At 44.8% G+C, this 144,179-nt stretch overlaps 1 protein-coding gene across 1 annotated transcript; it reads right to left on the reverse strand.

Moving 5' to 3' along the window:
• Nucleotides 1-3,198: 3,198 nt before the first annotated feature.
• Nucleotides 3,199-72,372, reverse strand: LOC116946843 (uncharacterized). The gene is made up of 59 exons (XM_076070226.1): nt 71,936-72,372; nt 68,796-68,870; nt 68,386-68,442; nt 67,547-67,627; nt 67,156-67,230; nt 66,008-66,079; nt 62,486-62,557; nt 62,321-62,401; nt 62,153-62,233; nt 61,706-61,786; nt 60,508-60,920; nt 60,178-60,420; nt 59,027-59,924; nt 57,545-58,939; nt 57,215-57,457; nt 55,569-56,961; nt 54,256-55,482; nt 53,926-54,168; nt 53,265-53,838; nt 52,605-53,177; nt 52,440-52,517; nt 52,275-52,352; nt 52,110-52,187; nt 51,945-52,022; nt 51,782-51,859; nt 48,614-48,694; nt 48,449-48,526; nt 47,089-47,199; nt 39,422-41,704; nt 37,486-37,622; nt 33,736-33,903; nt 33,367-33,534; nt 29,455-29,591; nt 28,103-28,191; nt 27,361-27,576; nt 26,437-26,664; nt 25,566-25,685; nt 24,668-24,876; nt 22,762-22,831; nt 22,382-22,546; nt 22,159-22,275; nt 21,208-21,459; nt 20,913-21,059; nt 19,883-20,070; nt 19,389-19,569; nt 19,046-19,267; nt 18,599-18,745; nt 17,623-17,807; nt 17,085-17,265; nt 16,263-16,478; nt 15,285-15,467; nt 13,994-14,109; nt 13,054-13,112; nt 12,507-12,682; nt 10,981-11,149; nt 7,296-7,469; nt 6,871-6,914; nt 6,623-6,717; nt 3,199-6,159 (listed from the first exon to the last, which is right to left on the reverse strand). Exons 25-59 carry the CDS (start codon nt 51,801-51,803, stop codon nt 6,103-6,105), a joined length of 7,191 nt encoding a protein of 2,396 aa, XP_075926341.1. The 5' UTR covers nt 51,804-51,859; nt 51,945-52,022; nt 52,110-52,187; nt 52,275-52,352; nt 52,440-52,517; nt 52,605-53,177; nt 53,265-53,838; nt 53,926-54,168; nt 54,256-55,482; nt 55,569-56,961; nt 57,215-57,457; nt 57,545-58,939; nt 59,027-59,924; nt 60,178-60,420; nt 60,508-60,920; nt 61,706-61,786; nt 62,153-62,233; nt 62,321-62,401; nt 62,486-62,557; nt 66,008-66,079; nt 67,156-67,230; nt 67,547-67,627; nt 68,386-68,442; nt 68,796-68,870; nt 71,936-72,372; the 3' UTR covers nt 3,199-6,102.
• Between the last annotated feature and the right edge of the window lie 71,807 nt (nt 72,373-144,179).

A 144,179-nucleotide genomic window follows, 5' to 3' on the forward strand; every position in this document is an offset into this window, starting at 1 on the left:
CCGGGCGTTTACAAACTAAAGTGCCTCTGTGGTAGTAGCTACATTGGAGAAACCAAAAGACATATCTCGGACCGCATCCGCGAACATAAAGCAGACTTGAAACACGGTAAGACGAACTCCTCTGCCGTGGCAGATCACTGTTACAATTCAGTGGGCTCACATGACATTGACTTCTCCAAGACGGAGGTTCTTTGCAAACCAACTGGCTACCATGAGAGATTCGTTCATGAGGCCATTCACATATACAAGCACAGAGACAATTTCAACCGAGAAGATGGATTCAGGCTTAGTAACCACTGGAAAGATGTGTTAAATCATTTCTGTTCTTAATTAATTGTAATTTTACGATGACCTTCAGACCGCAGCTCTTTCGCCAGCATTGCCTCTTAATACCTCTCACACCACGGTTAATGGTATGGTTTACAACATGGAGTATACTAGGGCTTCGCAGCTGTCTCTCTCCCCCTCCTCTGTTCCGACCATGGACGAACTCGTCCGTCTGAACGGGGCCCGTAGCTATCCGTGGTACGGAAATTTGAGGGTAAGAATCCACCCATTTTTTCGCCATATAGCATTGTGATATATAACGACTTATGGTTGGTAGCTTAGCTGATTGGAGAATATAGAGTTTATTGATAACATGAAGGTAATTTATATTTTAGTTTTTTATTGGTTCACTATATAGTACTGTGAATAGCTCAGATGGGTTAGTCATTTCTGTGACCAGTCACCAGCAAATCACCCAGTTATTTCAATGCTAAATTCGCCTAGTTATTTCAATGCTAAATTCTCCTGTTTTGATTTGTACTAAGTGCCTCGGTGAATGTGTATGCTCTGACTTCAACGTAACTATTTCTGTAGCAGTTACAAGCGAATGCCTTAATTTAGCTATTTCAATGCTAAATTCTATGCTAATTCCTTTTAACAATGGGTGCCTCTGCGGATGTGTATGCTTTAACTTTTAACATAGCTATTTCTGTGACCAGTCACAAGCTAATCATTCAGCCTTTTCAATGCTAAATTTTATGCTAATTCCTTCGTCAAGGCTCTTTGTTCCTCTCACACAGCTTAAAAGCCGTGATCTGAACGTGGCTCTCTCACTCCAGCGCTGTCCTACCAGACAGTCTCGCTCCCTTCACCTGATGAAGGCCGCTTGTGTTGTGGCCGAAACGTCGTGAGAATATTATTGTGTTATTTTATTTTATCAATTTATTATTTTATTCTCATTCTACGTGACTTTACCGAAAGAACCAAAGAAGATGAACAGGTTACTTCCTCCACATGGACCCGCCCCTCATTAATAAATCATGAGCAGGTGACGTCACTCCACATCGAACAGCTCCCCTTATTAATAATCATGAACAGGTGACGTCCTCCAAATGGACACCCCCCCTCCATTAATAATAATTAGCAGGTGACGTCACTCCACATGGGGGGGGGGGGGCGAGGCGCCTCCTCCCCCCTCCTCGGTGTCAACTCACAACCCTCACTGCAAAGGCAGAATCCTCACGTCACGCGATCTCCGTAACGCTCTTGAGACATCGAAGTAAAAAGGACGTCATGATGAACAAGGGATTATAACCTTTAAATGAAATAGGTCTGTGTCACCGCGCCCTTACAAATTGCACACGAATTGATGCAATGAATATCACGTCGCGGTCCGCTTTTCGCTTGCAAGTGAGGAGGGGCTGGGTGGGGAGGGTGGGGCTGGGTGGGGAGGGGCTGGTCACCCCGTGGTTCCCTTATAAAACTCAACGTTTAACCTACTCACGCCGGCTTGTGCCCACCCTCACAGTCGGGCATATTTGCGGAATACACCACGTGGTGGTGCCGCCGTTGACCCTGGCCATTGACCGAGCAACCCAACGTTCCTACCAGCTCCCTCCGCAGGAATGTGTTACTTACGCGATCTAATCCAAAAACCTTAATTATGAATATCGGTCGCGAAAGCCAACTACGTGTTAAATCGATGTTCTTTGCCTACGTGCTTATGTAACACAGTTTTAACTTACAAATTAGACTTGCTGCCTCAATGGGCACTCGTTGAAATCTCGGTTCTGTCTGTCTGATTTTTGTACCATTTAACGCGTTCAGTTTATATTAACTTCCCATCAGCAACATGAACTAGCACAGTCTTGTCCGAGTGTTCGTGAAGCTTTTGCAACTCAGGTGGTGAGCGTTCATGCATCGGCTATGTCCGTCTACAACCGGAGAAAGGGGGGGAGGGGGCACAATAAGGGGCACTGGCGGAGCCAGTGGGGGGGGGGGGCACGTGTCCCCCCAATCATCAATGGACGCCATTGATGATGGTTTCAAATCAAAGGTTCACGGAATATTCTTACGAATGAAGAGAGGAATGGAATGTGGCAAGTCATCCGTACCCCCTCAGAATTTCCCTGTGCAATAGCGTAACGTACTTTTGCACGGTGTGACACAAAGCCGGCCCTCTCGGTATGCGTTCGGTAGCAGTCATCGTGGAGAAAGAGGAACCAGGTGACAGCATTTGCATTAAATTGGGGAAGTCCCCCTCCCTCCGAAACTCACGATTGTTACCCCAGCCTAAGTTGCAAACCGCGCCGTGCGTTTGCAAGTGTCGACAGGACCTCGCTGTGAAGATATCGAGGTTTAAAACAAACGTGGCGAGGCCACCGAGAGAGACTCTGGCTGAACGCGTCCATCACTGCCCCCCGAAACGGCGTCATCACTGGCAGTGGCGATGATGAAGAATCAGTGTGGGAGCCGACTGCTTTGAAAGGAACTCATATTTTTTAGTTCTTGGTGAACAAGTACGGACCGTGGTACATTCCAAGAAAATTTTGAATAGACCTCGTAAATTATGGTGACTTATTTTTTGTTGTATATGTTAAGAACTGGGGTCCAACAACGACTTCCGAGCGCGGGGACCAGCTTGCCCTTATTCTGGCAATAAATCCACATCGCAGTGCCTTGCCGTGTGTTTAGCGAGTGCTTCAACTTGTTGGCCGAGGCTCGTGGAGGTTACACAATTTTACAAAACAAACAATATCTGAGCTTCACAACTTACCCATTGTTTTTTGTAAGGTAAAATTATGTTTTGCATTTGTATCTGTTAATTTATTCGGTTGCGTAACCTTGAGCATGATGGATGAGACATTAAAGCACATTTCAGAAAAGATTACGCGTGTTTAAATTGTTTCTCGAGCTCTTTTTAATTAGAAATAAAACACATCATCACAATCACTTATTTTGGTTCTTAATTGCAGATTAACTGTTACCAAAAACTGCAACGAGCCAGATATTTATGAACCAGATCCAAGCATAGAGACACAATGAAGACTTCACCGACTCGATGAAGGTGTAGACAGATAGTTACAAAGTTAATATTTAGAATATAAACCAATTGACGTTTATAACTGTAATTGCATGTGTTAAAGTTGTGTTGAATTGTGTTGAATCTGACATGTAGACTGCTCTTTCCCTTGTCCCAGTTGACTATTTATAATTCATTTGTGATCATTATCCAAGGCGGCATGATTTCCAGGAAAAGAGCGAATGTCGATTTGTGAACGTTATTGTTGAATCGTTATCAGTCTACCCAACGAGTTCACTGTCTGAAATCTCCAGTTTTATAATATGCTGTAGGCTGTTGCAGAAGTTCGGAAATGTCAAAATGATAATCGAAAAAAAGACATTCTGTGTTTATGTTAAGGGTTGTTATTGATTGGTTTCATAAATATAGCTTAATTATGTACTACATCAAAGAAGTGAAACTGAATTTCCCATCACCATCCCAGTGTCGATTAAATGGCATCCCTTTTAAAAAAAGGAAAGCAAGTTATTTTCATCTGAATTGCAGTTTTAATTGGTTGACATGCTTTCCCCAATTAAAAAGTGCCAGTTGCATGTTTGGCATTTGGCGAATCACGGCAAAGGGCCTCGGACTAAATCTCCAGGAATGTTTCCAATCTCGTCAGACTCCAGAGGCTCAGCAGCCTTGAGCCTGGATAGTGCGTGGATGGGTTGACCACTGCACATGCCGGGTTGTTCTCGACAGCTTCGTGTCTACGTGGGTGCCAATGCAGCACATCCACTGTTCTATAATCTTATGGTCCGACGACCACCCTGTCCACCTGCACTGGCCAGCACGGTGAAGTATGGTCAGCTAACTCACATGTCATGGCGTGGAGAGGTCTTCAAACAAAGGCTTGTCTAGAGTTTTCTTGTGTTGCCAAATGCTGCTAATATGTACTCCCAGAAGGCTGGCTTATGGAATGTACAAAACATATTTTTGTTGTATATGTGGAGGGTCAGATATGTGCAGGATGTGCATTGTATATGTATTGGTTTTATTCGTGGAGAACATGAAGGTTGTTTGAATACCAGCGGGATGCTGCACCTGCCATCGAGCATATGGACTTTGCCTTTGAACCTGCAAAGGCAAAGTTCAGCAGCAGTTGTATCTAGCCTCGAAGGTGGCCGAGACTTTCCTGGTTAAAGATGGCTGGGTTTGAAGGGTACTCCACGAGCAAAGGATCTGAGGTGGTCTTGCAGAGCGAACTATGTTTTGAATCTACCTGGTTGCACTGGAAATAAAGGTGACCGATGTTTGCGTGCATGTTCAGTGTAAGCGTCACCATTGGGGAGGGGGTGGAGGAGTGGAACAGTGGTTAGTGCACTATGCGTTGAACCCGGCAACCTGAGTTTGATTCCCAGCCACTGGCCAACATCCTTGGCGGATCAAGAACCCGTCCTGGGCCTTCACACTCCTCCAACTCGCAATGATCAGTGCGGTAAAGTAAAATATGGTGTCATGTATTTTTTTCTCATAAACTATATAGGCTGTATACCACATTCATACAAGACGCGCAGTACACTGCAACCACACATACAAACACTCCACAATTTTTTGCCAGTTCATCTGCCACCTGGCAGAGACCTCGAACCACAATTTGTGATTCAGCTTACACAAACCCTGCCACAGATGCAGCGGTGATGTCACCACCATCACAGAGTGGTAATTTACACTCAACAACTGCCTGTCTAAGCATATATGTGTACATTTACATATACCGGAATTACATGAACATACATTTTACGGTTATCGTATTCAACATCGGCGCAACAGTGTTATCGTAAAGTGCAGTACTTCCAAGGCATCACATAATAGTTGCATATTCAGGTTAACAAGTCTTCGTCACCTGAGGCACGAGTTTAGAAAATGCTCATAAAATATGGGCAGGCGCGATTGTAGTAAGATTCGTAATGCCGTTAGTCAAAACGTACACAAAATGTAAGGAAATATGCGAGTCCAAGTAAGATGGCAATGCTGTGGACACGGCACAGGTTGCTAGAGAAAATGTCGTCACTCCCACCAGCCAATCGGCTGTCAGGAAGACAACGCCGTGCAACGCGGCCGGTGTGACGTCGTCGATCCACGCACTTTTGCAATGCTATGGCTGCGGTAATAATGTTTTAATGTTTATTACATTTGTTATAAATGTGTTATTAATACTTATGTTAGCAGTAACTATGTTATTTTACTTATTATCGGTTGACTTTGACAATCGACATGTGGGTAATGGTGCTGGAGTTGTGACAAGCCTGAGCTGACGCAATCTTGAAAACTGCACGAGTCGTTCTGGAGCAACAAAGATTCGGGAGTGTGTACAACGATACAAATTCCATTATACTGTACTTCGATACTCCCACTTCTACTTTCCCCACCTTCAGCAACCTGCCTTGACCAACGTGGTGAAGAATGCTCAAACAGCCCCCACTACCCGTATGGCGTGGGGAGGTCATCATCCAGCAGTGGAATGACAAAGGGTCATACGTGTACATGTATAGAATGATGCAAAACAACGGTAAATCGCAAGTGATACAAAGGTTGATAGTGGTTTTGCTCAAGATATGAAGGTCACCCAAGGATGTTGTCGAAGATGAATGGATCAAAGTATTACTCTCAGGTTTGTTTAAGAAACGCGAGCCGGTTGTGTCTCAATGCGTTCAAATTCTTAAATTATTATCGCCGTCAGAGATCAGCAGCTGTAGCATCACTGTGGATCCGCCCTGATCTCGAGACGCCGCCCTCCCCCCTCGCCCCCAGCACGCTCCCCGCGGCTGTCAGAAGGACTTGTAACCTGGCTCGGGATGCACTGCTGTCGGCCGCTTGGTGACAATCTGCGCAGCGGGAATACCACAAGAGGAAATGCTTTATTTGTGTTTATCAAAAAAAAACTTCACTTGGGTGATTGTCCCTTAAGGTGCCACATCCCCTTTGCAAGGCTGTCCCAGGCGTGAATATCAAAGCCAGTCAACACACATGCACAGCATTTAATGGCGCACACCACCGGTAAATATGGAATGTACTCTAGCTGTACCAGTTGCAGACATTGTGCGAGTGAGTTTTACTGAGAGATTTTCACAAGTTGAGGCTGAATATGTAGTTCTACTCTCCCTGCGATCGTCTTGCTAAGTGGAAAGTGTTCAGCTGCGTCCTGTTGGGAGTTTCAACTTCCTCCCCATGCACGTCTTGTTGTTGTACTCTATGGTATTATGTTTACGATAGGTGCCCACTGCTGGAATGAAACGACCCCGATAGAAATGCATGATCGTCGTCAGCATGGAATGCAGCAGTACTCACCTTGGTGATATCGATGGGCTCTTGTCTGGCTTTCCAGCTTTTGAGGATGACCGGATGTTTGCTGCCAAGATCAGTGTTGCTAATTGATGTTAACCCTGGAGAAGAAGAAAAATCACCCAGCTTTGTTACAGGAGAAACGAACGTGACGAGAACTCAAGCTGTGCAATAAACGTTGCGAATAATCACAAACTAAATGTAAACGTCATGCGGAATTCACATTCTTCAAGGGCGTGGTAAATAATACTCACAGGGCACGTAGGAGCCTCTTGAAGAGGACCTCAAAATGCCATGCCTGAAAAAAAGGAAACAAACATGTTTGGAAACAATGCACAATGGAAATAGCACCTGCAACAAAAGCGATTGTGTTTGGTTGTCAGTGTGGCTGTAGGGCCAGATTAAGCAGAGAACACTCCAGGGGGCCATTTTAGTTTAATCTTTGTTCAAACCATTGCCCTGCACTGAAATTTTAGGGCAAATACCGCTCCGTTGAAGTAAAAAAAATCTTTGCATTATTTTATGGCCTCGGCAAACAAAACTATTTGGCGAATACAATTGTTTAATAATGGGGCGCGTATAACGTGCAATTGATGCGAGTCGTGGCAACGACGCAGGCCCTGTGAGGGTCACGGAGGCTCGCACACAGTCTTTTGGAGACGTCAAAAAGAGTTCCTACTTGTCAGAGTTGAGTGAATTCTTTTGCTTCTTGCAGAGACAGAAGGCCAGCAGCCCCAGCAGCAGCAGCAGCAGCAATCCTCCCAGCACTCCAAACAGCACGCCAAAGAACACTCCACGGCTCACTCCGGTCACATCATTCTCACAAAGCTGCCCGTTGAAGTTTGCAGGACATCTGTCAGAGGAACACAACAACAAATCAATGGTGTTGCTTAATGTCAATGTGACTGTCAGTATGACAGATGTCTCGCTTTGTCTAACACCTGGAATGCATGGACACTATGACGTAGGTTGTTTCTTTTCATCTGTACTGTGTTTAATAAATGTACATGTCCTCTTTAAAGCTTTCGTGACTGAAAGGATTCATTTGCTTTGGTTCTTTCGGTAAAGTCACGTAGAATGAGAATGAAATAATAAAATAACACGCTAAAATTCTCATGACGTTTCGGCCACAACACAAGTGGCCTTCTTCAGGTGAAAGGAACAAACCTGTCGGAACGACAGAGCTTCAATGAACGTTGTTAAGATACGTAGCGTCTTTTAAGCTGGTTTAGAGAAGTGAGGCACCTTGACAAAGGGATTTACATATCAAACAGGAGAATTTAGCATTGAAATAGCTGAAGGATTAGCTTGTGACTGGTCACAGAAATGGCTATGTTAAAGTCAAAGCCTACACATCCACAGAGGCACCTAGTACAAATCAAACAGGAGAATTTAGCATTGAAATAGCTGAGTGATTAGCTTGTGACTGGTCACAGAAATGGCTATGTTAAAGTCAAAGCCTACACATCCACAGAGGCATTTAGTACAAATCAAACAGGAGAATTTATCATTGAAATAGCTGAGTGATTAGCTTGTGACTGGTCACAGAAATGGCTATGTTAAAGTCAAAGCCTACACATCGCTTAATTGAAGACCTGGTTCATCAAGGACTGCATACTGATGTACCCCCCCTGGTGAGACATTGCTTAACCAACACATACTTCACCTGGAATGGAACTTTCTACAAACAAACTGAGGGCACCCCAATGGGCTCCCCCCTATCTCCGGTTGTAGCCAACGTATTCATGGAAAAATTTGAAACTGACGCCATCCAGACTGCCACTCTACACCCGACCTTATGGAAGAGGTACGTGGATGCCACTTTTGTCATCTGGCCACATGGCCAGCCTACTCTAGACCAATTCCGCGACCACATCAATTCCATACACCCAGCCATCAGATTTACCATGAAGGTCGAAAAAGATGGCAAACTACCCTTTTTGGATGTCTTAATTAAAAGGAGACCTGATGGTTCAATGAGCCACTCTGTCTACAGGAAAGCTACCCATACAGATGCTTACTTGAAACCGGATTCCCACCACCATCCATCCCAGAAGAACTCCCTCATCAAGACTCTATTTCATAGAGCCCAATGCATTTCCGACCAGGAACACATTACCAGTGAACTCAAGCACGTACACCAGGCTCTCAGGGCTAATGGTTAATCCGACTACACAATCCGCAAAGCCATCACTCCAGTCATAAAGAAGGATCCTCTTATTCTTAGTTCTTTCGGTAAAGTCACATTGAAGGGAAACAACAAATATGAATTACTGCAGTCACGAAAGCTTTAAATCAAAAGGATCCTCTTGTGGAGCCACTCAAAACCATCACCTTATCCTACATTGCAGGGGTCACTAAAAAGATCTCCAAAATCCTGAAAAAACACAAGATCCAGGTCCGATTCACCACAGTACATAAAATCCGTGATCTGGTTCCATCTGTAAAAGATGCTGTTCCAGACATACAGTACCCGGGCGTTTACAAACTAAAGTGCCTTTGTGGTAGTAGCTACATTGGAGAAACCAAACGACATATCTCGGACCGCATCCGCGAACATAGCAGACTTGAAACACGGTAGAACGAACTCCTCTGCCGTGGCAGATCACTGTTATAATTCAGTGGGCTCACATGACATTGACTTCTCCAAGACGGAGGTTCTTTGCAAACCAACCGGCTACCATGAGAGATTCGTTCATGAGGCCATCCACATATACAAGCAGAGACAATTTCAACCGAGAAGATGGATTCTGGCTTAGTAACCATTGAAAAGATGTTTTGAACCATTTCGGTTCTTAATTAATTGTATTTTACGAGGACCTTCAGACCGTAGCTCTTTCGCTGGCATTGACTCTTAATACCTCTCAAACCACGGTTAATGGTATGGTTTACAACATGGAGTATAACAGCGCCTCGCAGCTGTCTCTCTCCTCCCTCCTCCGTTCCGATCATGGATGGACTCGTCCGTCTGAACGGGGCTCGTAGCTGTCCGTGGTGCTGAAGTTGAGGGTAAGAATCCACCCATTTTTTTGCCATATGGCATTGTGATATATAACGACTTATTGTTGGTAGCTCAGCTGATTGGAGAATATATAAAGTTTATTGATAACATTGAGGTAGTTTATATTTTAGTTTTTATTGGTTTACTATATGGTATTCATTATATAGTACAGTGTATATCCAGTTACTGTTAATAGCTCAGCTTATTGAAGAATATATTGAGTACATTTATTATATTGATGTAATTTAGACTTAGGTTTTTTCACATCGGTTTACTGTATGATAGTTGAGTTGTTGCAGCCCCTTTGGCGTCCATGTACTAGGTGCCTCTGTGGATGTGTAGGCTTTGACTTTAATATAGCTATTTCTATGACCAGTCACAAGCTAATCCCTCAGTTATTTCAATGCTAAATTATCCTGTTTGATTTGTACTAGGTGCCTCTGTGGATGTGTAGGCTTTGACTTTAACATAGACATTTCTGTGACCAGTCACAAGCTAATCACTCAGCTATTTCAATGCTAAATTCTCCTGTTTGATTTGTACTAGGTGCCTCTGTGGATGTGTAGGCTTTGACTTTAACATAGCTATTTCTATGACCAGTCACAAGCTAATCCCTCAGTTATTTCAATGCTAAATTATCATGTTTGATTTGTACTAGGTGCCTCTGTGGATGTGTAGGCTTTGACTTTAACATAGCCATTTCTGTGATCAGTCACAAGCTAATCACTCAGCTATTTCAATGCTAAATTCTCCTGTTTGATATGTAAACCCCTTTGTCAAGGTGCCTCACTTCTCTAAACCAGCTTAAAAGACGCTACGAATCTTAACAACGTTCATTGAAGCTCTGTCGTCCCGACAGGTTTGTTCCTTTCACCTGAAGAAGGCCACTTGTGTTGTGGCCGAAACGTCGCGAGAATTTTGTTGTGTTATTTTATTTTATTATTTTATTCTCATTCTACGTGACTTTACCGAAAGAACCAAAGAAGATGTAAATGTCCTCTTCTGCTGTTGGTAGATTTGGAACTCTCTCTCATCCTCTCTTTTCCCAAGTGTCGATAATATAGCTCAATTCAATAAATACGCGATAAATATATCTGCTTTACTGTCCATTGTGCTCGATGTTGCTGGACACTTTGTGTTATAAACCTTTAGACCAGCATTCAACAACGCATTCATGAAACGTGCACAATTCCATCACAAATTCCAATCCGAATGGACGCACGTCTGAGAAGACGTCTACAGAGGATATAGAACGATGAGATCGGTTGGCGTGCAGGATCATTGCATTGCAGCATAGAAATGGGGAGGTCTCCATCCAGCAGTGGATTGATTATGGCTGATGATGATGAATTCCATAACTCACGTGCACTGGACTCCAGTTGCTAGGTGCTGGCAGGTGCCACCGTTTTTGCAGTAGTTGGTGTCGCTGCACGGGGACTTGCAGATGACTCCCTGTGCGCTGTCGAGGGTTACAACGTAGCCTTTGAAGACTGTGTCGCAGCTGTAGTAGTTGAGGAGGACGTCTCTGGGAACTGGGGCAAAGGAAAGGTGGGAGGGACAGGTTAATTTGGGGGGACGTGTTGGCTGCACTCATGATGAGTATTGAAACACAACTTTGCATTCATGTTTGTAAATACAGACTCTCTAAATTGTATGCTGTGTTCGTTAAGGAAATGGCATGCCCCGTCCAGTACACGAAGGTCCATTCATTTCGGTAAATACAGATGTTTCTAAAAATCAGATTTGTTTTAACTTTTTTAGGTGTTTTCTTGAAAACTAAAAAAATATGTATCTTCCAAGAACAGTTTCTTTAGATGTTCTGAGTTCCTTATGATTATGAATATTTATGATGATTCTTTATGATTATGATTTCTTTATGATTATGATTCTTTATGATTATGATTCTTTATGATTAAGATTATGATTCATAGGCCTTGCGATGATCTGACCAAATTTGTGTTGTTGCGACTTCTGCCACCTGATATAACCAAACAATATTAGATTGTCATGTGTACAAGAATTCAACGTTCCGTTTCGTTGTGTTTCAGCTCACCAACCGCTAAGTTGGAGAACAATCTTCATAACCTAATTTAGAAACTAGACAGGACGTTTCATTTGAGAATGCATCAAACATCCTCACGAAAAAATCCAGGAAGTCAATACAAATCCAGGATGTCAGACTATTTTCGAACTCTATTCCAACTTCCTGAATATATTCTCAAGCAAACGTCATATCTAATCGCTAAATATGGTTTTGAGAATTATTCTCTCAACTTAACGGTGAGTGAGAGAGCTCTCTCACTCCAGCGCTGTCCTACCAGACAGTCTCGCCCCCTTCACCTGATGAAGGCCGCTTGTGTTGTGGCCGAGACGTCGTGAGAATATTATTGTGTTATTTTATTTGATCAATTTATTATTTTATTCTCATTCTACGTGACTTTACCGAAAGAACCAAAGAAGATGAATCATTGCAGTCACGAAAGCTTTAAATCGAAATTTAACGGTGAGCCATTTGATTCTGGTTGTCTATTTCAGGTGGTGGAGGGTCTTAACGATGCAAATGTGGCTGGTTCATTTCGTTGCCCAACTCACAAATCCACTGTGAATCGTAACATTTCGATTTAAAGCTTTCGTGACTGCAATGATTCATCTTCTTTGGTTCTTTCGGTAAAGTCATGTAGAATGAGAATAAAATAATACATTGATAAAATTATTATTTTATTTTATCAATTTATTATTTTATTCTCATTCTACGTGACTTTACCGAAAGAACCAAAGAAGATGAATCGTAACATTGGCTGTGAAAGCCGATGTGTTTCTTAACACTGTTGTTGCTAAGTCAGCGTTTGCATTTTTCATGAATATCAACGTCACAACAGCTCTACTCACCGATTGATTCCACTGTAAGATTTTTCAGGTGGATGGGTTCCAGTACTCTATTTTTGCTAAACGAACCATTAATGCGTTGCTCGAGTGTGCCGTTGTAGATGGTTAACACATTTGCTTGGGACGTATATTTGAAACTGGCTATGACCACGGTTGTCAGCTGCGAGCCACTGGTTCCACTGGTGTAGACAAAAACACAACGCTGCAGTCAGTTTCACACGCACAGCGGAACAACAAGAATAATAATAGTAACTGAGTTCATGTGGTGGCTGCGCCATTCTTATAGTGCAAGGCTATCCATGGAGGAAGGCGCTCCATTTCACAGTCTGCAGCAGTTTCACGATATGGGGCAATGTTGCGATGTGTTATCGCAATTGAGTAATTTTTCAGCATCGGGATGTTTCGGCTTTGAAAACTCGGATGAAATCCATGCAGAACCAGAAGTAAATAAACGAGCCGTTTAAAGAGTTAAATCATCAACTTATTTTAAGCTCGCCCTCAGGACAGGAAGTAAAACATCATACTCATAGTATTTGCTTTAAGCACTTACCTAAAGCCTGCGAGAGCTGTGCTGTCATAAATCTCAATCACACTCAATTTGTCTGCAACCTGCAGAAAGAAAGGTTTACTTACTCGCCACATTTCTTTTGATCAGCAATAATTCAAATATAGATGACAAGTGATATTTAAATAATATATTTCTTTCGTCATGGACACAGCTGTTATTTGGGAAACATCTCCATCATACTATTGACAAATATTTACTTTGCTCAAATATATATTTTGCAATTCGCTATGACATTTCACTTGAAACTCTGCCAAGCATCTTCAGGACAGGATAATTGCTAAATAGTGCATTTCATTCCTGAAGGTAGCAATGTGTAAACATGCAAGGTGGGCCTGGTGGTTTGTGTGCGTGTGTGCTCCGTGTGGCCATATCATGGGGCAAGGCAGGGTTGACCCTATTGGGGCTGCCATACCTCAACATTCTGAGGAAGCAGTTCCCCCCTGTGACACTTCACTCTGAGTCAATTGAGCGACATATTTAATCAGTCGCTTAACGTTGTGTGGAAGCTACTTGGCCTGTCACTCCGAGTGAAGCTCCAGGGTCTTCTCATCCAAAGTTATGCCCTCAGTTCTCTATGCTTGTGAAACGTGAAGCCCTTTAAAGGAACATCTGTGCCAGTTTAAAACATTCAGGCTGACCTGCCTAAAGTCGATCCTGGGTTTAACCAGACTTGATTGTGTGATCCATAATAGAGATTGTTTTGGGTTAATTGTGTTGATTGTGTGAGCAGCTTACAGATCATTGAAGATCTGGATGCAGTCTCATCATTAAAGCTAAATTCCATAAGTGCACATTGTTCTGTGTTCAATCTGGAGGACATTGGCTCGAGCCAATGTCCTCCAGATTGAACACAGAACACATTCAGAACTAAGCTACAGAAACATAGACATAGACTTCATAGACTACACAGAAATATACTCACAGCCTTGGTGTGGTTCTTGGCATACACTGTGTAGTCATCACTTGTGGTATCATTTAACTCATTCCTGTAATTTTCATTTAAGAATTCTAATACCAGCCGGTATTTCGCTTTCAGATCTGCAGGCAAGAGGAGGAGATTAACTTTGGCAACGTGTTCGTGTTCATCCAGAGCACACCGAACCCCACTGCTTGTGACCTCATCACGAGCGTGCATGCATCGGCAGCACAAGCACTGGCTCATTTGATAGGAAAATTTGGAGTGATTTTTTTCTACAATTACCATTGAGGCATTGTTGTTCATCTCCTGTTTAGAACCCTGCAGAGGCAGTGGAGGAAATTCCACATTCCTATAGCAGAAGTGAGTCTATCCATAACACAACTGCTGTTCACTTGTCTGTAAATTGGTACTTATTTTAGTCACCCCAGAGGGATGATAGGCCGATTCAATACCCAGCCAGGAATTTTAACTCAAAACTTTCCCAGTGTGGTAAAATAATTTGGGTTGCTGTCTTTGTGGCGCAGTGTGCTAACTACTGCACCACAGATTGTGCCACGCGGTTCACTCCATTAGGCTGGATGCGACATTTGCACAGGATCACACAGACCAGCGGTCCCCAACCTTTTCGGCATCAGGGACCGTTTTCGTGGAAGACAATTTTTTCACGGACCGGGAGGGGGGGGGGGGTCATCATTGGGTCTTTCCCCCTTTTCAAAGAAGCTCTCCAGCGACGTGTGTTTTTTACTCATATTGGCTAGGATCAGCTTGTGGGCTTACCAAAACTGTGACTGAGACAAGTGCGCAGTGCGGGAAAGAGGCGCGGACGGAAGTGGTAAATAATAAAATAATGGGCGGGCCACGCGCAGACTAAAATAAGTGTCGGATTCTGACTTCTCATAAGGAGCGCGCAACCTAGATCCCTCGCATGCGCAGTTTACAGGAGGGTTCGCGCTCCTATGAGAATCTAATGCCGCCGCTGATCTGACAGGAGGCAGAGCTCAGACGGTAATGCGAGCGATGGGGAGAGGCTGTCAAAACAGATGATGAAGCTTCACTCGCTCGCCCACCGCGCACCTCCTGCTGTGCGGCCCAGTTCTTAACAGGCCGCGGAGCGGTACCGGTCCGCGGCCCGGGGGTTGGGGACCCCTGACATAGACCGTAACTAGTCGATCCTCCTGGGTACCATTCATAGCACGTATCATGAGAACAAGAATCGGTATAAATGGCTGAATCGTACGTGCCCAGCGCAGATTGCTTTCTGCCCACGTGCGGTGTACAGAGTGCGCACGGTCACCTGTGTTTCTTAACGTGGCCTGAATGATCTCCTTGCCGTTCTGGCAGTTGTCTCCCTTGTAGCTGTCTCCACAAGAGCACTGCTGCTTGCACGTGGCTGTGTTGATGCTGCACGTGCCGTTGTTATCGCAGTAGCTCTGAGGGCAGCTCAGGCCGGGGCACGGTGACTCTGTACAGTCACTACCTGCTCCACACAAACAAAACACACGTGGATTGAAATTGCAAACAGACTCAACATTTATATGTTGTTGCAAAATCACATCAACAGCGCTTCATAATTTATGTTCTCTTTTTACGAAAGTCGCCGTCTGGAACTTCTTCATCAGTGAACAATGACGCCCCCCCCCCCCTTTCTCTTTCTGCATTTACGTCTCTCCTCAAACCCTCTTTCTAACTCCGAGAAGTCACACTCCCTTAATTTCTTCCTGTTTTTGAGTGAATGGCTGAGTGAGCGAGTGGGTGGATGAGTGACTAGGTGGGCGAGTAAGTGGATTTGTGAGTGAGCAAGTGGGTGGATGAGCGAGTGGGAGGGTGAGTAAGTGGATTCGTGAGTGGGTGAGCGAGCGAGTGGGTAGATAAGTGAGCGGGTGAATAAGTAAGTGGATTAGTGAGTGGGTGAGCGAGTGAGTGGGTGGGTGAGTAGATTTGTGAGTGGGTGAGTGAGCGAGTGAGTGGATTCGCGAGTGGGTGAGCGAATGAGTGGATGAGTAAGTGGGTGGGTGAGTGGATTAATGAGTGGGTGAGCAAGCCACTTTCTTCCCTTGCTCGCTCCCTCCCATTGTCTTCCGATCTCCCTGTGCGACTGTGTTCTCCGAGACTCCTGTTACCTTGTGGATGCACTACAATTATAAGTTGCTGTTGTTGTTGTTAGGACTCACTGATATGATTTTGCTGCAATTGCGCACTCGTAATGACCTGTCTAATAAGAGTTGCGCATTTTTTGAATGTACGATTCAAGATATCAATGCATGGGCCTGACCTGATGTGCCCAGCTTGCAGGTGCACAGGAAACCGCCGAGCGTGTTCATGCAGTTTTGGCTGCTCGTGCAGACATTTGGGTTCTCCACACACTCGTCCACGTCCATGCACAGGTAGCCCCTGTAGCCGGGCAAGCAGGTGCAGGTGAAGGAGCCCGGGCTGTTGGTGCAGTTTCCGCCTCCGCCACAAGGCGAAGCGCCGTCGCACTCGTCAACGTCTGGCACAATGAGAAGAGGAAAGACGCGAGGGCCACGTTCGAGCAGACCATACCCCTACATCCCACGCATGTGTCTCCGCATCAACAAAAATAAGGTGTTTTTACACATGCCATCTGCCACACAGCCTTCTGGCAGTGCGCACATGTTGTTATGTTTATTTTATGGTGTGTCAAACGTCCAAATTGCACCTCAAAATGTTGAACGTTGAGAGCAACATTTTAACATCATTTGACAGAAAAGAGCGCCACACACATTCAGAACTGTTTTTTGTGTTTAGTTGTCCCTCCCCCGCACCTCCAATTAGCACGGTTGGCTACGTACGGTGCTAAAGAAGTTCAACATACGGTCCAGGGTAGGCGGTGAACACGCCACGAACAAAAGAAAACGCCAGAGATACAACTCAAACACGATCCAGGGTACGCGATCAGCATGGCGCGAAGCAGGTGGGGTGAAAGTAAACACGTGAACTCGCGACATCAGAGAGAGTCCGGGGAACGAACACCCAGGTGTCTAAATCAGCTCCCCTGCAGGATCCTTTCACCGGCTCAGAGCGCCCTAATGCAGTCCTGAGAACTTATTCACAAGGCCGACGTGATGTTGCTTACCCAAACAGGACCTCCCGTTGCCACTGTACCCGACAGGACAAGGTCCGCACGTGAAGTTCAGCGATGGCGCGGGCAGGTCCGTGCAGGTCACCCCGGTGAAACACGGGCTCTCCCCGCAGGCGTCGTAGTCCTGGTCACAGTAGGTTCCAGCGTAGCCGCTCGAGCACAGGCAGCTCGCAACCTACACCCACGGGCGCACGGAGAGGCCACATCCCATGGGAACATGTTGATATACCACGGACGTGTAAGGGCAGGTTGGAAATGGGAGAATGCTTTTTCCATCGTTTCAGTTGTCTGTCTGCCTCCTCTCGGAAATGTGTATGTGGTTTCTCATTTTTATGTAATTGTATTTGTTTCTATTCATTAAAATATTTCACCTGGATAATCATCACTTGGGTTTGAACATCTCATTCGCAAGGCCATCCCAGGTATCGATTGCCCCATACACAGCACACGCGTAACAACGCGAGTACACACACATATTCTAAATCTAGCACGCATGAGAATATCAACACCCATCCTCGAGGTCCTATGGCACCTGAAACGATGGCGAGTCGTTGGAGTTGCTGAGCTGCGGCTGCGAGAAGTTGCAAGCGGCGTTCCGGCTGCAGTTGCACACGGTGAGCGAGAGCGCCACCCGCGATGAATTCCCTCCGTCCGAGGCCACCAGCCACACCAACGCCTCCCGCGTGGAGCTGGGCCGCCACCCCACCGAGCCGTTGGCTGGGGGAGGGCGACCGCACGTGGAGGGTGAGAGTGGTCAGGGCGATCGTTTAGCTGTCTGTCCCTCACGCACGGCAGCGGCAGGGTTCTGATTGCAGCACGCATGCACTGGCAATTGTGCCCATGTAGGGCTTCCTTTAAATTAATATATGAAAACCTATTTACACGATGTATAGACACTGATAGATATATGTCAGTTTCAATTTCACGACTGCTCCAGCTGCAAAGAAGACATCTACATCAACAAGTAATCTCATTAACCACGGCCATTCCATTGCCGGATGAAGGCCTTCACCTGCCATTGCCATCTCACACAGCTCTGCAATGCCACAATCTAACTCACGACTGCGCTTGCACTGATCTCATTGCTCCATCTCCGTGGTGCTCTCTTTCTCACGTCCATCACCAGTCTTATCTCTTGGCCATCGTCCCTCCTAGCCATGATGGGTCCTGCTCAACCCACTTATTTTCCTGAACATTTAATATGATGTATTTAATTTTTATTTGGCTCCTGATCCGTGTGATCCACTTCCTGTCTCTCAGTGTAATCCCGAACATATACCCCTCCGCACGCATTTATGCAACTTTCAGCTTTTCGTTCCATTTTCTTAGTCAGTTTTCATCTTTTTGATTCATATGTCATAGCCGGTAACAGGCAATGGTGATTACACGAATGAAGACATGCATCATGGCTGGGAAGCAGTTACCCAGAGTACAGTTCCGACTCTTCCTGCCACGAAGGTTTGTCGAACACACGGTGGATAAACGTTTTATGACAATGATATATTTACCGTAAATTGTGAAGTCTGAAGAGTTCGGAGTGATCGTCAGGGTGATGGGGTCTGACTCGGGATCCACGACCGTGATCTGTAGAATCGTCGACTCATTCAACCGCGCTTTAACCTCGGTACTTCCGTTGATAGTTGGCGGCTTGTTGCCTGTTAGTAGAGGATGCAACGCATGTCTGATGTACGAAATCATACATTTTAACTTCAGTGCAACATATTTGATCGAGTTTGAACGTTTGACAGTGAGAGTGTTGTATCCAGAATGGACTGTATAAATAAGTGCAATTAAAGTGTTTATCAGTATAAATGTAAAGGGTGCTCCATCAAAAACAAATCGCTGTCACCAAATCACAAGGCCACTGATGGATTGTGCTGTTTTCATCGATAGCTGCCCTCGTGCTCACGTTGTCCTGCAGGATTCCCTGTCAGTTGCGAGTACTGCAGCCGTACCTGGGAGGCCCGGCTTGGGGTTGCAGCTGTAATTCCCTTCTTGGTTAAGGCAGTTTTCGGTGGCGTTGTTGCAGATGGACTTGTTCTCTGCACACTCGTCGATGTCCCGGCAGATGGGAGGGTCTCTGTAACCGGGGAAGCAGCTGCAGCTGAAGGATCCTGGGCTGTTGCTGCAGTTTCCATGACCGCCGCAAGGGGACATGACGTTGCACTCATCAATGTCTGGCGAAATACATAGAGAAAAGATCCGGGGTCACATTCGGTTACTTAAAGATCCAACACCGCTCCTGCACATTCGTGGATATCAGAGGCCAGGCCACAAGGGACTTCTCTGCCGACTTACCAAGACACTTCTCCCCATCCCCAGTGTAGCCCGCAGGGCAGGGACCACATTTGTAGCCCAGAGACGGAGGGGGCAGGTCTGTGCAGTTGATGCCCGGGTAGCACGGGTTGGTCACACAGGCGTCCACGTCCATTTCACAGAACTGCCCTGTGTAGCCGTCCGAGCAGTTGCAGCCGGCGACCTGACATGTCGACCAGAAGGAGCAAGCGTGACAGCAGAACGTGTGGCCTCAGTAACAGGGCTGTGTGCACCTCCAAAAAAACCCACAAAGTTGATTCACATACACACACTGCTTATTGTATTAAGATTGATTAATGGTATGCTATTTGTGTTTGTCTTTGACTGAAAATTCCAAAGTACTGTAATTGCCAAATACTATAATCAAGAATCGAACTAAGTGGTTTCAACAGCGATAGTTTATGTAACTAACAAGTCACTGCTTGTCGTAACTCAATCAGACAAAGCTGACTGCTGTAAAATATACTACTCCTCACTTGGAAGGTGGACTGGTTGTGTTGCACGCTGTACAGTGGCTCCGAGTAGAGGCAGGTGCTTTTGGCGCTGCAGTTGCACAGCGTGAGGCTGAGCGCCATCAGTGTCGGGGCCAGGCCGCCATCCGTGGCCACGACCCTAGCGAACACCTCCTTGGACGAGGTGGGCCGCCACGTCACCAAGCCATCGTCTGGCGAGACACACGACGATCAAGGTAAGATAAGGATGATCACAGTCATAATTAGTATGCGTTTATCCAGGTAAGCCACGCTGAGTCCGAATACTCTTTTTCAGGAGGGTGCATCTATATTTCAACAATTTGGCAAACCACCAAAAAATATCCAAATCTGTAAATGACGAAAAACCTCATGACGGAAAAATGTGCGCAAGCCGGGAAATAAACAGACGTAACAACACGCAAAGGTGTGCATTGAATGTAAAGAAGCTCTCAGCTCAATGCACGGTATGGTGATTCCTGAGAGGAAATGAGAGAAACCAGAGAAACTGCAGAACAGGGGGCGAGAACACGGGCTCGAGTCAGGAACTGAACCCAGGCCCTTGTTGTGAGGCACAAGTGTCACCACTCCGCCATCGTGGGAGTCGTGATCAACAGCATCGTTGGTGGATTCAATAGCATTTGTTTATTTTCCCACGATTTCACAATCGCCATTTGTGGAACCACGAGCAAGCAGCTGCCAAGACCAGATTTGTGCCCGTGGGATATAATTTCTGAGTGATAATTGCAATATCGAATTCCACCATAGACTTTGTTTAACCACGTTTTGAAACGTCACAACTCTTTTGCAAGGGTGACATGAGGATAACAAAGACATCTTTCTTGTCTGAGACTTGGTCATTGCCACATGTCGTGCAAACACATTGTGTAAACGTCATATAAGATTACATGTGCAAATTCACATGCAAATACTCTGGGCTATTAATTCCACGTGCTTGAGATGTCACCCACCCTTAATAAGAGCTGCTGCTTTAGGGTGTAATGTAAAAAAACCTGTTTGTGTGTGTTTTTCATACTTGAAATATTTAGATCTGGAGACGTTGGGGTAATACTGATGTTGACATTATCCCCGTTTGGGTCTGTGACGGCCAATTGTACACTGCTGGCCTCGTTCAAACGCGTTTGGATGATGTTGCGTCCCGTGATATTGGGTGGCGAGTTGCCTGTTGAGAGAATCAATGCCATCGTAAGACAAATGCGATTTAAATTGTTGTTGCTGGCAAACACAATGTTGCATATGAAGCCAACGAGTTTATCTCAAGACACTTTAACGTTAAAACAATGTCAATGCTATGGTGGTTGGGCACTTACTGATGATTTTGTTTTCGCTCATAAAAGTATCCGAGGCTTGTACAGTTGCTTTGCCGAAATCTAGGTCGCCGGTACTTAGAACGTCGAATATGCAGTCCTGGTTGCCTTTGCAGGTGCTTGTTATTGTGTCGAGGTTTTTGCTCTCGCTGAGAAGCTGCTCGTAGAAGGTTGGAACAAAGTTGTTGTTGTTGAAGATGTCCCAGCTTTCTCCACTTCCATACTGAAACAGGGAGCTGCTTGAAGTCACTTTCCCTGAGGAAACGAACGTCAGGTGCTGATTAAAGTTGACCAGACAGATGCTTGCATTGACTAATGTGGTGTGAATCTGGAGAGATGTAGCGAATTAAATTGCCACAGGCCAGGTGGCTCGCAATTGGAAGGTTGCGAGATCAAGTTCTAGTCAGGGGCTAACTTCGCCCGAGTACGACTTGTGGGGAAGTAAAAAGTGGTTGTCCTATGGACAGATTCACCCCATTATAGAAATGTGGAATTTGCACCCCTGGTTCAGTTATGTTATCAGGAGGTGAGCAACCCCCTACATGCTCATTTGAGCAGCAAATCACTTTGACTTACTGGGACAGGCATGGATATATATATACAGGCAGTCTCTAGTTACAACTTTTATACAGTGCCACCCTGAGTTGATTTACGATGCATCATCGACACAACTCTGAACAAATTCGAATGGAGTCAATCTGGTTTCCAATGTGACTCGGCGTGGAGTGTTTTGTGTATTTTTACCGATTAAACCCTTTTAAATATTGCTGATAAAAGAAAAAAACACGTCGGCAAGTGATGGTTCTACTGTTTCAACTGTCTATGAGAAAATAAGGGTCCGATATATGAAGGGGTTTCTCGTAACGCATTGTAAGCGGAGACTGCCTTTATATAATTTCTCGAATAATCGTGTGAACATGCGTCTGAAGATCCCGAAACCGCAGACGGACTTACACGTTGATCCAAACTCGTAAAATATCCTGGATTCTGAAGGAAGAGTGGTTCCATCGAAGGGCAGGATGGTTCCGTTGGAAGCCTGGAAGTCATCTGTCTTGTTTCCGTTGAACACTCCTAAAACGTTTCACGCGGCAAGGAGGGGGATGTTGGATTGTCACGCGGCTTGCCGAGGCCTTTCTCAACGCAGCATCCTCGCTGTCATCGCGACGGCCTTCCTCACCGAGCAGCCCTGTCGTCCTGTCGCGCATGGTCTCCGGCAGGGAGATGAGGAACTGCAGGGCTCCTACCGTGGCCGTGACCGTCACGGACGCGCCCGACGAGAACGAGGCCAGGAGGCTCCCATTGGTCGCCATCAACGTGGTCCCGTTTATCGTTGTGAGATTCCCTACGGGGTAGAAACATTGACACCGTTGTGTAACAGCACTTGATCAGGCTATACGGGAGATTTCTGTCTTAGTATATCTATAAACAATTTTGACAGATGTTTGCACAGTACCTGGTGTAAAACATCGATACGAGGGAGACAAAGGCAGCCGGGCTTGGTGTTCTGCCGTTGGCTAATTGCTTTGCTACAGGAAAAGTGATTCGATGGAAACTCACCTTTCACGTTGAAGACAACGCCATTCAGGTAAAGGGAAGTCGTGTTGTCCACATTCAACTTCCATTCAACCTGTTGATTAAAAGGAAGCTGGTTGTCAAGCTGAGACTTGTCCTGACACCGTAAAGCATGCGGATTGGCATCTCACGTAAGGATCAGGCTTCGCAGTGACACGGGTGCTCAATGTAGCAATTTGCACAATGGCTTTCTTTCGGCAACGCAGTCCGGGGTTTGCTGCAGCTGTCGCCATGGTGAACAATGCTGAAGGGCATTTTATATCTTGCTAAATTTGGCGGGGGCAAGGAAGCAATAATAATAATGAAGAGCATTATTATTATTGCTATTTAAAATCATTGAAATTATTATTATTAGGGCTAAATAAAGGAATATAAACCTCACGGACCTGTGTTTGATACCCAGTCACGGCGAATAGCAGTGACCAGTGAGATCTGAACCAGTCCTGGGCACTGACCAGTATGGTGAAGTATGGTCATAAAATCAACATAGCTTGGAGATGCTTTCATCCAGCAGTGGATGGATGAAGGTATCTGTAAACTATTATATATAACAATAATTATGCAGACTTGATTCGAAGCTTTCGTGACTGCAGGAATTACTCTTAGGTTTTTTCAGTAAAGTCACGTACGCTATTATGTTATTTTATTATATCTTATTTATATGTGACTTTACCGAAAAAACTCAGAGAGTAATAATTATGCACTTTATAAAGCTTGTAATATTTTACAGACACAATTGACTGTGATTGTGAGGTGCAGAGCTGTTGGGGTAGGCTCTGGTTTTAGGTGCAGGTAGAGATCCACAAGTTAGCCCAAGATGCAACATTTTGAAAGATCTCAATTTTAGTGAAAAACTTTTATCCTGTAGAAATCACTTTTATCCTAAAGAAATAAATATCGTGTGGCATTGGGCGACGTCTCTCTTGTTAGCACGAGGACTTGTTGCATGAGTACACGCACAATCTGAAAAGAGATACTAAATTATCCTCAATCTGAATATCAGAATGCTTAAATCTGCAACGCTACCCTACAGTGGATATTGTGGAAGCAGCAGGGGCAGAAAAATCTACTTTTGTTCAACTCACCATCGGAGCACGGGCCCACAGGCCCAAAACATTAAGCGGCCAGAAACAAACAGCCCCAGCAAAGTTGTAATAGAAAAGACTGAACACGCTTCTTCAACTGAGCAAGATGATACAAATTGTTTTTGGGAAATGAGAACAATGGGAGGCATTCCAAAGTGGAGCAGTGCGATGGAAGAAGCAGGAAGAGAAGAGTTGTGACCTGCAGTGTGGTGAGGGGGTGACTGAGGGGGTGAGCGAGTGGTTGAGTGAGTGCGTGTGTGAATGTGTGTGTGAGGAGTAGTGGTGCGTTGTTTAACGCACTGCACTACGAACCCAGCGACTCGAGTAATATTCCTGCTCATGGTCAACAACGGTGACAATGATCTGAAACGGTCCTGGGGCTCCCCTAGGTCGACTCAGCCTCAAATAAGTAGTAAACATCAGCAAAAAGGTAGCTGGCCACCCACCGCCTCGTGTGCTGTGCCGGCCTTCATAGGTGCTCGGTAATGGCACTTGCCCCGACAATCTGAGAAGGCTATACGGGGGATGTTTGTCTTTGCAGGTGAGTGAGTTATAGAATTGAGTGGGTGGGTGCGTGATTGGTGGTTGGGCACAATGTGGCCCATGAAGAGCAGGCACGACTGGCTTCAGCTGAGCCAAGTCAGCCAGCCAATTGTGCTGTTCTCACGTTTCAACATGGAAAAAAATGCCTTTGTCAAATTTTTGTTTGTAAAAAAACCCCCAACAAGTTTGTCGAGTTGCTGAGGTGGCGAAAATTCCTCAACGTGGGTGAACGAGCACGCACGAGCACTCCGCTCGGCGCTCACCACGGGGCTGCCCAACTGCCACGCCACCAGCGCCACGAAGCTCGTGGCCATGGACGTGTGGTTGAAGCCGGCGCGCTGCGTGCGCCCCTGGATCCTGAACTTGGTCCCGTTTCCATTGTCGGCGATGAGCAGATCGTACTCGCCCAGTCCGTTGAACGTGTAGCCCAAGCCATCCATGGTCGTGATGTGCGGGTCGCCGTACATCCAGCCTTCGCAGCGGCACGTGCGAGTGTTCACATGAAACGGGCATTGAGCAGCAAGTCCAAAAACAAAGGTAATGGTGCAGCCCTGCCATTACTCGCTCACGCCACTGCTGGCAGAATGGCATTCCACTACTCCCTAAAGGTGTATTAGTGTTTAGCTTGCAACAAATTACATTCAAATTATTTCAAGAATCAATTCTTAGACGCATTATATCAGGCATGCACCATGACCACAATAATCAAATTTAACTGATAAAATTACAGGCTTTCTAGGCACAGCTGCAAATTCACTGAGATAATATAGGGGCTGAATTCACCTCCCTTACAAATGTATCCATCCCACAAAAATATCTATTTTTACACATCCCATCAGCAGCATGGCCTTCTGCTAGTGCATACATTTTGGCAACATTGGTTCAATACAAGGAAAACTCTGGCCCGGTCTCGACACCCAATGTCTTATCAGCAGAGCCAGGTTCAGCCCAAACCAGTGAAGGTGAACTTCCCATACGGGAAGGACTGTGTCTCTTAATATGCGGTCCTAGCTCAACGCAAAACTACACAACACAAATAAAATAAAAATGACACGAAAAGACCGCAAGCCTCCCTCACGCACAGCTGGTCCCACACAAAAATAATTCGAGTGTATTTCACATCCCGTTAGCCACACGGCCGGCTGCTTTTGCAGCACTCACCAAACCGGGGGGGCCTGTACCCCCAGCAGGAGTCGGCAGGCCGCTTCTCGTAGTAGAGCGAGCAGTAGGAGCTGTCTCCCGAGTCCACGCAGCAGTCGGTATATGGCTGCACCTCCTGGACTGATGCGCAGCAGTGAACAACGTTCGGCTGAATGTGCCGGCTCACAGAATCGTTAAGTGAACACAGAAAAACATAAACGCTATACGTTTCTGTGCATTAGTTGCGAGATTATAAAATATATGAATCATCGCCATCAGCCACGGTAAGTCTGCTTCTTGATAAACACCTCCCCAAGCTGCCACCACCGGTAGCTGATTCACTCCATTCACTCGTTCAAGGGCGGTCAGTGGCATAATCATCACTCTTCTATTGCTACTACGATGGTTCCTGTTTGGGTCTGTAAACCTCACTCATTGATTCCTTAACCCATGTTGGGGACTCGGTCTACCATACTGTTTTACCTCAAGTGCTCCGTGTTCAACCACCACTCACCCACCCACCCAACGACCACACTTAAGGTCACAACTAATTCACTCATCCACCCACTCCATCACTCACCCACTCACTCACCCACCCAACTACCACACTTCACACAGACGCACTTTGGATATCCCTCCCATCATCTCTTTTCCCAAGTCCTCATAATTATCATGCTGAATTCAAGAAACATTCTAACCATTGCCTATCACAACCTTGCTAGTTCCGTCTGTCGGTGGCCACTTGCCACTTTGTTCCCTCGGCGCTGCGCTCAGTGGCTGCGTTAAAAGTGAAGTTTACGTTTTGATTTAAAGCTTTCGTGACTGCAGGGATTCATGTTCTTGGTCCCTTCTATGTGACTTTACCGAAAGAACCAAGAATAGAGAAGCTTACGTTTGTATGTGTTTGCTTCGCGCGGCAGCCACTGCGTAAAGTACACATTGTAGTAGTAGTAGAACAAGTTGTAGTCGGAGAACCACCAGGGGTTGTTGGGCGGGTTCCAGGGCGTTGGCAGCAAGCGCTCGTGCTGGCCCGTGATGAGGGAGCCTCGCCAGTCGTAGTAACAGCGCACGCCCGATCCGTCAGGGTTCTGCCACACGCTCTGCAGCGTGTACGCCATGCCTGACGAGGGGAAAGCACGGCGGTTCACCGGACGACCTCACCAAATCATCTCAAGGCCAACGGATCACCCGTGCCATCTCAAACGCCTATCAGATGGCTTCCCCTGTTTCACGACGTCGGTTGTGGGAGTTGCTCCGGCGTCCTGAACCACGCCGGTGAGTGTGGGTTGGTGAGGGGTCTGGGGATGCCAGCTATCACTCAACAACTGATGTTAGCCATGGCTGGCAATCAAACACAGGTCGCCAGGTTCGTAGCACAGTGCGCTCACTCGTACAATCGCAGCTGTACCCCAGTTATACAATGATAGATTGGGGAAGCGGAGGGCAGAAAAGGCGCTTTAAGGACGTCCTCAAGGCCAATGTGAAGAAGTGCAACAATGACACTGGCTCGTGAGAGAATACTGCCCAGGATCTCAGCAAATCGAAACTCTTAAGACGACAACAGGAGGAGAAGAAAAACGGGTGCTGCAGGCGCAACAGTAGCGCGTCGCAGGCCATGCGAGCTGGGGCACCAGCACTGCGATGACAAAGTCTGACGATCGCCAATCTTCAGACCCACAGACACCGATGGAACACTGTCGAAGTCAACACTGAGGGATTGCTGAAGAAGAGACTAGAACAATCAAGCAAAATAAATTAATCGTAAAAATCAGTCTTGATGGAAATGAGGTGAAGATAATTTGACTGCGTTAATTACCATCCAACTGCTTGGTGGGAAAGTTATAGTTTTGAATCAAGTCCCCATTGATGAACGTAGAGTCAAGCCTCCCTTGCCAGTATGAGCAGGGACATGGATTCCAGAACCAAAAGTTACTCTTCTGCTCTGTGTTGACCCAGCGCAGACAATCCCGCTTGCTGTTCACGCTAGTGATGCTGTTGGTTTCCAGTCGGTACAACCACGTGCCCATTTGGCCTGCCAGAGGAAAAAGACACAAAGTCATTGTTTTGTGAAAACCGTTTGCATCGGTTGTAGCTGTTTTGTCTTGTCAATAATAACAATTTCACTGTACACGGTGTCATTCATACTAATTACATCCCACAACGCTCTACATTGATTATGTTTCTATCTACGTGGCTTTACCGAAAGACCCAAATAATATTCAACATACTGTAAGTCATGTCCGTTTTACCCGCACCTTGGCGTGACCGGCAGAGCGAGCGGCTCCCAATCACAAGGCCTCGAGCTCCAATCCTGGTTGGGGGTTGACTCGGCCCATCATCCCTTCAAGGTCAATGAAATATATACCAGTTTGTGGGGAAGTCAACAGTGGCTGTCCTGCTTATCGACTGGTCCCTGCCATAGGAATGTGGTATTTCCATCGCTGGCTCAGGGCTCTGAGCCGGAGAAGAGCCCCGCTATGCTGAATGCTAATTTGAGCCGGGCCACTTTCATATTTGATGAAGCGCGGTGAGCCCAAGGCTCAGCGAGGGTGACCCACCTGTGTTGCCCACCACGCTGTCCGGGCTGTAGCGCACTGCAACACTCTTCGTCATGATCGGGTCGTTGTAGAACACGTTGAATATTCCCCTTGAGTGAGGATCGGTGAGGATGGGTGAGAGATGGGTGAGAGAGAGGTGAGGGAGGGTGAGTTAAACGTAAGATAGATTAATTAATCGGAGGAAGTAGTTGTATAAAGGTGTCAGTTTTGGTGCCAGATAAAAGGGTAAAAACGTATTATTATATCTTGCTACTGGCAAAGGAGGTCTCATAATGTAATCGGAGGAAATCCGTGACGTGAGGAACTCTCCACCGCAACTCCGATTAGCATGGTTCGCTATGTATGGTGCGAAAGAAGTTCAGCCAAACTAATTAATGGTCATCTGAACGAGTGTTGAACAACACGACAATTGATACTCAGCTCACCAGGAAGTTGAAGAACACATTTCAAAAATCAACTTGTATAGCAATTAGATACGTGGTGCTGCACTTTAAACGATATCAAACATCATCAGGACAAGATCGATGAAGTCAAGCGTAACAAAATAGAAAGTCAGATGGCTCTTTAACTTACTCTTTGGTTCTATTGGGTAAAGTCACGTAGGTAAAAAAATAAAATAAAAAATCTAGAATCGGCTCTTTAACTTACCCACAGTGAGCTGAAACAACAACAATTGGTGAGGTAAATACACGAGACTATTAATTAGTTTGTCGGTCAAGTGGCGGAGGGTGTTAACAATACACATTTGGCCCGTTCACTACGGAGCCTAACCGAAAACCAGCTATGATTTAAAACGGTATCTTTGTGCCCGGACAAAAACACCGGAAAAATTCAGCAGAGAGGAAGCTCAGCTGAGAGGAAAGTGCAACCCAAAAAGTTATTGTCTACGTGATAACATCTCGGGATAACAAAATGAGGCACTCCGGCCTCTTTAAACATTCATGTACATGCTATGAGGAAGGGTCAATGCCCATCGCATCACTTTGCCTTTGAACGGTGCACTATGGATGAGTGTGTGGAGTTGGTGTTTTTTGTGCGCCACTGCCAAGGCACCAGTGACAAATAATTTGTTTCATTTCATGAGGAGGTTCAACTGCGGCAAGCAGATGGTCGTCAACGGCAGTGGGAATTTGACCCCATTGTGACGTGGTGAGGTACGCACGCAAAACAACAATGATAGTCGTCGTCGTCGTGAGTGTCATAGTGTCCAGCCCCCACGCTGCTGAGCCCGTCTGTGTTGCGTGCATCGGGACAGCAGCAGTGGTGGCAGCCGTCGCTTGTTGCTGCACGCAGTTCGCTATGTCGAACGAGATGACCGTGGCACGCACGGTAGGCCCGTTTGCACTACTCACGTGTGGTAACCCATGACAACCTTGTTCAGGTTCGGGTCCCTGTTCAGCGGTTGCCACTTCATGCTGTTGTGCTGGAAGATGCTTAGGCAGAAAGAGAACACTCCATCTGTTGCAAGAATGGCCTGAAACGTGTTGGTCTGTGGGGTGGGTGAAGACAAACATAACACAACATGAAACAAAAATGCCTTTCTAACACAGAACACAGAACACACTGATACGCAACATGAAACGAATGCCTGACTAACACTGCGTTGACAAGGGGCGTGGACACGTGATCCCGGTGTGCATTGTGGTTTCATAGTCTGCGGAGGGGGGCATGGGGGGCAGGGAGCACGGGGATCCAGTGGCCTTGGTTGGGGGTCTACCGAACCAACAGTGATAAATCCACTAATCTAGGGGGTGAAAAAATCCGACAGTAATGGTCAGCGCACTGCGCTCTGAGTCAGGCAACCTGAGTTTGATTCCTGCCCCCGGTTGGCATCAGTGGCGGACCGGTCCTATGCACCCCACCTCGCTATCCTGCACTGACCACGATGGTGAGCTGTGGTCAAACAACCGCCATGACTTACACAGCGAGGAGATGCCGTCATCCAGCAGTGGCCTGACAAAGGGCTGAAGATTGTTATTATTATTATTGCGTGCATCTTCCTGTGCTCTGGAAGCATTCTCTCTCTGCCTTCGTATGCACAGCTCAGAACTATGCTGCCAAAGGAACGTTTATTGTTGATGCACTGCATTGAAACGTCACACGTGGAATACCTCTCCAGACCAGCAGCCTCTGTCATGGCCTGTGTTTTACATTCCAGTGACTAAGGCATTATTTTAAAGCAGTTTTTTTCCACTTTTGAGGTTTGTGGGACTATTTAAATATTAAGTTCACGTTTAAATTGACAGGTGTATCGTATGGAAATGACAACAGAGAACGATAGTGGAATTAGAATTAAAGCAAATAAAACAACCAAATAGTTCAAACTGTATAACTGAAATTTTATTTCGAATTTAATGTATTGATATATGTAATAAATAATAATGAACTTACGACTCTTTTTCAGTACAATTATAAATGAAGGTCTCTCATGCCATGTCAGCCATGGATATTGCTGATCATACTTCACCGTCCTGGTCATTGCAGGTTAGTGGAAGAGGGGCCACAGACCGGTTCAGATATCACTTTCCACTGATGTGAGCCGTGGTCAGGAATCAAACTCAAGCAACCAAGGTTCATAGACCACTGAGCCACCACTCTATCCCAACCAACACTCGATGCCACGTGAAGTTGCACAAATATTTAACTTCACATCGTTACGAATATTGTAAACAATGTAAACAAGCTCATATTACACCTCGCAATAGCCATCTCTCCGCATTAAAAACAAGATAATTTCTGTCCACATTTCACCAGCCACACGGCCTGCAAGTGAATGTTTTTAGCCGCATTGGTTTAAATCGAGAAAACTTTGGACCGGTTTCGACATGTAGTATCTCACCAATGCAGGTGAACTGCAAGATGTTTATAAAAAATAACGTTAATGGATTATTTAGTGAATTGTAAATATAATTATTGTTTCGTGTTAAAAAACAATGTGCTGTGTATATCCAAGGCAAACAAAAGTGCATGCAAAATCAACGATACACTCAAAACAATTTAACCTGCAGTGCTGTAATAGCCATCACAGGAGTGTAACAGCCATCACAGGAGTGTAATAGCCATCACAGGAGTGTAATAGCCATCACAGGAGTGTAACAGCCATCACAAGAGTGTAACAGCCATCACAGGAGAGTAATAGCCATCACAGGAGTGTAATAGCCATCAAAGGAGTGTAACAGCCATCACAGGAGTGTAATAGCCATCACAGGAGTGTAATAGCCATCACAGGAGTGTAATAGCCATCACAGGAGTGTAATAGCCATCACAGGAGTGTAATAGCCATCACAGGAGTGTAATAGCCATCACAGGAGTGTAACAGCCATCACAGGAAAGTAATAGCCATCACAGGAGTGTAATAGCCATCACAAGAGTGTAACAGCCATCACAAGAGTGTAACAGCCATCACAGGAGAGTAATAGCCATCACAGGAGTGTAATAGCCAGCACAGGAGTGTAACAGCCATCACAGGAGTGTAATAGCCATCACAGGAGTGTAATAGTCATCACAGGAGTGTAACAGCCATCACAGGAGTGTAATAGCCATCACAGGAGTGTAATAGTCATCACAGGGGTGTAATAGCCATCACAGGAGTGTAACAGCCATCACAGGAGTGTAACAGCCATCACAGGAGTGTAATAGCCATCACAGGAGTGTAATAGCCATCACAGGAGTGTAATAGTCATCACAGGAGTGTAATAGCCATCACAGGAGTGTAATAGTAATCACAGGAGTGTAATAGCCATCACAGGAGTGTAATAGCCATCACAGGAGTGTAATAGTCATCACAGGAGTGTAATAGCCATCACAGGAGTGTAACAGCCATCACAGGAGTGTAACAGCCATCACAGGAGAGTAATAGCCATCACAGGAGTGTAATAGCCATCACAGGAGTGTAATAGCCATCACAGGAGTGTAATAGTCATCACAGGAGTGTAATAGCCATCACAGGAGTGTAATAGTAATCACAGGAGTGTAATAGCCATCACAGGAGTGTAATAGCCATCACAGGAGTGTAATAGTCATCACAGGAGTGTAATAGCCATCACAGGAGTGTAACAGCCATCACAAGAGTGTAACAGCCATCACAGGAGAGTAATAGCCATCACAGGAGTGTAATAGCCATCACAGGAGTGTAATAGTCATCACAGGAGTGTAATAGCCATCACAGGAGTGTAATAGCAATCACAGGAATGTAATAGTCGTCACAGGAGTGTAATAGCCATCACAGGAGTGTAATAGTCATCACAGGAGTGTAATAGCCATCACAGGAGTGTAACAGTCATCACAAGAGTGTAATAGCCATCACAGGAGTGTAATAGCCATCGCAGGAGTGTAATAGTCATCATAGGAGTGTAATAGTCATCACAGGAGTGTAATAGACATCACAGGAGTGTAATAGCCATCACAGGAGTGTAATAGCCATCACAGGAGTGTAATAGCCATCACAGGAGTGTAATAGTCATCACAGGAGTGTAATAGCCATCACAGGAGTGTAATAGTCATCACAGGAGTGTAATAGCCATCACAGGAGTGTAATAGCCATCACAGGAGTGTAATAGCCATCACAGGAGTGTAATAGTCATCACAGGAGTGTAATAGCCATCACAGGAGTGTAATAGTCATCACAGGAGTGTAATAGCCATCACAGGAGTGTAATAGTCATTACAGGAGTGTAATAGCCATCACAGGAGTGTAACATTAATCACAGGAGTGTAATAGCCATCACAGGAGTGTAATAGCCATCACAGGAGTGTAATAGTCATCACAGGAGTGTAATAGTCATCACAGGAGTGTAATAGCCATCACAGGAGTGTAATAGCCATCACAGGGGTGTAATAGCCATCACAGGAGTGTAATAGTCATCACAGGAGTGTAATAGCCATCACAGGAGTGTAATAGTCATCACAGGAGTGTAATAGTCATCACAGGAGTGTAATAGCCAGCACAGGAGTGTAATAGCCATCACAGGAGTGTAATAGCCATCACAGGAGTGTAATAGTCATCACAGGAGTGTAATAGCCAGCACAGGAGTGTAATAGCCATCACAGGAGTGTAATAGCCATCACAGGAGTGTAATAGTCATCACAGGAGTGTAATAGCCAGCACAAGAGTGTAACAGCCATCACAGGAGTGGAATAGCCATCACCTCCTCCTTTAGGTGGCCTGCTGGGAGATGCTTTACCTGTGGTCCGCTCAGTGCACTCTTGACACACTCATTATCGCAGACACAAAAGTGCAGAGTGTTTCGCGAGGTGTGTACGCACGTGTTGCGGGTTGTCGTTTTCTGTCACGGCCGGCACATTATCCCACGTTACTTTGAGGATCCAGGATGGTTGAAACGCATTTACTGCACTGTAATCGCGCGCGATTACATTTTTCAGTGTTGTCACTATATCCGGCACTAGATTCTGAGAACCGTCTAAGTTGTACTCCTGATGACAGTAACAAAAAAAAACACATATCCGTACACTGTGATTGCTGTAGCAAGAACACTCTAAAGTAATAATGTAATGTACAAAAAAGTGTGTTTACGCAATGCAGGCTTTGTTGTCTGTGAGCTGTGTGGGTGCGTGAGCTTAGCGTGGGCAGCCAAGGTCGCAACTGCAATGCAAGGCATTGTTCCTCTGCCGTACCTGGTAGAAGATATTCCCAATCCCTGCGGACAAGTCTGCGTCGTCCCAAAACACGGCGATTATTGCGTTGGCGCTGTTGCTTTGGAAGCCGCTGGACGGTGGGTTGGGGAAGGGGAACTTTGGAGCATGGCGATTGTCCTGGAATATGAAGGCCCCATTGTCCGTGAACTGTGGATGAGAACGAACTTTGAGCAGCGGACGGCCACAAGTGTGACGCGCTAATGCTAGACCAGACATGGGCAAGGTACGGTCCCCGGGCCGTATACGGCCCATTTGGCTTTTTAATCCGGCCCGCGGAACTTGTCCAAATATTATTAAATTAAATTTTACCTTTCTCCTCTAATGCCCCCATTTCCCCATTAGATGGCGCACTTTGATCGGGAGTGTGGTGTATAGGGCTCGAAAGGGCAGATGATCTCGCAATGCATTGTGGGTCATCAGCGCCATTTTCAGGGTTTGTTTACATTACTGAGTTAGATACGGTGCTCCCTTCACTGTTTCGCTTTGCCCTGTGAGCCCTTCTGTAAAATGAGCGGATCAAGGAAACGAAAAGTGGACAATGAGTGCCGAGTGTTTAACACGGAGTGGACAACAAAATACTTTTTCACTGAAGTTCAATCGAAGGCTGAATGCCTGATATGCCAAGAAACTTTTCAAGGAGTACAACAACAGCTATCACTTTGCTACGAGGCATGCTAACTACGCTAGCAAGCAGTCAACGCAAGAACGGGCGGCTACGGCTCAGAGGTTGGCGGCAATTTACAGACTCAGCAACATTTGTTTCACTGACAAACTGCGATTCAAGAGTCAACTACCAAGGCAAGTTTTTTGGTGGCATTCGAAATAGAAAAGGCTATCAAGCCTTTCTCCGAAGGCGAGTTTGTAAAATAATGCATGTTATAGACAGCAGACATCTTGTGTCCAGAGATCAAAAGCAAATTTGAAAAAGTCAGTTTATCACGCAGGACTGTGACTTGCCATGTGGAACTGATTGATGAAAATATAGCCAGCCAATTAAACAAAAAGTCTGATTCCTTTGAGTTATATTCACTACCACTGGATGAAAGTACGGACGTAAAAGACACTGCTCAGCTCCTCATTTTTATCCGAAGCATTGACGACAGTTTTGCGATAACAGAGGAGTTTTTGACCATGGAGTCCCTGAAAGGAACAACGCGGGGAGAGGACTTGTGTAACCAGGTGTCTGCTGTCATCGAGAGAATGAAGCTGCCTTGGAGTAAACTTGTCAATGTCACAAGGGATGGATCGCCAAATTTAACTGGAAAAAATGTTGGGCTGCTGAAAAGAATCCAGAATAAAGTGAAAGAGCAAAACCCTGACCAGGATCTTATTTTCCTTCACTGCATCATCCATCAGGGATCCCTGTGTAAGTCTGTATTGCAGCTTAATCATGTCGTGAATCCAGCCGTAAAACTTGGTAACTTTATACGAGCAAGGGGACTTCAGCACCGTCAGTTTATTACGTTCCTGGAGGAAACTGATGCAGATTATCAGGACTTGCTGTACCACTCTCGTGTCCGCTGGTTAAGTTTGGGGAAAATGTTACAACGAGTGTGGGAGCTGAAAGAGGACATCATCGCATTTTTGGAGTTGATGACAAATTCCCTGAGCTAAGCGACAAGAACTGGCTTAGTGACTTTGCGTTTGGTGTGGACATATTTTCACACATGAATGAGCTGAATGTGAAACTGCAGGGGAAAGATCAGTTTGTTCACGACATGTACAAACATGTGAAAGCCTTCAAATAGAAGCTCACTTTGTTCTCCAGACAAATTGCGAACAAATCTTTAGCTAATTTCCCCACACTTGCCATGCAGGAAGAGGCACCGCGAAACGCAAAAAAAAATACAGCAAAGCACTTGAGGACTTGCACGGAGAATTCTGCCATAGGTTTTCTGATTTCGAAAACATTGAACAGTCACTTCATCTGGTGTCCTGTCCCCTGTCACAAGACTCTGAAACAGCACCACAGGAGCTGCAGTCGGAACTGATAGATCTTCAGTCTGACTCCGTCCTAAAGGAGAAGTTCAACTCTGTTAAACTAAATGACTTTTATGCTTAACTTAACAGAGCCACGTTTCCAAACCTCCGGAGGACTGCACAGAAGATGCTGACTTTGTTTGGCTCGACTTATGTGTGTGAGCAGACATTCAGCGTCATGAACGCCAACAACGCCCGTCACAGATCAAAGTTAACGGATCAGCACCTCAGATGTATCCTGAGAATTGCCACAACCAAAATAACTCCATACTTGGACGCACTGGCAAAAATGGGAGATCAACAACACTGTTCCCACTGAAACTGAAATTGATGATGTGTTGCTGCAGCGAGGTTGGAGCCAAATCTCCGACACACAGCCTGCTTGGCTGCTCTAACCTGTTAATGTAGATGATAAAGAAGTTCAAGTGAGGTAATTGGTTTGGGCGCAGGCCTCAGATGTTTTCATGATGTTTGATCAGTCACGTTACGACATGTTTTTGTATTGTTCATGTTCGTGCAATTTGTTAAATTGCCTTGCAAATAAATGCTTTGCTACCTGTTAAAGGCCAAATCCTTTCATGTAATGATTTTTACATGTCATTTATATTAGTTCCCACAAACACTCCATCCATCTGCTTCCTGGCCCGGCCCCTCTGTCAAATTTTTGAATCCATTGTGGCCCGCGATTCAAAAAATTTGCCCACCCCTGTGCTAGACGGACGTCTGCTACGGTTTCACAGGCAGCAGAAATGTACGAATATCACAAAGCATCGGAATAAACCTAAGCAATCAAATCGTAAATTAATAACTGTAATGTATAGCGCTTCGTCAATCCACTGCTGGATGAAGGACTGTCCTTGTTGTGTCAGTCAGGGTTTTCACCGTTCTTCACCACTTTAGTCAGTGCTCTGCGAGACAGGTGGAGGATCGGCACTGGTTCAGATATCCCTCGCTGGTGATGTTAGACACCACCAGCAACTGAACTTAGGTCAGTTGGTTGAAAGCTCAGTGCATGAATCAATAATAAAACCCTTTCATTATCTAGGAAATCCTCGAGGAGTCTCAAGACTTTTTAAGGAGGGTGATGCTACATTGGAATGTTTGCCCAATGCCATGAATGAGAGTTGGCTTCGTGTGAGGAGTAAAGCCACTGATGCAGGAAGATAACCCGCAGAGTTCCACGAAGATTGAATCTAGAATACATGAAATCTTGACTTAAAGCTTTCGTGACTGCAGGAATACATATTCTATAGGTCTTTCGGTAAAGCCACGTAGATAGAAAAATAACCTTCCAGGCGAATCTCTCACAATACGAAGGCCACTGCCTCAGCCTCTGTGGTTGGACAATTTTTGCTCCACCCACCGACCTTGATGCACCCATCTCAGGCCTATATGAGACCTTGTCTCAGCAGCTTTCTCTCTCTCACCTGAAGATGATTGCTTGTGTTGCGATCGAAACGTCGTGATATTTTTATTATTTTTCTATCTACGTGGCTTTACCGAAAGACCCATAGAATACTATAATCCTTTGTTATAATGACTTTTCCTGTTAAAAAAAGATGGAGGTCAGTATCCCATCCATGTATTAACCAGGTTCAACTCTACTTAGCTTCTGGGATCTGACTATACCAGACACATTCAGGATAATTTAGTCGAAAATGGTGATGCTGTAAGAATTACCTTAACACAAACATATGTGTAGAACTTGTTTTACAAAGGAGAAACGTTATTTGTTTGGAAAAAACTCACATAGAGGTAATTGTAGAATGTTAGTCCGAATGGAAATCCATATGGAATATTAAAAGTAGGTGAAACATAGTCATTCCCTCCATGGGAAATCTTGACATCTCCGACTTGTGATCCATAGGCAAAGAGCCGGTTTTCCACTGCAGGAAACAATGCATGAGCAACATCCACAGAAGCACGGTTACCACGCATTCCCAAAGTCTTGCGCTTACATTTGTAAGAGTCATGTGATTTGTCTTTGTGGCCTTCCAAATCACAGAACTGAACTTCACAATGAAAAGTAACACAGTAATGTGGCTGAAAATAAAAGTTTTCAATCAGTGCACCTCCGATTAGCCCTGTTGGCTACGTATCGCGCGAAAGACGTTTAACATATATACATAGAAAATATCCGTCGCAATGTGCATCACAAGTGTTGAGATTTGATGAAGAAAATGGAATAAAAGCTGAAAAGTGTGAAAAAAAACATGTAGAAATGCATGCTTGGAATGGAGAGACAGACTTCGGAACTTGTGGACCAGGGAACAACCGCAAATCAGATATGTCAAATTGTTAAGGAGAATAAGTGGGATTGGCTTGGACACATTGCTGGAAGTGATGATGGCCGATGGATGAGACTGGTAACAGAATGGCAGTCAAAGTAGAGAACGCTCCCAAGAGGACGACCACAACAGAGAAAAGGTGATGAGATCAGCTCACGGTGCAGGAGTGAGATGGATTCTAGTGTCATAAAACCGTGACATTAAGCAGGGAGGCATTCATCCAGCTGTGGATAGACCATGGCTGCTGATGATGACGACACCTGCATGCAGGTTTAGAGAGCCCTCAGAGGGCATGGGGCACAATGCATAGCTGCAGGAATTTGGATGCGCCATAACTCGGCCAATTCCTGGTCTGGAACGCATGAATGGACACAGGCAAACATTTAACCCCCACTGGGTAACGCCCCACACACACAGCTTCTGCCTGCATTCCATCAACGGCTCAGCTTTGAGTCTCGTGGTGATACACAATGCCAATTCCGGAAAATGTTAAATCCGAGGGCTTGTTTCTGATCCTTTTGAGTTGTCAGACTGAATGTTTTAGCGGTAGGGTGTGGGCTTTTGTATCACAAAAATGTGTATTGCTCAATGACACATCACATGTGTTGGTCTCCTAATCTGCCATATAAGTAGATCAAATCCAATGTCTTGCATGGAGATAATGTGGCACTGATGGCTTCAAACAGTTATGTGAGAAGCAGATTTAGCCACGAATCCACTCCGAACACCTCACAACACCATGGTAAGGAGCATTCATCTCTTCTCTGTGTGTGTCACAACAGCAGCACACTCGGTAGCTACGCGACCGGATTGTACGGCGTTTATCAAAATGGACTGGACTCATGAGAGTGTGTGATAACAAATGTTCAGACTTAGTGCCTAAAGTTAAGGTAGGGCCATGTTTCACCCCGGAACATTACATCGTACCCACAGAGTGTCGCATTGGCTGGGTGGCTCAGTGGCAGACCGAGTCGCTCGCAATCGATGAAAGGTTGCGAGTTCAAATCCTGGTTACGTGATGACTCAGCCCATCATTCCTCGGGGGTCACTCCAGTGAGTACCACTTTGTGGGGGAAGTTAACAGTGGTTGTCTTATGCATAGACTCAAGCCCACCATAGGAATGTGGAATTTCCACCACTGGCTCAGAGTTAATAGGAGATAAGCACCACCTCTAATCTCATTTGAGAAGGAAATCACTTTGAAAGTTAAAATTGTAGGGTGAATGACCCAGAAACCCAACACATTATCTGGAGTGCTGACTGCAACCGTGACTGTTTTTCCCAGCATGCAACTGCGAGCGAGTGAATGGAGCGGTGTGGAAGGCTGTGAGCCTTATGGATTGGTGCGAATGTTCCAGCTGATGAGTGTGACGTGTTTAACTGGATATGTTTAATACCTTGTGTCGCAGTTGCATTTGTTGTCAAGGGAGTCGTGGTGCTTGTGACTGTCGTAGAGTTTCTTGTGGTAGAGATTTCCACGGAAGTAGTGGCTGTCGTAATAGTTGTGTTGGTGATATGGGGAGTTACGATGGGGATAGGGGTAGTTGTGTTGGTGATAGGGGCAGTTACGATGGTGATAGGGGTAGTTGTGTTGGTGATTGGGGCAGTTACGATGGTGATAGGAGTAGTTGTGTTGGTGATAGGGGCAGTTACGATGGGGATAGGAGAAGTTGTGTTGGTGATTGGGGCAGTTACGATGGTGATCGAAGTAGTTGTGTTGGTGATTGGGGCAGTTACGATGGGGACAGGCGAAGTTGTGTTGGTGATTGGGGCAGTTACGATGGTGATCGAAGTAGTTGTGTTGGTGATTGGGGCAGTTACGATGGGGATAGGAGAAGTTGTGTTGGTGATTGGGGCAGTTACGATGGTGATAGGAGTAGTTGTGTTGGTGATTGGGGCAGTGACGATGGTGAAAGGAGTAGTTGTGTTGGTGATTGGGGCAGTTACGATGGGGATCGGAGTAGTTGTGTTGGTGATTGGGGCAGTTACGATGGCGATAGGGGTAGTTGTGTTGGTGATTGGGGCAGTTACGATGGGGATAGGGGTAGTTGTGTTGGTGATTGGGGCAGTTACGATGGGGATAGGAGAAGTTGTGTTGGTGATTGGGGCAGTTACGATGGGGATAGGGGTAGTTGTGTTGGTGATTGGGGCAGTTACGTTGGTGAAAAGAGTAGTTGTGTTGGTGATTGGGGCAGTTACGATGGGGATAGGAGAAGTTGTGTTGGTGATTGGGGCAGTTACGATGGGGATAGGAGAAGTTGTGTTGGTGATTGGGGCAGTTACGATGGGGATAGGGGTAGTTGTATTGGTGATTGGGGCAGTTACGATTGGGATAGGGGTAGTTGTGTTGGTGATTGAGGCAGTTACGTTGGTGAAAAGAGTAGTTGTGTTGGTGATTGGGGCAGTTACGATGGTGATCAGAGTAGTTGTGTTGGTGATTGGGGCAATTACGATGGTGATCGGAGTAGTTGTATTGGTGATTGGGGCAGTTACGTTGGTGAAAAGAGTAGTTGTGTTGGTGATTGGGGCAGTTACGATGGTGATCGGAGTAGTTGTGTTGGTGATTGGGGCAGTTACGATGGGGATAGGAGAAGTTGTGTTGGTGATTCGGGCAGTGACGATGGTGATAGGAGAAGTTGTGTTGGTGATTGGGGCAGTTACGATGGTGATAGGAGAAGTTGTGTTGGTGATTGGGGCAGTGACGATGGGGATAGGAGAAGTTGTGTTGGTGATTGGGGCAGTTACGATGGTGGTAGGAGAAGTTGTGTTGGTGATTGGGGCAGTGACGATGGTGATAGGAGAAGTTGTGTTGGTGATTGGGGCAGTGACGATGGGGATAGGAGAAGTTGTGTTGGTGATTGGGGCAGTTACGATGGTGATAGGAGAAGTTGTGTTGGTGATTGGGGCAGTGACGATGGGGATAGGAGACGTTGTGTTGGTGATTGGGGCAGTTACGATGGTGATAGGAGTAGTTGTGTTGGTGATAGGGGCAGTGACGATGGGGATAGGAGAAGTTGTGTTGGTGATTGGGGCAGTTACGATGGGGATAGAAGTTGTGTTGGTGATTGGGGCAGTGACGATGGGGATAGGAGAAGTTGTGTTGGTGATTGGGGCAGTTACGATGGTGATCGGAGTAGTTGTGTTGGTGATTGGGGCAGTTACGATGGTGATAGAAGTTGTGTTGGTGATTGGGGCAGTGACGATGGGGATAGGAGAAGTTGTGTTGGTGATTGGGGCAGTTACGATGGGGATAGGAGAAGTTGTGTTGGTGATTGGGGCAGTGACGATGGGGATAGGAGAAGTTGTGTTGGTGATTGGGGCAGTTACGATGGTGATCGGAGTAGTTGTGTTGGTGATTGGGGCAGTTACGATGGTGATAGGAGAAGTTGTGTTGGTGATTGGGGAAGTGACGATGGTGAAAGGAGTAGTTGTGTTTGTGATTGGGGCAGTTATGATGATGAAAGGAGTAGTTGTGTTGGTGATTGGGGCAGTTACGATGGGGATCGGAGTAGCTGTATTGGTGATTGCGGCAGTTACGATAGTGATTGGAGTAGTTGTGTTGGTGATTGGGGCAGTTGCGATAGTGATAGGGGTAGTTGTGTTGGTGATAGGGGCAGTTGCGATGGGGAGAGTAGTAAATTCGTTGGTGGGGTTTGCGATACTGGCCACTCCTTGTGTAACTGAAATAAAAAAGAAACATAAAAAATAACACGTTTCATTTAGTCAAGTTAGAGGCATTGGAATACGAAATTGGCATTAAACATAAATATTAAACCGTAATATAAAAAGTGTTTTGTAATAATTCACGGCTTGCCACCTTCTTCTCTTTCAGAACTGGTTGTTCCCAACAGCCCTGGCATTGACCCGAGTGGACTAAGGCCCATATCTAACAAAGCGAGTCCTTGCCTATTCACTTCTGGTATTTCACCTGTACTTGTTTAAACAAGCCTGCATTTATATTCTTTGGTTCTTTCGGTAAAGTCACATAGATGGAAAATAAAAAAATGAAAAATAAATCTCATATAAAAACCAAAAAGTCACGACGTTCCGATCAAAGCGGTCGTCATCAGACAGAGAGAAAAGGGGTCCCGTTTTCGACGAACGCCAGCGAAACGTCGTGAGTTTTTGGTTTTGATGAAATTTTTATAATTTTTATTATTTTAATTGTATTATTTTTCTATTTACGTGACTTTACCAAAAGAACCAAAGAATTGAATTCCTGCAGTCACGAACGTTTCAAGTCAAAATTTAAGCCTTTCTCTCTTGAGACACTGAATGTCAATATCGGCCCACAGTTTGCTTGTACTGTATTACACTAGCATTAAACTAGTATTAAACTAGTATTAAACTAGTATTAATCTAATGCTGTTGAAATTCTGCATTCTCAAGACGGCCGAATGGCTGATTTATCTGCAGGGATAAGTCTGTATGCATTTAAGTCTGTATGCATGTATGTATGTAAGTATGTATTTATGTACATACGTTGAACTTATTTTTCACCGTACGTGGCCAACCGCGTTCGCCGGAGTTGCAAAGCAGGCGAATTTTGTTGTTAGATTGTTACATATTTTCTGAGATTGGCACCTCTTACGAGTAGCATATCTCCATCCAGTTCAGCCCAGCTAAACTAGTATAGATGAGTAAGCACAACATGGGATTTACTGTGTTTCACAATTTCCAGATACAATCCTAAAATAATATTGTGTCCAATGTTTAAGGTCAACTTGAGGTATACAGAGGCAGCTTTAGAAAATTGAGCGTTTCGCTGCATTGCCCTTGTGAGTTTCGATTGCCATTTTTAGCGACCCTTGCCAGGAAGGGAAAATGCTTTCTCTCAAATGCCCTCTCTTGATCGCGAGAGACGATAAACGCCATACCTCAGCAGTGCCGTGAAAGAGTCTGGTTCATGCAGCATTAGACTCGGCTGCTACAAGGCATGCATGCACAATATGAAGACATGAGATTGGGCATTTGTGGAAGAGGTTTTGAGACTTATAGATTTTTTTTCTAATAATCTGGCCATGCAGAATGACAAATGCTAAATACACATAATATCAGTTGCCGTGTCATTTAAATGCTGGAGTAAATGGTGAAGGCGGTACTGTTTATAAAGAGCCGACGATGCGTAATTTTGTATGCCACAAGTCCAGTGGTTGATGCAGATTTGTACCGAGCGGTGCTTTAGAATCGCTAGAGTAGGGGCTCCAAGCCAGTGGTCCTCGCCTTTGCGCTCTGCCGCGCTGTGGGAAGTGGTCTATGAAATTGCTGAGACACCACAGTTTTTTTTCACATACACCATGTTTTTTTAAATGCCCATCGTGCAACTATTTGCAATTGTCAATAGAAGCTAAAACGAAACTTTTTTTCCCCTAGGTAAAATCCACTGAGCTATCAGCTCTTTTTCAGAAGCGACCTGGCCACAAATCATAGTTCAACGAAGTGACTTATCATGTGGGAATTTATAGCAGCCAAATATTCTAATCGCATGTTTCTAAATGTGGAGGAGAAATCGGAGGAGCTGGAGAAAAATCCATGCCACCACGGGGAGAGAGACACGCAAACCCCAAATATACACCAGCAGGCGTCAGGGTGGGCCATGAACCCACGACCTCCTGTATACCAGGTGAGGTAGTTAACACCTCGCCACCGCGGCGCTCTTAAAGCCAGCCAATAATTTTTTTTGGTCTCTGCATTAACTTTTACAGTGATTTTAGAGTGGTTTTAATTCATAAACATGTCAATGGTGCATGGTAGTCTGTGAAAATGTTTTGATGGTTGACAATGGTCCACTGGACCAACATCGTCCATCAAATTGACGGAGGCTGTGGGAGACCAAGATGGGGCTGTGGCTGTAGTTGAAGATTGTGTGGCAGCAAATGATGACGATGGGGATATCGATTAATTTGATGATGATGTTGAAAGCGTCACTAAAATGCCATGAAGTGTGGCATTCGGCCAATTTTTCAGAGCGTCGTTTTAAACTTTAATTCAAATTCGTACTCATGATAACATTCTAACTATTGTGATTGACTCACCATCGCAATCTAGGCCTCACAAAGTAAAAAAAGTATGAAGCGACTCTTGTAACACTCTCATTGCCGGAACAATTCGTTGTTTGAAACGCTTTTGTTTACCATAATTCTTCTTTTAATCTATGATCTTTCAGTAAATCTCTCCGGGGCAACAAAACACGCATTTTTTCACAATGGCTGATAATCAAGATATTGTGACTACTCTCATGCAGAACAAAATGAAAACGAAATAAGCTCCTGGATTTAAATTATTGCTGCTAAATGCTGTGCTAGAAATGTGCGCATTGCTGATTTTTCTGATGCCACAACTGGGCTTGAAATGGCTTGCACCACATCAAGCCGCACCTGTCTCAGCAATGCAGAACTCGTCTTCCGCCTTGGCTGCCTTACACGAGCCGGAGTGCGCAGGTGTGCACAGGTATGCACAGGTGAGTGTGCCAATGGATGTGGGGCCAAGTGCCCAGCACTTGTTTTACATTCAAGTGGTTCCAGAAGGAGAGAAGGTCGAGGCCATGGTTACCTGACACCACTATGTGGGTTTCAGATGCTGCTGCTTGGGTAGGTGGGACACAGATGCTCGCAGCCACGGAAATGGAACAAAGTAGTCATAAAGTTTTGGCGTAGTGATTAGCGCACTTGCGCTATTAATACATATATCTCAGTTTGATACCTGGCCATGGCTAACAGCAGTGACGAGTGATATCTGAACCAGTTTTTGGGCACCCCGTTTTCATGAGGTATCATCGGAATGTTGGTGCAACGTCTTAAGGACAGTTTACACAATTTGTATAATATATTAATGGATACATCTTTAAAGCTTTCGTGACTGCAGGAATTCATACTCTTTGGGTCTTTCGGTAAAGTCACGTAGATAGGGGTTACCAAAAAGATTTCCAAAGTCATGAACAAACACAAGATCCAGGTTCGATTCAACACAGTACATAAAATTCGTGAACTGATCCCATCTGTGAAGGATGTGATCCCTGACATGCAATAACCTGGCGTCTACAAACTAAGCTGTGTCTGTGGCAGTAGTTACATTTGGGAAACTAAGCGACATGTCTCGGACCGTGTCCGTGAACACAAAGCAGAACTGAAACATGGTAGGACCAATACCTCGGCCGTGGCTGATCATTGTTTTAACGCTATGGGATCACATGATTTTTCCAAGACGAAAGTACTATGCAAAGCCATTGGCTATCATCAAAGTTTTTTCCATGAAGCCATCCAGATATATAAACACAGACACAACTTCAACCGAGAAGATGGGTATAAATTGAGCAATCATTGGAAAGACGTGATTAACCAGGTAAAGTCTTAACCTGCTGTGATGTTTGCATGCTTCTTGCCAATGTTAGCTGACTCTCCGAGTTGCGTTACTAGGTTGGATGTCTTTGTATTGACAGGCTGGATGTCTTACTCGATCTGCCGCCGAAGCATCATTGACATGCTAATCTCTCACAATACAATGGGCACTTCCACAGCCTCAGGGAGACCATTTCTAGCCCTGCCCTCTTACCCTGAGGGGACTTCCATCTCAGGCCTATACAAGACCTTGTTTCAGTAGATTTCTCTCTCTCTCACCTGAAGACGAAACGTCGTGATCTGTAATTTTTTCTATCTACGTGACTTTACCGAAAGACCCAAAGAGTATAATAATGTATAATTATAATTTTCAATCCACTACTCGGTGAAGGCTTTCCCATTCCTTATGGCCATGGGGGTTGTTTCACCATCATCACGTTGGCCAGTGTGGGCTGGTGAAGGACGTGCACCCAGGACCAGTACAGATATGGCTCTCCACAGATGTTAGCCCAAGCCATGAATCAAACTCAAGTTCGCTGTGTTCATAGCGCATTGCTCGAACCACTGTGCCACAGTACCCAATGTCATTGGTCACACGCGAGCTATTGGCAGGTGTGCGAGTGCTCTCCGATGGAACACCTCCTGTTAATCCAGTGGCGTTGGATACAGAGTGCGTGAGATGGAAGGGCTGTGGAGGACGAGGCTGGTGATCATGATGATGGATGTGACACTGTAGTATTCGCTATTTCAGGGACAATTTATGGGAATGTTCAAAGGTTTGTCAATGTACACCCCTACATCACGGTGTAAACACAGTAGTTCATTGACATCAGTGTGTGTTTATCTAATCATCATCAGCCATTTGTCTATCAACTGCTGAAAGGCCTCCCCATGGCCCTGTGACGCCGCAATCCATCTCACTGCTTGCACACAAGCGGATCTCAGCGCTCCATCTCCACCGTGGGCCGCCTCTCTCTCCCGTGCATTCTCAGATTCCTGCCATTCCGTCACCAGTCTCGTCCATCGTCTGTCCTAGCCACGGTGCATCCTGCCCAAGCCCGTGCTCTCCTTCACATTCAGTACGATCGCTCCAATTTAATAGCAATCACATTAATGGAGCGCTGCTGTCATTAGTGCTTACAGCTCTTAAGCCCTTACAAGATAAAGATTATGAGTGGAGCATGGGGTCCATCTGTGACCTGCTCTCAAATGTTCCCAAATTTTCACATCTCACTTTAACTGAGTCGTGTTTGTTGCCTGATCCCCGTGTCTTTATTTTTGTCTCAGTGTAATTCCGAGCATGCAAATATCCCTGCTTCAACTTGTCACAATTGTTGAACTTGTGTATAACCTTAACGTTGTCCACGTGTTTGATTCGTTAGATCGTAGTGGGTAAAACACAGTGATTGAAAATGTTCTTCTTGAGGTACTGTGGTATGTGACATCTTTATGAAATGTCCTTTTCTAAAATCACTGCGAGCTGCTCTGTGTGACTTTTATTCATCATTTTGTTCCTGATCCTTCCTCAGTCATTGCCCACGGTGTCCATACCCTGCTGTATTTGACAGATATGTCCCTCTTATAATTGTTTTGTTTAGCAAATTGTTTTGTTTAGCAAACGTGTACACTCACCCGGAATGATCTTAACTTAACTGGATTAATCTTCGGAATGTTTTAAAATAAATGGAGATGAACAACACGAAAACAAATCAAGACATATCCAGTACCTGTGACTGCGGTGCTGTTGCTGCTGTGTACAAGGGGAGTATTCGTCGGCTGTGCCATGGCTGATGAAGCTGATGGCACTGCTGCCGCTGTGGTAGCTGTGGATTCAGCAGCTGTTGTAGACGGAAGCGATGGCAAAGCGGAGGACGCGGCTGTAGTTAGCACAGCTGTTACAAGTGCTGATGATGACGGCGATGGAGTTGACACAGCTGTAATTGGTGCTGCTGTTGCACGTGTTGATGATGTTGGCAATAGAGTTGACACAATTGTAGCTGTGGATGGGGTAGCTGTCATTTGCATAGCTGTTGCACGTGGTGATGATGTTGGCAATGGAGTTGACACAGCTGTAGCTGTGGATGGGGTAGATGTTGTTTGCACAGCTGTTACACGTGGTGATGATGTTGGCAATGGAGCTGACACAGCTGTAGCTGTGGATGGGGTAGCTGATGTTTGCACAGCTGTTACACGTGGTGATGATGTTGGCAATGGAGTTGACACAGCTGTAGCTGTGGATGGGGTAGCTGATGTTTGCACAGCTGTTACACGTGGTGATGATGCTGGCAATGGAGTTGACACAGCTGTAGCTGCGAATGAGGCAGCTGTAGTTTGCGTAGCTGTAGCTTGGGCAGTTGTTGCAGGTGATGCCAATGATACTAAAATGATAGCGTAATAAAACAGTACTCACAGTTAGTCTATGCAAGTGTTACATTGAAAATTGTTTTAATACTTTATAGTTTCAGATAATTGGTCAAATTCATAGCTAAAAACAATGTAATAATCATACCTGGTGATGTTATATCTTCCGTAGGGGTAGGACTAGGTTCATCTGGAGTTGATACAATTGTAGCTATGGATTGTGCAGCTGCAGTTAGTGCTGCTGTTACACGTGGTGATGATGACGGCGATGGAGTTGACACAGCTGTAGCTGTGGATGGGGTAGCTGTTGTTTGCACAGCTGTTACACGTGGTGATGATATTGGCAATGGAGTTGACACAGCTGTAGCTGTGGATTGTGCAGCTGTATGTAGTGCTGCTGTTACAGGTGGTGATGATGTTGGCAATAGAGTTGACATAGATGTAGCTGTGGATGGGGTAGCTGTTGTTTGCAAAGCTGTTACACATGGTGATGATGTTGGCAATGGAGTTGACACTGCTGTAGCTGCGAATGAGGCAGCTGTAGTTTGTGTAGCTGTAGCTTGGGCAGTTGTTGCAGGTGATGATGCCAATGATACTAAAATGATAGCGTAATGAAACAGTACTCACAGTTAGTCTATGCAAGTGTTACATTGAAAATTGTTTTAAAACCTTATAGTTTCAGATAATTGGTCAAATTCATGGATAAAAACAACGTGATAATCATACCTGGTGATGTTAAATCTTCCGTAGGGGTAGAACTAGGTTCATCTGTAGGTAATGTTGTGAAGTCTGTGTTTGTTGGTTCTAGGGAAACATTGAAAATTGTTTGAATACTTTATAGTTTCAGATAATTGATCAAATTCATGGATAAAAACTAGGTGATAATCATACCTGTTGATGATATTATATATTCTGTAGGAGTAGATTCAGGTTCATCTGGAGGTGATGTTGGGAACTCTGTGATTGTCGGTTCTGAGGAAAGATTTATCCTTATTTTAATATCTTATACGTTCAGATAATGTAAAATGTATGGATGAAAACAACTTTATAATCATACTCTTTGGTTCTATTCGGTAAAGTCACGTAGGTAAAAATAAAATAAAATTCATGACGTTTCGACCACAACACAAGTGGCCTTCATCAGGTGAAGGGACCGGACTGTCCAAAGGACAGCGTTGGAGTGAAGACAGCCAAGCCCAGGTCGCGTCCTTTAAGCTGTGTGGGAAGAAAACAAAAAACGCCTTGACAAAGGAATTAGCTTAAAATGATGTACTGGACCGGCACGGTGGGGGGAGTTTACATAATGTTGGTGTGAAGGGAAATAAGCTGCTGTGAAAGTTTGGGATACCACTACTTGAATAAATATACTGTACCATTGAAAATTAGTTTAATGTTTGGTTTGATTTAGAACATCTTTCCAATGATTGCTTAATTTGAAACCATCCTCTCGGGTGAAATTGTGTCTGTGTTTGTAAATCTGAATTGCCTTGTGGACAAATCTCTGATAAAAACCCGTGGGTTTGCAGAGAACCTTGGTATCGGAGAAAACTATATCGTGATCACCCACAGCGTTGTAACAGTGATCAGCTACGGCAGAAGAATTCGTTCTGCCGTGTTTCAAATCTGATTTGTGCTCGCGAATTCGGTCAGAGACATGTCGTTACGTCTCCCCGATGTAGCAGTCACCACAGGTACAGCTCAATTTGTAAGCCCCGGGGTACTGTAAGTCAGGAACGACATCCTTCAAGGATGGGATCAGGTCACGGATTTTGTGTACTGTATTGAACCGGACCAGGATCTTGTGTTTGTTTAGAATTTTGGAGATCTTTTTAGTAACGCCTGCTATATATGGTAGTGTGATGGTTTTGACCGGAGTATCAAGTGGTTGTTTCTGTATGGAGGGAGAAACAGCTTGGCGGATGGTATGGTCAGAGATTAAAGATAGGCTGGCCTTAAACATAATCTGTTTATGGATAAGACTACTCCGTTTTGAACTCGATACTTTAGACAAGCCTCTCCTACAAGCTCATTTAACGCTAACACAAAAAATGTCACCTTCTGATTGGAACCACGTAGACAACATGACTGCTTCCTCTGCTGATTCACTTTCAGTCAAATACAAAGCTAACCTGATTTCTAAATTCAACCACCTATCGAAGAAGAACCCAGTACAACGTCTTTGACCATAGAGACCAAATGAGCTGAGTTAAGTACTGCTGAGGAGGTCTTGCCAGTGAAAGGTAGCAAGGTATCTGACAGAAAACGTGGTAGCTTATAGGTATGGGAGTTGATCGTGGATACGATGGGTCGTAGTGGAGTGCCTTCTTTATGAATCTTGGGGAGATCATAGAATCTAGGGGGTCTTGCAGCAGAAGGTTTTAAGGAGGGACGTTTAGTTGGTTCGATTAGGGAGGTCGAACTTGTGATGATCTTGTTGGTTTTTATAGTTAGGCTATTAGTAGGGTCATTTTTTTAATTTTGAGTAACTTCCATCGTTGAGTAGGTTCTGGATTTTGTTGTTGTACGAATCTTTATCCAAAATTACAGTAGCGTTGCCTTTGTTGGCTGAGAGCATGACTATATCACTTCTGTTTTTTAAATTCGCGAGATCAGAGCGTTCATTTTTGCTGATGTTGCTAATGGGTTTCTTAGCATTCTTAAGAATAGTGGCTATTTCAGCTCTCGCAACGTCTGCTTGGATGTGTCCTACGCCTTTAAGGGCCACATCGACCTGAGAGATGATATAATCTACAGGAATATGTTTCGGGGTGACAGCAAAATGTAGCCCTCTAGCCAGTACTGTTTTCAGATTGTCCGAAATCGGGGTGCTACTCTGATTAATGACGATTTTGGTAACGTCTAGTTGTGTTATATGTGGGACTGGGTTCTTCATCGATAGGTGGTTGAATTCATAAATCAGGTTAACTTTGTATTTGACTGAAAGTTAATCGGCAGAAGAAGCAGTCATGTTGTCTACGTGGTTCCAATCAGAAGGTGACATTTTTTGTGTTAGCGTTAAATGAGCTTGTAGGAGAGTCCTGTCTAAAGTATCGAGTTCAAAACGGAGTAGCCTTATCCATAAACAGATTATGTTTAAGGCCAGCCTATCTTTAATCTCTGACCGTACCATCCGCCAAGCTGTGTCTCCCTCCATACAGAAACAACCACTTGATACTCCGGTCAAAACCATCACATTACCATATATAGCAGGCATTACTAAAAAGATCTCCAAAATTCTAAACAAACACAAGATCATGGTCTGGTTCAATACAGTACACAAAATCCGTGACCTGATCCCATCCGTAAAGGATGTCGTTCCTGACTTACAGTACCCCGGGGTTTACAAATTGAGCTGCACCTGTGGTTACTGCTATATCGGGGAGACGAAACGACATGTCTCTGACTGAATTCGCGAGCACAAATCAGATTTGAAACATGGCAGAACACATTATTCTGCCGTAGCTGATCACTGTTACAACGCTGTGGGTGATCACGATATAGTTTTCTCCGATACCAAGGTTCTCTGCAAACCCACGGGTTTTTATCAGAGATTTGTCCACGAGGCAATTCAGCTTTACAAACACAGACACAATTTCAACCAAGAGGATGGTTTCAAATTAAGCAATCATTGGAAAGATGTTCTAAATCAAACCAAACATTAAACTAATTTTCAATGGTACAGTATATTTATTCAAGTAGTGGTATCCCAAACTTTCACAGCAGCTTATTTCCCTTCACACCAACATTATGTAAACTCCCGCCCCACCCCCACCGTGCCGGTCCAGTACATCATTTTATGCTAATTTCTTTGTCAAGGCGTTTTTTGTTTTCTTCGCAGACAGCTTAAAGGAAGCGACCTGGGCTTGGCTGTCTTCACTCCAACGCAGTCCTCTGGACAGTCTGGTCCCTTCACCTGATGAAGGCCACTTGTGTTGTGGCCGAAACGTCATGATTTTTTTTATTGATTTGATTTTTACCTACGTGACTTTACCGAATAGAACCAAAGAGTATGGATCCTTGCAGTCACGAAAGCTTCAAATCTAGAATTTATAATCATACCTGGTGATGTTACATCTTTCATAGGGGTAGGACTAGGTTCATCTGTAGGTAATGTTGTGAAGTCTGTATTTGTTGGTTCTAGGAAAACATTGAAAATATTTTAATACCTTATAGTTTCAGATAATTGTTGAAATGTACGGATAAAACAATGTGATAATCATACCTGGTGATGTTATATCTTCCGTAGGTGTAGGACTCGGTATATCTGTAGGTAATGTTGAGAAGTCTGTATATGTTGGTTCTAGGGAAACATTGAAAATTGTTTTAATACTTTGAAGTTTCAGATAATTGGTCAAATTCATGGATAAAAACTATGTGATAAACATACCTGCTGATGTTACATCTTCTGTAGGGGTAGGACTAGGTTCATCTGTAGGTAATGTTGTGAAGTCTGCATTTGTTGGTTCTAGGGAAACATTGAAAATTGTTTAAATACTTTATAGTTTCAGATAATTTGTGAAATTCATGGATAAAAACTACGTGATAATCATACCTGCTGATGTTACATCTTCCGTAGGGGTAGGACGAGGTTCATCTGTAGGTGATGTTGTGAAGTCTGTATTTGCTGGTTCTAGGAAAACATTAAAAATTGTTTTAATACTTTATAGTTTCAGATAATTGGTGAAATTCATGGATAAAAACTACGTGATAATCATACCTGGTGATGTTACATCTTCCGTAGGGGTACGACTAGGTTCATCTGTAGGTAATGTTGTGAAGTCTGTATATGTTGGTTCTAGGAAAACATTGAAGATTGTTTTAATACTTTATAGTTTCAGATAATTGGTCAAATTCATGGATAAAAACTACGGGATAATCATACCTGCGGATGTTATATCTTCCGTAGGGGTAGGACTAGGTTCATCTGTAGGTAATGTTGTGACGTCTGTATTTGTTGGTTCTAGGAAAACATTGAAAATTATTTTAATACCTTATAGTTTCAGATAATTGGTGAAATTCACAGATAAAACAACGTGATAATCATACCTGGTGATGTTACATCTTCCGTAGGGGTAGGACTAGGTACATCTGTAGGTAATGTTGTGAAGTCTGTATTTGTTGGTTCTAGGAAAACATTGAAGATTGTTTGAACACTTTATAGTTTCAGATAATTTGTCAAATTAATGGATAAACGCAATGTGATAATCATACGTGTTGATGATATTATATGTCCTGTAGGCGTAGATTCAGGTTCATCTGCAGGTGATGTTGGGAACTGTGTGATTGTTTGTTCTAAGGAAACAATTACCATTATTTTACTATCTTATACGTTCAGATAATGTAAAATGTATGGATGAAAACAACTTTATAATCATACCTGGTAATGTTATATCTTCTGTAGGGGTAGGACTAGATTCATCTGTAGGTAATGTTGTGAAGTCCGTATTTGTTGGTTCTAGGAAAACATTGAAAATTATTTTAATACTTTATAGTTTCAGATAATTGGTCAAATTCATGAATAAAAACTACGTGATAATCATACCTGTTGATGTTACATCTTCCGTAGGGGTAGGACTAGGTTCATCTGTAGGTAATGTCGTGAAGTCTGTATTTGTTTGTTCTAGGAAAACATTGAAAATTATTTCAATACCTTATAGTTTCAGCTAATTGGTGAAATTCATGGATAAAAACAACGTGATAATCATACCTGGTGATGTTATATCTTCCATAGGGGTAGGACTAGGTTCATCTGTAGGTAATGTTGTGAAGTCTGTATTTGTTGGTTCTAGGAAAACATTGAAGATTGTTTGAATACTTTATAGTTTCAGATAATTTGTCAAATTAATGGATACACGCAATGTGATAATCATACGTGTTGATGATATTATATGTTCTGTAGGAGTAGATTCAGGTTCATCTGGAGGTGATGTTGGGAACTCTGTGATTGTTTGTTCTAAGGAAACAATTACCATTATTTAACTATTTTATACGTTCAGATAATGTAAAATGTATGGATGAAAACAACTTTATAATCATACCTGGTAATGTTATATCTTCTGTAGGGGTAGGACTAGGTTTATCTGTAGGTAATGTTGAGAAGTCTGTATTTGTTGGTTCTAGGGAAACATTGAAAATAGTTTTAATACTTTATAGTTTCAGATAATTGGTAAAATTCATGGATAAAAATTACGTGATAATCATACCTGGAGATGTTACATCTTCTGTAGGGGTAGGACTTGGTTCATCTGTAGGTAATGTTGTGAAGTCCGTATTTGTTGGTTCTAGGAAAACATTGAAGATTGTTTTAATACTTTATAGTTTCAGATAATTGGTCAAATTCATGAATAAAAACTACGTGATAATCATACCTGTTGATGTTACATCTTCCGTAGGGGTAGGACTAGGTTCATCTGTAGGTAATGTTGTGAAGTCCGTATTTGTTGGTTCTAAGAAAACATTGAAGATTGTTTTAATACTTTATAGTTTCAGATAATTGGTCAAATTCATGGATAAAAACTACGGGATAATCATACCTGCGGATGTTATATCTTCCGTAGGGGTAGGACTAGGTTCATCTGTAGGTAATGTTGTGAAGTCTGTATTTGTTGGTTCTAGGAAAACATTGAAAATTATTTTAATACCTTATAGTTTCAGATAATTGGTGAAATTCACAGAAAAAACAAGTGATAATCATACCTGGTGATGTTATATCTTCCGTAGGGGTAGGACTAGGTTCATCTGTAGGTAATGTTGTGAAGTCCATATTTGTTGGTTCTAGGAAAACATTGAAGATTGTTTTAATATTTCGATTTAAAGCTTTAACATAGCCATTTCTGTGACCAGTCACAAGCTAATCACTCAGCTATTTCAATGCTAAATTCAATGCTAATTCCTTTGTCAAGGCGCTTTGTTTCTTCTCACACAGCTTAAAGGTCGCGATCTGAGCGTGGCTTTGTTCACTCCAGCGCTGTCCTCCAGACAGTCTCGTCCCTTCACCTGATGAAGGCCGCTTGTGTTGTGGCCGAAACGTCGTGAGAATTTTATTGCGTTATTTTATTTTATCAATTTATTATTTTATTTTCATTCTACGTGACTTTACCGAAAGAACCAAAGAAGATTGTTTTAATACTTTCTAGTTTCAGATAATTGTTCAAATTCATGGATAAAAACTACGGGATAATCATACCTGCTGATGTTACATCTTCCGTAGGGGTAGGACTAGGTTCATCTGTAGGTAATGTTGTGAAGTCTGTATTTGTTGGTTCTAGGAAAACATTGAAAATTGTTTGAATACTTTATAGTTTCAGATAATTGGTGAAATTAATGGATAAAAGGAATGTGATAATCATACGTGTTGATGATATTATATGTTCTGTAGGAGTAGATTCAGGTTCATCTGGAGGTGATGTTGGGAACTCTGTGATTGTTTGTTCTAAGGAAACAATTACCATTATTTTACTATCTTATACGTTCAGAAAATGTAAAATGTATGGATGAAAACAACTTCCTAATCATACCTGGTAATGTTATATCTTCTGTAGGGGTAGGATTAGGTTCATCTGTAGGTAATGTTGTGAAGTCTGTGTCTGATGGTTCTAGGGAAACATTGAAGATTGTTTTAATACTTTATAGTTTCAGATAATTGGTCAAATTCATGGATAAAAACTACGGGATAATCATACCTGCTGATGTTACATCTTCCGTAGGGGTAGGACTAGGTTCATCTGTAGGTAATGTTGTGAAGTCCGTATTTGTTGGTTCTAGGAAAACATTGAAAATTATTTTAATACTTTTTAGTTTCAGATAATTGGTGAAATTCATGGATAAAACAATGTGATAATCATACCTGGTGATGTTATATCTTCCGTAGGAGTAGGACTAGGTTCATCTGTAGGTAATGTTGTGAAGTCTGTATATGTTGGTTCTAGGGAAACATTGAAAATAGTTTTAATACTTTATAGTTTCAGAAAAATGGTCAAATTCATGGATAAAAACTAAGTGATAATCATACCTGGTGATGTTATATCTTCCGAAGGGGTAGGACTTGGTTCATTTGTAGGTAATGTTGTGAAGTCTGTATTTGTTGGTTCTAGGAAAACATTGAAGATTGTTTTAATATTTCGATTTAAAGCTTTAACATAGCCATTTCTGTAACCAGTCACAAGCTAATCACTCAGCTATTTCAATGCTAAATTCAATGCTAATTCCTTTGTCAAGGCGCTTTGTTTCTTCTCACACAGCTTAAAGTTCGCGATCTGAGCGTGGCTTTGTTCGCTCCAGCGCTGTCCTCCAGTCAGTCTCGTCCCTTCACCTGATGAAGGCCGCTTGTGTTGTGGCCGAAATGTCGTGAGAATTTTATTGCGTTATTTTATTTTATCAATTTATTATTTTATTTTCATTCTACGTGACTTTACCGAAATAACCAAAGAAGATTGTTTTAATACTTTATAGTTTCAGATAATTGTTCAAATTCATGGATAAAAACTACGGGATAATCATACCTGCTGATGTTACATCTTCCGTAGGGGTAGGACTAGGTTCATCTGTAGGTAATGTTGTGAAGTCTGTATTTGTTGGTTCTAGGAAAACATTGAAAATTGTTTGAATACTTTATAGTTTCAGATAATTGGTGAAATTAATGGATAAAAGCAATGTGATAATCATACGTGTTGATGATATTATATGTTCTGTAGGAGTAGATTCAGGTTCATCTGGAGGTGATGTTGGGAACTCTGTGATTGTTTGTTCTAAGGAAACAATTACCATTATTTTACTATCTTATACGTTCAGAAAATGTAAAATGTATGGATGAAAACAACTTCCTAATCATACCTGGTAATGTTATATCTTCTGTAGGGGTAGGATTAGGTTCATCTGTAGGTGATGTTGTGAAGTCTGTGTCTGATGGTTCTAGGGAAACATTGAAGATTGTTTTAATACTTTATAGTTTCAGATAATTGGTCAAATTCATGGATAAAAACTACGGGATAATCATACCTGCTGATGTTACATCTTCCGTAGGGGTAGGACTAGGTTCATCTGTAGGTAATGTTGTGAAGTCCGTATTTGTTGGTTCTAGGAAAACATTGAAAATTATTTTAATACTTTTTAGTTTCAGATAATTGGTGAAATTCATGGATAAAACAATGTGATAATCATACCTGGTGATGTTATATCTTCCGTAGGAGTAGGACTAGGTTCATCTGTAGGTAATGTTGTGAAGTCCGTATTTGTTGGTTCTAGGAAAACATTGAAAATTGTTTGAATACTTTATAGTTTCAGATAATTGGTGAAATTAATGGATAAAAGCAATGTGATAATCATACGTGTTGATGATATTATATGTTCTGTAGGAGTAGATTCAGGTTCATCTGGAGGTGATGTTGGGAACTCTGTGATTGTTTGTTCTAAGGAAACAATTAGAATTATTTTACTATCTTATACGTTCAGAAAATGTAAAATGTATGGATGAAAACAACTTCCTAATCATACCTGGTAATGTTATATCTTCTGTAGGGGTAGGATTAGGTTCATCTGTAGGTAATGTTGGGAAGTCTGTGTCTGGTGGTTCTAGGGAAACAGTGAAAATTATTGAAATATCTTATATGTTCGGGTAGTTTCTCAAATGTATTAAGAATTCAAATATTATAATCATACCTGGTGATGTTACATCTTCCGAAGGGGTAGGACTTGGTTCATCTGTAGGTAATGTTGTGAAGTCTGTATATGTTGGTTCTAGGGAAACATTGAAAATAGTTTTAATACTTTATAGTTTCAAATAAATGGTCAAATTCATGGATAAAAACTAAGTGATAATCATACCTGGTGATGTTATATCTTCCGAAGGGGTAGGACTTGGTTCATCTGTAGGTAATGTTGTGAAGTCTGTATTTGTTGGTTCTAGGAAAACATTGAAGATTGTTTTAATATTTCGATTTAAAGCTTTAACATAGCCATTTCTGTGACCAGTCACAAGCTAATCACTCAGCTATTTCAATGCTAAATTCAATGCTAATTCCTTTCTCAAGGCGCTTTGTTTCTTCTCACACAGCTTAAAGGTCGCGATCTGAGCGTGGCTTTGTTCACTCCAGCGCTGTCCTCCAGACAGTCTCGTCCCTTCACCTGATGAAGGCCGCTTGTGTTGTGGCCGAAACGTCGTGAGAATTTTATTGCGTTATTTTATTTTATCAATTTATTATTTTATTCTCATTCTACGTGACTTTACCGAAAGAACCAAAGAAGATTGTTTTAATACTTTATAGTTTCATATAATTGTTCAAATTCATGGATAAAAACTACGGGATAATCATACCTGCTGATGTTACATCTTCCGTAGGGGTAGGACTAGGTTCATCTGTAGGTAATGTTGTGAAGTCTGTATTTGTTGGTTCTAGGAAAACATTGAAAATTGTTTGAATACTTTATAGTTTCAGATAATTGGTGAAATTAATGGATAAAAGCAATGTGATAATCATACGTGTTGATGATATTATATGTTCTGTAGGAGTAGATTCAGGTTCATCTGGAGGTGATGTTGGGAACTCTGTGATTGTTTGTTCTAAGGAAACAATTACCATTATTTTACTATCTTATACGTTCAGAAAATGTAAAATGTATGGATGAAAACAACTTCCTAATCATACCTGGTAATGTTATATCTTCTGTAGGGGTAGGATTAGGTTCATCTGTAGGTAATGTTGTGAAGTCTGTGTCTGATGGTTCTAGGGAAACATTGAAGATTGTTTTAATACTTTATAGTTTCAGATAATTGGTCAAATTCATGGATAAAAACTACGGGATAATCATACCTGCTGATGTTACATCTTCCGTAGGGGTAGGACTAGGTTCATTTGTAGGTAATGTTGTGAAGTCTGTATTTGTTGGTTCTAGGAAAACATTGAAAATTGTTTGAATACTTTATAGTTTCAGATAATTGGTGAAATTAATGGATAAAAGCAATGTGATAATCATACGTGTTGATGATATTATATGTTCTGTAGGAGTAGATTCAGGTTCATCTGGAGGTGATGTTGGGAACTCTGTGATTGTTTGTTCTAAGGAAACAATTACCATTATTTTACTATCTTATACGTTCAGAAAATGTAAAATGTATGGATGAAAACAACTTCCTAATCATACCTGGTAATGTTATATCTTCTGTAGGGGTAGGATTAGGTTCATCTGTAGGTAATGTTGGGAAGTCTGTGTCTGATGGTTCTAGGGAAACAGTGAAAATTGTTTTAATACTTTATAGTTTCTGATAATTGGTCAAATTCATGGATAAAAACAATGTGATAATCATACCTGGTGATGTTATATCTTCTGTAGGGGTAGGACCAGGTTCATCTGTAGGTGATGTTGGGAAGTCTGTGTCTGATGGTTCTAGGGAAACAGTGAAAATTATTGAAATATCTTATATGTTCGGGTAGTTTCTCAAATGTATTAAGAATTCAAATATTATAATCATACCTGGTGATGTTACATCTTCCGAAGGGGTAGGACTTGGTTCATCTGTAGGTAATGTTGTGAAGTCTGTATATGTTGGTTCTAGGGAAACATTGAAAATAGTTTTAATACTTTATAGTTTCAGATAAATGGTCAAATTCATGGATAAAAACTAAGTGATAATCATACCTGGTGATGTTATATCTTCCGAAGGGGTAGGACTTGGTTCATCTGTAGGTAATGTTGTGAAGTCTGTATTTGTTGGTTCTAGGAAAACATTGAAGATTGTTTTAATATTTCGATTTAAAGCTTTAACATAGCCATTTCTGTGACCAGTCACAAGCTAATCACTCAGCTATTTCAATGCTAAATTCAATGCTAATTCCTTTGTCAAGGCGCTTTGTTTCTTCTCACACAGCTTAAAGGTCGCGATCTGAGCGTGGCTTTGTTCACTCCAGCGCTGTCCTCCAGACAATCTCGTCCCTTCACCTGATGAAGGCCGCTTGTGTTGTGGCCGAAACGTCGTGAGAATTTTATTGCGTTATTTTATTTTATCAATTTATTATTTTATTTTCATTCTACGTGACTTTACCGAAAGAACCAAAGAAGATTGTTTTAATACTTTCTAGTTTCAGATAATTGTTCAAATTCATGGATAAAAACTACGGGATAATCATACCTGCTGATGTTACATCTTCCGTAGGGGTAGGACTAGGTTCATCTGTAGGTAATGTTGTGAAGTCTGTATTTGTTGGTTCTAGGAAAACATTGAAAATTGTTTTAATACTTTATAGTTTCAGATAATTGGTGAAATTAATGGATAAAAGCAATGTGATAATCATACATGTTGATGATATTATATGTTCTGTAGGAGTAGATTCAGGTTCATCTGGAGGTGATGTTGGGAACTCTGTGATTGTTTGTTCTAAGGAAACAATTACCATTATTTTACTATCTTATACGTTCAGAAAATGTAAAATGTATGGATGAAAACAACTTCCTAATCATACCTGGTAATGTTATATCTTCTGTAGGGGTAGGATTAGGTTCATCTGTAGGTGATGTTGTGAAGTCTGTGTCTGATGGTTCTAGGGAAACATTGAAGATTGTTTTAATACTTTATAGTTTCAGATAATTGGTCAAATTCATGGATAAAAACTACGTGATAATCATACCTAGTGATGTTATATCTTCTGTAGGGGTAGGACCAGGTTCATCTGTAGGTGATGTTGGGAAGTCTGTGTCTGATGGTTCTAGGGAAACAGTGAAAATTATTGAAATATCTTATATGTTCGGGTAGTTTTTCAAATGTATTAAGAATTCAAATATTATAATCATACCTGGTGATGATATTAATTCTTCTGGAGGCGTAGGACTAGGTTCATCTGTAGGTAATGTTGTGAAGTCTGTATTTGTTGGTTCTAGGGAAACATTGAAAATAGTTTTCATACTTTATAGTCTCAGATAAATGGTCAAATACACGGACAAAAACTAAGTGATATTCATACCTGGTGATGTTATATCTTCTGTAGGGGTAGGACTAGGTTCATCTGTAGGTAATGTTGTGAAGTCTGTATTTGTTGGTTCTAGGAAAACGTTGAAAATTGTTTTAACAGCTTATAGTTTCAGATAATTGGTGAAATGCATGGATAAAGCAATTTGATAATCATACCTGCTGATGATATTATATGTTCTGTAGGAGTAGATTCAGGTTCATCTGGAGGTGATGTTGGGAACTCTGTGTCTGATGGTTCTAGGGAAACATTGAAAATTATTGAAATGTTTAAAATGTTTGGATAGTTTATCAAGTGTGTAGTGACATCGGGGGGATGTCACTGTATGGTGCCGGCCCAGAAGGGCTGTGCTGTTCGATGTTCCTACATCGTGGACAGCACCGTGTGAGTGGCTATGTGTAATACCGGCCCTAGCGGGCCTTGGTGAGCACTGGGATAGTGCAGGCACCACGCGCAGTGTGTGGTGGGGAATCCCAAGAGTAGGATTGGGTGAGTGTCAGCCCAGGGGCAGGGTTGCCCCGGGCCATGGCCCTCTGGTTGACCCCGTAGACACGTGATCCAGAGTGTCCACACAAGGGGCCCCAGGTGGGGAGGCTAGTGGGTGATCACGTGTCCGGAGAGACCTCTTGAGAGGGATTGAGAGGGAACGAGAATGCTCGAGAAGGCGGACGGGGCCGAGGGCAGAGCGGACCTGACCGTAGGGGGATATAAGGTGGGTCCCTTCTACAAGTTGGAAGCTCAACACCTACAAGCGGGAAGCTCTACGTAAGCTGGAAGCTCTTCGTCTTATGAGGCAACCACGTGGTCGGAGACCCGAGTGAGGGTCCGACCCTTCGTAGCAGTAACCCCTCTGTATAGCGTAGTTAGCTGTGTGGTCACCACCCTAGGCTGTATCGGGTAAAGAGGCCGTTATCCCTTTGTGTTACGGTGTTACAATAAATGTGTTGCCTCTAAAAGAAACAACGTCTGCAACTCAGTTGGACTCACTACACATGCATTAATAATAAAAACGTGATAATCATACCTGGTGATGACGTTAATTCTTCTGTAGGAGTAGGACTAGCATCATCTGTAGGTAATGTTGTGAAGTCTGTATTTGTTGGTTCTAGGGAAACATTGAATATTCTTTTTTACATCTTATACGTTCAGATAATTTGAGGGCTTCACTATTCTGGCAAATTGCCCGATGATGCTGGATGTAATTACCAGCAAAACGTCGTACTAAAAAATTGTAAATGTTGTGGATTTACTCTTCAACACACCGGTGGGCTAAAGTAGTGAACTATTTGTCTTTTGTCAACGTGACACCTTTTTTACTGATTGGCCATGTCGGGTGGTGGAGGGTTATGACACATTTATAAATAACGCGATCTCACCCAAAAACGTTTATTATGAATAATATTGGTCGCGAAAGCCTACGTGTTCAGATAGTTTATCAAATGTATTATGAATAAAAATATGATAATCATACCTGGTGATGATGTGAATTCTTCTGTAGGAGTAGGACTAGGTTCATCTGTAGGTAATGTTGTGAAGTCTGTATTTGTTGATTCTAGGGAAACATTTAAACTTGTTTTAATACTTTATAGTTTCAGATAATTGGTCAAATTCATGGATAAAAACTACGTGATAATCATACCTGTTGATGATATTATATCTTCTGTAGGAGTAGATTCAGGTTCATCTGGAGGTGATGTTGGGAACTCTGTGTTTGTTGGTTCTGAAGAAACATTTACCATTATTTTAACATCTGATATGTTCAGATAGTTGATCAAATTAAGTAACAATAACATGATAATAATACCTGGTGATGATGGTAAATCTTCTGAGGAGGTAGGGTCAGGTTCATCTGTAGGTAATGTTGGAACATCTTTGTCTGTTGGTTCGAAGGAAACACGGAACATTGTTTACATTGTATACATTTGGAACGTTGGGAGGTATCTTTCTGTTGGTTCTGAGCATTTATCCATTTTGTTTTTTTTATATATCTTAAAAGTTGAGATAGTAGTTTGAAGTTCTTAAGATTGAGTAAATTATAATGTTGTGTCATATATAGAGGTAGGACTAGGTTCATCTGTAGGTAATATTGTGAAGTCTGTGTTTGTTGGTTCCGGGGAACATTGGAAAATGATTCAAATATTTTATGCGTTCAGATAGTTGATCAATGTATTATGAATAACATGATACTCATATCTGGTGATGATATTAAATCGTCTGTGGGAGTAGGACCAGGTTCATCAGTAGGTAATGTTGGGGCATCTGTGTCTGTTGGTTCTAGGGAAACATTTAAAATTATTTTTACATCTTATATGTTCGGACAGTTGGTCTAATTTATTCAAAATACAATATAATCATACCTGGTGATGATGTTATATCTTCTGTAGGGCTTGGACCATGTTCAACTGTTTGTAATGTTGAGAAGTCTGAGTTTGTTGGCTCTAAGGAAACATCTATCTTATCTATATAATATCTTATATAATCTTATCTTCTAATATAATAATACGCCTACTCGCACTGGCGAATCGAACCGTGGAACTATTTGGTTTTGCAGAGCCATCCTCTACCAGCTATAAGTCCTAACGTCAACGCTAGAAGAGTGTGTTGAGAGGGTGTGTACGCGGGTGTGTGTCTGTGTGTGTGGGGAGCGGTAGTGCAGCGGTGAGCGCTAAGCTGCGCTACGAACGTTCGGTTCCCGCACGGCCAACACCAGTGATGATAGCTGAATCGGGCATGGGCCTCCCGTAGGTCTATTCCATCTCAAATGAGTACATGGTGCGTTGTGTAAGCATCGCCACTAGGGAGACAAAGGCGGTCGGGCGTGGTGCTGGCCACCCACCTCCTCGTGTGCCGTGCCGTCCTTCATCGGTACTCGCTAACAGCACTTGCCCCAACAGTCTGTTAAAGGCTCTACGGGGGACTTGTCTTTGTGTGTGCGTGTGAAAGAGTTTCCTGATAAGTAGCACTCTGCTCATCATGAAATCCTCACAGAAGTTCCGCGGATTCCTGCTCGTCAAACAATATCTTCTTATACGTTTTGATGGCCTTGTCAGTGTTTCATTTTTAAAACTGGGATAAACAACCGCTAACTCACAACTTGTTTCAAGTCACTGAAAAAAGTTCCAGTGACTTATCAACCTTCCCCACCCCAATTCCGCATACAGAAGTGCTTAAGATAAAATTTTTCCTGTTGATTTAAGGAAATTAATACGTAGAATAAAATGAGTGCAGAAGTTAACAAATGTTTATTTCCGCAAATGCAGCCACAGGCCAACTAGATTACGTAATTGTTCCTCGTTTATTAAGTGTTAATTAGATATAGAATGTTTTAATTATTAATATATTAATTAACATTGAATATACTCTTTGGTTCTATTCGCTAAAGTCACGTGACTTTACCGAATAGAACCAAAGAGTATGGATCCTTGCAGTCACGAAAGCTTTAAATCTAACATTGAATATGTTTCAATTACTTAGTTTTGTCATATCGTTGACATCGCTCATAATTAGAAAGAGTCTCTCTGAAATGAGTCTGGGTTTTAGAGATATTCCTGTACATCTTCAAGTCGTGTCTTCAAAAGGAAAGGTGTCAGTTTTGTGTCTGTTGGTTCCAGAGAGCAATGCATGGTCAAGTCGCTACCTATTAACTAAATGTTAGTCCACAAAAACAAAAAAATCGGTGGCCCAGAGAATTTGATTGCAGTAGCATTAAGCCAGTTTCGCTGAGATCCTGGGTTCAAATCCAGGCGAATAATCACGATTAAACCGGACTCTTAAGTGTAGTCAGTTGATATGCTCTGCCCAATCACCAATGACTGCACAAAAAAAACTGCTTAAAGTTTGGATTGTTTCTTAATTTGGCTCAATTTCCAGCTTTGAGACAATATCAATTTGACTGTAATTAGCCCCCTGCCGAATCAAATTTTAAAATGTCGCTTGAGGGATTTTTCAGGAAAATTTATTTTAAAAGTCACTTGCTGCGTTCATTCTCTGATACACGGGGATCAGCACTGCTCGGTGAGATTTACGTATGGAATCTGCATCTCACGACACGAAGCGGATATAACATTTGTAATAAATGTGTAGGGGAAAAATACGAACAAAAATAAATTACACATTTAAGTTGATTATTTGCATCAGATTGTTGTGGTAGTGCTGTAAGCAGAATATTTTCGTGTGTTTCCAGACAGGCATTTACAAGTCCATTCGTGAGATTTCATCACACCAGTTTTAGTCACATACATATGAAAAAAAAACAAGCACTATATGCTTATTCACTAACTAAACGTGATAATATTAGTCATGGAACACGTTGGCTGGCCAAGTCTTGTGTACAAACACGAATCACCTACACGTGGTAGCAGACCAGGCAGTCTTTGCCATTGCTCGTGTGGGAACATCCCGAGGTGTGTGCGCACAACCGCACGACACAGTAACGCACAATTTGGATTCAGACATTCAGTCATTGGGCCCTCCACTTGCACATGGGCAAGGGGAATCGCTAGAACGGATGGCCCGGGGGAGGGAGTTCCAGACTGTGGTCATAGCAGAGGAGAATGTGTAACCTCCCAACCGAGTGAATCTTGACTTGGGGGTTTGACATAAAGCCTTGATTGCTGGAGTGGAGAGGGCATGGAGGGGAGAGGATGGATGGGAGTGGTGGGAAAGGCTAATTCCCTGGATGGTTTTGAAGATGGGGGGGCGATCTTGATATTGATCTGAGACTCTCTTTGGAGCCAGGGGAGAGATCGGAGCTTTCAGGGGAGATTGGTCTCGTTGGCGAGTCTGGGTAAGGAGTGGGCAATGTCTAATTCAATTTGCGAGCGTACAAACACACGCTCACCAATTGCCCTGGTATGCCAAATACCAGGGCAACACTCGTTACAAATATGTAATTTACAATTTTGCACACAAAAAACATATAGAGGTGTGGGCGTTGGGATTTCTAAGCGTCGTGGTAGATTTAGTGTTGAGGTTCTTGGATGGAACTACACATAGATGCAATGTATCCTGGCCGTTATAGCGGCAGCTGTCTTCCTAACAACGAGTGTCCCCACCGACGATGAGGTTACATATGTATTCAGGAGAAACGAGTGTGGTGGGTTCTTCACTGTGGAAGAGGTGGAAGTCTGTGTGTTCGTTGGGTATATTTAAAGAATGAAATAGTGGAATGCTGAATGTCACCAAATATAAACAACTCTTGAATATTCCGCAGAATTCTCAACACTCGTGCCAACCCGCAAAACCGCACTTTTTTGCGCGACTGAGAGAACACTTGTGGCCTTAAATATGGTCGTGTATTGAGTATCAGTTGTTTTGTGCTGCAGACCTTGTGTCGAAGTGCTGTCGTCATTCGTTGATTTGGGGACTTCCGTTTGTTCCGTTATTGCTTCTGTAAAATCTGTGTCAGTGGGGATCCAGAAAAATAAACAAATGTACGTTGAGCATGCAGCAATTAGTTCGATTACCATCGCAACCCAAACTATGGCCCATACAGTAGACCAAGGAGGAGGAGGAAGAGCGACACGACTCTCTCTCTCTGCTGTAACCCTCTCATCGTGCTCAGCAGCAGCAGACCTCGACGTTGGGATCGCAAGAATGGAAATAGCAATGAGTGTAATTCATCAATACCCATGTGGAAGACGTGTCCAGGACACTAGGCGATGAGAGATTTTCTGAATGAGCTGCAGAAGGGTTTTTGAGTAAGGACTGACGGTGGGTTCGAATCGAGCACACGGCAAATGTTCCGAGTGATGTTGCCGCCACACAATGAGAGTGAACGAGGCGCCCCGTTGTGAACGGGGCGAAGTGCGATTTGTCCGTCACAGAACGAGGCACTGTCCATTGCTCGTTTACACAGGCGGGGCCAACAGTCGTACTTTTAGTGTCTCAGAGTAGCATGGTTGTGTAGTGTATCGTGGAGTACATATTAGTGTAGTGGAGTCGATCATTGGGTGGTATAGCGTGTCGTATAGGATTAGTCCAGTCGAGTAGTATTAATGAAAGTGTATAGTATTTGTGAAGTAAAGAGTAGTATTGTTGTGTTGTCTAGTACCGGATTAGTGTACAAGTGTATTATAAGTCGAGTATACACGAGACAGGAGCACTAAACACCAAGCAACTGATGGCATCGCTGCATGGATTACTACTCAGCACCCACTTAAGATGTTTTGTCATGTAAACAAATGCCATACGAGAGACGACCTAAGGATTGGTAAGGGGTCTGTGTGTTGTTTCGTCAAAACAATTACATGTAAATACATTTAACGAGGTAATTGCTCTGTGGCAGTCCTCATTCTGCTGATGAATGTGGTGATGATTGGGTATTCCTGAGGTTACATCAGCGTGCACGCGAAGAGAAGGTGGAGGGAAGCTTTGTGTCTGTGGGTTCTGTAGATTACACAGCAACATGTCGTTTTTAACCAAACATACACAAAATAATACCGATAATAATTATTATGCATTCACAATGCAGACCTGGTGTTGAAGTGATGTCGTCATCAGTTGTTGAATCGGGAACGTCTGTTTCTCCAGTCACTGCTTCGGTAAAATCTGTCCATGCAGGTTGATAATAATGATATTAATGGATAACAGTGATATCATTTATATGTTTTACTTTTATCTCTCATGTGCTGCGCTTTCAGATTACCAACTTGAAAGACCCTTTAAACAACTGGATTTTTATTATTATTTATCTTAATCATATCACAATAAAGTTCGTAAAATTAATAGTGAAGACGTGTGGTTACACGTGGTGAGATCAAATGATGTGAGCAAGCAAGATCAGTGTCTTCAGTATGGCGTGAGATTTGTTTGTTGCTTTTGACCAAGCATACAGAAAACGCGATTATGCATTCAAAATGCTGACCTGGTGTTTCAGTGACATCGTCATCATTTGTTGAATCCGAGACGCCTGCTTCTACCGTCACTGCTTGTGTTAAATCTGCTTCTGTGGGTTCAGAAAAAAAGTCTCATTATATTAATGGATAACAGTTATTTGTTAAACTGAAGATGCTGAAGACATGAACATGACACCCAGTGATGGTAAAATATCTCAGTGGGTGGCAGCAATGTAACTCGCAATGATGGAGTGTGTGCGTGTGTGTCTGTTCTGTTGTAGACATTATTAACCCCGTGTATTGGGTACAATTTAATATTCAGTGTAATACTCGGAGAGTTAAATACGTGCTGGAATAAAGAGGCCAACAAGAGTGGGTTTGGATCGCTTTTTGAAAGCTGAAATAAACACTGTGATTCAAATAACCCCCAATAACAACAATTTGCTCAAGGATCATTGACTCGTGGTCAGAACTGACTACGGAGCGGTGGCCAAAGTCGTGAACACGCCCGAGTGGACATTCACTGTGGATATGGAGTGATACAATCAGCCACATGGACTGATGCATCATGTGACGACGATGGTGGCGATGGCTTTGGGCAGGCCATCTTCCAGCAGTGGATACATCATGGTTGATGATAATGATTTTAATGTAGCTATGAGATAAACATGTACAATATATATTGGGTTAAAGTGACGTTAGCGAACATTGCAGCAACTTCTACGGTTTCGAAATGAGTGTGCGTCTATAAGCACAATGAGTCATGACCAGCCCGTTGTCATTTTTATATTCATGGGACTCATTAGGGCTAAATTATTAGCAACCCTGTCAATATACTGCTGCTAGATGGTGGTGAAGGTTTACTCACCCGGATCGTCTGTTGATTCCTCTGTGGAATTCACGGCTAGCGGCGTCTCGGTAGCGTCTGCAGAGAAGAGGAGCGGCGGTCACAGACACAACAACAACAGCAGCCGCCGCTAAGTGGCGATGATGTCACCATGGCGCTTGTGCCAGACGAGGTGCACCTTGAGGCCACGTGAAGTATCGAAGGCTCACTGGCAGGATGTCACGGAACAGATCCATGTGCTATGGGATGACTGACCGAGATGACCGGCAGGTGCACACCAGCTGTGCTCTCCCCACTGTGCTGCTGCCGAACGCTCCTCGCACGTCGCGTCCGCTCGCAGCAGCTGCAGCAGTAGCAGTGCCAAGCGGACCCAGACTCTGGCACTGAGCTCCCAAACAAATTGCCGTGCGTGAGAAGGGAAGAGTGCCTACCTGTTTCCGCTAACGTGAATTCATCCGGAGACGTTGCGTATGTCTCTTCCGTGCCAGATGGTGAGCTTGCGTCTGCTGTGACAGAGAAGAGCATTGCCATATTACTATTGCACAATCAGCATTCGGGTTGTGGTGGAGAATATAAGTTACAAGATAACTAAACAGGCGGCATCTGCTTCTCATATCTGTCCCTCCATTAAATAAGTATCAGTATATTTACACATCCCTTCAGCCTTATTACTTTATGGAAGTGCATAATTTTGACAGCCTTGGTTTATAATACAAGACAACGTTGGAGCGGTTTTGACATGCAGTGTCTCATCAGCAGAGTCGGGCCAGCTGGCTATCTGCGAACATATTTACTACATTCCTTTGCTTGCTTTAAACGCGATGATTCCCGGTGATTCAAATACTGCAGTAATTATCCTGATACAGTGAAATATCCATGGTCACCTGATATGGACAAATTTTTCTTCAGAGTGAGAATTCCTCGTCGGTCCTTATTAGCGGGAGGAACAAACACTCAAATTCGTCCATAACTCTTAAAAGGAAAAACTAAAGTATAAAATGGATGACGTTTCGGGCAATAGCTCTTCATGTGCCATGAAGAAATGTTACTATAGAGTTGTTTCCCTTTTAGAGGAATGTATTAACAAATGTGTGTAATTTATGTTATCCTTGTGCACCACAGTCAAATGGTTAACGCCAAATATAGTTTGTTTAAGTTATAAGTTCGGTAGTCTTTCCTGTATGAGGCGAGCTGGCAAACTTAACGGTGAGCTTTAGACCGTGACCCAGAGCAGACATTGGTAGCAAAACCTTCGTCCTAATCATTTATTCGTATGGCCAATAAGAGTGAAGTACTCTGTAGCCCCACTGCCATCGGCCACATGAGAGAAATCAGAACCACCTCGCGTGGAACCCATAAGTGAAGTATGTCTTGGTGTTAGCTCACGGACAATAGCCACAAAGTGACCGGTGTGGTGCACGGTTCGGGTTAACCAACATCTAACACATTAACCAACACCTAACACACTCAACATATAACAGATAAACCAGCATCTAACACACTCAACATCTAACAGATAAACCAACATCTCACACATTCCACATATAACAGATGAACCAACATCTCACACATTCCACATATAACAGATAAACCAACATCTAACACACTCAACATATAACACATTAACCAACATCTAAAACACTCAACATATAACAGATAAACCAACATCTAACACACTCAACATATAACAGATAAACCAACATCTAACACACTCAACATATAACAGATAAACCAACATCTAACACACTCAACATATAACAGATAAACCAACATCTCACACATTCCACATATAACAGATAAACCAACATCTAACACACTCAACATCTAACAGATAAATAAACATCGAACACACTCAACATATAACACATTAACCAATATCTAACACACAGCATATAACAGATAAACCAACATCTAACACACTCAACATATAACAGATAAACCAACATCTAAAACACTCAACATATAACAGATAAACCAACATCTCACACACTCAACATATAACACATTAACTAATATCTAACACACTCAACATATAACAGATAAATAAACATCTAACACACTCAACATATAACACATTAACCAATATCTAACACACTCAACATATAACAGATAAACCAACATCTCACACATTCCACATATAACAGATAAACCAACATCTAACACACTCAACATCTAACAGATAAACCAACATCTAACACACTCAACATCTAACAGATAAACCAACATCTAACACACTCAACATCTAACAGATAAACCAACATCTAACACACTCAACATATAACACATTAACCAACATCTAAAACACTCAACATATAACTGATAAACCAACATCTAAAACACTCAACATATAACAGATAAACCAACATCTAACACACTCAACATATAACAGATAAACCAACACCTAACACACTCAACATATAACAGATAAACCAACATCTAACACACTCAACATATAACAGATAAATAAACATCTAACACACTCAACATATAACACATTAACCAATATCTAACACACTCAGCATATAACAGATACACCAACATCTAACACACTCAACATATAACAGATAAACCAACATCTAACACACTCAACATCTAACAGATATACCAACATCTAACACACTCAACATCTAACAGATAAACCAACATCTAACACACTCAACATATAACACATTAACCAACATCTAAAACACTCAACATATAACAGATAAACCAACATCTAACACACTCAACATATAACACATTAACCAATATCTAACACACTCAGCATATAACAGATAAACCAACATCTAACACACTCAACATATAACAGATAAACCAACATCTAACACACTCAACATATAACAGATAAACCAACATCTCACACATTCCACATATAACAGAAAAAAACAACATCTAACACACTCAACATATAACAGAAAAACCAACATCTAACACACTCAACATATAACAGATAAATAAACATCGAACACACTCAACATATAACACATTAACCAATATCTAACACACAGCATATAATAGATAAACCAACATCTAACACACTCAACATATAACAGATAAACCAACATCTAAAACACTCAACATATAACAGATAAACCAACATCTCACACACTCCACACACGCGCCCTGTGTCTCGAGAGCATTCTGTTACTCTTGTTGGAGAGCTCGCATTTTATCATCTGAAACTATATATATTTTCCTTATTTTCTTTACAAATTAACAAGTGACAATATACAAGGGATATTTTCTAAATACTGTGAGTAGGACTCAAACAATATTTAAAGTGCCTTATTTTTTATACATATAACACGGTAATACACAAATAACATCTATCCATAATGGATATTATATAGAAAGCCCTTGTCTTGTCAAACCATTTACAACTATACTCTTTGGTTCTTTCGGTAAAGTCAAGTAGGTATAAAATAAAATAAATTACTAATATTACACCTACGTGACCTTACGGAAATAACCAAAGAGTATGGATCCATGCATTTAGAGAAAACTTCAAATCTAGATTCATTTACAACTAGTCTCAATTATCCCTGTATAATTGCTCTTGATTGCGACTCACCGCTGCATAGCAGAATAACCCACAGCGTCACAATGAAGACAACATATCTTCCGCTTGTAATATTCTTGCTTGTGAAGTTCAGCTTAGGCATGTTGTGGTTTTCGATCTTTGCGCGTAATGGATTTAAATGTATTACTTTAAGGTGCTGCTAGGCTGTGAGTTAAATGCGGTCTGGAGAGAGGGGAGGTGTCGTCCCGGTGTTAGCTAAGTCGCCACGCATGTCGTCACACCCTCACTCACGGTCCATGCAAATGCCGTGCATTCTTGCTATCGACGTTACAAAATACTCAAGTATGCGTCCACATTAGGTGATGAGTGGAGCAAGTGACAATACATAACCATTACGTCTGGCCCGCCTGACGAAACGCCGCCGTCCATTTAGAGAACCCTGCGGAAGTGAACGTGGCATAGAGAGACGATCTGCAATCCTATCTCAAGATGCTCCTTTAAAATCGTACAGTTATCAGGATAGAGGGGTGGGGGGCAGATGGGGGGGGGGGGCTAGGGTCGCCAGATTGTCCACCATAGACCTCAGTCAAGTGTGCTCGCCTATGGAATATTCGCGTGCAACGCGGTGGGGGTACCAGACTTGGGTACAAGTCAGCTCTTACCACCCGAACACGCGCGTCAATTTACGAACTATTCGGGTCAAACCTGGACAGGTGGCAACCAAAGGAGGTTGGTTCGGGCCGACAACGCAACACTGCGGCACAGCCCGGGGCCCAACAATAATACAAATTAAAACAAATTACAACAACAATTACAACAACCAAGGAGTCCTCGGTGGGTGGAACCCACTCACCAGGGGGACTCAGTGTGCGCTGCAAGTGGAATGATGCCAGCGCTGTGTTTTCGAGGCGGGCAGTCCTTGACAATGTTCTCAATGTGCCGTGACTTCTCGATATTTTTCAAATTGCGCATGAAATGCCTGGTCCAGTAACCAAAAGTAATTACACAGGATCACTTGGTTGGTTGGCGAGATATTTTGGTCAAAGATGAATCACCTAGGCATGGCAGTGGTCTACAAATACAGTATTTGCCATCGGGTCACGTGTTGATATTGGACTGCCTGATATCCTCTTTGTGTGCGTTGTGGGCAGAGGATGGAATGGGGGCCTTGATCAGAAGGGAGCAGCAGAGTGGACGGGGGGTAGAAGGGAGATAATACAATAGGGGGTTAGGGTTAGACTGACCCCCCCATACTCGACATCTGTGAAAAAGAGCTTCATAGGTCATCGGATTCCTCTTGCAGTCTAAATATTCGGATTGTGAGTAACTCAGAGCAAGAGCCCGACATTTATCGGTTAGCACCGAGCTTGTTATGAAAACCGCACAGTCTCCTGACCTAGTTCTACACAGCAACATCGGGGCCAGATCTCGAGACAGGTCAACTCCTGCTGATCGAATACAGACGCTGGTCATGGCAATTGTTTAACCACATTTCATCAAGCTGGTCAGTTCGGGTTAGTTAAGATGGGTACTGATATCATTATCCACTGATGTTAGTTTTCCGTGGTCGGGAATCATTCAGGTTGTTGGGCTTATAGTGCAATACGCTAACCGATGAACCACCACTCCCTCCCACCACTCCTATACAACGAATACTAAACTAAAAGCATGCATTGTGCCACGCCATTCAAGGCAAGTTCCCCGTACAATGTGAACGCATTGCGAAAACCAGGCAAAGGTGCAGAGCTGCAAATGCTTGCTCACACCACGACCAGGACTCCGCTCGAGCAAATTCTCGAGGGGATTTTGCCTCCTATTCTACTGTGGCCACACGTCGTGGCCATCGTAGAAGAGGCAGCAGCAGCATAGAGATTAGAGAAACTATCCCCATCATTTTGACTGCCACGCCAGGAGATGGAATCGAACCGACGTCCTCTGGATTGCAAGTCCAGATGTCTTGTGACCCCCAATTAATTGACCCCTGTTTTCCTTCGCATATTCATTTGTTTTAAATAAACATTGCTTTAAATATACAGTATTAAGTTTTAGTGACTTTAATGGTGGTCACAAGACATGTGGACCAGCCTGTACAATGTCCCAACCGTAGTATCACTGTGGTAGCTCTGCGCTGTGCTATTAGCGCCACCTGCAGCCTAGAGTGAGAACACTGCAAGTCGACGCACGACGACACGTGCGTGTGTGTGAGAGTGGGGAGCCAAGTGAAAGATAACGTGTTTGCAAAAAAATTATAACGAATAGCTTGCGTGATCTCAAACTGCAGAGACATTGTAAACAACTAAATTTGGTGCTTTCGTGACTGCAGGAATTACTCTTTGGTTTTTTCGGTAAAGTCACGTAGAAATAAGAAATAATAATACAATAAAATTACATAATAGCATACGACGTTTCGATTGCAACGCAAGCAATCATCATCAGGTATAGAAGAGCTAAATTTAAGAGAGAGAGAGAGGAAACAGAGATAGATTGAGAAGCACATCAAATTGAACAAGATTTAGTAAAATTTGGAAACAACATAATGCAGCACAGAGGGTCGGTCAAAACACAATTAACGCATGGTCTGGCTGATTACGTTATTTCAAAGATTGCTAAATTATAGGTTAAGAGTGATAGAGTACAGACCACAGACACATATATAGACATCCAAGCAGAGAGAAACGGGGAGGTATAAAGTATGTGTCTTTGCGTTGTCTCTGTTTGTGTCTCCGTGTATGTGTCGTTTCTCTCAAATGTCACACAACTTAAGTTTGTGTCTCTATGTTGTCTCTACCTGTGTTTCTGCCTTTGTGTCTACGTGTATGTGTCTTGTCTCTCTCCACAGTCCCTGTGGGCATGCTAATCTGATTTCTGTGCCCCCTTCCTCCCCCCTCACCACGCTGCAGCGGCATGTGCCGTGGCTCCCAGTCCATGCTAATTTGTATTCCTTTGCTCTGTCTCCAACCCCCCTCCCTCCCTCCCTCCCCCTCTATTTTAAGCTTCGACACAGAAGCATTGTTGCACTGTGTCTCTCTCTGTGTGTCTCTGTGCTGGCTCTCTCTGCTTGGATGTCTATATATGTGTCTGTGATCTGTACTCTATCACTCTTAACCTATAATTTTAGCAATCTTTGAAATAACGTAACCAGCCAGACCATGCGTTAATTGTGTTTTGACCGACCCTCTGTGCTGCATTATATTGTTTCCAAATTTTACTAAATCTTGTTCAATTTGATGTGCTTCTCCATCTCTCTGTGTTTCCTCTCTCTCTTAAATTTAGCTCTTCTATACCTGATGATGATTGCTTGCGTTGCAATCGAAACGTCGTATGATATAATGTAATTTTATTTTATTATTATTTCTTATTTCTACGTGACTTTACCGAAAAAACCAAAGAGTACATTGTAAACAATTACACCTGAGATGCTGGCAACACCTGGGACTCTCACATCTCGATAAGTGTCGCCAATGCAATGGCAAACACGTGGGGTGTAGACTGTAGAGGCTTGACAAACGAGAAAATGTTCACACTGCCGAGAAGGAATATGAACACTGATTGAGCTCAAACAGATCCCTGTAGTACTTTCATCGGTGGGACTTTTATGGACACCCAGTACACCAAGAATGTATGCATCGAGTCAATGTGGGATGTGTCGTGTCCTCCTTCCTCCCGGCGTGTGTGTGGTGTGTGTGTGGTGTGTGTGTGGTGTGTGTGTGTGTGGTGTGTGTGTGGTGTCTGTGTGTGGTGTGTGTGTGGTGTGCGTGTGGTGTGTGCGTGTGGTGTGCGTGTGTGGTGTGCGTGTGGTGTGCGTGTGTATGTGGCGTGTGTGTGCGTCTGTGGTGTGCGTGTGGTGTGTGTGTGTGGTGTGCGTGTGTATGTGACGTGTGTGTGGCGTGCGTGTGGTGTGTATGTGTGTGGTGTGCGTGTGTATGTGGCGTGTGTGTGATGTGCGTGTGGTGTGCGTGTGGTGTGTGTGGTGTGCGTGTGGTGTGTGTGTGGTGTGCGTGTAGTGTGTGTGTATGTGGTGTGCGTGTGGTGTGCGTGTGGTGCGTGTGTGTGGTGTGCGTGTGGTGTGGTGTGCGTGTGGTGTGTGTGTGGTGTGCGTGTGTGTATAGTGTGCGTGTGTGTGGTGTGCGTGTGGTGTGCGTGTGTGTGTGGTGTGCGTGTGGTGTGCGTGTGTATGTGGCGTGTGTGTGCGTCTGTGGTGTGCGTGTGGTGTGTGTGTGTGGTGTGCGTGTGTATGTGACGGTTGTGTGGTGTGCGTGTGGTGTGTGTGTGTGGTGTGCGTGTGTATGTGGCGTGTGTGTGATGTGCGTGTGGTGTGGTGTGCGTGTGGTGTGTGTGGTGTGCGTGTGGTGTGTGTGTGGTGTGCGTGTGGTGTGTGTGTATGTGGTGTGCGTGTGGTGTGCGTGTGTGTTGTGTGTGTGTGGTGTGCGTGTGGTGTGCGTGTGTGGTGTGCGTGTGTGATGTGCGTGTCGTGTGCGTGTGGTGTGCGTGTCGTGTGATGTGCGTGTGGTGTGTGTGGTGTGTGTGTGTAGTGTGCGTGTGGTGTGCGTGTGTGTGGTGTGTGTGGTGTGCGTGTGGTGTGTGTGTATGTGGTGTGTGGTGTGCGTGTGGTGTGTGTGGTGTGCGTGTAGTGCGTGTGTGTGGTGTGCGTGTGGTGTGCGTGTGGTGTGTGTGTGGTGTGCGTGTGTGTGTGGTGTGCGTGTGGTGTGCGTGTGTGTGTGGTGTGCGTGTGGTGTGCGTGTGGGGTGCGTGTGTGTGGTGTGCGTGTGTGTGTGTGTGGTGTGCGTGTGGTGTGCGTGTGGTGTGTGTGTAGTGTGCGTGTGGTGTGCGTGTGTGTGTGGTGTGCGTGTGTGGTGTGCGTGTGGTGTGTGTGTGTGTGGTGTGCGTGTGGTGTGTGTGGTGTGCGTGTGGTGCGTGTGGTGTGTGTGGTGTGCGTGTGGTGTGTGTGGTGTGTGTGGTGTGCGTGTGGTGTGTGTGTGGTGTGTGTGTGGTGTGCGTGTGGTGTGTGTGTAGTGTGTGTATGTGGTGTGTGTGGTGTGTGTGTGGTGTGTGTGTGTGTGGTGTGCGTGTGTGTGGTGTGCGTGTGGTGTGTGTGTGCGGTGTGCACACACTCAGTCGGAGACGAGGTAGTTGCAGGAGGTACCGTCCACACCAACTCCGGCCTCCTCTCTCTCGACCACGCTGTCGTACAGCCCAGCCTAGAAACGACCCTAACCGCGTTGCACCGACGGCTTCGACTGAGACAGCCGACCACTGTCCGGCTACGCAATGATGGGGCGAAGGCGGCGGCGACGAAAGCGGCGACGAGACGAGTCCACTCCCAGAACCGGCAGCCCGGAGCTCTCGCCCTCCGCTGCTTTTATTCCCCTCGGCGCCGCTTGGCTCCGCCCTAGCCGCGCCTCACTTCTCGAACCCACCAGAGGGTTCCAGGGGCCTCCCTATGAGATCTTCCGTGACCCTTGTCCCAGTTCTTCCGCCCTGCCGGCACACACACCGTGTATAAGCTGAGCTGCGTGAGTGCGCTAACTGTCCATCGCAGTTGCCGCTGCTGGACAGCAGTCAGTGCTGTGTCACTACACACGTATGGAAATACTCTTCTGCTTGTACATGCTGTGTTTAATTCTCAAAGCATTGGCAACGGTCTCTGATGTGCCATCAATACCCATATTGTATTGTCAATACGATCCACCACACCAGTTTATTTGATATTCATTTTATTTGTAACTTGTGCTTAAATCAACATACATTAAAACATTTTAATATTTTATTTCAATATATTAAAGAAATATTTGATTTGATGTGTGTAAACATTGTGCAATGGATCAAACGTTTCAGCTTGGAAAAGTGTGCAAATAGTATTTTTATATTCTTGGTTCTTTCCGTAAAGTCACGTAGAAGGGAAACAATAAAATAATAAAAAGATTATTATTATTATTTTATTGTTTATTATTTTGTTGTTTCCCTTCTACGTGACTTTACCGAAAGAACCAAGAATATGAATCCCTGCAGTCACGAAAGCTTTAAATCAAAATAGTATTTTGTTGCTACTCAGTGTTGTTCATGTGAACATTTGCATTGCTCCCTTCAGCGATGGCATATATTCCATATAATTAATGTTTTGAGTGCAGCCTATTGCCTGTCAATAAAATATCTGTTACAAAGTTCAAAAAGTTACAGAAACCCACGAGATTCCCCTGATAATTAAAAACTAAAGTAAACGTGAACGTCAGCGTTGTGGCAGTGTGGTAAACTGGAGGACCCTTCTAGATCACAACGGAAGTGCCCTAAATGATAAAAAAAAACCAACAAAGCGACTCATTTTACAATAAAAATCTGAAAAATTAAAAGTTTTGAGTTTTAGCCGTAAAAGTGGCAAACTCTGGAAAAGAATGTCCCAGACCACTTTAACATTCAGGGTGTCAGCAAAAGCAGTGCTTTTACAGATTCTCTTCAGCACATCAAAAATGTTGCCGCAGTCGGAGTTTAAACCACCAAAGCCAGGTAAACTCTCACTTCGTCATCTATGCACTCCAATACAGAAATATATGTATCTAAAATATATTATTGGCTTATAATATTAATGTTATAGATATATACGATATAACCATGAAAGAAATTTAATTTATAGTAAAAATGAAAGTTTACATTCACTTGCATCGGTTTATAACGAATTTTTTCAGTATTTAAGAATGTATTTTTCTATTTAAAATATTCGTAGAACTGTATTCGCAGTGTTTATGGGACGATGGGAATGTGACGGCGTTGCTGAAGTTGGGCGGTGCCCTCGGGGACCTCGCTGTGCCTCGTCACGTTTCAGGGATTCTGTCGCAGTCTTGATTTGGCTTGAGAGTCATTGTCATCCGCCGTCACCACGGGGAAACTGTCTCCTCACTGACTGCTCATTGAATCCTGGTCCATTGGCTTGGGGTGCACAATGGTCGGGCGCTTGGTGAAAATCTGGTCATGATAAAATATGCACAGGGCAGAGCAATTAGTGAGATCAATTTCTGTTATTTTTGCATCTTCAATGAACAAAGCGTAGTGTTTTACGTGCAAACTGGAAACTGCTCCACATACAAACCAGATATTAGATAGCACATTGGACAGATTAAAAGAAAAGTGATCGCTCATGGAATCAGCGCTCAAAGAAGTCATTATATCATTGTGTATATTTTGCGATGCATTCCCAATGGTGTTATTTCTTTCGTATGAGCAATATATGAGGACATAATTCAGGTATGTGCATTCTACTGTACTCGTCCTACAAGGCAGTGGTGGGGGAGCTGCTTTTAGGTGGAGTCAGTTCTCACCTGACCAGACAAAATAGATTTTTTTTCAATGTGATCTTGTGACTACGAATCGTTATAATCGAATCGTGGGGGCTGGGGTCTGGTTGGATCAGAGCGCAAGTCGCTCTCATTGGCTGAGCGGATAAGAGGGGGGGGAGGGGCACATGTCCTCGTTCTCAATCGTAAGAGCTTTTGAGAATATTTAATTTTATTTTTGTGAGTCAAAATGTTCTCCAGGATAAAGTTCGCTATAACGAATCGGCGTTCCACAGGGTCGCGCAAAGTGTTGTCTGCCCATACTTTTGTAACGGCAAGATGCTACTTTCAGACCACATTGCAGTGTGAAGAAACCATAAAATGATAACAAGACATAGTGGCCTAGAGGCTACCTCTACAGTAGTTGACATCTAGTGGAGTCAAGGGTTGACTTAGGCTGTATGTGAAGACCAAGTGGCTAAATTAATATTTTGTTTTGTGTGCTTATACCTGGACACAAATATTGCTACCAAATATATCGCAGTGATGTGAAATACAACACAGTTACAATTTCATTTAGATTCATACAAAACCTAAATGCAACTGTATTACAAGACACTGCACAGCAACAATAAATATGCATTTATTTTAAGAGTGAAAGAGGCACTCGGTTATAGACAGAGAGGTTGTGAGCCCAGACTTGAACAAGGGCAGGAAGTTAACAGCAAGGATGTCTGGGGTGAAGGGAGATCCAGACCATGGGGTAGCAGAGGAGACTTCCTATTGAGCAAAGGTTAACTGGGGACCTTTGACAGAAAGCCTTTTATCGAACCCTGCATTTCAACATCCACATCTGCATTGAACAAGTAATCCTCCTGCAGATTATGTTGTCTGTGTGTGAATGTGCTTTACCTTGGAGCTTATGTCGATGTTATCGAGTTTGGTTTTCAAGCCTTTAAGAGTAATGCCCGGTACATTTCCTTGCAGAGTTGATTCGTTCATTGATGACAGCCCTAGAAAGGATTTTTTTTCCAAATTAAACTTAAGGAGTAGTTTTAAATGACTAGTGCACAACATGATAATGACGCGAAATGTAATTGCAATACATGGAGTAGAAATCACGAAAACATGTGAGCTACATGTGTTGTGAATTAGAGTAATCCTTACAGGGTACATAGCTTCCTCTTGATGAAGATCGCAGGATGCTGTGTCTGGAATGAAGATAAAAAGCAAAATAATTACATCACTTGAAATTTCAACTGCACCTATTTTTCAAGCAAATTGAACTATTGAATGCATATTTTAGGAACGAATGGCACCGATTTAATCAGAAAATAATCTGTGTAACATGCATTCGTATTTCAATAATTAAATCTGACAGTAAAACTCTGCTCGTGGATGAGTGTATATGCCCATGTACCCTGTAGACTTGATATATACGGTGCATATTCAGTGGAAAATGTGTGTGGGTTCTTACTTGTCATCAAAGAGTGAGCTATTGTTCTTCTTGCAGAGACAGAAGGCCAGCAGCCCTAGTAGCAGCAGCAGCAATCCTCCCAACACTCCAAACAGCACGCCAAAGAACACTCCATGGCTCACTCCGGTCACATCATTCTCACAAAACTGCCCGTTGAAGTTTGCAGGACATCTGTCAGAGGAACACAACAACAAATCAACGGTGTGGCTTAATTTAATACGTAGGATTTCGTGACCAATATCTATATATTAAAATACTGTACATTGCGGGAGTAACTGCTAAACTAGCCAGATGTTTGGAAAAACAAAACATCTGAGTCAGATTTGGCACCGTAAACAAAATACAGAAATTAATATCTGGTACAAAAGATGTATTACCGAAGCTATCAACAGAAGGTGTGTACTGGATTCATTGCACGTGTGGCAAATGCTATGTTGGGCAGACAGGACGAATGATCAGCACGAGACTAAAGGAACATCAAATAAATATGAAATACTCACAAATACAACTATCGGCAGAACACGCGTGCCAATAAGAACGCTCAATTGATTTTGATAACGTTGAAGTTCTGTGCAAAACTAGTTACTATTGGCCAAGACTAATTAGATAATCTATCGAAATTGAGAGAAATAAAAATAATTTTAACCGTTCAGATAGCTAGAGATGCATGCAATATACAGGTCACCATACTTCAATAGGGATTACCATTGAACAATAGTGCACACAATCGACAGGAAGTACAAGAGCAATGGATCTGCGTAATGCGCATGCATAATTTACGCTGATTACCATACAAATGATCTTACCGGCATTGGATACCGATAGTCATTTATACGCATTCATTAATCCCCCCCCCCCCAATTCGCGCAAAGAAGTTGCTCAAAAGTGTTGTCATCACATCTATACATCTACCCCTCTATTTAAGGAACGAAATAGGAGGATTTCTCTACAAATCTGGCTGTCGCCTGATGAAGCTAGTTGTAATTACTGGCAAAACATCGTACTCAGATTGTAAATGTTGTGGCTTTGCTCACCAACACACACGTGTGCTGTACTCTTAACGATTTGGCATGTTTTGTTTATGTGACAAACCTTACTAATTGGCTGTGTCGGGTGGTAGTGGGTTTAATGACACATTTATATATTTACGTGATCTAACCCAAAAACCTCTATTATGGATTCCTATTATCTAGCTCAATTCAATAAAGATGCCATAAATGTATCTGCATTACCATCTATTGTGCTCGATGTTGCAGGATACTTTGCATTATAAACCTTCAGACCAGCATTCAACAACGTATTTAGAAAAAATGTGCACAATTGCATCGCAAATTCCAATCCGAATGGACGCACGTCTGAGAAGACGTCTACCGAGGATATAGAACGATAATATCGGTTGGTGTGCAGGATCATTGCATTGCAGCATAGAAATGGGGAGGTCTCCATCCAGCAGTGGATTGATTATGGCTGATGATGATGAATTCCATAACTCACTTGCACTGGACTCCAGTTGCCAGGTGCTGGCAGGTGCCACCGTTTTTGCAGTAGTTGGTGTCGCTGCACGGGGACTTGCAAATGAACCCCTGTGCACTGTCGAAGACGATGACATAGCCATTCAAATCTGTGTCGCAGCTATAGTAGTTGGGGAGAACGTCTCTGGGAACTGCGGCAACGAAGAGGAGGGAGGGACAGGTTAATACGGGGGCACATGTTGGCTGCCCTCATGATGAGTAGGGCTTCAGACAGAACATGATTATGAAGGTTTTAAAAAATAAAATTGGACAATCTAAAAATACAGAATTTAATGTTGTGGTGAATGATAAAATAACTTCACTAATGTAGATTTCAATCTCTCTAGCAACATACACTTCTGAAGCGATGTCACCCAATGAAACTCACCCACTGTGTCTTCCGCCAGATTATTAAGGTAGACGACGTTAGTTGATCGCGTTGTTTTGTTGAAACTGTTTCTTATTGTTTGCATGAGCGAGCTGTCGTAGAACATTATGACATCCTTGGTGGGGGTGTAGTTGTACTTGGCTGTCATCTCTGTTAACATCACCTTGTTGCCTTGGTTACTGCAGATATGAATAATACACACAATCCCTTTAAAGGCGTTGTATGATACAGAAATTCATATAGCAATTGTGGTATAAACCTTTAGCTTGTTAAAAGCTTTAGTATTTAAATGTAGAAATAGCATGAAATGAATATGCACCTCCAGCATGTGGTTGCCACTCAAATACAAGTCAAAGTGAGTTCATGCTCAAACAAGCATTAAGGCAGTAATCATCTGCAGTTACAGTCCTCTGCCAGTGGTGGATATTCCACATTCCTATGGCAGCGACGAGTATATCCATAGGATAATCACTGTTGACTTCCCCACAAAGTGGTACTAATTGTATCGACCCCGGAAGGATGATGGTCTAAGTTAACTTATAACCAGGATTTGAACTCGCAATCTTCAGATTGTGAGCTGCTCACCCTACCGGTGAGCCACCTGGTGGGATAGTGATAAGACCGTACTGAACTACATTTATTCCTGTGGGTTCTACAACAACAACACAAGAGCCATTTTGCCAGCCACTAGTGACTCTAACATACAGTGTGATCATGCTCAAGTATATAGACAACATCCCTTGCCAAGTAAAGATGCTGTTGGTAGTGCAGCACATCGCGAATTTGAGATCACAAGATTCGGACGTGTAAAATGAGGCTCCACCATCCCATCCAATGGGAGGTCAAGAGTGGTTGTGTCTTAGGGCAATACTAGTCAACACCAGTGAGCCTTTACTGAGCTATGTAGCTCTTTTTCAGAAGCGACCTGGCCACAAATTATAGCTCAACGAAGTGGTTTATCACGTCGAAATTTATAGCAGCCAAATACTCTGAACGCGTGTTTTGTAAATGTGGAGGGAAAAAATGAAGGACCCGGACAAAAATCCACGCGTCCACGGAGAGAATGTGCAGACTCCAAATATAGGCGTCAGGATCGGGTCGAACTCAAGACCCTGCATGCCAGGTGAGGAAGCTAATATCTCACCACCGTGGTGCCCATCAGGACTATAAATACACATGAGCACTGCTTAATGCTAATTTGAGTACAGGTATTCTGATTGTCAAATGAATGTGTAACTAGTCACTTACATAAATCTTTTCAAGCTGACATAATAGAATAAAGAAACGCTTGACAGCCTGCCTGTAACCTGTAGAGAGAAGCATCAATTGTGGTGTTAAATGCATATTTTATGCAGACATGAACAATACAAACACGCAGTTTACTTCATGATGACTTATATGACCAACATGTGAACCATTACCATAAGTGTTTAAATTCATACCCTGACAAAATAGCACCTTATCGAAGTCTACAGCAGTAATCGTGTGGAGAGACTGATGACATAGGAATGCATTATTTTCACCCGTTAGTTCCATAAATGGAAATGAGTGGAGCCCAATAGCTCATTTGAGCAAGGGGACACTATGAAATAAGCTAAATGCATAGCAAATTGTTTACATTTTATATACGTATAAATATCTATTAACTCAACAAAGGCCTGTTTTAGGATGTAGTGCATTCCAGTCTAGCGATCAAGTAGAAAATTTTGACAATAGTGATAACAAATCTAAAATGATATCTGTAATCCGATGTTATTAATCCAATAGTGATAACAAATCTAAAATTATATCTCTAATCCGATGTTATTAATAAAGAAGAAGAAGACCGTTCGTGGACAACTCCAACTTCCCAATGCAGAACCAGTTTATCTATTGAACAAACGATCAAGAAGTCCCCCACATACGAGCCCCAACAAGTCCCCCACATACGAGCCCCAACAAGTCCCCCACATACGAGCCCCCACAAGTCCCCCACGTACGAGCTCCAACAAGTCCCCCACTTACGAGCCTCAACAAATCCCCCACATACGAGGCCCAACAAGTCCCCCACGTACGAGCCCCAACAGGTCCCCCACATACGAGCCCCAACAAGTCCCCTACATACGAGCCCCCACAAGTCCCCAACGTACGAGCCCCAACAAGTCCCCCACATACGAGCCCCAACAAGTCCCCCACATACGAACCCCAACAAGTCCCCCACGTACGAGCCCCAACAAGTCCCCCACATACGAGCCCCAACAAGTCCCCCACATACGAGTCCCAACAAGTCCCCTACGTACGAGCCCCAACAGGTCCCCCACGTACGAGCCCCAACAAGTCCCCCACATACGAGCCCCAACAAGTCCCCCACATACAAGCCCAAACAAGTCCCCCACATACGAGAGCTCCAGAGGAGGCCGTCCCCACGTTGGTGAACCACCACTTACAGTTCTGATGTAGCTATCTCTGCGCCTCGCGTATTCTGAATTGGTGTTGTCCATTAAATTGTCGTCGTACGTCTCGCCCTCAAAGGTGAGGTTCAGCTGGTAGACTGCATTCAATTCTGCACGCAAAGAAGCACAACCACTCAAGCACGGATCCACTGCTCATCCACAACACCCTCGTTACTGCTGACAGCAGCACTTGGCTCAGCAGCGCACAGCGGTGTACAAGGCAGTGTTAGTTAAATATCAAAGGGATGCCGCCGATACAGCTGCTCAATCAATTGCCATACACGATAAGGATATAAATGAATTGGATTCTGAATGAATTAGAGTCTAAATGAATTAGATGCTTAAATACCGTGGCACCTCAAGTCGCCTTACACACACAAATCACAAAAAATACAAAACATCACCACGCATCACCCCATGCACAATAGAGGAGTGACTCGTGAGTAAGTTAAACGTATTTTGCACCGTACGTAGCCAACTGTGCAAATCGGAAGTGCGGGACGAACTCACTCAGACTAGGGAGTGACTCACTCACTCACTCGGGGAGCGACTCACTCACTCACACCGGGGAGCGACTCACTCACTCACTCACACCGGGGAGTGACTCACTCACACCGGGGAGTGACTCACACCTGGGAGTGACTCACTCACTCGGGGAGCGACTCACTCACTCACTCACACCGGGGAGTGACTCACTCTGACTAGGGAGTGACTCACACCTGGGAGTGACTCACTCACACCGGGGAGCGACTCACTCACTCACTCACACCGGGGAGTGACTCACTCTGACTAGGGAGTGACTCACTCACTCACACCGGGGAGTGACTCACTCACTCACACCGGGGAGTGACTCACTCACTCACACCGGGGAGTGACTCACTCACTCACACCGGGGAGTGACTCACTCACTCACCCACTCACTCACACTGGGGAGCGACTCACTCACACCGGGGAGCGACTCACTCACACCGGGGAGTGACTCACTCACTCACACGGGGAGTGACTCACTCACTCACACCGGGGAGTGACTCACTCACTCACCCACTCACTCACACTGGGGAGCGACTCACTCACACCGGGGAGCGACTCACTCACACCGGGGAGTGACTCACTCACTCACACGGGGAGTGACTCACTCACTCACACCGGGGAGCGACTCACTCACACCGGGGAGTGACTCACTCACTCACACGGGGAGTGACTCACTCACTCACACCGGGGAGTGACTCACTCACTCACCCACTCACTCACACCGGGGAGTGACTCACTCACACTGGGGAGCGACTCACTCACACCGGGGAGCGACTCACTCACTCACTCACACCGGGGAGTGACTCACTCACTCACACCGGGGAGTGACTCACTCACTCACACCGGGGAGTGACTCACTCACACCGGGGAGTGACTCACTCACTCACTCACACCGGGGAGTGACTCACTCACTCACACCGGGGAGTGACTCACTCACTCACTCACACCGGGGAGTGACTCACTCACTCACCCACTCACTCACACTGGGGAGCGACTCACTCACTCACTCACACCGGGGAGTGACTCACTCACTCACTCACACCGGGGAGCGACTCACTCACTCACTCACACCGGGGAGTGACTCACTGACACCGGGGAGTGACTCACTCACACCGGGGAGTGACTCACTGACACCGGGGAGTGACTCACTCACTCACTCACACCGGGAAGTGACTTACCCACTCACTCACTCACACTGGGGGAGCGACTCATTCACCCATTCATACCAAAGAGAGACTCACTCACTCACAATGGGGAGCAACTCACCTCACTCACATCGGGGGAGCGACTCACTCACCCATCACACTGGAGAGCGATCTTCTTTGGTCCTTTCGGTAAAGTCACGTAGAATGAGTGACTTTACCGAAAGAACCAAAGAAGATGAATCCTTGCAGTCACGAAAGCTTTAAATCGAAACTGGAGAGCGACTCACTCACTACTCACACTGGGGGAGCAACAGCCTCCAAGAGCTCAAGCATCATCCAAATCACCATAAGCATGACTTCCAGGTCGAGTAGTGAAGAGAAAACGTGGCTCTGTGCTGCTGCTGTCACTGCGGCATATGTGTCCCGTGTAGATATAGAATGTGGACTCACCTGTGTATTTTAACTTCGCCTGAAAGATCTCCTTGCCGTTCTGGCAGTTGTCTCCCTTGTAGCTGTCTCCACAAGCGCACTGCTGCTTGCACGTGGTCGTGTTGAGGCTGCACGTGCCGTGTTTATTGCAGTAGCTCTCAGGGCAGGTCAAGCCGGGGCAAACTAGACTGCAGATGCCATCTGTTCCAGATAAAATTACGGTTGTTATAAACATTACAGTAAGCTCGTATTGCCAAGTTTCTTAATGAAATGTAAATAACGCTCTAAGTAATCAGGAACACCTCACATCCACTCAATACTATTTTCTTGGAGGGTGCTGCATAGGGATATCGGCCAATTTTTTTAATGTTTAGCATGACAGAGAAGTAGTTGAGAAATCACGGTTGGCTACGCACGGTGCATACGCACAACAAACACATTTCTGTGATTGAGCCAAGGTTCAAGAGGAAACCAACTGGTAAAATGCACCACCTTTGACATGGGTAGGAGGTGTACATCCGTGAAGCTCATGGGAACAACGATTGTCGGTCGTGGCAACAAAGGGGTGACAACCGACTGAATGGCAGTGAGAGAGTGGCTGGAGTTGATCAATGAGCGCAGCTTCTACCAAGATGCTTAATGTTGGATTCCATTGAGCACAGTCAGGTAGGAACTAGGGAGTTCCATCACAAACGTGACAACAGATATGCGATTTGTACAGTAGCGGCTGACTATAGATGAACCAGTCTTTTGAGCTTCATCGGTGCTTCCGGAGCCTAATATGTACTGTAGCTGTTCCACAATGTCAGATAAAGTGATTGTACGAGTTATAATCACGACTCCAATATGGAAAAAAGTAATACTGACAGATGTGTTCGGATAACCTTTACTGTAGGTACTGACTAGCTTTAACTTCAGTTGAAAGTGATCAGGTTCTTGTCAACCCGACTCAAGGATTGGTTTGAAGTCAGTAGTGACTGACAGTGATGTCACAGCACAGTGTACAGCTGCATCTGTTACTGTCTGGTTGTGATTTGCATACATCAAAACTAAATAATTCTGAGTACATTTGGTTCGTTCATTTCATATCCATTGTACCAATGTAGTGCGATCCACATCAAACCATTTGTGGGCACAGGCCTGCACATGGTCAGTAACGGTGCTTAAATCATCAGCTGTGCATGGCTCAAATTTGCGGGTTGTCGTGTTTTATGGTATAAAAGCATCTGCGACTAGCATGGTTGGCTGCGTACGGCGCGAAAGAAGTTCAACATACATAAGAACAAAGCATATGCGTATGCCCTCACTCTTATGAGCATGTGAGCATATCATATTTATTCAACTCAATCAAACTCATCTGCTGGGTGAGAGAATATGGCTGGAGTCCGATGCGCCAGTGTGGAACGTGCGCTGGAATACACCGAAGGGCCTCACCTGACACGCCCAGCTTACAGTTGCACTGGAAACTGCCGAGTGTGTTCACGCAGAGCTGGCTGCTGCTGCAGCTGTTTGGCTGCTCGGCACACTCGTCGATGTCCAAGCAGGCTGTGGTGCCTCTGTAGCCTGGGAAGCAGCTGCAGCTGAAGGATCCTGGGCTGTTGCTGCAGTTTCCATGACCGCCGCAAGGGGACGTGACATTGCACTCATCAATGTCTGGCGAAATACATAGAGAAAAGATACGTGGTCACATTCGGTCACGTAAAGATCCAACACCGCTCCTGCCTATTCATGGATATCAGAGGCCTGGCCACAAGACACGTGAACTCCTGGTCTCGTAATTGAGATCACACATCATTGATTTTAAAGTCAACCCCATAACAAGTGTATCATGATTTGTACATGAAGATGTCCTTCAAAATAAAATGCTGCACCTATTTATTACCGTTAGTGTCAATTTATTATGAATCTGGTATATCTGCAAATCTATATTAGCGTCAGTGAGAATAAGATCATTTATTTTACCAAGAACTTCAGCCGATATGATTTCGTTAATATTCACTTTTTGTACGCAGTGCCCTTTACACTGCGGCAACCCAGAGCGCTTTACAGGACATCCCATCTCATCTGAAACATTCAAAAGGGCACCCCCAGTGGCAGTGGTCAATGTGGGCATAAGGTGACTGAGCACCTGGCCTGCAAACAAGCATTAGTCTGCCAGTAGGGTGCCACGTTTGCTACGTGTAATTCAAATTGAGTAATTTGCAGGTAATTTTTTTTAATTTGGCAAATTTGGACCATGACGTTGGCAAACGATGTCATACTGATTTCGAATTATGTCAGGGGAACTTTAACATCCACTGTGAAGCAGATGGTGCGTGTAGCATTTTATGGTTAATAAGCACACCAGGGCGGCCGCTGGGCTCGAGCCGCAAATCTCTGCAATAAGCGGTGAATGCGCTCCTGCTGGGGCGCGTCACAAGGCCGACGTGATGTTGCTTACCCAAACAGGACCTCCCGTTGCCTCTGTACCCGACAGGACAAGGTCCGCACATGAAGTTCAGCGATGGCGCGGGCAGGTCCGTGCAGGTCACCCCGGTGAAACACGGGCTCTCCCCGCAGGCGTCGTAGTCCTGGTCACAGTAGGTTCCAGCGTAGCCGCTCGAGCACAGGCAGCTCGCAACCTACACCCACGGGCGCACGGAGAGGCCACATCCCATGGGAACATGTTGATATACCACGGACGTGCAAGGGCAGGTTGGAAATGGGAGAATGCTTTTTCCATCGTTTCAGTTGTCTGTCTGCCTCCTCTCGGAAATGTTTATGTGGTTTCTCATTTTTATGTATTGTATTTGTTTCTATCTTGATTTGAAGCTTTCATGACTGTAGGAATCCATACTCTTTGGTTCTTTCAGTAAAGTTACGTAACTTTACCAAATAAACCAAAGAGTATGTATTTGTTTCTATTCATTAAAATATTTCACCTGGGTAATCATCACTTGGGGTTGAACATCTTATTCGCAAGGCTATCCCAGGTATCGATTGTCCCATACACAGCACACGCGTAACAACGCGAGTACACACACATATTCTAAATCTAGCACGCATGAGAATATCAACACCCATCCTCGAGGTCCTATGGTACCTGAAACGATGGCGAGTCGTTGGAGTTGCTGAGCTGCGGCTGCGAGAAGTTGCAAGCGGCGTTCCGGCTGCAGTTGCACACGGTGAGCGAGAGCGCCACCCGCGATGAATTCCCTCCGTCCGAGGCCACCAGCCACACCAACGCCTCCCGCGTGGAGCTGGGCCGCCACCCCACCGAGCCGTTGGCTGGGGGAGAGCGACCGCACGTGGAGGGTGAGAGTGGTCAGGGCGATCGTTTAGCTGTCTGTCCCTCACGCACGGCAGCGGCAGGGTTCTGATTGCAGTACGCATGCTCTGGCAATTGTGCCCATGTAGGGCTTCCTTTAAATCAATATATGAAAACCTATTTACACAATGTATAGACACTGATAGGTATATGTCAGTTTCAATTTCACGACTGCCCCAGCTGCAAAGAAGACATCTACATCAACAAGTAATTTCATTAACCACGACCATTCCATTGCCGGATGAAGGCCTTCACCTGCCATTGCCATCTCACACAGCTCTGCAATGCCACAATCCAACTCACGACTGCGCTTGCACTGATCTCATTGCTCCATCTCCGTGGTGCTCTCTTTCTCACGTCCATCACCAGTCTTATCTCTTGGCCATCGTCCCTCCTAGCCATGATGGGTGCTCCTCTAACCCACACATTTTCCTGAACATTTAATATGATGTATTTAATTTGTATTTGGCTCCTGATCCGTGTGATCCACTTCCTGTCTCTCAGTGTAATCCCGAACATATACCCCTCCGCACGCGTTTATGCAACTTTTAACTTTTCGTTCCATTTTCTTAGTCAGTTTTCATCTTTTTGATTCATATGTCATAGCCGGTAACAGGCAATGGTGATTACACGAATGAAGACATGCATCATGGCTGGGAAGCAGTTACCCAGAGTACAGTTCCGACTCTTCCTGCCACGAAGGTTTGTCGAACACACGGTGGATAAACGTTTTATGACAATGATATATTTACCATAAATTGTGAAGTCTGAAGAGTTCGGAGTGATCGTCAGGGTGATGGGGTCTGACTCGGGATCCACGACCGTGATCTGTAGAATCGTCGACTCATTCAACCGCGCTTTAACCTCGGTACTTCCGTTGATAGTTGGTGGCTTGTTGCCTGTTAGTAGAGGATGGAGGGTGATGAAGAGCAGTATTTTTATGGGGAGATAGACATGACATACAACGCATGTCTGATGTGTTAGACAAGACATTTTTACTTTAGTGCAACATTTTATTGGGTTTGAACGTTTGACAGTAAGAGTGTTGTATCAAGAATGTACTATGTAAATATGTGCAGTTAAAGCGTTTATCAGTACAAATGTTTGTAATTACGTGCACTTTTAATGTAAACATCATGGGACAATGACGTCGCTCAGTGGTAGCGCGTTCATTGCTTGTTGCAGAGGTTCATGGTTCGATCCAACAGGCCATCCTGGTTATTAATGCGGTGGCATAAACCATAAAATACAAGTCGTCTGCTGCACAGTGAATGTTTAAGATCCCCGGATGTCATTCAACCATTTTGTGCCGGCGTAATGGTTAAAATTTACCAAAATACTCAAATGGGATTACAAATAGAAACCATCGCCAGTAGGGTGCCACGTTTGCTACGTGTAATTCAAATTGAGTCATTTGCAGGTAATTTTTTTAATTTGGCAAATTTGGACCATGACGTTGGCAAACGATGTCATACTCAATTTCGAATTATGTCAGGGGAACTTTAACATCCACTGTGAAGCAGGTGGTGCGTGTAGCATTTTATAGTTAATAAGCACACCGCAGTATTAACCAGGGCGGCCGCTGGGCTCGAGCCGCAAACCTCTGCAATAAGCGGTGAATGCGCTCCCGCTGGGACGCGTCACAAGGCCGACGTGATGTTGCTTACCCAAACAGGACCTCCCGTTGCCTCTGTACCCGACAGGACAAGGTCCGCACGTGAAGTTCAGCGATGGCGCGGGCAGGTCCGTGCAGGTCACCCCGGTGAAACACGGGCTCTCCCCGCAGGCGTCGTAGTCCTGGTCACAGTAGGTTCCAGCGTAGCCGCTCGAGCACAGGCAGCTCGCAACCTACACCCACGGGCGCACGGAGAGGCCACATCCCATGGGAACATGTTGATATACCACGGACGTGCAAGGGCAGGTTGGAAATGGGAGAATGCTTTTTCCATCGTTTCAGTTGTCTGTCTGCCTCCTCTCGGAAATGTTTATGTGGTTTCTCATTTTTATGTATTGTATTTGTTTCTATCTTGATTTGAAGCTTTCATGACTGTAGGAATCCATACTCTTTGGTTCTTTCAGTAAAGTTACGTAACTTTACCGAATAAACCAAAGAGTATGTATTTGTTTCTATTCATTAAAATATTTCACCTGGGTAATCATCACTTGGGGTTGAACATCTCATTAGCAAGGCTATCCCAGGTATCGATTGTCCCATACACAGCACACGCGTAACAACGCGAGTACACACACATATTCTAAATCTAGCACGCATGAGAATATCAACACCCATCCTCGAGGTCCTATGGTACCTGAAACGATGGCGAGTCGTTGGAGTTGCTGAGCTGCGGCTGCGAGAAGTTGCAAGCGGCGTTCCGGCTGCAGTTGCACACAGTGAGCAGGAGTGCCACCCGCGATGAATTCCCTCCGTCCGAGGCCACCAGCCACACCAACGCCTCCCGCGTGGAGCTGGGCCGCCACCCCACCGAGCCGTTGGCTGGGGGAGAGCGACCGCACGTGGAGGGTGAGAGTGTTCAGGGCGATCGTTTAGCTGTCTGTCCCTCACGCACGGCAGCGGCAGGGTTCTGATTGCAGTACGCATGCACTGGCAATTGTGCCCATGTAGGGCTTCCTTTAAATTAATATATGAAAACCTATTTACACAATGTATAGACACTGATAGGTATATGTCGGTTTTAATTTCACGACTGCTCCAGCTGCAAAGAAGACATCTACATCAACAAGTAATTTCATTAACCACGACCATTCCATTGCCGGATGAAGGCCTTCACCTGCCATTGCCATCTCACACAGCTCTGCAATGCCACAATCCAACTCACGACTGCGCTTGCACTGATCTCATTGCTCCATCTCCGTGGTGCTCTCTTTCTCACGCCCATCACCAGTCTTATCTCTTGGCCATCGTCCCTCCTAGCCATGATGGGTCCTCCTCCAACCCACTTATTTTCCTGAACATTTAATGATGTATTTAATTTGTATTGGCTCCTGATCCGTGTGATCCACTTCCTGTCTCTCAGTGTAATCCCGAACAAATACCCCTCCGCACGCGTTTATGCAACTTTTAACTTTTCGTTCCATTTTCTTAGTCAGTTTTAATTTTTTTGTATCATATGTCATAGCCGGTAACAGGCAATAGTGATTACACGAATGAAGACATGCATCATGGCTGGGAAGCAGTTACCCAGAGTACAGTTCCGACTCTTCCTGCCACGAAGGTTTGTCGAACACACGGTGGATAAACGTTTTATGACAATGATATATTTACCGTAAATTGTGAAGTCTGAAGAGTTCGGAGTGATCGTCAGGGTGATGGGGTCTGACTCGGGATCCACGACCGTGATTTGTAGAATCGTCGACTCATTCAACCGCGCTTTAACCTCGGTACTTCCGTTGATAGTTGGTGGCTTGTTGCCTGTTAGTAGACGATGGAGGGTGATGAAGAGCAGTATTTTTATGGGGAGATAGACATGACATACAACGCATGTCTGATGTGTTAGACAAGACATTTTTACTTTAGTGCAACATTTGATTGGGTTTGAATGTTTGACAGTAAGAGTGTTGTATCAAGAATGTACTATGTAAATATGTGCAGTTAAAGCGTTTATCAGTACAAATGTTTGTAATTACGTGCACTTTTAATGTAAACATCATGGGACAATGACGTCGCTCAGTGGTAGCGCGTTCACTGCTTGTTGCAGAGGTTCATGGTTTGAATCCAACAGGCCATCCTGGTTATTAATGCGGTGGCATAAACCATAAAATACAAGTTGTCTGCTGCACAGTGATCCCCGGATGTCAATCAACCATTTTGTGCCGGTGTAATAGTTAAAATTTACCAAAATACTCAAATGGGATTACAAATAGAAACCATCGCCACCCTACTGGCAGACCAACGCCCGTTTGTAGACCAGGTGGTCAGTCATCTTCTGCCCACAGGAGCAGCTGCCACTGGTGGTGCCCTTACAAAATTTGGAGATGAGATGCAATGCAAGCCACTTATGGCGTGTAAGGTGCTCTGAGACACTGCGGTGTGAAGGGTGCTCCATCAAAAACGAATCACTGCATTCAGATCGCAAGGCCACTGATGGATTGTGCTGTTTTCATCGATAGCTGCCCTCATGCTCACGTTGTGCTGCAGGATTCCCTGTCAGTTGCGAGTACTGCAGCCGTACCTGGGAGGCCCGGCTTGGGGTTGCAGCTGTAATTCCCTCCTTTGTTAAGGCAGTTTTCGGTGGCGTTGTTGCAGATGGACGTGTTCTCTGCACACTCGTCGATGTCCCGGCAGATGGGAGGGTCTCTGTAGCCGGGGAAGCAGCTGCAGCTGAAGGATCCTGGGCTGTTGCTGCAGATTCCATGACCACCACAAGGGGACGTGACGTTGCACTCATCAATGTCTGGCGAAATACATAGAGAAAAGATCCAGGGTCACATTCGGTTACTTAAAGATTCAACACCGCTCCTGCACATTCGTGGATATCAGAGGCCAGGCCACAAGGGACTTCTCTGCCGACTTACCAAGACAATTCTCCCCATCGCCAGTGTAGCCCGCAGGGCAGGGAGCACATTTGTAGCCCAGAGACGGAGGGGGCAGGTCTGTGCAGTTGATGCCCGGGTAGCATGGGTTGGTCGCACAGGCGTCTAAGTTTTCATCACAGAACTGCCCTGTGTAGCCGTCCGAGCAGTTGCAGCCGGCGACCTGACATGTGGACATGAAGAAGCAAGCGTGACAGCAGAAAGCGTGGCCTGAGTAACGGGACTGTATGCGCCTCCACACACACATACACACACAGTTGATTCACACACACACTGATTATTATATTAAGACTGATAAACTGTATGCCATTTGTGTTTCTCCGTGACGGAAAATGCCGAAGAACTGTAATTGTAGAATACTGTACTCAAGCATCGACCTAAGACCAGCAAGAGCTCTGTTAGCCGGCATCCATGGGGAACGTAGGAGCGTGCCGGTTAATTAAACACACCGGTTATAATCTGAGAGTTATACTTATGATTCACTACATGTTTCCGAGTAAGTACAACTTTTCAAGAAATAAACTTTAACTTACATTCTAACAGTGGCATAATAAATAATAAACTCGCTTACAGATGTACCCACCGGTCAGTAGTGGCGCATTCCAAGTTGACAAGTTGACTGTGGAGAAGTAGTGGGGCCCTTTAGAGTACTGTACACTATACAGTAGCACAGTGTACAGTGGTACAGTACACAGTGGTACAGTTTGTACAGTTCTGTATGAACAGACAGTCGCGAGAGCCGTCATTTGGCAGCGTCCCGAAGCTCCCGTGAGCAACATCGGGCGGTAAGATTCCGGATGGCTGTCGGGAATTTTTACGGTTGCCTGAAGGAAGATTTATATTTTTGTCCGTGACAGATGCCGGTTAATAGAGCATTCTGGATGGTAAAGTGCCAGATAAGAGAGCTTTTGCCGTAGTTTCAACAGCGGCCGTTTATGAAACTAACAAGTCACCGCCTGTCATAACTCAATCAGACCGCACTGACTACTGTAAAAAAACAGGAGAGGTTTGTTTAAAAAAAAATACAAGTTCTCACTTGGAAGATGGATTGGTTCTCTTGCACGCTGTACATTGGCTCCGAGAACAGGCAGGTGCTGTTGGCGCTGCAGTTGCACAGCGTGAGGTTGAGTGGCATTAGCGTCGGGGTCAGGGTGCCGTCTGGGGCCCTTACGCCGTCCGTAGCCACAACAGAAGCGAACACCGCTTGCGAAGAGGTGGGCAGCCACACGACCACGCCGTCCGCTGCGGAGAGATGGCCGTGTTAACGCGATACATCGCAGCGACTGAAACGTTTTCTCCAACCTGTAGATTGCAATGACTGACAGCTGGGTGGAGGGACGTTCCATGAATTGACATCTGGGTGGAGAGTTGGCACGGTTGTGTGCGCATTGCGGTGTAAACCAGGTGACCTAACTTCAATTCCCGGCAGTGGAGAGTCACATCTGGACTGGTCCAGGGGACCCCTTCACCAACCTGCTCTGTCCAGCATGTTGAAATATGGTCAGAGACACCCACTGCTCTCTCACGTTATGGTTCAAGATCCCTAGTACGGATGTGGTGTTGCAAGGCAAGGAGGGGGGGTTCTGGTGGGATGGGAAAGAGGGAGTCTGAGCCCTGGACCTGCGCTTCGGCAGTGAATTTATGGGGATTACAATGTATTGTTATTATTTCGCTGTTTACTTGAAAAGCCTCAATTGAGTCTCAACACTCGGTTTCAAGAGGATCTTGGCAAGTTTTGGCAGTCTGGGGCAATGTTACTGCTGTGTGTAATCCCAATTAAGTAATATACAGGACATTTTTTAGCATTCGGATGTTTGGCCAAAATAAGTTAGGTTTTGTTAATTAAATCATCCCATGATGGTATTCATAATTTGTCCTAGAAATGGTAAATGCCCTGATTTATGAGGAATTTTAAGAACCATGTGTGTGTATGTAAAGCTAGCCATTGTGGAACATAAATGCAGAAAGCTAAAAGATTTGGATTGAGGAATAGTTAGGGTTTTATTTCAACTTATTAGGACATTAAAACATACTGCGGTTGGTACTAATCGTATTTATTTGATGCATTATATTTAATCTTCAAGGTTGGTGATATGCGTTTACTGTACGTCATTGTAATTAAAATGTTCCATTAAACATTTAAGTTAAAACCAGGAGAGCGCCCACTGCAGAAGCGGTCTCTCTCATGGGAACTCTTGAGGCAGGATTCACACATTGCCAGTTTCCATTTAATCAGAGTTTTGGCGAAAACGTGCCGATGTGTCCATCACGAAAAGTAGGGTAAATCACCATGGTGAAGTGTTTTGACAGTTTTGTCACGATCTGAATCTGATCCAATAATGTGTGAACTCTCCTGAAATATCAAGCATTTAAGGTTGTATGTGCATGAGCGTCTCCTCAATGAAACATCCAGTAGACAATGGCTGACACTCGGGCAGCTCTGGGGTGGGAAGAGCACGACCGAATGTCCATTTGGCCCACCCAACATCACTTTCCTTAGCGGTATAATATACCGCTAAGGAAAGATGACTGCCGTGGCGGCCGCCTCGTACATCCGAGAGGAGCTGGAGCTGGGCCTATGGCATAACACAGGGCTACTTTCAGTCCCTTGGATACCTGTGATATTAATATCTGGAGATAATGAGGAGATGGAGAGGGTGATCTTGTCTCCATCTAGATCCGTGATGTTGAACTTGATTGTCTTGGCCTCCTTCACGCGCGTCTCAAGCACGGGACTGCCAGTAATATTTGGCAGTGAGTTACCTGTTCAACATAAAAAATAAAAATACAGATTAATTAAATACTAGAAAGATGCTTTTCAATAAATATGATGTACTAATATATGATTATGGGAAAAGCAGGCTAATTTTTGTTGTTAAAAGGTCAAGTAGATGGGGGGGGGGGGAACTGGTGAAAGACATTTATATCAGATGCAGAGGAGACTGTCAATTATAGGCAGAGGAGAATATGATGTTCTAAGGCCTGGACTTTAAATAAGCAACAGAGTTAGCTGTGTGGACAGCCAGAGGGAAGGTAAATCAAGAAGAGCAGGTCATGTTTCAAGCAGTCACCCTGGTTTTTGTAACAGAACTTAAAGTGCACAAAGCTGGGATTCTTACGGACAACTGTGTTAATTCTCTCGAACGTTGAGTTGGCCTTCTTGGTTTGAAGGGCGAAGGCTATGTTTCCTGTGCTCAGGGCATCGAATATGCAAGCATCACTGCCATTGCAGAGAGCTGTGATTTCCGTTGTTTTGGTTGTATTTTCTGTTAAAAGATCATCAAAGAATCTTGGCACGAAGGTGTTGTTGTTGAATATTAACCAGCTCTCACTGCCCACGTAGCTGAACAGTGAACTCTCGTTTGTTATTTTCCCTGGGGAACATGTGAGAAGATATTTAGCGCAATGAAACGGACATTGTACAACTGCGACAAGTTAGGCATCTAGCATGTGCAATCTGTTAGATATGTAGGGTTTTATTTCTCATGGATTAATTTCTAAGGCACCTCAATTCTTAACCCCCCAATTCCTACCATCTCCCCTAACAAGGAGGTCAGGGATATGTTTTCCAGAGCCCAGCACTGGAAAGCTCTGGCTAAAATTAAGCCCTTATTATATGTGCATATTTACTACCTTTACATGTCTTTTTAATTAGAGCCTTGCATATCCTAATTGAAGCATAATACTCAAATCGGTAAGAAATGTGTTATTACTTAAATAAATGATTTGTGAATTAGCATATTTTTTTTTACTTACAGGATTGTCCAAATTCAAAAAATATTCTGTTATCCTTCGGAGGTTTGTCTCCATTGAATGGCAAAATGGTGCCATTTCTTGCTGTAAAGTCATCTGTCTTGTTTCCATTGAATATTCCTATAAATGTCATGAAAAACAGACACGAAAACAAATTACGAAGCCTGAAAAACGAGGACAGTACTCTCAGATGTAAATCACCAGAGGCAAAAGCAAGTGAGCACGTTTTATTCTCCAGTCAGTAACCCTCATCACACGTTGTCAGTGGCTGGCCTACCTGCCTGTGACACGAATGTGTCACTGCGGCATGTAAGGATTCTTAATAGCTATAATAATAATTGAATACATTTGAAATGTGTGCCTTTCTTACAGTGCAAGGCTATCACAGAGGCGCAGTGTTTTACAGACAAGGGTTGTAGTTTCACAGTAGGGGGTGCGATGTTGCTATGTGTAATGCCAATTGAATAATTTCCAGGTATTTTATTTACCTTGCAAATTTGAACCATGGCACCAGCACATAATGGCCTCATTTCAAATTATGTCATGGGATCTTTAACATTCACCGTAAAGCTGATGTGTCGTATTTTTATAGTTAATACCCCTAAAATAATAACCAGGGTTGCCTGTCTGGTTCAAACCACGAACCTCTGCAAATAGTATCAAACGCACGATCGGATCACCACCTCTGACTTATTAACATGGCTATTCCGGCCTTTGTAATGCTAATGCCATTAATGGTTGCCTTGTGCAAAATTAGCAATCACTGATGGCAAAATCTTGATAATGGGAGTGGAGACATGCAATAATTTGTTACATTTCACTCAATCTTTATAGCTGTGTGTACATACATTTAGTGTTATAAGCATAGTCTGTATCGTCTGGCTGAGATGCTTTATTTTGGGAAGCCAAAGTCTGGTTACACTTTAGGACACAATATAGAATAAGGCTGACTTACAGAAAACCTTACCATCTGATTGGACATGACCACTCGCGATGAGGATCTTATGGATGTGAGTGGGTTGTGACAGTCTGCCGGAAAACGGGTAAGTTAGCTCACCAAGCAGCCCCTGGGTGTTGTTGCGCATCTTCTCTGGCAGGGAGATGAGGAACTGCAGGGCCCCCATTGTGGCCGTCACCGTCACGGACACGCCAGACTTAAACGATGCCACGGTGCTCCCGTTGCTCAGCATCACCGTGGTCCCATTTATTGTGGTGGCATTTTCTGCAGGGGTTAAAAACAATGCCAGTGTTTAGATTGTACAATGGTGAGCATTTAGAGCAATACTGTTGTGGTTTGAATATTATGTTCGTTTAAAAATATTAAATATGGAGTGCTTGGCACAATTATGTTCACCTATTCATGATGCCCTATGTTTGATTTCCAGCCATGGCTAACATCAGTGATGAGTGTTATCTGCAATGGTCCTGGGCCCTCTTTCACCAACCCGCACTAACCAGCGTGGTGAAGTGTGGCCAAACAACGGCCATTACCGACATGGCGAGGGGAGGCATTCACCCAAAAGTGGGCAGTGAATTATAATTTTATTCATTATGTACCAAGAAGCTAAAATAACTGGTAAATGGATGCCTAAGCCAGGGAGGAGGTATGAAGTGTAGAAGGCCACATTCAGAGAATCTCATCCGCTGGCAGCGGTGCACTACGCCTGGATGACGGTTGACCACTGTATGAAACACAACGTTAATAAGTAGTATATCTCATCAATTCCATCACTGTACTTAATTGAAGAGTGGCAAACATTAGTACGTCTTGTGTGGATCAAGGACGTTAACTCAGCTGATGCATTATGGAATTTACCTGAAACACTGAATTGATATCCTTCAATGTATAACAAGGTTGTGTTCTCCTGGTCCAGTTTCCACTCCACCTGTTGAGTAAAAACATGGGTACGTTACAAATCTGTGACCTGCGCCATTAGTATTCCCTTGCACTGCAAGTGTTAAGCAAAGAGTTGTTCCCTTGACAATATGAAATGTTAAAACAATGTAAATTGATTTAAGCTCTGTTGTTTACAGGATTATAGCTATCGCTGGGGAAATCCGGAAATAAAACCCCTAGGTTAATATCGTTTCTGTAAAATGAGTGAGAAAAATCGACACCTTTGTTGATGGTAGCATGTTCACCGTTTACTGCAGATGTTTGTGGTTCGAACCAAGCAGGTCGCCCTGATAATTACTGTGTGTATTTAACCATTAAATACGTTCAGTCTGCTTCATAGTGGACGTTAAAGATTCCATAATGCCATTTAAAAAAAATACGTATGGTGTGCCATTTGCCAAAATCGAATCATTACCTGCAAATTCCTCATTTTGGATTGGACATCACAGCAATCATCGCCCCCTATAGGCAGACTATTGCCTGATTGCAGGCTAGGTGCACTCACCTCGAGTCCGCAAGAACAGCTGCCACTGGGGGTGCCCTTTCAACCGTTCGATATGAAATGTGATGTAAGTCACTTATCGCATTTAACGCACTGTGAGACACTCTGGCATGAAGGGTGTCTTAATAACAAATCAGTCATCATTATTGATGAGTTGGAGCATGAAGTAATTTGCAGTGTTTTTGAAGGCCCGTTACTTACCATTGGGCACCCTGTCTGCATCGCCACCAGCGCCACGAAGTTCGTAGCCATGGACGTGTGGTTGTCCCCCGCGCGCTGCGTGCGCCCCTGGACAATGAACTTGGTCACGTTTCCATCGTTAGCGATGAGCAGATCGTACTCGCCCAGGCCGTTGAACGTGTAGTCCACTCCGTCCAGTGTGGTGATGTGTGGGTCGCCAAACATCCAGCCTTTTCAGAGAAGACACAACACACAAGTGAAGGTAAAACATTAGTTTCGCTGTGATGGTGTTCGCAGTGCAGTAAATACAATCCCCTAGCGAGAAGGGTGCCTCTAATGGTAAAATCAGCCTCTGATAAATTAAACATTTCAGAAAGGGGCCCATGTTCCACAAAAAAGCCATCAATCCAAAATGACATCCAAAACAGGGCACGAAATAGGAATAATTATTTAAAGGCGGCTTCATCAATATCAAAAGGTGGAGGTGCAGCCCTGCAATTGCTTTTTTCCGCCACTGGTGGCGCAAGGGCCTCCCCTAGAGGAAGCAGAAAGAGCCCCTCCATAGGGTATTTGTCCTACTCATTCACGCTGGTCACACTTCTCGGAAGAGGTGCGAGTACCGACAATTTACACACCACACCCAACATGCCGACTGTGGTGTATCCATTTATACTGCTGGGTGGCGAGAGGTGGGGGATTTAAGAAACTTGAACATTTTGATTGAAAGCTTTCGTGACTGCAGTAATTCATATTCTTAGCTCTTTCGGTAAAGTCATGTTGAAGGGAAACAATAAAATTATGACCGTTTGTGTTATGGTCGAAACGTCGTGAGAATTTTTATTGTTTTATATATATTCTATTACTTTATTGTTTCCCTTCAACGTGACTTTACCGAAAGAGCTAGGAACTTGAACATTGTTTCAATTGCCACACCGGGGGAGCAAGTGAACCGGCAGTTTTCTGGATTGCAAGTCAAGTGTGCTGATTATTACACCACGGCAGTATCAATATACTCGCATGAAACTGGTTTGATGTGCATAACTTGGGGTGTGTTGAAATTTTTTCTCCACTTACCAAACCAGGGGGGTCTGTAATTCCAGCAGGATACCGCGGGACGTTTTGTTTGGTACAGTGAGCAGAAGTAGTTGTCTCCAGAGTTCAGGCAACAGTCCTTGTACGGCTTCACCTCGTTGGCTGCAGTGTTCAGAAGCACACAGAGAAGCATACAGCATGGTGTGAATTAACAGCATGGAGTTTTAAAATTAAAACAACGATAACATTGAGAATAGGTTTTCCCCTTTTTTCTGGCAACAAAACAAGTGTTAAGATGTTAAAACACCAAACTGAAACCTTTTGCAAGAAATCATGTCTGCATTAACCACAATACAGAATGCAAACAAAAAACACTGATAATATATGCATTGTCTTTGAAACTAATTGGTCCACACCAGAGACAGCTTTCTTTAGTCTAAAATGGTGTTTGCATTCTGACCACAAGTATTGTGGTTAATGCAGTAACATGATTCCTTGTAAAAGGTTTCAGTTTGGTGTTTTAACATCTTAACACTTGTTTTGTTGCCAGAAAAAGGGGAAAACCTATTCTCATATTTTGGTACTGGCAAAGGAGGTCCCGTGATGTAACTATAACATTGTCCATGTGCATTTTGTTACCTGTGCTAAAGCTCTTGAAGGTGTTTTTTAAAAAACAATTTCAGAGTTCTCATAATTGCATATTATTTTCTGTGATATGGGCCGGAGGCAGTGTGTTTGCTGCTCGTTGCTTAGGATCGTAGTTCAAACTCGGCAGGCTGCCCTGGTTAATGTGGCAGGTGTATTAACCATAAACATCCATAATATAGGTTTTTTTGGGTTAGATCGCGTAAATATAAATGTGTCGTTAAACCCGCTACCACCCGACACAGCCAATTAGTAAGGTTTGTCAGGTAAACAGAACGTGCCAATTCGTTACTAGTACAGCAAACCGGTATGTTGGAGAGCAAATCCACAAAATTTACAATCTGAGTACGATGTTTCGCTAGTAATTACAACTAGCATCATCAGGCGGACAGCCAGATTTGTGGAGAAATCGTGTTAAACTAACCGTGAACATATGTTATCTCCTTCAAAGTGGATGTTAACAATTCTTTGACGTCCTTTGAACAGAGTACAGTCAACCTTTGCGTGGTGGCGATTTGGTTAAAATTTGACAAATTTTAAATTGTAACTACAAATCACTCAATGGGATTACACACAGCAACATGGGCCCCCTACTATGAAAAATTGTCAGGATCCACCTAAAAAGATTCTTGAGACTCTGAGGCTTTCCTGATTGCTATGCATACAGTACGGTAATTACAATTGAGTCATTTGAAGATGAAGTATGGCAGCAGTTGTCAACATGCAGGTGTTCAGTCCGTGTCAATAAAAATGATAAATTATTTGCAGTATATAAACAATTACAACTTCTGGAAACATCTGGCACGTTAAAATATAAAACCTATACGCAGGTCTCCCTTCTTGACAGAAACCTGGGATTCAGGACAGGGCCCGTCGCCATGAGGAATCACGGCCGATGGTGGAGATGAAAGGCGGAGTGGCAGCCAAAGGAGGGAACGCGTCTGAGTGAATAATCGCCGAGGAGATGGGGCTCCTGCGATTTTGTATGAGCCACGTGGATTGTTGCATCGCAAGACCGTGAGACGTCTTCATCCAGCGGTGGCTGCTGCTGCTGTACGTATGCATGTTGAACTTCTTTCCCACCGTACGTAGCCAACCGTGCTATTTGCAGGTGCGGGGGAAGGACAACTAACTAAACATAAAAGCAGTTCTCCAGAAATTCTGATGATGAAAGAATGAATTCAAGACAACAGGAACTTACTGTAGTAATTGCTGGTATCCGTTTGAATGAACATCTGGAAGTAGACGTAGTTGAACCAGTACGCATTCCGGTAGAACGACCAGGGGCTGATTGGAGGGTTCCAGGGCGTTGGCAGCAAGCCCTCGTGCTGGCCCGTGATGAGGGAGCCTTGCCAGTCGTAGTAACAGCGCACGCCCGATCTGTCAGGGTTCTGCCACACGCTCTGCAGCGTGTACGCCGCGCCTGTGGCGGCGGCAGTAGCAATACAAACCAGAGTCAAATACCATACGCGTACGCATGTTTCGTTTAAGGCAGTTCCACAAGTTCGGCAAACTCACGACCAACATTTGGAAAAGGTGGGGAGCATCCCGCGCTTGTGGCAGTACAGCAGAGACACGCAACAATGACTTGCTGCACCGCCCTCTGCTGCCCACGGCGCAAGGTGTACATTCCATAAGAGCTACATTGGTGGCGACAAACACGCCGCCGCATTGCTTGCCTGGAAAAGGCTTGACTTGGTATCCGTAGTACTGGATAACGTATTCGTCTATGAACTCCATGTCCATCATTCCTTGCCAGTAGGAGCACGGGCACGGTGTCGAATCCCAGAAATGCATCGTTTCGTGATTGACCCAGTTTAGGCAGCTCTTCTTGCTGTTCACGGTTGACAGGCTGTTGTTCTCCAGTCTATACACCCAGATGCCTTTTACACCTGGACAAAATAAAAAAAACAACATTTTCAAGACACAATAAACGTTAAGTTATGGAACTTTGTCAATGCACTTGTGGAAGGCTTCCCCACGCCACTTAGCAGCTGCTTGCTGAAGGGTGAGGGCACAGACGGGTGTAGATATCACTCGCCACTGATCAAAGCCATGGCAAGGACTCGAACTTAGGTGCCAGGTTCACGGTGCAGTGTGCTTACCACCGAGCCAATTGTATTTTGTTATGCAATACTTGAGAACACACCAGGTCGCATTCAAAGATGCACAGATTCATTGATGGTAAATAAATTCTTACTCTCACGATACAATGTGCCCTCAAAACAGCGGCCTCATCTGTGGGTAGGGTGTGCCGCGCTATACCGAACGTAGCCGACTTATACCTTTTAATGGTATATACTGTACAGTGTATTGAAGAATTTCCATTTATCGAGGGCTTAAATGTCCCAGGATCTCAAAGTGCCTTAACATTTCTTTTGATCATTCTGATGCTCAGCTGTATTGTTCCTCGACGTTGGGGTGACCAGCAGGTGACGGAACACCATCCTGCAAGTGGGCTTAGTCTGTCAGTAGGGGGCGATGTTGCGATTGGTAATTACAAACAATTATGCTGAATTATCATATTGTACAAAATATACAGTATGTACTGCAATTTTTTTTTTAAACAAACACCACTGAAGCCACACCAAATATCACGAACCAATGCTACAGCAGATACCGTGCAGAGCAGCACTCAACTGGGACAATGTGTACAATTATTGTTTTTGTTAAGTCGGTGAATTGTCTACTTATTTATGTTGCTACTTATATTATCCACAACGATGTGAATGGTTATTTTGCGTGATACTGTTATGTAGGGCACGGCATACTATCTACCTTATTTTGAAAACTTGTAACAGGCATCAAACTGAGCATGCAATACATTATTTTAGAATTGTATACGTTGTATATAATTAGTTCATATAAACCATGTATAATTAGTTCATATAAACCATGTATAATTAGTTCATATAAACCATGTATAATTAGTTCATATAAACCATGTATAATTAGTTCATATAAACCATGCATAATTAGTTAATATAAACCATGTATAATTAGTTAATATAAACCATGTATAATTAGTTCATATAAACCATGTATAATTAGTTCATATAAACCATGTATAATTAGTTCATATAAACCATGTATAATCATGATAATGAATGGCACACGTGAGTGGACAGACCTGTATAATTAGTTCATATAAATCATGTATAATCATGATAATGAATGGCACACGTGAGTGGACAGACCTGTATAATTAGTTCATATAAACCCTGTATAATTAGTTCATATAAACCATGTATAATTAGTTCATATAAACCATGTATAATCATGATAAAGAATGGTACACGTGAGTGTACAGACCTGTATAATTAGTTCATATAAATCATGTATAATTAGTTCATATAAATCATGTATAATTATGATAATGAATGGCACACACGAGTGGACAGACCTGTATAATTAGTTCATATAAATCATATAAATCATGTATAATCATGATAATGAATGGCACACGTGAGTGGACAGACCTGTATAATTAGTTCATATAAACCCTGTATAATTAGTTCATATAAACCATGTATAATTAGTTCATATAAACCATGTATAATCATGATAAAGAATGGCACACGTGAGTGTACAGACCTGTATAATTAGTTCATATAAATCATGTATAATTAGTTCATATAAATCATGTAGAATCATGATAATGAATGGCACACATGAGTGGACAGACCTGTATAATTAGTTCATATAAATCATGTATAATCATGATAATGAATGGCACACGTGATTGGACAGACCTGTGTTTCCTGTGACGTTTTCGGGCTTGTATCGCACTTCAGCGGGCTGACTCAGAATCTCGTTATTGTAGAAGACGCCGTATACCCCTCTGTGGTTTGAGCAGATGAAGCAGTCACAAAACAACACACCGCGTCCTCCAAGGTGATCTGTACGTTGCATTGTTTGGTTTCCTCATCACCATTGATTATTTGGGGTAATTTCGCAATGGTTAGCCTATTGCGTTATGAATCAATCAATTCGTGCCTACGATCAATGTTAGCCACCAGTGATATGTCAACTAGGCCTAGGCCACCTCATTCACCAAACGGACAAGCGTGGTGAAGTATGGTCAAACAACCCCATCACCAAACAGGTGGTTGTACCCCCAGACACCCTTGAAAACAAGATGTTGCATCTTTTGAGATTTTTGTAGAGTAAATCATTGTAAATTTACAGAGTATTTAAAATAAAATATAAGGCTACCAAATGTGTGGTAGGCTCAACCGGGGGAAAGTTGTAATGTGGCAGCCCTTCCCTCAACGCCATAATCCCCTGGGGCAACGTTATGGCAAAGTTGCCGGCAATTGTGGCTCACGGTGTTTCCTGTGGCAGGGCACGTGGTTTTGAGTTAACCCCACCGTCGCAGTAGACACGACGAATCCTTCCCATACATGTCTCTCCACATACAAATTTAGTAGTTTCCACTTCTCATCAGCCACAAGCTCTTCTCAGAGTATTAGTTCAACCAGTTTCTCATCAGCGGTCAGGCTTGCTTAAACTAATGGTGGTGGTGAACTGCCAGATGTTTAGAAGCAAGGACCCTCCATGAAGGATTATGGGTCATGGTTTGACACAAGACGATACATTTATATGTACGCGATCTAATAAAAAAAAACACATTTATCATCGAGACTAGATACAATTGTGGGTTAAATGTGTACAACAAAGGGTCTCCCTTAAAAACGAGTGGTGGTTTCAACGGGTTTTTTTATGTGACATCAAGGATCGCCTCACTCGACCTGCTACTAATAGCTCGTATAGTTAGTGCTGACTGCTCACGTGTGGTATCCCATGAGGGCGTTGTTTGCGTTTTTGGCCCTCCGGGATATTTGCCAGTTCATCCTCTGGAAAATGCTGATGCAGAACGAGAACACCCCGTCTGTGAGCAGGATGCCCTGGAACGTGTTCGTCTGTCGAGGGTGGGGCGAGCACACATTCATTCACGACGCGGCCAATGTTAGGGACGTTGCTTTCAAGTGTTTACATTCTCAACAAGATGGCAAGAGAGTGTTAATGTTCCTTGTTTACCCAGGGAAGCCTTGGTCCAAGACTGTTTTAGGAGGGTCCTTCCCGGTTTTTGCAGTAGCGGGCGATGTTACTATGTGCAATCCAAAATGAGTAATTTGCTCGTATTTTTTTACTATTGGGATTTTTGTCCAATAGCAGTTACATTGTATGATGTTTTTAGAAGATATATATGAGCAAACCAGGCAACCCGAATAAAACTTATCCAGAACAGGGGGAAAACATAATTATAGATTCCACACAGAGAGGCACCTAAGTCAGGAATCAAACACAGGCCCTTTTAACGTCACCCTTCCATGTTGCAGATTTTTTCACAAATGTTCTCTATTAGAGTGCTGTACATGTTAAAGCTGTATTAATTTGACTTAGGAACTGTAACAAGATAATAAACCGTTGCGCAAGTAGGAATCGAGCAGCAGGTGGATGCAGTGAAATAAATAGCATAAGTTATCACGGTAGACATCACTCAAGCTAGAATGCCCTTTTTGATTCACATTTGATTTAACTACCTCATGAATGGGAATGAATTTCCCGGTGCTGATCTAACAATAGAGGAGAATGATTTTTATTGGCTCTGAATTGTATCTTGTTGATATTTATAGATCACCTTGTCACACTTTGAGTCTTGGTAAATGTGGAAAGATAAACACGTTCTCCAAGGTGGGACGGGGGAGAGAACCTTGATAATTAACTGAAGGGATTCAGGTTGGCTAAACTAATGCAATTCCAAGATTATTAAAACATATACAGTGTGTGTTGTATACGGTAGTGTACCGTTTATAGCCTATTTATTGTCATTTATAGATTTGAATTACGTTTGCCTTTAGGCAAGTGCTAATGGGGTCCCAATAGCATAAAGGTGAAAGAGTCATCTCGGTATAGAGAGCTACCAGAGGCGTGTGGCAGCAGCAGCAAACATTGATGACTGTATTGTACTGATGAGTCCTAATGAGGAAGGAACTCTCTACAGTTGTGTCTTTGTTTCACTGCTTTATGTTCACTTGGTGGTTCTAAAAGCCAGTAATGGCCACACATTCAGCTCTTTTGAGCTGGTGGACGGGGTAAATGTGCTTTTGCACATTTTATCCTTATGGCGGTACCTCGGGGTACCAAATAATACAAAATGGCCGAGGCAATTAAATATTTTGTTTCTGGGACACTCTTTTTTCCAGGATGTACTTCACTCCGCGACTGGGGTACCAATCAATCCGAAATCAGTGCTACTCCGCAATGTCGAAACGCCAAACATCAGCATAAACAATCCGTTATCGAAAAATTCAACTTTGAATCGTGCATCGTGTACAGCTCGTTGAGATGAGTCGATTGCCGCATCGCCGACCATCAACGACCATCAACAAATAAAAACGACTGCATCAAGGACATTATGTGAGAGCCGGGGTACTATGGTACCCCGGGGTAAGGTTCATTTAATGCACACCTTTGCATGTTAACATTATACTCACGTGATCTCTGTTGTTGTTTTCAAACGAAGCAGGGACTCCCTCCCAAGTGACTTTCAACATCCACGAAGGCTCAAAGTCTCCCATGTTAGCGTATGCCTTTTTAATTAGATTTTTGGTTTTTGTCTTAATATCCACATCACTTACATTATTGTATTCCTGAGAAAACAATACACAATGACAAGTGAAAAATAGACCAAATATATTTAAATAAGATGGAAACACTATTAATTCCATTGGTAGATGTAATGATTGCACATGTGGCTTGTATTGCTCAGATAATACATGCAATTGGCAGGTGGTTGAGAATAGTGAAGGAGTGAAAGCCGATGGAGGAATTAATGAAGTTCACGTGCAAGTGACAGATGGATTATTGCATCATGAGACTGTAATAAATGTCGACGGCTTCTGGAAGCCTTAATTCAACAGTGGATTCAAGATAGCTGATGATACTGAATTGAAGGTCATGTACTGTACATGGATCTTGTTTGGACTGCTGGGATGGTGTATGTGATCTTGTTTGGACTGCTGGGATGGTGTATGTGATCTTGTTTGGACTGCTGGGGTGGTGTATGTGATCTTGTTTGGACTGCTGGGATGGTGTATGTGATCTTGTTTGGACTGCTGGGATGGTGTATGTGATCTTGTTTGGACTGCTGGGGTGGTGTATGTGATCTTGTTTGGACTGCTGGAATGGTGTATGTGATATTGTTTGGACTGCTGGGATGGTGATACTATCGTGTATATATTTGTCGCACCTTGAAGTAAATGTTTCCAATTCCTGCGGATATGTCTACGTCATCCCAAAACGTTGCCACAATTGCATTGGCACTGCCATTCTGGAAGCCATTGGGTGGCGGGTAAGGAAATGGAAACTTTGGCGCGTACTGATTTGCAGAAAACACGAACACTCCATTTTTGGTGAACTGCCAAAACAAGGGGGTCAAAGAGAGAAGAACCACACCAAGGAATATTCAGTTAGACTTTGCAGAAACATGGGAATAGAAATACTGCATTTTAACTATCACATTGTGGGTACAACTTTGATTGAAGATATTCATATATTCTGATGCATTACTGGCCTAAGTGGTCCCACGTTTTACTATACAAAGTGAAAATCACTCATAAGCTAATCAGTACCTAGGTTGTCAAGTTTCATGCATAGCGTGTGTGACTACATTTAACAAAGTATTTCTCCATGTCTTTCATTTAGAAACTGTCAAGTGACTAATATATCCATATACAGTATGACCATTTGGACAAAAACACAGGTCAAGTTACTTGGATTTTTCTTCATTTGATGTAACTGTCCCAAACTGTCAACTTAAAATATTTCAGCTATGTGAAGGTAGATTATAAAGGCACGTAAACCCATGAGATTAGGATAGTATACAACTGGAACAGTGTTTTTTTGTCTCTGTGGGATTGTGAAGATTAGATTCAAAGCTTATCCATCGTAATCTTGTCCTAGACAGATTGAGTCCTAAATTGACCCTATGATGAACATTACGCAAGTTCTATGAATGAAAGACTGACTTAAGGATGGCAAATTAAGTATCTTGGAACGTAGATTTTTGCTGTTCTTTTGCATGATATTTTTCGACGAGCAATACATTAATACTCTTTGGTTCTTTCGGTAAAGTCACGTAGGTATAATTTATTTTATTTTATACCTACGTGACTTTACCGAAAGAACCAAAGAGTATGGATCCCTGCAGTCACGAAAACTTCAAATCTAGATTGAGCAATACACTGTAGTAATAATCTCTACGAATCTCTCGATACAACTGTATTCCTATAAGCTCTTGTTGCATTCTTAATAAAACAGACGGTTCTGAAACTAAAAATGCACAACCCTTTTGGTGGTGGTGATAGAATCCATGACGGGACATGGGGAACACTCACGTAGACATTGTTGTAGAATGTTGGTCCCAGCGGAAAGCCGTAGAGCACGTTAAACGTCGGGGACGTGGAGACGGTAAGTTTTGTGTCACCAGCATAGGAAAGCAGTTCGTTCTCCACTGTGGGCAAACGTTGCGGAAGTAAATTCAGCAACACAACAATTGGTATTTGGCCAAACATTCCGATGCTGAAAAATTACTCAGTTGGGATTACACACAGCAGCAACATCGCCCCTGACCGCGAACTTGCAGGGGCCTCCTAAAACAATGCTTAGGCTCAGGGAGGCTCTCCTGGTTAACTTCGTGTATATTGGAGGAAAATGCCAGTATTGTTGGTAACAAACAACTCAAATTGATTCTTGCCAAAATAATTTGAATTATAGTCAGAATTGTAGTTTGTGGATTTCTATTGACGATACAAGCACATGAGCTGCAAAAACACAGCAAGGCCATGCCAATGATTTGGTGTTGCTTTTTTCAGAATGATCAATTGAAGCAATTGGCGGGACCCCGGGGTCCCATCACTGCCCCGGGGTGGGAAAAACCGCGTCGCGACACGAGTCTTGCCTTACCGACAACAAAACTAGTGTCAATAGATTGGCCTCGTCGAGAGCTACTCGGGGCACTAAGTTTCGTAAAAAGTTGAAAAATTACATAAACACGTTAAATTCACTGCCTGGGGGGCGGGCTCGCCTTGGCATATAAGCTGAGGATCGATGGCTGACCGGAGGGCGGACTGAAAAATAATAATGATTTTTGACCTGATTTTTGCGGGACCCCGGGGTCCCGCAAAATGATTCAATTGTCGATATGGCCAATAGAAACTACACATACTCTAATGGAATGCATTTGTATGGACCGTTTCATACCTTGAACCACGACTTTAGTTGTGGTTGACGGAGATTGTGTTGTTGTAGCAGTTGAAGTATTAGTAGTATGTGTTGTTGTAGTATTTGTAGTATGTGTTGTAGTATTAGTAGGAGGGGTTGTTGAAGTATTAGTAGGAGGGGTTGTTGAAGTATTAGTAGGAGGGGTTGTTGAAGTATTCGTAGGAGGGGTTGTTGAAGTATTCGTAGGAGGGGTTGTTGGAGTATTAGTAAGAGGGGTTGTTGAAGTATTAGTAGGAGGGGTTGAAGTATTAGTAGGAGGGATTGAAGTATTAGTAGGAGTGGTTGTTGAATTGGTAGTGTTAGGTGTTGTTGCAGTATTGGTAATTACAACAGGCAGTGGAGTAGTAGTTGTGTTAGTCAGTGTAGTGGTAGTAGTCAGAGGGAGTGTTGTATTAGTAGGGGGAGTTGTTGAAGTATTAGTAGTAAGTGTTATTGAAGTATTAGTACTGGGTGTTGTTGAAATATTAGTAGGAGGGGTTGTTGAAGTATTAGAAGGGGTTGTTGAAGTATTAGTAGGAGGGGTTGTTGAAGTATTAGTAGGGGGAGTTGTTGAAGTATTAGGAGGAGGGGTTGTTGTAGCATTAGTAGTAGGTGTTGTTGAAGTATTAGTAGGAGGGGTTGTTGTAGTATTAGTAGTAGGTGTTGCTGAAGTATTAGTAGGAGGAGTTGTTGTAGTAGTAGTAGGTGTTGTTGAAGTATTAGGAGGAGGGGTTGTTGTAGCATTAGTAGTAGGTGTTGTTGAATTAGTAGTGTCAGGTGTTGTTGCAGTATTGGTAATTACAACAGGCAGTGGAGTAGTAGTTGTGTTAGTCAGTGTAGTGGTAGTAGTCAGAGGGAGTGTTGTATTAGTAGGGGGAGTTGTTGAAGTATTAGTAGTAAGTGTTATTGAAGTATTAGTACTGGGTGTTGTTGAAATATTAGTAGGAGGGGTTGTTGAAGTATTAGAAGGGGTTGTTGAAGTATTAGTAGGAGGGGTTGTTGAAGTATTAGTAGGGGGAGTTGTTGAAGTATTAGGAGGAGGGGTTGTTGTAGCATTAGTAGTAGGTGTTGTTGAAGTATTAGTAGGAGGGGTTGTTGTAGTATTAGTAGTAGGTGTTGCTGAAGTATTAGTAGGAGGAGTTGTTGTAGTAGTAGTAGGTGTTGTTGAAGTATTAGGAGGAGGGGTTGTTGTAGCATTAGTAGTAGGTGTTGTTGAATTAGTAGTGTCAGGTGTTGTTGCAGTATTGGTAATTACAACAGGCAGTGGAGTAGTAGTTGTGTTAGTCAGTGTAGTGGTAGTAGTCAGAGGGGGTGTTGTAGGACAACCACCACAAGTAGTGTTAAGGGGGGAAATTGTGGTTCTGTTTGTTGGGATCGTAATAGAAGGGATAATTGGTTGTGTGATTGAAGAGATGTTGGAGATTTTGGTTATATCTGTTGATGTAGATGTTGTTGGAGGTGGGCTTGATGCTGTGAAAAGTGCTGTTGTTGATGGGGATGCTGCTGTTAATGGGGATGGAGTTGATCTGGGGGGGAATGCAGTTGTGGTTAAACCATGTGTGGTTGGAGCTGCAGTTGTGGTTAAACCATGTGTGGCTGGAGCTGTAGTTGTGGTTAAACCTTGTGTGGTTGGAGCTGCAGTTGTTGTTAAACCTTGTGTGGTAGGAGCTGCAGTTGTTAATCCATGTGTGGTTGGAGCTGCAGTTGTTGTTAAACCATGTGTGGTGGGAGCTGTAGTTGTTGTTAAACCTTGTGTGGTTGGAGCTGCAGTTGTGGTTAAACCATGTGTGGTTGGAGCTGTAGTTGTGGTTAAACCTTGTGTGGTAGGAGCTGCAGTTGTTAATCCATGTGTGGTTGGAGCTGCAGTTGTTGTTAAACCATGTGTGGTTGGAGCTGCAGTTGTTGTTAAACCATGTGTGGTGGGAGCTGTAGTTGTTGTTAAACCTTGTGTGGTTGGAGCTGCAGTTGTTGTTAAACCATGTGTGGTTGGAGCTGCAGTTGTGGTTAAACCATGTGTGGTTGGAGCTGTAGTTGTGGTTAAACCATGTGTGGTTGGAGCTGCAGTTGTGGTTAAACCATGTGTGGTTGTAGCTGCAGTTGTGGTTAAACCATGTGTGGTTGGAGTTGCAGTTATTAAACCTTGTGTGGTTGGAGCTGTAGTTGTTGTTAAAACTTGTGTGGTTGGAGCTGCAGTTGTTGTTAAAACTTGTGTGGTTGGAGATGCAGTTGTGGTTAAACCATGTGTGGTTGGAGCTGCAGTTATTAAACCGTGTGTGGTTGGAGCTGTAGTTGTTGTTAAAACTTGTGTGGTTGGAGCTGCAGTTGTTGTTAAAACTTGTGTAGTTGGAGCTGCAGTTGTTGTTAAACCATGTGTGGTTGGAGCTGTAGTTGTGGTTAAACCATGTGTGGTTGGAGCTGCAGTTGTGGTTAAACCATGTGTGGTTGGAGCTGCAGTTGTTGTTAAACCATGTGTGGTTGGAGCTGTAGTTGTGGTTAAACCTTGTGTGGTTGGAGCTGCAGTTGTTGTTAAACCTTGTGTGGTTGGAGCTGTAGTTGTTGTTAAACCATGTGTGGTTGGAGCTGCTGTTATTAAACCTTGTGTGGTTGGAGCTGTAGTTGTTGTTAAACCTTGTGTGGTTGAAGCTGTAGTTATTGTTAAAACATGTGTGGTTGGAGCTGCAGTTGTTGTTAAACCATATGTGGTTGGAGCTGTAGTTGTTGTTAAACCATGTGTGGTTGGAGCTGTGGTTGTTGTTAAACCATGTGTGGTTGGAGCTGTAGTTGTTGTTAAACCATGTGTGGATGGAGCTGCAGTTGTTGTTAAACCATGTGTGGTTGGAGCAGCGGTAGTTGTTGGTTCAGGTATTGTTGGGGCTGGAGTTGTTGTTGGTTCAGGTATGGTAGGGGCTGCAGTTGTTGGTGCTGCAGTTGTTGGTCCAGCTGTAGTTGGGGTTGAAGTTGTTGGTGCTGCTGTTGTTGGTCCAGGTGTGGTTGGGGCTGAAGTTGTTGGTGCTGCAGTTGTTGGTCCAGGTGTTGTTGGAGCTGGTGTGGTTGGGACTGCAGTTGTTGGTCCAGGTGTAGTTGGGGCTGTAGTTGTTGGTGCTGCTGTTGTTGCTCCAGGTGTGGTTGGGACTGCAGTTGTTATTGCTGCTGTTGTTGGTCCAGGTGTGGTTGGGGCTGCAGTTGTTGCTGCTGCAGTTGTTCGTCCAGGTGTTGTTGGTGCTGCTGTTGTTGGTCCAGGTGTGGTTGGTGCTGCAGTTGTTGGTGCTGCAGTTGTTCGTCCAGGTGTTGTTGGAGCTGCTGTTGTTGGTCCAGGTGTGGTTGGAGCTGCAGTTGTTGGTGCTGCTGTTGTTGGTCCAGGTGTGGTTGGGGCCACAGTTGATGGTGCTGCAGTTGTTGGTCCAGCTGTGGTTGGGGCGGCAGTTGTTGGTGCTGCAGTTGTTGGTCCAGGTGTGGTTGGAGCTGCTGTTGTTGGTCTAGGTGTGGTTGGGGCCACAGTTGGTGGTGCTGCAGTTGTTGGTCCAGGTGTTGTTGGGGCTGCAGTTGTTGATGCTGCAATTGTTGGTCCAGGTGTGGTTGGGGCTGCAGTTGTTGGTGCTGCAGTTGTTGGTCCAGGTGTGGTTGGGGCTGCAGTTGTTGGTGCTGCAGTTGTTGGTCCAGGTGTGGTTGGAGCTGCGGTTGTTGGTCTAGGTGTGGTTGGGGCCACAGTTGTTGGTGCTGCAGTTGTTGGTCCAGGTGTGGTTGGAGCTGCGGTTGTTGGTCCAGGTGTGGTTGGGGCTGCGGTTGTTGGTGCTGCAGTTGTTGGTCCAGGTGTTGTTGGTGCTGCTGTTGTTGATCCAGGTGTGGTTGGGGCTGCAGTTGTTGGTCCAGGTGTGGTTGGGGCTGCAGTTGTTGTAGCTGCTGTTGTTGGTCCAGGTGTGGTTGGAGCTGCAGTTGTTGGTGCTGCAGTTGTTGGTGCTGCAGTTGTTGGTCCAGGTGTTGTTGGTGCTGCAGTTGTTGGTCCAGGTGTTGTTGGTGCTGCAGTTGTTGGTCCAGGTGTGGTTGGGGCTGCAGTTGTTGTTGCTACAGTTGTTCGTCCAGCTGTGGTTGGAGCTGCAGTTGTTGGTGTTGCAGTTGTTGGTCCAGGTGTGGTTGGGGCTGCAGTTGTTGGTCCAGGTGTGGTTGGGGCTGCGGTTGTTGGTGCTGCAGTTGTTGGTCCAGGTGTTGTTGGGGCTGCAGTTGTTGGTCCAGGTGTGGTTGGGGTTGCAGTTGTTGGTCCAGGTGTGGTTGGGGCCGCAGTTGTTGTAGCTGCTGTTGTTGGCGCAGGTGTGGTTGGAGCTGCAGTTGTTGGGGCTGCAGTTGTTGGTCCAGGTGTAGTTGGGGCGGCAGTTGTTGGTGCTGCAGTTGTTGGTCCAGGTGTGGTTGGGGCTGCAGTTGTTGGTGCTGCAGTTGTTGGTCCAGGTGTGGTTGGGGCTGCAGTTGTTGGTCCAGGTGTTGTTGGTGCTGCTGTTGTTGGTCCAGGTGTGGTTGGGGCTGAAGTTGTTGGTGCTGCTGTTGTTGCTCCAGGTGTGGTTGGGACTGCAGTTGTTATTGCTCCTGTTGTTGGTCCAGGTGTGGTTGGGGCTGCAGTTGTTGCTGCTGCAGTTGTTGGTCCAGGTGTTGTTGGTGCTGCTGTTGTTGGTCCAGGTGTGGTTGGGGCTGCAGTTGTTGGTGCTGCAGTTGTTGGTCCAGGTGTGGTTGGGGCTGCAGTTGTTGGTCCAGGTGTTGTTGGTGCTGCTGTTGTTGGTCCAGGTGTGGTTGGGGCTGTAGTTGTTGGTGCTGCTGTTGTTGCTCCAGGTGTGGTTGGGACTGCAGTTGTTATTGCTGCTGTTGTTGGTCCAGGTGTGGTTGGGGCTGCAGTTGTTGCTGCTGCAGTTGTTGGTCCAGGTGTTGTTGGTGCTGCTGTTGTTGGTCCAGGTGTGGTTGGGGCTGCAGTTGTTGGTGCTGCAGTTGTTGGTCCAGGTGTGGTTGGGGCTGCAGTTGTTGGTGCTGCAGTTGTTGGTCCAGGTGTTGTTGGTGCTGCTGTTGTTGGTCCAGGTGTGGTTGTGGCTACAGTTGTTGGTGCTGCAGATGTTGGTCCAGCTGTTGTTGGTGCTGCAGTTGTTGGTCCAGGTGTGGTTGGGGCGGCAGTTGTTGGTCCAGGTGTGGTTGGGGCGGCAGTTGTTGGTCCAGGTGTGGTTGGGACTGCAGTTGTTGTAGCTGCTGTTGTTGGTCCAGGTGTGGTTGGAGCTGCAGTTGTTGGTGCTGCAGTTGTTGGTGCTGCACTTGTTGGTCCAGGTGTTGTTGGTGCTGCAGTTGTTGGTCCAGGTGTGGTTGGGGCTGCAATTGTTGTAGCTGCTGTTGTTGGTCCAGGTGTGGTTGGAGCTGCAGTTGTTGGTGCTGCAGTTGTTGGTGCTGCAGTTGTTGGTCCAGGTGTTGTTGGCGCTGTAGTTGTTGGTGCTGCAGTTGTTGGTCCAGGTGTGGTTGGTGCTGAAGTTGTTGGTCCAGGTGTGGTTGGAGCTGCAGTTGTTGGTGCTGCAGTTGTTGGTCCAGGTGTGGTTGTTGCTGCAGTTGTTGGTGCTGCAGTTGTTGGTCCAGGTGTTGTTGGGGTTGCAGTTGTTGGTCCAGGTGTGGTTGGGGCTGCAGTTGTTGGTGCTGCTGTTGTTGATCCAGGTGTGGTTTGGGCTGCAGTTGTTGGTCCAGGTGTGGTTGGGGCTGCAGTTGTTGGAGCTGCAGTTGTTGGTCCAGGTGTGGTTGGGGCTGCAGTTGTTGGTCCAGGTGTTATTGGTGCTGCTGTTGTTGGTCCAGGTGTGGTTGGGGCTGAAGTTGTTGGTGCTGCTGTTGTTGCTCCAGGTGTGGTTGGGACTGCAGTTGTTATTGCTGCTGTTGTTGGTCCAGGTGTGGTTGGGGCTGCAGTTGTTGCTGCTGCAGTTGTTGGTCCAGGTGTTGTTGGTCCAGGTGTGGTTGGGGCTGCAGTTGTTGGTGCTGCAGTTGTTGGTCCAGGTGTGGATGGGGCTGCAGTTGTTGGTGCTGCAGTTGTTGGTCCAGGTGTGGTTGGAGCTGCTGTTGTTGGTCTAGTTGTGGTTGGGGCCACAGTTGTTGGTTCTGCAGTTGTTGGTGCTGCAGTTGTTGTTCCAGGTGTGGTTGGGGCTGCAGTTGTTGGTCCATGTGTGGTTGGGGCTGCAGTTGTTGGTCCAGGTGTGGTTGGAGCTGCAGTTGTTGGTGCTGCAGTTGTTTGTCTCGGTGTTGTTGACGCTGGAGTTGTTGTTCCAGGTGTGGTTGGGACTGCAGTTGTTGGTGCTGCAGTTGTTGGTCCTGGTGTGGTTGGGGCTGCAGTTGTTGGTCCAGGTGTGGTTGGGGCTGCAGTTGTTGGTGCTGCTGTTGTTGGTCCAGGTGTGATTGGGGCCGCAGTTGTTGGTGCTGCAGTAGTTGATCCAAGTGTAGTTGGTGCTGCAGTTGTTGGTCCAGGTGAGGTTGGGGCTGCAGTTGTTGTTGCTACAGTTGTTGGTCCAGGTGTTGTTGGTTCTGCAGTTGTTGGTCCAGGTGTGGTTGGGGCTGCAGTTGTTGTTGCTACAGCTGTTGGTCCAGGTGTTGTTGGTGCTGCAGTTGTTGGTCCAGGTGTGGTTGGTGCTGCAGTCGTTGGTGCTGCAGTTGTTGGTCCAGGTGTTGTTGGTGCTGCAGTTGTTGGTCCAGGCGTGGTTGGGGCTGCAGTTGTTGTTGCTACAGTTGTTCGTCCAGCTGTGGTTGGAGCTTCAGTTGTTGGTGCTGCAGTTGTTGGTCCAGCTGTGGTTGGGGTTGCAGTTGTTGGTGCTGCTGTTGTTGGTCCAGGTGTGGTTGGGGCTGCAGTTGTTGGTGCTGCTGTTGTTGGTCCAGGTGTGGTTGGGGCTGCAGTTGTTGGTGCTGCTGTTGTTGGTCCAGGTGTGGTTGGGGCTGCAGTTGTTGGTGCTGTTGTTGTTGGTCCAGGTGTGGTTGGGGCTGCAGTTGTTGGTCCAGGTGTGGTTGGGGCCGCAGTTGTTGTAGCTGCTGTTGTTGGTCCAGGTGTGATTGGGGCCGCAGTTGTTGGTGCTGCAGTTGTTGGTCCAGCTGTGGTTGGGGCTGCAGTTGTTGGTGCTGTTGTTGTTGGTCCAGGTGTTGTTGGTGCTGCAGTTGTTGGTGCTGCTGTTGTTGGTCCAGGTGTGGTTGGGGCTGCAGTTGTTGGTGCTGTTGTTGTTGGTCCAGGTGTTGTTGGTGCTGCAGTTGTTGTTGATGCAGTTGTTGGTCCAGGTGTTGTTGGTGCGGCAGTTGTTGGTGCTGCCGTTGTTGGTCCAGGTGTGGTTGGGGTGGCAGTTGTCAGTTCTGCTGTTGTTGGGCCAGGTGTGGTTGGATTTGCAGTTGTTGGTCCAGGTGTGGTTGGGACTGCAGTTGTTGGTGCTGCAGTTGTTGGTGCAGCTGTGGTTGGGGCTGCAGTTGTTGGTGCTGCTGTTGTTGGTCCAGGTGTGGTTGGGGCTGCAGTTGTTGGTGCTGTAGTTGATGGTCCAGGTGTGGTAGGGGCTGCAGTTGTTGTTGCTACAGTTGTTGGTCCAGTTGTGGTTGGAGCTGCAGTTGTTGGTGCTACAGTTGTTGGTCCAGCTGTGGTTGGAGCTGCAGTTTGTGGTGCTGCAGTTGTTGGTCCAGGTATGGTTGTTGCTGCAGTTGTTGGTGCTGCAGTTGTTGGTGCCGCTGTTGTTGGCCCAGGTGATGTTGGAGCTGCTGTTGTTGGTCCAGGTGTGGTTGGTGCTGCAGTTGTTGGTGCAGGTGTGGTTGGAGCTGCAGTTGTTGGTGCTGCAGTTGTTGGTGCAGGTGTTGTTGGTGCTGCGGTTGTTGGTCCAGGTGTGATTGGGGCCGCAGTTGTTGGTGCTGCAGTTGTTGGTCCAGGTGTTGTTGGCGCTGCAGTTGTTGGTACAGGTGTGCTTGGAGCTGCAGTTGTTGGTGCTGCAGTTGTTGGTCCAGGTGTGGTTGGAGCTGCAGTTGTTGGTGCTGCAGTTGTTGGTCCAGGTGTGGTTGGAGCTGCAGTTGTTGGTGCAGGTGTGGTTGGAGTTGCAGTTGTTGGTCCAGGTGTGGTTGGTGCTGCAGTTGTTGATGCAGGTGTGGTTGGTGCTGCTGTTGTTGGTCCAGGTGTTGTTGGTGCTGCTGTTGTTGGTGCAGGTGTGGATGGAGCTGCAGTTGTTGGTGCTGCAGTTGTTGGTCCAGCTGTGGTTGGAGCTGCAGTTGTTGGTGCTGCAGTTGTTGGTCCAGGTGTTGTTGGTACTGCAGTTGTTGGTCCAGGTGTGGTTGGGGCTGCAGTTGTTGGTGCTGCAGTTGTTGGTCCAGGTGTGGTTGGGGCTGCAGTTGTTGTTGCTACAGTTGTTGGTCCAGCTGTGGTTGGGGCTGCAGTTGTTGGTGCTGCAGTTGTTGGTGCAGGTGTTGTTGGTGCCGCTGTTGTTGGCCCAGGTGATGTTGGAGCTGCTGTTGTTGGTCCAGGTGTTGTTGGTGCTGCAGTTGTTGGTCCAGGTGTGGTTAGAGCTGCGGTTGTTGGTCCAGGTGTGGTTGGAGCTGCAGTTGTTGGTGCTGCAGTTGTTGGTCCAGGTGTGGTTGGTGCTGCTGTTTGTGGTCCATGTGTGGTTGGTGCTGCAGTTGTTGGTGCTGCTGTTGTTGGTCCAGGTGTGGTTGGGGCTGCAGTTGTTGTTGCTACAGTTGTTGGTCCAGCTGTGGTTGGAGCTGCAGTTGTTGGTGCTGCAGTTGTTGGTCCAGGTGTGGTTGGAGCTGCAGTTGTTGGTGCTGCTGTTGTTGGTCCAGGTGTTGTTGGTGCTGCAGTTGTTGGTCCAGGTGTGGTTGGGGCTGCCGTTGTTGGTGTTGCAGTTGTTGGTCCAGCTGTGGTTGGTGCTGCTGTTGTTGGTCGTGCAGTTGTTGATCCAGGTGTGGTTGGGGCTGCAGTTGTTGGTACTGCAGTTGTTGGTCCAGGTGTTGTTGTTGGTGCTGCTGTTATTGGTCCAGGTGTTGTTGGTGGTGCAGTTGTTGGTCCAGGTGTGGTTGGGGCTGCAGTTGTTGGTACTGCAGTTGTTGGTCCAGGTGTTGTTGTTGGTGCTGCAGTTGTTGGTCCAGGTGTGGTTGGGGTTGCAGTTGTTGGTCCAGGTGTAGTTGGGGCTGCAGTTGTTGGTCCAGGTGTTGTTGGTGCTGCTGTTGTTGGTGCTGCAGTTGTTGGTGCTGCTGTTGTTGGTCCAGGTGTGGTTGGTGCTGCAGTTGTTGGTGCTGCTGTTGTTGGTCCAGGTGTTGTTGGTGCTGCAGTTGTTGGTCCAGGTGTGTTTGGGGCTGCACTTGTTCTTGCTGCAGTTGTTGTTCCAGGTGTGGTTGGAGCTGCAGTTGTTGGTGCTGCAGTTGTTGGTCCAGCTGTGGTTGGTGCTGCTGTTGTTGGTGGTGCAGTTGTTGGTCCAGGTGTGGTTGGGGCTGCAGTTGTTGGTACTGCAGTTGTTGGTCCAGGTGTTGTTGTTGGTGCTGCTGTTGTTGGTCCAGGTGTTGTTGGTGCTGCAGTTGTTGGTCCAGGTGGTGTTGGTGCTGCTGTTGTTGGTCCAGGTGTTGTTGGTGCTATTGTCGGTCCAGGTGTTGTTGGTGCTGCAGTTGTTGGTGCTGCAGTTGTTGGTGCTGCAGTTGTTGGTCCAGGTGTGGTTGGGGCTGCAGTTGTTGGTCCAGGTGTGGTTGGGGCTGCAGTTGTTGGTCCAGGTGTTGTTGGTGCTGCTGTTGTTGGTGCTGCAGTTGTTGGTGCTGCTGTTGTTGGTCCAGGTGTGGTTGGTGCTGCAGTTGTTGGTGCTGCAGTTGTTGGTCCAGCTGTGGTTGGTGCTGCTGTTGTTGGTGGTGCAGTTGTTGTTCCAGCTGTGGTTGGAGCTGCAGTTGTTGGTCCAGGTGTGGTTGGTGCTGCAGTTGTTGGTCCAGGTGTGGTTGGTGCTGCAGTTGTTGGTGCTGCAGTTGTTGGGCCAGGTGTGGTTGGGGCTGCAGTTGTTGGTGCTGCAGTTGTTGGTGCTGCAGTTGTTGGTCCAGGTGTGGTTGGTGCTGCAGTTGTTGGTGCTGCAGTTGTTGGGCCAGGTGTGGTTGGGGCTGCAGTTGTTGGGGCTGCTGTTGTTGGTCCAGGTGTGGTTGGTGCTGCAGTTGTCGGTGCTGTTGTTGTTGGGCCAGGTGTGGTTGGAGCTGCAGTTGTTGGTGCTGCAGTTGTTGGTGCTGCAGTTGTTGGTCCAAGTGTGGTTGGAACTGCAGTTGTTGGTGCTGCTGTTGTTGGTCCAGCTGTGGTTGGGGCTGCAGTTGTTGGTCCAGGTGTGGTTGGGGCTGCAGTTGTTGGTCCAGTTGTTGTTGGTGCTGCTGTTGTTGGTGCTGCAGTTGTTGGTGCTGCTGTTGTTGGTCCAGGTGTGGTTGGTGCTGCAGTTGTTGGTGCTGCAGTTGTTGGTCCAGCTGTGGTTGGTGCTGCTGTTGTTGGTGGTGCAGTTGTTGTTCCAGCTGTGGTTGGAGCTGCAGTTGTTGGTGCTGCAGTTGTTGGTCCAGGTGTTGTTGGTGCTGCAGTTGTTGGTGCTGCAGTTGTTGGGCCAGGTGTGGTTGGGGCTGCAGTTGTTGGTGCTGCAGTTGTTGGTGCTGCAGTTGTTGGTCCAGGTGTGGTTGGTGCTGCAGTTGTTGGTGCTGCAGTTGTTGGGCCAGGTGTGGTTGGGGCTGCAGTTGTTGGGGCTGCTGTTGTTGGTCCAGGTGTGGTTGGTGCTGCAGTTGTCGGTGCTATTGTTGTTGGGCCAGGTGTGGTTGGAGCTGCAGTTGTTGGTGCTGCAGTTGTTGGTGCTGCAGTTGTTGGTCCAAGTGTGGTTGGGACTGCAGTTGTTGGTGCTGCTGTTGTTGGTCCAGCTGTGGTTGGAGCAGCAGTTGTTGGTCCAGGTGTGGTTGGGGCTGCAGTTGTTGGGGCTGCTGTTGTTGGTGCTGCAGTTGTTGGGCCAGGTGTTGTTGATGGTGCAGTTGTTGGGCCAGTTGTGATTGGGGCTGCAGTTGTTGGTGCTGCAGTTGTTGGTGCTGCTGTTGTTGGGCCAGGTGTTGTTGGTCCTGCTGTTGTTGGTCCAGGTGTGGTTGGGGCTGCAGTTGTTGGTGCTTTTGTTGTTGGTCCAGGTGTGGTTGGTGCTGCAGTTGTTGGTGCTGCAGTTGTTGGTGCTGCTGTTGTTGGTCCAGGTGTTGTTGGTGCTGCTGTTGTTGGTCCAGGTGTGGTTGGGGCTGCAGTTGTTGGGGCTGCTGTTGTTGGTCCAGGTGTGGTTGGGGTTGCAGTTGTTGGTGCTGCTGTTGTTGGTCCAGGTGTGGTTGGAGTTGCAGTTGTTGGTCCAGGTGTTGTTGGTGCTGCAGTTGTTGGTCCAGGTGTTGTTGGTGCTGCTGTTGTTGGTCCAGGTGTTGTTGGTGCTGCAGTTGTTGGGGCTACTGTTGTTGGTCCAGTTGTGGTTGGGGCTGCAGTTGTTGGTGCTGCAGTTGTTGGTCCAGGTGTGGTTGGGACTGCAGTTGTTGGTCCAGGTGTGGTTGGGGCTGCAGTTGTCGGGGCTGCTGTTGTTGGTCCAGTTGTGGTTGGGGCTGCTGTTGTTGGTGCTGCTGTTGTTGGTCGAGGTGTTGTTGGTGCTTCTGTTGTTGGTCCAGGTGTTGTTGGTGCTGCTGTTGTTGGTCCAGGTGTGGTTGGGGCTGCTGTTGTTGGTGCTGCTGTTGTTGGTGCTGCAGTTGTTGGTCCAGGTGTGGTTGGTGCTGCAGTTGTTGGTGCTGCCGTTGTTGGTCCAGGTGTTGTTGGTGCTGCTGTTGTTGGTCCAGGTGTGGTTGGGGCTGCAGATGTTGGTGCTGCAGTTGTTGGTGCTGCAGTTATTGGACCAGGTGTTGTTGGTGCTGCAGTTGTTGGCACAGTTGTGGTTGGGGCTGCAGTTGTTGGGGCTGCTGTTGTTCGGCCAGGTGTGGTTGGTGGTGCAGTTGTTGGTGCTGCTGTTGTTGGTCCAGGTGTTGTTGGTGCTGCTGTTGTTGGTCCAGGTGTGGTTGGGGCTGCAGTTGTTGGGGCTGCTGTTGTTGGTCCAGGTGTGGTTGGGGCTGCAGTTGTTGGTGCTGCTGTTGTTGGTCCAGGTGTGGTTGGAGCTGCAGTTGTTGGGCCAATTGTGGTTGGTGCTGCAGTTGTTGGTGCTGCAGTTGTTGGTGCTGCTGTTGTTGGTCCAGGTGTTGTTGCTGGTGCTGTTGTTGGTCCAGGTGTGGTTGGGGCTGCAGTTGTTGGGGCTGCTGTTGTTGGTGCTGCAGTTGTTGGGCCAGGTGTTGTTGGTGCTGCAGTTGTTGGTCCAGGTGTCGTTGGGGCTGCAGTTGTTGGTGCTGCTGTTGTTGGTGCTGGAGTTGTTGGTCCAGGTGTTGTTGGTGCTGCAGTTGTTGGACCAGGTGTCGTTGGGGCTGCAGTTGTTGGTGCTGCAGTTGTTGGTGCTGCAGTTGTTGGTCCAGGTGTTGTTGGTGCTGCTGTTGTTGGTCTAGGTGTGGTTGGTGCTGCAGTTGTTGGTGCTGCTGTTGTTGGTCCAGGTGTTGTTGGTGCTGCTGTTGGTCCAGGTGTGGTTGGGGCTGCAGTTGTTGGGGCTGCTGTTGTTGTTCCAGGTGTGGTTGGGGCTGCAGTTGTTGGTGCTGCTGTTGTTGGTCCAGGTGTGGTTGGAGTTGCAGATGTTGGGCCAGGTGTGGTTGGTGCTGCAGTTGTTGGTGCTGCAGTTGTTGGTGCTGCTGTTGTTGGGCCAGGTGTTGTTGGTCCTGCTGTTGTTGGTCCAGGTGTGGTTGGGGCTGCAGTTGTTGGTGCTGTAGTTGTTGGTCCAGGTGTGGTTGGTGCTGCAGTTGTTGGTGCTGTAGTTGTTGGTGCTGCTGTTGTTGGTCCAGGTGTTGTTGGTGCTGCTGTTGTTGGTCCAGGTGTGGTTGGGGCGGCAGTTGTTGGGGCTGCTGTTGTTGGTCCAGGTGTGGTTGGGGCTGCAGTTGTTGGTGCTGCTGTTGTTGGTCCAGGTGTGGTTGGAGTTGCAGTTGTTGGTCCAGGTGTTGTTGGTGCTGCAGTTGTTGGTCCAGGTGTTGTTGGTGCTGCTGTTGTTGGTCCAGGTGTTGTTGGTGCTGCTGTTGTTGGTGCTGCTGTTGTTGGTGCTGCAGTTGTTGGTCCACGTGTTGTTGGGGCTACTGTTGTTGGTCCAGTTGTTGTTGGGGCTGCAGTTGTTGGTGCTGCAGTTGTTGGTCCAGGTGTGGTTGTGACTGCAGTTGTTGGTCCAGGTGTGGTTGGGGCTGCTGTTGTTGGTGCTGCAGTTGTTGGTGCTGCTGTTGTTGGTCCAGGTGTTGTTGGTGCTGCTGTTGTTGGTCCAGGTGTTGTTGGTGCTGCTGTTGTTGGTCCAGGTGTGGTTGGGGCTGCTGTTGTTGGTGCTGCCGTTGTTTGTCCAGGTGTTGTTGGTGCTGCTGTTGTTGGTCCAGGTGTGGTTGGGGCTGCAGATGTTGGTGCTGCAGTTGTTGGTGCTGCAGTTATTGGGCCAGGTGTTGTTGGTGCTGCAGTTGTTGGGCCAGTTCTGGTTGGGGCTGCAGTTGTTGGGGCTGCTGTTGTTCGGCCAGGTGTGGTTGGTGGTGCAGTTGTTGGTGCTGCTGTTGTTGGTCCAGGTGTTGTTGGTGCTGCTGTTGTTGGTCCAGGTGTGGTTGGGGCTGCAGTTGTTGGGGCTGCTGTTGTTGGTGCTGCAGTTGTTGGTGCTGCAGTTGTTGGTGCTGCTGTTGTTGGTCCAGGTGTTGTTGCTGGTGCTGTTGTTGGTCCAGGTGTGGTTGGAGTTGCAGTTGTTGGGCCAGGTGTGGTTGGTGCTGCAGTTGTTGGTGCTGCAGTTGTTGGTGCTGCTGTTGTTGGGCCAGGTGTTGTTGGTCCTGCTGTTGTTGGTCCAGGTGTGGTTGGGGCTGCAGTTGTTGGTGCTGTTGTTGTTGGTCCAGGTGTGGTTGGTGCTGCAGTTGTTGGTGCTGTAGTTGTTGGTGCTGCTGTTGTTGGTCCAGGTGTTGTTGGTGCTGCTGTTGTTGGTCCAGGTGTGGTTGGGGCGGCAGTTGTTGGGGCTGCTGTTGTTGGTCCAGGTGTGGTTGGGGCTGCAGTTGTTGGTGCTGCTGTTGTTGGTCCAGGTGTGGTTGGAGTTGCAGTTGTTGGTCCAGGTGTTGTTGGTGCTGCAGTTGTTGGTCCAGGTGTTGTTGGTGCTGCTGTTGTTGGTCCAGGTGTTGTTGGTGCTGCTGTTGTTGGTGCTGCTGTTGTTGGTGCTGCAGTTGTTGGTCCAGGTGTTGTTGGGGCTACTGTTGTTGGTCCAGTTGTGGTTGGGGCTGCAGTTGTTGGTGCTGCAGTTGTTGGTCCAGGTGTGGTTGGGACTGCAGTTGTTGGTGCAGGTGTGGTTGGGGCTGCTGTTGTTGGTGCTGCAGTTGTTGGTGCTGCTGTTGTTGGTCCAGGTGTTGTTGGTGCTGCTGTTGTTGGTCCAGGTGTTGTTGGTGCTGCTGTTGTTGGTCCAGGTGTGGTTGGGGCTGCTGTTGTTGGTGCTGCTGTTGTTGGTGCTGCAGTTGTTGGTCCAGGCGTGGTTGGTGCTGCAGTTGTTGGTGCTGCTGTTGTTTGTCCAGGTGTTGTTGGTGCTGCTGTTGTTGGTCCAGGTGTGGTTGGGGCTGCAGATGTTGGTGCTGCAGTTGTTGGTGCTGCAGTTATTGGGCCAGGTGTTGTTGGTGCTGCAGTTGTTGGGCCAGTTCTGGTTGGGGCTGCAGTTGTTGGGGCTGCTGTTGTTCGGCCAGGTGTGGTTGGTGGTGCAGTTGTTGGTGCTGCTGTTGTTGGTCCAGTTGTTGTTGGTGCTGCTGTTGTTGGTCCAGGTGTGGTTGGGGCTGCAGTTGTTGGGGCTGCTGTTGTTGGTCCAGGTGTGGTTGGGGCTGCAGATGTTGGTGCTGCTGTTGTTGGTCCAGGTGTGGTTGGAGCTACAGTTGTTGGGCCAGGTGTGGTTGGTGCTGCAGTTGTTGGTGCTGCAGTTGTTGGTGCTGCTGTTGTTGGTCCAGGTGTTGTTGCTGGTGCTGTTGTTGGTCCAGGTGTTGTTGGTGCTGCAGTTGTTGGTCCAGGTGTTGTTGGTGCTGCTGTTGTTGGGGCTACTGTTGTTTGTCCAGTGGTGGTTGGGGCTGCAGTTGTCGGTGCTGCAGTTGTTGGTCCAAGTGTGGTTGGGACTGCAGTTGTTGGTGCTGCTGTTGTTGGTCCAGCTGTGGTTGGAGCTGCAGTTGTTGGTCCAGGTGTGGTTGGGGCTGCAGTTGTTGGGGCTGCAGTTGTTGGTGCTGCAGTTGTTGGTCCAGGTGTTGTTGGTGCTGCTGTTGTTGGTCCTGGTGTGGTTGGGGCTGCAGTTGTTGGTGCTGTTGTTGCTGGTCCAGGTGTGGTTGGTCCTGCAGTTGTTGGTGCTGCTGTTGTTGGTCCAGGTGTTGTTGGTGCTGCTGTTGGTCCAGGTGTGGTTGGGGCTGCAGTTGTTGGGGCTGCTGTTGTTGTTCCAGGTGTGGTTGGGGCTGCAGTTGTTGGTGCTGCTGTTGTTGGTCCAGGTGTGGTTGGTGCTGCAGTTGTTGGTGCTGCTGTTGTTGGTCGAGGTGTTGTTGGTGCTGCTGTTGTTTGTCCAGGTGTTGTTGGGGCTGCAGTTGTTGGTGCTGTTGTTGTTGGTCCAGGTGTGGTTGGTGCTGCAGTTGTTGGTGCTGCAGTTGTTGGGGCTGCTGTTGTTGGTCCAGGTGTTGTTGGTGCTGCAGTTGTTGGTCCAGGTGTGGTTGGGGCTGCAGTTGTTGGGGCTGCTGTTGTTGGTCCAGGTGTGGTTGGGGCTGCAGTTGTTGGTCCAGGTGTGGTTGGTGCTGCAGTTGTTGGTGCTCCAGTTGTTGGTGCTGCTGTTGTTGGTCGAGGTGTTGTTGGTGCTGCTGTTGTTGGTCCAGGTGTGGTTGGGGCTGCAGTTGTTGGTGCTGTTGTTGTTGGTCCAGGTGTGGTTGGTGCTGCAGTTGTTGGTGCTGCAGTTGTTGGTGCTGCTGTTGTTGGTCCAGGTGTTGTTGGTGCTGCTGTTGTTGGTCCAGGTGTGGTTGGGGCTGCAGTTGTTGGGGCTGCTGTTGTTGGTCCAGGTGTGGTTGGGGCTGCAGTTGTTGGTCCAGGTGTTGTTGGTGCTGCAGTTGTTGGTCCAGGTGTTGTTGGTGCTGCTGTTGTTGGGGCTACTGTTGTTTGTCCAATTGTGGTTGGGGCTGCAGTTGTCGGTGCCGCAGTTGTTGGTCCAAGTGTGGTTGGGACTGCAGTTGTTGGTGCTGCTGTTGTTGGTCCAGCTGTGGTCGGAGCTGCAGTTGTTGGTCCAGGTGTGGTTGGGGCTGCAGTTGTTGGGGCTGCTGTTGTTGGTGCTGCAGTTGTTGGGCCAGGTGTTGTTGGTGCTGCAGTTGTTGGTCCAGGTGTGGTTGGGGCTGCAGTTGTTGGTGCTGCAGTTGTTGGTACTGCAGTTGTTGGTCCAGGTGTTGTTGGTGCTGCTGTTGTTGGTCCAGGTGTGGTTGGGGCTGCAGTTGTTGGTGCTGTTGTTGTTGGTCCAGGTGTGGTTGGTGCTGCAGTTATTGGTGCTGCTGTTGTTGGTCCAGGTGTTGTTGGTGCTGCTGTTGGTCCAGGTGTGGTTGGGGCTGCAGTTGTTGGTCCAGGTGTGGTTGGGGCTGCAGTTGTTGGGCCAGGTGTGGTTGGTGCTGCAGTTGTTGGTGCTGCTGTTGTTGGGCCAGGTGTTGTTGGTCCTGCTGTTGTTGGTCCAGGTGTGGTTGGGGCTGCAGTTGTTGGTGCTGTTGTTGTTGGTCCAGGTGTGGTTGGTGCTGCAGTTGTTGGTGCTGCAGTTGTTGGTGCTGCTGTTGTTGGTCCAGGTGTTGTTGGTGCTGCTGTTGTTGGTCCAGGTGTGGTTGGAGCTGCAGTTGTTGGGGCTGCTGTTGTTGGTCCAGGTGTGGTTGGGGCTGCAGTTGTTGGTGCTGCTGTTGTTGGTCCAGGTGTGGTTGGAGTTGCAGTTGTTGGTCCAGGTGTTGTTGGTGCTGCAGTTGTTGGTCCAGGTGTTGTTGGTGCTGCTGTTGTTGGTCCAGGTGTTGTTGGTACTGCAGTTGTTGGGGCTACTGTTGTTGGTCCAGGTGTGGTTGGGACTGCAGTTGTTGGTCCAGGTGTGGTTGGGGCTGCAGTTGTCGGGGCTGCTGTTGTTGGTCCAGTTGTGGTTGGGGCTGCTGTTGTTGGTGCTGCAGTTGTTGGTGCTGCTGTTGTTGGTCCAGGTGTTGTTGGTGCTGCTGTTGTTGGTCCAGGTGTTGTTGGTGCTGCTGTTGTTGGTCCAGGTGTGGTTGGGACTGCTGTTGTTGGTGCTGCTGTTGTTGGTGCTGCCGTTGTTGGTCCAGGTGTTGTTGGTGCTGCAGTTGTTGGTGCTGCTGTTGTTGGTCCAGGTGTGGTTGGAGCTGCAGTTGTTGGGCCAGGTGTGGTTGGTGCTGCAGTTGTTGGTGCTGCAGTTGTTGGTGCTGCTGTTGTTGGTCCAGGTGTTGTTGCTGGTGCTGTTGTTGGTCCAGGTGTTGTTGGTGCTGCAGTTGTTGGTCCAGGTGTTGTTGGTGCTGCTGTTGTTGGGGCTACTGTTGTTTGTCCAGTTGTGGTTGGGGCTGCAGTTGTCGGTGCTGCAGTTGTTGCTCCAGTTGTGGTTGTGGCTGCAGTTGTTGGTCCAGGTGTGGTTGGGGCTGCAGTTGTTGGTCCAGGTGTGGTTGGTGCTGCAGTAGTTGGTGCTGCAGTTGTTGGTGCAGGTGTTGTTGGTGCTGCTGTTGTTGGTCCAGGTGAGGTTGGATTTGCAGTTGTTGGTGCTGCTGTTGTTGTTCCAGGTGTGGTTGGGGCTGCAGTTGTTGGTGCTGCAGTTGTTGGTCCAGCTGTGGCTGTAGCTGCAGTAGTTTGTCCAGTTGTGGTTGGAGCTGCATTTGTTGTTGTAGTTGTTCTAGGTATGGTTGTAGCTGAAGTTGTTGTTCTTCCAGTTGCTGCAGTTGTTGGTCCAGGTGTTGTTGGTGCTGCAGTTGTTGGTGCTGCAGTTGTTGGTGCTGCAGTTGTTGGTCCAGTTGTTGTTGGTGCTGCTGTTGTTGGGGCTACTGTTGTTGCTCCAGTTGTGGTTGGGGCTGCAGTTGTCAGTGCTGCAGTTGTTGGTCCAGGTGTGGTTGGGGCTGCAGTTGTTGGTCCAGGTGTGGTTGGGGCTGCAGTTGTTGGTCCAGGTGTGGTTGGGGCTGCAGTTGTTGGTGCTGCAGTTGTTGGTCCAGGTGTTGTTGGTGCTGCTGTTGTTGGTCTAGGTGTGGTTGGGGCTGCAGTTGTTGGTGCTGCAGTTGTTGGTCCAGCTGTGGCTGTAGCTGCAGTAGTTTGTCCAGGTGTGGTTGGGGCTGCAGTAGTTGTTATTGCTGCAGTTGTTGGTCCAGTTGTGGTTGGAGCTGCATTTGTTGTTGTAGTTGTTCTAGGTATGGTTGTAGCTGAAGTTGTTGTTCTTCCAGTTGCTGCAGTTGTTGGTCCAGGTGTTGTTGGTGCTGCAGTTGTTGGTGCTGCAGTTGTTGGTGCTGCAGTTGTTGGTCCAGGTGTTGTTGGTGCTGCTGTTGTTGGGGCTACTGTTGTTGCTCCAGTTGTGGTTGGGGCTGCAGTTGTCAGTGCTGCAGTTGTCAGTGCTGCAGTTGTTGGTCCAGGTGTGGTTGGGGCTGCAGTTGTTGGTCCAGGTGTGGTTGGGGCTGCAGTTGTTGGTCCAGGTGTGGTTGGGGCTGCAGTTGTTGGTGCTGCAGTTGTTGGTCCAGGTGTTGTTGGTGCTGCTGTTGTTGGTCTAGGTGTGGTTGGGGCTGCAGTTGTTGGTGCTGCAGTTGTTGGTCCAGCTGTGGCTGTAGCTGCAGTTGTTTGTCCAGGTGTGGTTGGGGCTGCAGTAGTTGTTATTGCTGCAGTTGTTGGTCCAGTTGTGGTTGTAGCTGCATTTGTTGTTGTAGTTGTTCTAGGTATGGTTGTAGCTGAAGTTGTTGTTCTTCCAGTTGCTGCAGTTGTTGATCCAGTTGTGGTTGGTGTTGCTTGAGTTGATATTTGAACTAGAAATAACAAATAAATAAATTTCAGAGATTACAAAATTAACAGAACACATCAATTACCAAACAACTCATGTAACTTTAATAGCAATAGGTTAATTAGAAGTAATACCCTACATGATTTATGTGTATCCAATATTCAAAGTAACTTCACTGCTAAATCATGATCCTCACCATCCACATCACTCTCAATGTGTGGAGTATTATCCTTTATGTGTTTGGTTTTCACTTGAATACTGTTCTGTTAACCACACAAACAAAAGTGTTCAACGACGAATTTATCCTGAAACTCTGTTTTTTTCCTTTACATATGTAGTGACTTCGGACACGGACTGTTGAGGGTTTCTTCATTAACTTTAACTTGACTTAAGACCGTGGCGTCGCGAGATAGCGGCGACGTGGATACAGTGATGACGAGAAGACAGTGCCGCCGAGAGAAGGCAGCAATGACGAGAAGACAGCGACGACTGCCCGAACCCCAATCAAACATTCCCGAACCTCGCTCCTTGCTCCCTTTTATCCCCAGCGTGGCCCTCCACTCTCTTTGGCCCCTCCTTTGATCTTAAACGCTCTGGCGAGTTCCCGAACCTTCCTGGAACTTGCTGACATACTGTCTTTACACATATATATTTTAAATGGTCCACTCATTATGAAGCTTATCTTTACTTAATTTGTTGTTTAAATGTAAGCGAGGTTATAGGTCTTGCCCACTTAAATGATAGGGGCCATTTTAGTTAAGACGTTATTTTTGGCTTTTAAATGCTGTTTCCTCATTTCCTGAAATGTCATGAAATCAAAAAAATCCCCTCGGGACCTTCTATCAAAGGACAGATTGTACCTTGAAGCCTCCCATGTTTGTCCCTCGGGCAGCTGAGGTTGTTCAAGCTTATTTGTGTGCATACTTTGCATGCATGCAGACGTGGATAGGGTGCAGTCTGGGCTGAGTGACCCCGAGGCTATGGGCCGGTGTGACGCAAGGAGAAAACATGGCATGTAGACGAGTGGAGCAGCTATTTTTGCAGGTAGATGCGGTGATACATTTTATGCAATGATTCTCATGGTCCAACTCAACAGAGGACCTTACTTTTCTGCATTACCTCTGCATCGGTTGGGGTGTAATGAGGACCACTTTTACTTTTTCTTTAATCCTTTCTTCCCCAATTTTATCCAGATTGTATTTTAAGCATGATTTCACGAGAAGAAGAACCCATACTCTCAGAGTAGTGCATCCCTTAGTGTTTGACAAATGCCCCGTGGAAGCAGATACTACAGAGCTACATCTGAGATCCCTTCAAGTTACCTCTGTTACACATAGTAGGGGAAGCAATTCCCCACTTGCCCTTACACCGAGAGAGCATGTTCGTCGCACGACAGTTAAACTAATCTTGGTTTTTTCTCATAGCTGAATTCTACCAAGTTAAGTGCAGGACCAAATTTAATGTAATGGAGTTTTATTTGTGCCGTCATTAGTGACTGGGCTGATAATATCAACTTTCATTAAACATGAGAAATATGTTTAACCACATGTGGCTAAAATCTGGATGAGAACCCAGAAACCCAGTGTTGCCCAGTCAGTGCTCTGAGTTCTGATCAACAAAGCCACATATGAAATCAATGTTCTTATCTTTTTTAAGTGCAATGATGCATGTCTGTAATACAGCACTTTAGAGGCAAGGGCCAGTTAATCATGTAGAGTTGTGAAACTCTCAAATTAGCTGGGCTGCTATGTGGCCAGGAGAGAGCATTACAGCAAATGGGTCTGTGAACCCATCATTGCAGGAATTTGAGTTGTTTTACTTTGGATTTTCTCTGGGCACTCCAATTTCCTCCAACTTGCAAAACACTCAATTATAAAGAATTCTCCAAACATCTCAATGCATGACCTTATTGAAAAACAAATTCATTGAGGCTTTCATGGATATATGGGATTTTATTATTTATTTAAAGGCTAATATATCGTAACATTATTGTTTTGTGTTCATATATTTTTTTGGTCAGATCACCTAAACAAAATTTGTGTCATAAATCCTCCTCCATCCAACACAGCCAATTAATACAGTTTTCACGTGAACAAACATGTACTTTATTACTGCTTCAGCACACCGGTGTGTTGCAGAGCTATCTCGCAACATTTCAATGAGTACGATAATTTGCTGGCAGTTACAACCAGCATCCTCATCCAGTAGCCAGAACTGTGAAAATGGCCTCCAATCTTGGGCCTTAAATTGGGGGTGTGATGTCATCAATGAGCAATGACAAAAGCTGCGGAGCATCAGCACTAGTGCTACGGACATCAACTTTGGCTCTTGTGTACTTTGTAGCCGAGTACTGTGCACTAATATGAACCAGAAGTGGTCACACTCAACTTGTTGATGAAACAACTGAACACTGCAAATCGATATATTAATGGAACCCTCCAGTCGACCCCAACACCCTGGCTGCCCGTGCTGTCACACATCTCTCCCCCACCCATCCGCCGCAACGCTGCAACCCTTTGGGAAGTCCTGCAAATCAAGGAAAACATTTGCCTTCACATTCATCAGGACCTCAATAACATCCATCGTCATCGACTTCAACCCTGATGAAGCCTGGAGAGCTGAATGGAGTTCAAAAGAACTCACAAACACCTCCTTGTGAAAGACCCAACGCAGATGATCGCTGAGTTTGCTCTTCCACGAAGGTCATGATTTACCCTAAACCGCATCCGCAAAAAACATGGCTGAAGCGGATACCTAATGCATATTTGCAAAATTAAAAACTCTCCAGTGTGCGACTGTGGTCTTCCAAAACAGACCGCACAACATCATGGGACCTCCCTTGCCAGTATCAAAATATAAGAATGTGTTTTACCCTTTCTGGCCACAATAAAACAGTTTGTGTTAAGATGTTAAAACACCAAACTGAAACCTTTAGCAAGGAATCATGTCTGCATTAACCACACTTGATACTTGTGTGAAACATGCAAACAAAAAACATCCTTTGATACTAGGCTCTAAAGAAAGCTGTCTCTGATGTGGACCAATCAGTTTCGAAGACAATGCATATACTATCAGAGCATGTTTATGTTTGCATGTTCACCACAATTGTGGTTAATGCCCCTTGTTTTCCACTATACTCTTATGCAGCCATGAAGTATGGTCAAAAGATCCCCATGACTGACATGGCATGGGAAGGCCTTCGTCCAGCAGTATAATAAAAACGTAAACAGTGTTCAACATCAACAGGCAAAGTATGCATGGTGCCCATAAAGGTATTTTGCATATACAGCAATATCTTGCCAACCGCGAACTTGATAATCACGGAATTCATGTATACACGGTTTATTATTTGGATACCAATTTACCAACCGTGGCCTGGAAATGTGAGTATGCACAGGTAGGCACAGCTGCGCAACCCCCAGTTAGACATTTTGCGGTGCCGCGATTCCCTGTGCCACAGCGCCATTTGTGGCGCTGCGTCGCTTCTCAATGTGGTCAACCTGAACAGAAGCGTGACACACAGAACGGACTCATTGCTCCATTCACAAATACGAAGGAGGCCATCCACCACTCCGCAACTATTGACACAATTATCTGGCTCAACCAGCTCAATGTGATGTTATAGTTGTTGGTCTACCTCAACATCAGCCAGACAAAGAAGATTGTACAATCCCATTTGTTCTATTAGACTACAAGCGACATTTGCAGCACGTTTGCAAAACTATCAAACGATTTGACATATATCTTGTCCAATTTTAAGCCTCATTTAGTGGATCTCCACTTAATTTGACTAATTTCGGCTGGAATGTCATACATTGAACATTACTCTCATATGGTAGAGTAGGTGGAAAAGTGCATTGCATGGACAAGTTTTAAGTTTCATTTATTAGGTATAGCCCTGTGAGCCATGCGGCTCTTAATTCGGGTGCAACCGCAACACACAAAATATGAATACAGAACATCTTAAAGCGACGACGCGCAACAGAAACATCCTGGATAAACCAGCAACTCTTCTTAAAAAACCCCACCGTATTACAACGCTGTGTGAAAAAATCCCAGTGTGATGCAAGTCAAACATTAACAACCATAAGACTTTACCGAAAAAACTAAGAATATGAATTACTGCAGTCACGAAAGCTTTAAATCAAAACCATAAGACAATTTAGATTAAAGTTATCAGGCCAACTCCGCACTTCCGCAAGAAACGTGGCTTAACCATGTTTTCGAAATCAACAAAATAAAGCTATAAAATACAATGTAACAACAGGAATCATAGCAACTTTGATTCAAATGTAACAATAAACGATATACATAACATGTACGACCAAACTTGCAGCCATATCTGGCAGCATGACACTCCCAGTGTATGATGTGTGATTGAGTCAGTGTGTGAGTGAGTCAGTGTATTATGAGTGAGTGTATGATGAGTGAATCAGTGTATGATGAGTGAATGGGTCAGTGGTTGTGTGAGTGTATGATGTGTGAGCGAGTCAGCGTATTGTTGGATATATCGGCCTTTTACAAAATTGATATTAATAAGAATATTTGCCGATATATTGTTTTTTTTATTGACCAAAATAATGAATGAAAACACGTAAGCCAGAGCACAGCAAAAACCAGATGTTGATCGTAAATAGGCCATAAATAAAGAATAAGCACCGGCAAAATATGTTAGAGGTTATCTGCGATTTCCCAAACAAACCTGTTGATATAATACGGCCTCCAAGGTCACCAGGAGGGGGAAAGGGCAACCACGCGCAGAGACGCGGTGAGGGAGCGAACGAGTCAAGCTTGCGAGGCCAGGATAAACAATATTCCAAGAGATCCCGGTCGTCTTTGTCTTCCCGCAGCACGAGAAAGGAATTTAACACCCTAACGCGGCATAGCTTGTTGTTACAAAGAAGGTCGCCCCCCTCCTCCACCCCAGGGTTGTATAACGCAGATGGCTTTACGAACACACACACACGAACGCACATACACACACACAGACCACGCCCTTCACGGCGCAGAGCGGAGAATTTTTTTTAATTTAATTTAACGGTACAACCATCATTCCAAAAGTTCAGTTCAAACCGGGTTCAACAAGGCACAGGAGTTCAGCACGTTGTCAGCCGGCGAGCTGCAGAAGATCGTGCACGAGCGGCTGGCTCCAACGAGCCCCGCGATCAACTGAGGATGGCGAGGCTCCCAGGGTAGCGAGGCGCCACCGAGTGTGAGTTCAGAGCCGAAAGGCAAAGTATCGTTTAAAGACCTTTATTTCTACATCGAGTCCAGCTGCAGCGCGACCGACGCACCATCCAGCAGTGGAGAGAATCTGCTGCCAGCTGCCAGCGAGAGCGCATGCGACTTAGTCGTCCAGCAGTGGAGAGAACCAGCAAACCAGCGGCCAAGCGCGTGCGACTTGAGTCATACAGCAGTGGAGGAAACCTGCTGTCTGAGAGCCAGCGAACCAGCACGAGAGCGATCGCGTATATCTTCAAGGAGGGGGAGCGTGCCGGCGCAGCTCATCCTGCAGTGAGTGCGTTCGGGCAGCCACAGAGCGTTCAGCGCTGGAGAGCGCGCAGTCAGTGAGCGCCATCTGCCGACGAAATACCGCGACTGCAGCACCGTGTCAACTCGCCAACTACGTCAGTCGAACCCGAATCGACAATATGGTTGTTCCAAAAAGTTATCTTTGGGTTTCAAGAAGAGTTTGCCATTCCAAGGTGGTACATTAAAATATCAACTGATTCGTGAAAAACACTGCTGCCATTGAGTTACGTGGATAAGGTCATTTAGAAGCAAATCAGTCGTACGTTTTTTTGTTTGTTTTCTTTTCAATGGCATAATCTTGCCAACGAATCCCTTAACGCACATTTGTGCCTTTAGGAATAATAATTGTTTGATTGTTTTTCGTATGAATACGGTCGCATAATTTTAAGGACTGTATTCATATTTTTCATATGTTCGTGTTACATTGCATAAGAATTCATTGATCCGATACCCAAAGTGAAACAACGTGATAAGAAATGCTTATGGGTCTATAAATGGATGTGGTACTGTGTGGGCAATTTTCAAATACGAATTTGCATATTATAAGGTTAAGGTTTTTGTTAGGATAGCATATGCATGTTCTTAGCATCTCTCTCTCTCACCAACTGTTCGCACTACACGGGGGGGGGGGGGGGAATGAATCAAAGTGAAACCACGCAGTCGATGATGATACTGTGATGATACTGTGTTGGAATTCCCAGCCGAGAGTTACATATTTTAGAGTTAAAGTTTAGTTAGAAATAAAATTGGTTAACGCAGAAGTGTTGTGTGTTTCTTTCCTGAGTTATGCCTAAGAACTGATTCTGCGTTGAGATCTGAACTTGGAGACCTGGCATAACACACTAATCCATACTCAGTAAATGTTAAAGCGAGAATAATTGTGTTATACTGATCGATAATAAGAAGTTAAACAATGAAGCCGAGTTGACTCTGGCATACGTGCACAGCACCTGCATAACTGCATACGATTAATTGCATTATCCCGACTGATAACCGACCCTCGTCACCGAGGCGGGGCCTAATTATCATAACGACTTGCATTAGCATAACTACACCCACTCGCATAAATTAATACGATTATCTCTCGAAATTGCATAATTTATATGCACAATTACATAAATTAACATAATTTTGGATACATTATGCAAATTTTTAATTTCATTTAGTTTTCATTATTTTTATCATATTTTAATAACCCACATATACAACAGTATGATGAGTGAGTCAGTCTATGATGTGTGAGTGAGTCAGTGTATGATGTGTGAGTGAGTCAGTGTATGATGTGTGAGTGAGTCAGTGTATGATGTGTGAGTGAGTCAGTGTATGATGTGTGAATGAGTCAGTGTAAAATGAGTGAGTGTATCACGGCCTCCTCCACGCCATCACGGCCTCCTGCACGCCATCGTGGCCTCCTCCACGCCATCGCGGCCTCCTCCACGCCATCACGGCCTCCTCCACGCCATCGCGGCCTCCTCCACGCCATCGCGGCCTCCACGCCATGATGAGGTCTTGAAGGGAGCTCAGAGCTAGCTCTATGATATCTGCTTCTTTGGACCATTTTGAAAACCAAGTTTTTGCACTGCTCTACAAAAGAGCCATATGGATATCCGTCCCAGCTCTGTCCAGCTCAACCCAATTGAGCACAATGACTATATTAAGAATGGATTGAAGCGAAATCTTGACAACCAGCTACATCATATTGTTAAATGCGGGGAAATTTGTCAATTGACAAATAAATTGGATGTGAAATAGTTTAAATTGCAATGAGTTTTCACTGTACAATGATTGTGTCATACTCTAAAACGAAAGGCTGTAAGGAATTACAGATTGCTTATTAATTGTATGCAGTTACTTAGTGATCTAAACATAAGGACTGGTTTAAGTGATCTCTATGGAATTATATAGACGGCCAAGGGTCGTGAATGAAGAGTCCCCTGTGTGGGCTTCAGTGGGGCCGTCTGGTCGGGCAGCAGAGACACGAGAGGCCAAGAAACGACATTCCAGTCGTGGGCTGAGCTCAAGGAGGGCTAGCTCAAGCACCATCCTGCAGCGGGGAAAGGAGGCGGTGCAAGCGTTTTCAGCCGAGCCCACAACAGCCAAGAATCTGCTGTCTGGGGGGGGGGGGGGCGCTGTTAAACCTTAGCACATGGGCGAGAAGCCGTGCATGTGTGACGAGTGCGGCAAGACGTTTTTCTCGCGCTCGGCCTACAAGTATATATATTTTTCTATTCCACTTGTGTGTAAATCTGTGTATACCCCGGATATTTTAAAGATGGCAATTCTCCTGCTGTGTCTCATACTGCTGTCCCTCCCGGCCATATCTAGTGCCACACTCAACTCTACAAACGGTTACCCTCATTAGTTTGCGTCCATACTTGTTGCTCGATTTACCACTACACCTGCTAATGAAACAGCTTATAGACACTTCTACACTCCATCATTGTATCCTTTTAAACCCTATCTTTGTCCCATTACTTCACCAGCACTCCTTACAAACTTCACTCTGCTCTCAAAAATAACACCATCTGCGAGCTGCTGCTATTCGTCCAAGGTTCGCCGCTCTTCATCCTTTCACAGAAAATACTTGTGCAAACTATTAATTATACTTTTCTTATTTCTGGATGGTATTGAACTTCATCCTGGCCCAAATGAAAAGAACTCGTATAATTCTGTAGATTTTTCTGGCAGGAAAGTTGTTGGTGTTCTACATGTCAACATCAGAGGGCTTGTGATTAAATTAAGTCAACTAAAACTAGAAGTGGCAAATCTTGACCCGGACATTTTTTGCCTAACAGAAACATGTCTCACTCCTGCCGTCAATGACTTGCAGATTACGATTGACAACTACAACCTTTGTCGGATTGACCGAGGATCTTAAGGAGGTGGAATTGCCATCTATGTTCGTAATACTATTGCATGTTCACCAGCTCACTCCTTGTTTAAAAAAATGTTGCTTTGAAGGTTTGGCTCTCAGAATAACTCTCCCAAATAAGCAACAGATATTGGTAGTGTGCTGCTATAGACCACCTAGTGGGAAGGATGTTGAAGCTGTATTGGCACTGAGAGAGCTTTTTGGGGGCCTTCCTAAAGGTGAAATAGTTTTAGTGGGTTATCTAAATTGGAATTGGCTAAACCCGCCGGCCGTGACCACAAATTTTACAGATGAATTTAACCTGTTTCAATTAATAAATGTCCCCACAAGACCCAACCTAAAAAATCCGGGACAGTCAACTCTGCTTGACGTCCTATTGACAAATGCCCCTCACAATTTCGCACTGACTGGTGTTCTGGGTAATAACCTTAGTGATCACTCCTTCATTTTTGGGGTGAGATCATCAGCCAGACCCAAAGCCCCCCTAAAATTGTTGAGAAGCACTCTTTGAGGCACTTCAGCACTCAGGCATTTACTAATGATGTGCTTCACTCGGATATTGACAAGGTCTGTGATATCCCCAACCTGACTACGGCTTGGGAGACTTTCAGGTACACGTTTCTCCAAATTCTTAACAAACATTTTCCGTTGGTTAGATTTAAAACCAAAGGCAGCCGCCCACCATGGTATGATCCTTTGATTACAAAGCTCATGAAAACTAGGGACAAGGCTTGGGCATGTGCTCAGGAAAGTAATTTGGTCAATGCGTGGCTAGAATACAGGATTTTAAGGAATAGATGCGTAAAAAAAATATACTGCATGCAAACAATGCCTACTTTTCCTCCACTCTCCTGGAATCATATGGAAATGCCAGGATTTTTTGGAAAACAATCAAATGTATTGAAAAGGCATCCAAAACAGACAATCTGCCCGTTGAGCTTAACCGAAATGGGGAATATTTTTCAGATCCCAAAAAAATAGTTGACAATTTTAACCTTCATTTTTCTGAAGCTGGTAATCTTTCTGATAAGGTATTGGGAGTCAACCCTGCTCATGCAAATTCCTACACCCCTGTCCAAACATTAAACGAATTTAGTTTCCAGCCAATCCACAAAAGTAATGTTCTGAAATAACTGTCCTACCTCAAAGGGTCCTCCTCGACCAGAGCAGATAGTTTTCCCGTCTTTGCTCTACTAACTGTTGGTCACCTAATATACACACCTATAGCCCATATTTTCAACCTGTCCATCAAAGAAGCATCAGTTCCTCTAGAATGGAAACATTCCTATGTCCGTCCACTTCACAAAGGGGGCCCTAAAGATGATCCCAATAACTACCGACCTATCTCAATTTTGTCCCCATTGATGAAAATTTTTGAAAAATTATTGAACTACCAAATTAGCAATTTCCTGTCCACCAACAATCTACTACATCTAAACCAATCTGGGTTCTGAAAAATATACAGCACCACATCTGCTGCATTAGACTCTCTGAATCAAATTTACAGTAGCCTTGATAATAAGCAGTACTGTGCCTGTCTTTTTCTTGACCTGTCCAAAGCTTTTGATACAGTAGACCACAACACCCTGCTTAGTAAACTGAGTTGCCTCGGTTTTCCCGAAAACACAGTACAATGGTTAAAAGATTACCTCTTTTCTCGCACCCAAACTGTATTCACAGATGGTTGGAGGTCTAACAGTGTTAAGATAACAAAAGGGGTTCCACAGGGTTCCATCCTCGGCCCCCTCTTGTTCTCTCTTTATGTCAATGACTTGGGCACTGACCTAGATCATTCCAGGGTAAATCTTTTTGCAGATGACACGATACTGATTACTGCTGGCCGCTCTCCGGATGACGTGATTGCTAAGCTCCAGGGTGATTTCAACAAACTACAACATCAGCTAGTTGCTCTTAAACTAGTCCTGAATACCTCCAAAACCAAGGTGCTATGCTTCTCACCGGGACTAAGCAGGAAGTTATTTTTCCCAAATTACATTCCTTAAATAATGATCAAGTAGAGCAAGTCAAGATCTATACGTATCTTGGGGTCATCCTGGATTCAAAACTGAATTTTGAAGATCACATTGATTATATTGGTAAAAAGACAAAAATACAAATTGGTTTTCTGTATCGACACAAGCACTGCTTCCCCCCAATGTTCCGTTTGGAATTGATAAAAGCTACTTTACTGCCTCTACTTGACTACTGTGACATCGTGTATAAATCAGCCCCAAGTGCTGTACTGAAGAAGCTTGATTCCATCTATCACTCGGCCTTAAGATTTGCATTGAACTGCCCATATAGGACTCACCACTGTGATCTCTACATTGGGTCAAACTTAACATCTCTTAATGTTCGACGGCTTGTGCACCAGATCTTATTTATTCACGATGTACTTACAAAAAAATCCGCAGATTACCTACTGGATCTTCTCTCTGTTTCAAAGAACAAATTTGACCTCAGGTCTTCGCTCATTTACCAGCTTCACATTCCCTATTGCCGTACAAAAACCGGAGGAAGGGCCTTTGCTATTGATGCCCCCAGGGTCTGGAATGCTATTGCCAATAAACTGCAACTTGAATCACTACCTATGACATCTTCACTCAAAACTGCTCTAGAGGAGTTGTACAACCTTAGCTGCCACTGCTATTCAGTGGCCTAAAATATGGCTCTAGGGTTTGGTGTTACATGTTATTTATGTAGTTTATTTGTCAAAAATTCGGTCACAGTCCCTATGATCACTGTTACATTGCATTTATGGCTTTTATTTTGGTGATTTCGAAAACGTTTTTTTGGTTTTGGCCATGTTTTTGTTTATTGTAGTACGGAGTTGGTCTGATGGCTTTAATCTTAGTTGTCTTGTGGTTGTTGTTGTTGTTTGACTTGCATCCCACTGGGATTTTTGCACACAGCGTTGGTGTACGGTGCTATTTCAGGAATATTTTGATGTGTTTTTCCTGGATTTTCTGTTTGCACAGTCACATAGTCACTTTAAGATGTTTTATTGTTCATGTTTTTGTTTTTTGTTTGTTGCGATTGCACCAGATTCAAGAGCCGAATGGCTTACAGGGCTATACCAAATAAATGGAAATGGAACTATAAACGCCTTGGTTTGACTCCAGGCTCTGGATTGAAATGAATTTGCATTGTTCCATTTCAGCAGCAAATGCACGTACAGTGTAGTTGATGCAGATCACTGCATATGACCAAGTTACCCAACATGCCCTCAATCTCCTCAGATCTCAGAAGCTAAGCAGAGTTTAGCTTGAATAGTGCGTGGCTAGGTGACCACCTTGCATAACAAATGTTATAGGCCACACTATGCTCCAACATCTATACTCCCTTCAACCTGCACTGACCGGCGTAGTGACGCACGGTCAATTAACTCCCACGACTCGCACGGTGCGTGGAGTCCCTTATCCAGCAGTGGAATCACACAAATCTGTTCATGTCCACAGCCAACTGGGATTGTCTTTTGCCATTGTCTGAACGAGATAAAAAAAATGTGGACCAGCAGAATTAAATAATGGTCTTACCAGACAAGATGTGGTCAACTCGTATCATCAGCCTTGTATTATGCTCCCTTACTCAATAGTTGTTTTACATCTAGATTTGAAGCTTTCGTGACTGCAAGGATTCATACTCTTTGTTTTTTTTCGGTAAAGTCACGTAGGTAAAATAAAAAGAAAAGAAAACGTCGTGATTTAATTGTTTTCTTTTATTTTTATTTTACCTACGTGACTTTACCGAAAAAACCAAAGAGCATTTGTTTTACATTTTTAACGACAGGAAATCTCACCACCTCCGCCTACTTGTACGAAGAAGATTCTAATTTAGACAGTGGGTGTATTGCTTCACACTGAAATTATTCCGAGAGACAAACAGAGGAACACATGGACGAGAAAATAAACACAAGCCAGGACACATTGTGAGAAGGAATGTTGTCCGATGGTTCACAGCAACGACGGAGTGGCCGCTAAAGGAGGGGAGGCGCCTGAGAGGAGGTCCATTGCAGAGACTGAACATTGAAACCATCTCGGTTGTAGGAACTAGATGGGGTTTTGCATCGCAAGACCGTGAAAGATGTCGATGGCATGGGCATGTCTTCGTCCAGCCGTGGAGAGGTCGTATCTAATGATAGTATGATATGTTTCTTAATTTGGCAATTTCACAAATTAGAAAATTCGTGCGTACGCATGCATTATATAAAGGTGTTCAACATGTGTTTGTACTCGGAAGTATTTAAATACCAGTGCAGAAGTCGACGAGTAAATTGTACAGCAGATATGCAAAAGTGTACGATCATCCTTTTTGCTCTAATTTGTGTCCCCAAGTATTAGACAGTTCTTAGATCAATTTAGCAAGTACCTAAGAGCAACACAACTTTATACTAACTACATGGTCATTCACATCGGATCATCTTCAATTACAAACAGGCTGTTAGAGCCAAATCAGTGTTAAACATGACCAATGTATTGCCCAACCAATCATCGAGTGTTATTTAACACGGGCTCAAGATTATAACGCAATTCAAGAGGCAAACAAATGTGTAGA

The sequence above is a fragment of the Petromyzon marinus genome, chromosome 28, assembly GCF_048934315.1.
Source record: "Petromyzon marinus isolate PM22_M1 ecotype Great Lakes invasive population chromosome 28, UKy_Petmar_22M1.pri1.0, whole genome shotgun sequence".
Lineage (NCBI taxonomy): Eukaryota > Metazoa > Chordata > Hyperoartia > Petromyzontiformes > Petromyzontidae > Petromyzon > Petromyzon marinus.

Coding starts and splice junctions, on each gene's coding strand:
- LOC116946843 (XM_076070226.1), bottom strand. CDS start 51,803: ATGAAAGATGTAACATCACCAG. Junction 25,686..26,436: donor CGAAGCAAACACATACAAAC/GTAAGCTTCTCT, acceptor GCTGCGCATCAG/TCCAGGAGGTGCAGCCATAT. Junction 6,718..6,870: donor AAGAGGCTCCTACGTGCCCT/GTGAGTATTATT, acceptor CTTCTTCTCCAG/GGTTAACATCAATTAGCAAC.